The sequence below is a fragment of the Astatotilapia calliptera genome, chromosome 22, assembly GCF_964374335.1.
Source record: "Astatotilapia calliptera chromosome 22, fAstCal68.1, whole genome shotgun sequence".
Lineage (NCBI taxonomy): Eukaryota > Metazoa > Chordata > Actinopteri > Cichliformes > Cichlidae > Astatotilapia > Astatotilapia calliptera.
In genome coordinates this window covers 24,171,933-24,316,111 of record NC_137442.1, presented here as the reverse complement: position 1 = coordinate 24,316,111, position 144,179 = coordinate 24,171,933, and the positions used below count along the sequence as shown (strand labels likewise).

Sequence of the window (144,179 nt, the reverse complement as noted above, 5' to 3'; positions counted from 1 at the left end):
AGGACGCTGTGAATAAGATGGATGGCTTCACGTTTGGTAAGAAATGGCCAAATTACCATCTAAATGACTCTGTAGTGGTAATTAAGATGATAACAATAGCAGCTGTGATCAATGAGATAATACTTCCAATTATAAACATGACATCTCATGGAGAAATAATGGGGATCATGTACTGCAGTTAGCTGTTATGATGTCCTTTTGAGAATTGGATAATTAGAAAACGCACGGGTCAATGACAACGCTGCTGAGGACAAATCCATATATCAAACTAAACAAAACAAGCAAGTAACAGATTAAGCTGTACTTATTGTTGTCGCGTCGAGCTCAGGATGATATTTAATGACAGCTTAATCCAGCAGCTGCACTTTGAGGGGAAATTCCTGCAAACAGCTATCGTTGTCGGTGTATGGAACAAGCACTTTTCTAGCTTCTGACGAAGTCCTTAGATCTCTCTTTTAATCTGTGGTGCATACTTTCAGAGCTGTGCCCGAGGTGGTTCCTCACCAGAGGGGGAAGTGTGATTGACTAAAGCCTATCAGTGAGCGGTGTAACCTGAGCCTGTTCACCGCTGCAGAAAGGGGAGTGTTCAACAGCAGGCCAGATAACACAGGCGAGCCACTCAATAGCTTTGTCTGACTGGCTAGCATTCAGGCCTGTGAACCCTGTCCAACTCAATCTGCTGCTATTGTTACAATGAGAATACGACAGCAGCTTTGTGAGAGTCTCCAGTGTTATATGGACATCCGCTCTCCATCTCTTTTTTTCCGCTTCTGCTCTCCTTCTCTCTTCACGCCATCTTTCTTTTTATGCTATAACCCTCTAATTCTGTGCAGCATGAGAACTCTCTTCTCTGTCCTCCGTCCCTCATTACCTCATTTTCTGCTCCTCTTCCTTTCTTCCCGAGCGCTATGCCCTATTGCTCTCTGTCCTCCTCTCCTCCTCTGTGTTTTTATGTCACTTTCTCGCAGACACCTGGTCTCCTTTCCCTGACTAGTGAATCATTTTGCTCTTCTTATGTTTGAGGGAGCACCAACACTGACAGCAAACATGAAAGTTTACTTATCCGGACACGAACAGCTTGGAGGCACAAACAGAAATCATCGTCCTCATAATATGCCCATGTCTCCTGGGTGGGGTTTAAAACCACAGCAAAGAGGGATTATCTTTTTTTTTTCTTTCCAGAAAGGCTTTAACAAGGTTTACTAGTGTGGGTTGTTAGAGCAGTGGCTAGTCAGTTTGTAGTCATCTTTAAAGATTTAAACTGCACGCGGTCAGATTTTTATGTAAAAATAAACATTTTTGACAGCCTAAATCTTAAAGCGGGACAGCAAAAACAAGGAGTGTACCACAGCCCCAACCGAGACCCTGCTGTAAAGCCAAACCAAGGAAACTATTACATCTGTGACTACTTGGTACTATTTTTAAATTGACGTGCCAAGAAATAAGCAATTCATGATTTTAGAGACTGCTGTGCAAAATTATTACACAACCTAATTCAACTGTTTACCCACTGAAAGAGTTTCACGAGGCCATCAGAACGGCAAAAGGTCTTTTCTTGATGGCTTGACAGAGGAAATTTCAGGCCTGATTTTAGGTGAGATGTTATTTATGAGTATCCTAAGTGGCAGAGGTCCTAAGGTAGGTACCAAGATGCAAGCAATGAAATGCAAGGCTGTTGAAATACAGATGTACATGGGAATATTACTTTACTATAATATGGACAAGAAACTTTTACAGCTGTGCATACCACGTCAAAAAAGAAAAAAAAAACACACAATACAGAACATAGAGAAATAAATAGGTATTGAGAGTGATACATAAATGTGAAAAAAAGAACGTTTCACTAGCTGGAATTTAGAATTAAATAATGCAGCACCTGTTAGGGAGAGTATAATTCTTTGTAGCTAAAATACATACAGTCATAAAGTTGGTGTTTTCAATAGAGCGCAGATATAAGGACAGAGTCACTAAATTTGTGTGTGACTGTCTTCTGCGAGCAGGTTGTGGGTTATCACTGCCTCTATAACAGCTGAGCAATTTTAGTTTTTGACCATCAGAGAGATGAAATCTTATAAAAGGCTAAACTCTCATTTTTGTAAAACACAGTCAAAGGTGTGTTTCATAGTTAAGACTTCCTATTAGGCTTAAAGATAGGATTCAGCTGATGTTAGAATTTAAAACTGCCTTTGATGGTCAGACTTGGGAATGTTTATTATTGTTAGTGAATAAGCACACTTGTGTGTTTGCATCCCCCTCCCTCTGCACACAGAGTGTAGCAGGCAGGAGTCACTATATGGAAAACAACCTTTAGCCAAAATAAGAGCTGCTCATTCATATAACCTTGAACTTCTCATTGCATTTACTTGAGTTAGGGCCAGCATTGATGTTGATGTTGTTTCCATGTACAAAGAAGTCTTGCCAAAATGTCTTACAAAATAAGAAATATCCATCAGATTATTACAATAAACAAATATGGGGTTCTTTTTACTAATTTGGTGACTAAGTGGCAGTCTGTAGTTAGTGGTGAACTGGTAAATATTACAACTGTGTCTTCTCTGCTCCTTCATTTCAACATTGTAAGCTGTGCGATGCAAGTCTTTTAGTGTGAAGTCAACTCAGTAGGATGAGAAATGTACCCTGGAGCAGGATTTTCTTTCTTGTTAGTCTTTTCTCAATTTCTTTTTTTTTCCATTTAGTTTTAATAGATTAAAAAACAAAAAAAAAACAGAATTTAAAACAGTTCTTTGAGTCAAACTGTCCTTTGCTAGAAAGTCCAGGTGACTTTCAAGATATATACCAAGTTGAAACTGAGGTTGCATCTCGACACTGACACAGCTTGCATTTTGGAACTATTTTCTAACCATAATTAGATGTTGAGAAAACATCTAATTATGTTGCCGGGGAGTGGGAAGTGGTGAAGTGGATCCGATAAACAGTTGTTTGAGACGTTCATAGCACTATAGATAGCAGCAGTGAATAGCGATGAGGAGTTGCCAGAAGAGCAGAGACCCTTGTTCTGGTCAATAATAGAACTTAATGATATATTTAGGTTGTCTTCTTTTAAGTGTGTATCCATGTATATATTTTGCAGAAACAAATACCAGAAAACCTTGTTAAAATGCCATTCACAGAGCTATGTAATAGTATAGCAAGTCCATAAAGATGCTAAACACAAATGTGCTGATTTTAATTATTAAGTCGTATATAATAAATTATGTATACACATAAAGTGATTGTTTGAATGGGAAGAACTGAATGAATTATCTTTAGAAATGCCATTCTGACTCAAGGCTTTAGGCAAAGAAGAGTAAAAAGGGAGAGGGTCTGGTGGAAAGAATAATGGGGTTTTTTCTGTGTCTGGTAATATATACCATTACAATGGTGGATGCTCTTAATAAATAACAGTTTGTGCAAGTAAATTTTCCAACTGCTCTTTCTCCTTGTGGTTCTTGGAGCCATTTCTAAACAACTGCAGATTCTACATGAGTACAAGTAATCTGCCAACACCAACCCTGCCTACCAAAAGGGTCTGAGCAGGCTTTACTTTCTACGAGGGCTCAGATCCTTCAATGTATGCAGCAGGCTGCTCTATATGTTTTGTGAGCATCATCTTGTTTGCTGTGGGGTGCTGGGGTTCAGGCATCAAAGCAAAGTACGCAAACAGACTGAAGAAACTCATCGGGAAGGCCAAGTGTGTTTTTGGCATGAAGCTTGCCACCCTGAAGGAGGTGATCAGTGACAGAATGCTGGCAAGACTGCTGGCAATCATGGACAATGACTCCCAGCCCCTCCATAACACACTGGACAATCTGAAGAGCAGTTTCAGCAATAGCAATAGGTTCCTTCAACATTGCTGTCTGAGGGAACGTTACAGGCCATTCCTTTCCACTGCTATCAGACTCTTTAATTCATCCACTTGGATGTGGAACAGTATTAATCACACCTCAATGCACCCTGTCACTTTTGTACACCACAACATATTTGCACATGCACTTGTCCTTTTATATTTATATTTAAACCTATATCTCTATATTTTTCTATGTATCTGTCATAACTCTGTTTCTACACTCATTTTATATGAGTGCTTGTTGTTTGTTGTATAGTTGCTGCTATAACAACAAAATTTTCCTCTGGGATTTATAAAGTTTCTCTGATTTTGATTCTGAATTTGGATGTGTCACCACTTTACCAAGGTCTGGAAGAAGACCCAGGGTGTCACCTTCAGATAAGAGGAAATTGGTTAGGATGTTCACAACTATCTTAGTCTCAGGAGTGAGAGTAAGGACTTTCAGATCTTAGAACAGTGAACCAACTGTGAAGCATGGTGGTGATAACATCATGGACTGTGGTGTTTTTTTCTGCGAGTGGTTCCGGTACATAGCACAAAGTGGATAGAATAATGAATGAATGCCATCTCCAAATTCTTTAACTTCACTACAAATCAGCAGGTGCTGTAAATGGTTGAAACTTGGGCACAGTTGGTTGTTTCAACATAACAATGATCCCAAACTAAATCCACCAAGAAGAGTGATCAAATATCCGCCCACTATTATGCCAGAAGTGTTTGGTTGATGTGTCACTTACTAAGGGACATTTACCCAAATATTAGTAAGGGGAATGGGTATATATTTAAACTTCTATGTATACTCTTCCGTGTGGATTATTATTATTTTTAAACACTTTGAAGATCCTGGCAAAAGAGCAGTGTAAAGAAATCATTAAAATCCCAAAATTACCACGACATTCACAAAGAGTCCATTTACATACAGTTGAGAAGTAGGTATCGAAATGTAAAATAAAGATAGATTATTTTCATATCTGACACTGAGCAGAGGAAAAGTAAAAGCAGAGTTGCATCACTTCAGAGAATGCTAATGCAAAACCAGACAAATGCCAAACAAAGTCTGTGAACCACCTGAGGTTGGAAGTCACTCAAACAAGTGAGATAAACAGACAGCGGGAGTGATAGATGCAAGCCTTGTGAGTGTGAAGCTACAAAGCAGAACAAAGGATTTGGTATGCATTAGATGGGCGGTCAAAGAGTTGCCCATGTACTTTTTAACCTGTCCTCTTCTTCAGCCACTGGCATTATCATTCAGTCTCACCATACAGTCAATAATACCAAGACAACCTCACTCAGACTGAAATCATCTGTTTGATATGCGCTGGGAGGCCTTTGTGCCTCATCACATTTTCTGTCTGATGTCCAGTGCTGCTCTTTAAGAGAATTCATCACGTCCCGTCCCCATCCTGTCCTGCACTCTCATCTTTTCAAAGAAAGTAAACAACGCTCTGTCCTCCATCTTCTCTTAGCACATCCCTGCATCCCTTGCCTAAAAGGTCTTCTACCGGATGCATTTATCCAGCTGATCAATTTCTGATCTGAAAGGCCATTTAAAATGTTGTGATTTGCACTCGAGCTTCACATTGCAAGTTGCCACTTCTCGTTTGTGTCAGATGTACTCTTAACACACCCTTCTTTTTTTTGCAGTGAACATTAGTACTCATCACTTTGTGGGTTTCCATTAATCATATTCTGTTGTTGTGAGTAAGAGACAACCTTGTGAGCCCCAGATGGCCACTCTGTAATGGTTCTAATTAAGCCTGTCATGGCATTTTAGCTTCCCTGCATTTCACTTTCCTGCTCAGAATCTTATCCAAAGCTATTCCTCTTTTTACTCCTCTCTGGTAGATGCTCTTCCCCTCACCTTACCTTTCTGCTTCTCCTTTTCCTCTTCACACCCCTGACCACCACCACCTTGTAACTGTAAATGAAGCACTACTTGCAAAAAGCTGGCAGTGTATCTGGAAAGGATGCGAGGAAGTGAGTGAGAGGAGCCGGCTGACACCGAGGTGGCCTCCACTGGCACAGATACTAACTACCTCCCCAGCCATTTAAAATCCCCAACACAACTCAGGTAATTAAATTAACAAGTTTGACAGCATGTACTTTTGATGCATGGCAGAGTTATGCTCTTAAGGTATTTCACCATCACCACAACTTTTATTCCCCACAGTACATCACATTTATATCCCCCTGCTATTTTATCTCACCTTGGTGGGAAGTTTCAGACATGGCGATATTGCATCTTTCCTCGACTTAACTCAATGCACTAATTAAAAATCTGGTATATAAAAGATCATATGTGGCGATGTTCTCTGATTTGATTCAATGTCAACTAATGCTATAATTAGCAAATTGACTGTTCATAACATACAGCCCATTAATTAAGTAATTATATATGCAAATTAGGTTTTTTGTTTTGTTTTTTTGAGTTTAAAAAAACAAAACAAAATATGCATCTTTTAAAGCCCATTTTTCCTAAATCTGTGTGATGGAGTGGATTTTCCATAAGCCGTTATCTAACAACAGCATTTACATTTTGGTGTCAGGGTCAGCGCGATCTATTGATCCGTGTACGCTACTGAATCGACTCTTAACACTTCTCATTGATGCGGCGAGAGAGACGGCGGAGGAGAAACGGAGTAAAGGAGCGCCACCTGCGAAAAGACAAATGTCGGCAGGAGGGAGACGCAGGTTACAAAAAAGAAGGCAACAAAAAGAATGCAATAAAGATATGCAGATGCGGAACTTTATTGCAATTGGCTTTGTCTAAACTCACCGTACCCTTGGCTGTCCCCAGAATTAAAGATCATTTTTAATCACTTTGATAATGGAAGCTTCTCTTTTTGTTAAGAGGAAGCTCTGATAGATATAAGAGTTTATGGGAGTTGACAAGGGACATTGCGCTGAGGGCATTAGAACTGGCAGCTTGTCAAACAGCCTACTGGAAAAAGAGAAGCCAGTCAAGAGAGGAATACAGAGACAGAGAGGGAGAGAGGGAGAGATAGCTTGTGAGGGCAGGTCACCAGACAGGACGACTTTCCACTTTACCTTCTTTCCACTCTTTATCCTCCACCACGTCATCTTCCCATTGTTGCTTAATTACAATATAGGACTTGGGAGAGGTGCCGGGCACTCTCATTAAGAAACAACAAATCGCCAGGACACAAGAAACTTAATTAGCTTGGGACCGGAGATTGTTCTGTTGTAGTACAAGGACAATTTGTACTTCTTAACGAGATCTTTGGCCTCACAGTAAGGAATTCGGAGTCACTTTAAAGTCTGATGTAGGGCATTGGGGAAACTTAAGATTCCCTTGTTCTACTTCTATCTATTGGCAAAGACTCATATGTGGAAATGACCTCTCTTACTTCATTGAATATCTGCTTTCTGGTTCTCTTTTTGTGAACAGAAGAGGTGCTTTCCCATTTTGTTCCAGGTGCTGATACCATGCTTGCGTGCCTGTGTGATAGTTTGGATTTTTAATAACTGGCTTCCCTTATGGTGTCTGATTTATTTAATTAACTGCACTCATTTCCCATATCTCTCTCTGTGAGTTCTGGACTGATGATGCTCCTTCATATCGCAGCAAATGTTCCATGGCCCTTTAATTCTTGCGTGCCATATTCCATCCCCATCCTCTCATTTATGTCATGCATTTATCATTGTAATCACAAGGTTTGCCCAAAAGCAGAATAACTGATCACATGGGGTTTATACAGACCTGGCCTTAATCGGAAAAGGCCCCACAGTAGAGCCATGTGGGGTACCAATGTGATGATTATCTTAATTAAAGTCTGTGTCATTAGGAAATATGCACAAACAAGCAATAACGGAGAATACAAAACTCACCGACAGTCACTTCCACAGCAAGCCAAAACTGCTTGCCGCCCCAACTCTCCTCATAAGCCTCGGCAGCAGCAATCAGATTTTTGAGTCAATAATGTGCTCTCATAAGAGGGAAGAAAATAAGAAAATAAAATGGTAGATGCAATATTACAGATGGAATTTCGCCCGTGCTTTGGGATTTGTCAATAATTGTCGATATTTTCTAATCTCTCGCAATGACTTGGAAGGCGCGTATCGGAAAAGCGTTTTTGGTATGCAAATCAGAGTGCTATTGTCATCCAAGATGGATGGGCTCAGGAGATGGGCTGAAGAATGTCAGAGAGAAATGGGGTGCAGTGAAATTTCTCACCCCTGCTCACCTCGCCTCCCTCCACTTCTCTCCAGTTCTTTTAGCTTATCGCTTTCCCTGCCTCTGCCAGCCCTTACCTCTTACCTACTCCCAATAAAATACGCCCTACTATTGTCCTCCATTTACTAACTCTTTCGTGTTGGTGCGTGACCTCCTTCTCTTTTTGCTCCCCCCTCTCCTCAGATCTCTGTGCTTGTTCGCGGTTTTACACAACAGAGATCTGTCCTTTCCCTCTTTTCCCCTTTAGGCCATGTGCAGGTCATTGCCATTTTTACAGCCCACAGAATAGCCCCTCTTTTCAGAATACAAAAGGCTTTCTAATTTGTAGGCTGTGCTTTTATTTAATTATCTGGGTGGAGGTATTTTCTGCTGGTGCTGCAGAACGCTTTTTCTCTAAGTTTCCATTTCTTCATTACAGGCCTGTTGTAATTTACGACATCACTCTAATTCACACAGTAATTTGATGAACCCCAAATTAACCTGGCTGGCTACTATTTTCCCCACTAGCTCATTTTGCTTCTCACTCCATTGTTTCAATAATTAAGAAACATCAATGTCCATGAGCTGGATCAAACATCAGGAGCCAGTGTCATTCAACGTCTGGGATCACTGGAGAACAGCGGATGCATATTAAGGACGGGGATGACAGGTGAATTACAGTCGATTGAGATCTGGTAATCACATCTCCTGCCTCTAGTTCCGTCACACTAGCCTCATCTGCTTGGGAAAGAGGATTCTTGTGAGGTCAGGGGTGGGGGCTGAGGACTGTAAGTCAGCTCCGTTACACTGCAGAGAGGTGCTCTTTGAATTTGTCTTCACCTTAACTTTTTAATGTCTACATCATGTTATTATAGGATGCCCTCTTCCTCCATTTCCCGCCACATCAGCCTGAGCTAAGGTGTAATTGTGTTTTTGAGCAGATGGTTAAGTATCTGAGCTACCAGTATAATATGCTCATCCTATCATTTAACGATTTGTCACGCAATCAGCAGTGGTCGTTTGGAGCATAAAACCAATGAGACCAAGACTGTTAGAAGACTTTTTACTCAAGCAAGGGAGTCGTACCCTGGCTGCCATGTGTGACACAGTCACACTCGTGTCACTGCTTTGATCAGGACACTGACCATAATTGATCTTCTTTGAGAAGTTGTCAAGTGGTTCTTATTTGACAAGCCAATTGTTCCACTCCCTGCCTCTCTGTGATAGTGGGCATTACTCATATCACTGTTGCCAGCTTGACTAGGACATCAGACTGGTGAGTAGAGACCAATTTGGTGGTATCAGGCATTCGGTGGCACACAATAACATCCACACATTAACAGGCGCGGGGTGAATAATACACTTGTTTGATCACTTTCTGTTAGTAATCCTGTGCAACGGTTGCCTCCGACGTGTGCTGTATGTGAAACGATGGCCTAAGCTTCTCAGTGAACGGTCAAGTGGGTCCAGTCCCCAACCCCCCTCCTGTCAGTGTGTAAAAGGATCAATCATTATGGAATGCAATTCACAGTGTAAGTGCTGCAGCCTCTGAGCTTAGCGTGATATGATATTTTCTCTAAATTGAAAAGGATTTGCTTCATCGTCCTCATTTATCTAACGTTACGCTTAATGCAAACAGTTTAAAAGAGCAAAAGCTTGGTGAAGGAGGAATCACTAAAAGGGTCATTTTTTATTTGATATTTGTCAAGATATACATCTTATCTAAAAGACTCGTGGGAGACTCATGCAGTCTGTATACTGCAGTCACGGTGATTCATCGACTATCTTGCTGATAATTTTTTTTGTCGATGTCTGAATCTTGTGGGATAATTTCCACTGGACTTTTTTTTTACTAGATATATTTTATGCGCTATATTTGTTAAACAAAGAACCACCTCTGTCTTTAGGGGCTACTCAGCAGTCATGTGTAGCTGCATTTTTATTTGGGAGGTATCGTTTCTTAAATAATGTAATGGGTTTTCGATTTGACACAGTCCATTTTAATTATGGGAGAATTATCTTAAGTAGCCCCAAAAGACAAAATCTAAATGGAGGTCTTAAATTAGGCAAATGGGAGAGCAAATTAAATGGTTCTTGACTTCTCACTAGCCATTATCCACACTGACGCTGCCACTCTACAAATATCAATCCTTGACCCTGGATTACACCCTCATCACACCGTTCGCTCATCCCTCCTCATGCTGTTCGACAATCATTCACTAAAATGTAATTTTGTGGAGAGACTTCATGGGCTGTACATCTTGTTTTTTCCATGAATCCAAGAGCAAAGTGTGTCTGTGATTGTTTTTGAGTGTGACATAATTTGCTAGTTGGCTTCCAATTGATTTTCCTATGATAAACCTCATCTCTAACCCCCTTGCCTCTATCTAATGTGCTTTCTTTCAGGTTTATTGACCAGGACACCTTTCCCAAAAGAGCATCTTATCATTTAAGCAATTGATCAGAGGTCAGGGGTCAAAATGAAATTATCTGGAGTGTATTAAATTAGCAGTGTGACCTAAAGGATGTGAACCATCTGGTGGTTTCTGCTGGTGTATTAACAAGGTAGACGTGTGGGCAGTCTGGGTCAGCGGGGTAATTGGATTACAAAGGAACACACATTGTCAACATTATGTCTACATGGAGCCTCAATGGGATGTTCTGCTCAAGGGCAGCATAAACTGCCTTTCTCAGCTCATTGAGGCAATGTTCAAATGCGTGTGAGTGCCTTTTCCCACGTTGTCTGGTCCATGAGGATCTAAAGGATGTAAACATAAGGAAAATACTTTCCCATATCCACTTATTTGTTCCATTTTAGCACAGGGAGTCACCATCACTAGATGGCACTGTCCCCGCTTTCCCTAAGAAGCCACTCTGGCAGGTGAAGAGCATCCCTATGGTCTTAAAAGGCTTCTTTATCTTGTTCTGCATTTTCCCATCCAAGCAAATCTTCTGTGAAAACCAAGAGCGGGGTAGATCAAATGTTTGTAAGTAAGGGTGCTTGCAAATGTTTGATTCTATGTTATCAGATCACAGTAAAGGGCCTTTGGAATTAGAGGATTTAAGATAATAATACTCAATTTCCATAACAATAAAGCAAGCAACAACACTTAGAGGACAAACGTGTGACTTTTTAAAAAAAAGTGGGTATAGGAGTGTGTGTGTGTGTGTGTGTGTTTTGGGTGGGGTGTGGCTTAAGTTGATCCACCCAGCAACAAATAAACATGATTATTAAATTTGACCATTTTCTGGAGTCATGAGATGCAAACCAAAACATCTGCTATGTAGTAACACAACAAACAGCAGCCCAGACAAGCAGAGGTGTGAGTAAAGAAACCACAGGGAAAGAGAGAGAGAGAGAGGGGATGGGATGATGGCGGCGGCGGTGGTGGTGTGGATCACTGCTTATGTCACAAACAACCTTTTGCTTTGCCTGACATCACGGGGGACTCACTATCTGCATGGCTGGAAGGCACACGGGGAGAGAGGGAGAGCAAACAATGCACACCTCGGTGCTCCATGGTGCTTTGTCATGTTTGAGCAATACACCGCACCTGCTCCACTCTTGTGAGGCATGAAAGAGATAAATAGCAAGAGAGGGGATGTTTACAAGGACATCTCCAAACAAGCAGGTGACTTTCCCCCCCCTACTATAGAAAGCATCTGCCAGCCATACTCTTGAGGACTTTTGGAGATGTACAAGCTGGTCATTTTCACTTGAATTCCCGAACACTACAGAAATCCAATTTCCCTCACAAGATCCATACCACTAGAGTGTTGCGGGGCGAGGGGCTTAGAAACTTAAAATATTATTTCTTGAAAAGTTGTTGAGTGTGATGGTGGATTAGCTTGATGTTGTGAAGTTTTTCCTCTTTAATGGCTTAGCGTGGAGCAGCACCTAGCATAAATCAGGTACACGGCGCAACGTTTCACGCAATTTATAGATTTTCATGCACCGTACACAAATCTCTGTCTGTCAGATTCAAGAAAATAGTGAGACATGTGTCCACGCGTGAAGATAAAACAACTGCAAATTTCACACGCCACTGATATGTTCCTCATACACTGCATACATGGATATTCTCACCTAACTGTTTATACCAGTCTGCCGACCAGACTGCACACACAGCATTTTACTCATTCACACACATACATCTCTGTCCTCCTTTGGGATTATCATGCTTGACGCCTATCAGACTGAATGGCTGGTTTCACACTGACAGAGTGAAACGCTCTGTCTCAGTCTGCTTCTGAGAAACACTGAATCTCTCTCCACCCTGCTCTCACACTCCAATCCCTTTTTCCCGCTCTGTGTATGTAAATCTCTGCCTAAGTGTTAGTGCAGCTCAGAGAGGGAGAGAGTGAGCTAGGAAGGCAGAGGCTGTGAGGGGGAGAGAAAATGGGTATTGCTTATGTAAAAGAAGCCAAATTCAGGTCAGACTGTGGATTCTTCATTAAGTATGTTTCTCTTGATTTGCATATGGGCTTAAGTAGGTTTTATAACAGAATGGTAGATCTAATGCATGCCAAAGATCAGCACTATACTGATTGTTCATTTGACAATTTAAATTAATTGAACTCCGATGGATCCACCACCTGAAGGTGAAGCCATAGAGGTCAGAGCAGAGTGGATCAGGCAGCGGTCAAAGACAGAGAGCTTGGAAGCCTCTCCCTTACAGAAACTGACATGGATTGTTACCTTTCTGGTGGGCAAGGAGCCTGAGCTCCTCCTGAGGCCGAATGGTACCGCCTACAGCTGGGCTTGCCTCAGTGCACACCTTGGGTTGTGGAACCAGTCTGCTGAAGAGGGGTCGCACACTGTTCCACTCTGGAGTTGCTGCTGGTAAGAGTTGTCAGGTTGGAGTGGGTATACTTATACCACTGTCAATGGTGTCTGCAGACTGGGGGTTTCCCCAGTAGAATAGAAGGTTGCTTTCCTGTGCTGTGTTACCCGAACTCGAAGATATTGAGGAGGAAAACAAAACAACACTGGTCCCAAAGAGTCTGGTCAAACAATGATTTTATTGAACACACGTGCGGGAAGATGGATACACAATCAGCATAGCTCTCCACCCAAAAATACACAAGCAATTGCTTTTATAATGTCAGGGTTTGACGCCCCTTCTCGCTTTTTCCAAGAACATTATTTGCATCTCAAGAACATTATTTGCATTTTTTACAGACAATGGTCAATTTTAAGAGATAAACACATACACTGAAGTTCCCCTCTCTAGCATCTTCATCCAAATATGGCGATGAATCCAGGCCCTGAAGATCCCCAGGGACTTGTCTTCTTTTTGACACATCTTCTGTCCCCTGTTACTAAGCAAACTCAAACGCCACAGGTTGTTGAATGGTTTCAGGCCTTTGCTCAAGCCCGTTTCTAGATTATATGCACTATATGTGTTTTGTAAGCGTGTAGGCAGTTTTAACCTTTAAGCTCCAAGTCACTTACACAATAGATCGCCCGGACATCGCGCCGAATGAGGCTTATGACCTTCCCTTAATTGACTGAGCTTTAACTCTTTAATAAGCACAAAATGCAATGTGTGTATACAATTATTATGACTGCCTCTGTAATAAAAGGTTAATGTAAAGCCAGCAGGTTTAATAACCATCTTAATTCAATGTCAATGCTGTAGATTATATTGTTAATGCAATGTTAATGCTGCAGGATATATTGTAGCTGTAAAATAATTTCTTTAATTCCACAGCTGTCATCTGTGCATGTGTACAGTGCAATGCTTCAGAGCACCCACTCTTCCTGGATTCACTGAATGGGTTGCATCAAAGTACCCCATCTGGGGACTCCATTGTCCATTCTCCATTGCCAAGGGAACCCTAATGAATAATTTCACATGGCACCAGAATTGAAGGCGGTGGCACTCCACCACCACCTGTGAATGTCTTCACTTCAGGTTAAAAAGCAGATAAATAAAAATGTAAATAAATACATACAATAGTGCCTACCATAAATTTAGAGTTAAAGAGTCTTTAAAAGGGGACTAGTGGCTAATGTTTATAATGTAACTATTTAATGTTACTATTCAGGCTGACACTTTGTCCCTTTTTTCTGTCTTCCTGAGGCAAACACAATGACTGCCCTTTAGTTTACCTCTCAGACCTTCAGCTGATTTCCACACACTCCCGTTTAACACCCTGTTACCACAAGGGAGGTCCTCAATTAAAAAAAAAAAACTGTTCTGGGCTTTCTCTAGGTGTCCACGTCCTTATTTACGTGGGCAGAATCCATCCAGTGTTGTTGCCTTTCTCATATTCTATAAGACAGTAAAATTATATTTGCATTTCTTCCCCCCAGACGTGGCACAGCAGCAAATGTAGCACCACTAAGGGAACAACACTGAAATCTGATCAAGGTTGGGAACGTGAAATGCAGGCATCATATGGATCCCAGATGGAAGTTTTAATGTGCTCGTGGGGCTTTTTTGTGACAAATATAATTGCTGTCACACTGAATTAGTACAGCATCATAAAGCATCTTCACCTGATTTCCTCACAGGAATGCCGGCTGCCTCCTTCGAGTGCAGGTGTGACTTAAAAGCTGCCCTCTTGGAAACTCTCCAGCATGTATTTATGTTGGTGAGATGGGGTATAACTGTGTTTATGATGCTATAAAGTCCTTTTGGCCAAAGCCCTTGCTGCCCACAGCGTGTCTTTAGGTCCATCATAAAGCTGGAATGAGCTATGCCCTTGGAAAGGCACTGTCAATACAAGTGTCTATGTGTGCACCCTCTTGTACATGTTAAGCTGATAGTTACAGGGGCTCCAGTTCCAGCAGCTAGCTTTATGGTTCAAAGCACGCAGGGTTGTGTGCATACAAAGCCACTTAAGTTACAGTGAACATGCCTTTGCCTCCCATAGCCTTGTTTTAGTTTGCTTACACCAGCAACCCATTAAATGCCTTCTATACCAGCATGATGACTCTGATGGGTGAGGCATAGTTTGTCTACAAGACTGTTCTTTAGTCCTACTTAATTATAGCAGATAACAAAATACAAAAGATTCCAGCGGTGAACTGTACCGTTCCTGCTTCGAAAATTAAAATTAAAACCATTACTTGAAAACCATGGTAGTGGCTGTAGCCATGTCTAACAGATAATGGTTGTTTTGAACATACAGAGCTTACAGATGGAAAGGAACAGTCTGTGTTATGCTGCAGGGTAGACTGAAGTAATTCATTTTTATTTTCCCAGTTACATAATTGGTATCCATTATAGACAACACGGGCATTATTCCTTCCAGTAACAGCCTTCTTCCAGACCCAGTGGTTATTTGCTGCTCTAAATACAACTTTTGGCTGAAATATAATTTTAGGAGTAACTTAAATAATTGTGTGCTAACAGGGCTTCTTTTAAATATTTACACTCCCAGCTTACTTTTAATGTCAAAATAAAACACAACAAAGTTAATGTGAGTTAATGTGCAAGTTTTTATTTGTCTTTACCAGATAAGACACAGCGTCTACTGCTTTAATTGTTTCCCCCTTACCCTCTATTACACGGTAGATCAGCAGCAAAAAGACTTTGCGGCTGTCAGAAAGCGTATGCGTCTCCAAGATAGCATTTCAGGTTAATGACTGCGCATAGACCACAAGCCCCAGAGTGCACACAGGAGGCACCATGTCAAAGAGCATTTTAATGTGCGAAAGGGAGCAAACACACGGACACAGAGCAGTACGGAGGGGCAAGTAAAATGAAAGAAAACAAGTGGCATCCTGCTAATGTCAAGCACACTAACAACTGTCAAAAGGATTAATTGGACTCCTACGCATCTTCTCAAGCATTTTGTTGGGGAAGTGGGCGTCTACGTGCATGCGCGTCTGCACACACCGCCGTGCAAGAAACCAACAGCGAGAACCATCAATCCAAATAGTCTGTCTGGATGTGTGTGTAGGTGTGTGTCACAGCGTTCTCATGTAATGTACGTCAGGCTTGCTGCAAGCAGTCAGTTTCAGGTTGGTCTCATTACCAAGGTAATTCCTCCAGAGCAACAGCTCCGTAATGGCAGGAGATGGTAATGATCCTTTAATAGCCCTCCTCATTGCCCACTGGCCAGATCCTAAAACCCGATTTGCCTACTGTGCTCCCACTGAGCTGGGAAGATGAATAGAAAACTAACCATCATTATATCTGCCATAGAATCAAATCAGAACACCCATAATCTACTTCTTGGCTCTGTTCTTTTTGGTCTTAAATTTTAAACAGTCCCTTGCTCAGTCTATACATTCCTCCCCGAGCGTTCTCTCTTACTTTCCCTCCAGACTTATGTCTCTCTTGCACTCTTCCCTCCCTTCCCTCTCGTTTTTCTTGTGATTTGACTCTTTGTATCAAGGCTCAGTTTTCCATTCCTATACTTCAAAAGGTGTCAGTAGATTGGACTCTTTTATAGGCATTTGGAGGTAATGAGGGATGACACAATGTGAGCTGAGAAAGCAGAGCAACCAAACCAAACCAGTTCCAGCCTCACTCAGCAGTGCATGAGTAACAGGCTAGATGTGGAGTTAGGCTAAGAAGCAAAGGGTCTCTGTAAATGTGAGCGTTTCTGAGTGCATGCGGACGGGTCTCAAAAGGCCCAATTCAATGCTTGGGATTGATAAGGATTTCGTTATCGCACTTCAAAGTTTCAAAGAAAACAATGGTGAACAAATGAGTGTGCGTGTGTGGGCGTGTGCGTATCTGTCACCCTTGTTATCTGAAGTGAGAAAATCGAGAATAAGACCAAAACTCTGCACTAATCTCCTCCACATATGTTTGGGTTTTTCACATATCCTTGATAAGATTTATGGGGATTAGTTTGTTCCCCAAAATAGTCAAGAGTGTTTAAAAATGGTGGTCTCGAGGTTCCTTTAATCTCTGAGCCATCAGCATTGTTGACATGACAGGCAGACATACTCGAGGAGAGCATTGTTTTGCTTGAATTGGGAAAAGTCTGTGTCTAGGAATTGTGCTTATTTCGTTTTACAAGCACAAAATAATTGGGATTAAAAAAAAAAACACATGCCAGGAGGACCATCCAGATCAGCTCGTGTACATTTGTTAGTTATGTGGTCATCCCAGGGGACAGCCTCCCAGGGCTGAGGTTGTGTTAAAAAAATATGCTGTATTTATTGGCCACTTGAGACTGGCTTGAAAAGTCAAACCCCACAGATTCTCATGTGAAAATGGCCATTTTAACAGCATTAAAGGGCATGTTTACAGCGTAGTTAAAAAAAAAAAAAGAGAGATAAGGAAAAAAAACATCTCTATAGCTTACCTTTATAACAGCTTTCAGTGGGATACAACTTGTCCCTTTGGATGCTGTTAAGGCTTCAAGTTAGCAACACAGTTGTTTTGATTCATAGATAGGGTGTTGGCAACAGCCATCTGAAGGTTATCTCAGCTAATTCGAGTCACTCAACTGGACCACTCCACTGTGTTTGTGCTGTTTGTTCCTTTTGAGGGATTTTTAATGGCATTACCCCCAAAATGTTGATTCTGTTCATCTGGACGTAGCGTTTTCAGTGGGAGAAACATTTCGTCACTCATCCAAGTGACTTCTTCAGTCTCTGACTGCAGGTTTCTCCAACCTTATAAATAGCACATTTGCATAATGACTGAAAATAGCACCACTGAATGAACAATGGGCTGTGAGGTCAGTTTCATAGTTTCAAAAACAGAATAATGTCTGCATATCCCCTGCTGAGAAGCTCCACCATCTCTTCCTCACTGCGCACAAACTGAAATCATCTGATTGTAACCCAAGTACGTGGGGAAAATGAGGCACATTTTACTTAATTTTTTTCTATCCACCTATCCAGCATATAGTTAAAGGACATTTGTAACGTAAATATTGACAAAATTGAAACTATAACGTGATAACTGAATTACTTGTTGCTGAAAAAGTAATGTGATTACAGTAATCCATTTATTTGTAAAATGTTAGACTGGCTGTGATGTATCAACTGGCCAAGAAATTCTACATTTGTATTCGTTTTTTGCTTAGAACTAATATACATGTATTTGTGTCTTTATCAAACTAGCTAGCTGCTAGCTGAAAAGTGAGCTCTCGACCTTCTCATCCAAGTACTGATCAATCAATCTGATATCAATACCAACACTGGTATTGACATCAGATTGCTACTAGTGCAATAGGATTGATGCTTTCATTCTATCTGTTCTCTTCATATCAAGTCTCGTCAGGTCACAGGGGTTTTTTTTCTGTTTATGTTTAGACTTTTTCTCGTTATCTTTGCGTTTTCGTGTTCAGTTCCATGTTCATGTCTTAGTTTTCATAGTTAGTCATAGTTTTTCCCAGTTTAGGTTTCAGTTTAGTTTCACTCTTGTTTCACCTCGCTTTGTTTTTCAGTTTTTTGTATCAGCTGCAATAAAGGCTCACTTTTTGTTTAAACACGAGTTTTATCCTGTCTTCTTTCTCTCTCCCCAACTGGTGGCAGCAGATGGCCGCTCCTCCATGAGCCTGGCTCTGCCGGAGTTTTCTTCCTGTTAAAAGGAAGTTTTTCCTTCCCACTCTCGCCAAAGTGCTTACTCATAGGTGGTCATATGATTATTGGGGTTTTCTTTGTATGTATTATTGTAGGGTCTACCTTACAATATAAAGCGCCTTGAGGCGACTGTTGTTGTGATTTGGCGCTACATGAACTAAATTGAATTTCTCCAGTGTTTGCGGTTTGGGTCCACACCTCAAACACACCGGCTACTCTTCCATGACAAATTTCAATTTTAAGTCTCCAAAAAAACCCAGTTTAAAAATATGGTTGAAAAGCTGAAAGATTTGTTTTGTTGTATTAACCAACTATTGTTGAAAATACAAAAAAAAAACATGTTAATTTATTGATCTTTAAAAAGTGTTCAGAATTCATAAACTGATGATGATTCATCTCATTATCCACACACTACTCTCCACTGCATAAGCTGCCTTTATATGTTAAAAATATCAGTATTGCTACTGCTATCTCCAATATTGTCCCTGTAGTCACTTGGTATTGGATCAATACCAAAATTTGTAGTATCACACAGCACTATCCTTTATATACATTTTATACTTACTCTCTCTCTTTTGCAAGCTCCCTCCATCAGGGTGTTCATCTAAATAATTCAGCCCATAACCAGGCCACTCTTTAATCAAATGTCAGTATATCCCCTCACTGACGAGTGCTCTACACATTATCATAATCATCCGTATCTCCAGACTTGCCAGCTGCTAAAGTCTTGGGACACTTTTCCCTTTATTACTTAAATGATGCCTTGCACGTTGTCTGATATATTTATGGCTTCACTGGTGCCACTGCCTTTTAACTTTAGCTCTGTACATCTTTTTAAAGATTCAGTATAACACCAGCTTCGATGTAAGTTAAACTGACCTTGAAAAGTTACATAGTAACCTTGCAGCATAAGCATAATAGCCAAATATATAAGTTGTATCCCCTTAAAAATACTATAAAGACATACATTTTTTAAATAGTACATGGGTGTATTTTAGTTTTTACAAATTAACAACAAAAACATTTTATACACAGCTACACAACATCATGGAAGTCAGAGTTCAAGCTGATGAGTGATGCTGTGGCTGTTCCACTTGAAAAATTTTTTCCATGCAACTGCATATATTTCTTCAGGACAAATGCAGTCACGCTACATTTAAATGCAGTCCAGGGTCGAGCCCAATGTCCACAATCACAGAAATGTAGACTTTGAGGTGGCGTTGCGCTTGTCTGTCAGGGTTTAGGACAGTCCCTTTGTCAAATTGTCAAGTGCATGAGGAATCTGCTGCAGAGCCATCTTGAGCCCTTAATCACACTTTAAGTAAGTCTGCATTTCCGCAGGAAATTGCCCACAGTTCAGTTCTATGTCCATATGATGTTACCAGGGGTTACCAGTGGAAGCCCCATGTACTGGCTATGAGAAAACCAGATGCATTAAAACAAAAAAGACATCCAACTGTGACACATCCATATCACAATTCTTAGCACATTCCCTAAAATGATGGTGTTTTGTAAAGTAAACTGAGTACCTATTTGACAGTTACTTTGCAAGTTACTGTCAATCAGTAAGGCAAAAGCCTGGAAGACATAAATCAGGCGAACAGTTCCCTGGCCCTGAAGAAGGCAAAAGATGGAAAATAATAATGGTAACAAAACCAAATTACTATGAGTGTTCTGACACCGTCAAGGTAAGATCAAGTGCAATGTTGCAAATCTCTATTTACACCATTTTCAGCCATCATAAACAGAGTGAAACACTGCTGTGAAGCACACGACTGACACCATTTTGGCCTTTGATGGTTTAGGCCTCAGTGTTGGACTTATGTGTATCCAAGCTTTGTCAGTTACTTGCTTCTTTTGTAGTTCTTTGCTCATTTCTGTGTTGTTTGCACCCTGCTTTTTTATTTAGTCCATTTTTTTGCCATGTTTGTTTTTTCTAAATACTTCTGCATGTGTCAATTTAAACTGTTGAAGATACAGTGCAGTTATAAGGGCTACTGTATATATCAGTATTAATAGAATAGAAAAAGAATAGAAAATAATATAATCATGTGCCTGATATGTTTTATACTTGCTTTCTAACATGAATGATATGGATCACCTAATTTTGGTCACTGAAGAATTGTGATTGACGAATATGCCAAAATTGTTTACCTTGAAATAAGAAAGCCTAAATCTCATATCATTATCTACACAGCTTTCAGTTAATTGCACAGATTCTATTGCAGCTGAGAAAGCTTCCTATGCAGTGATCAAAAAACTTCCCTCCAAATAGAGTGACTTTGAAGAGAGATATGTTGTTATTTCCAGTCATATTCCAACTGTAGAGGAGTGTTTTAGTATAATAGCTCAGACTGTTATTATTTGCTTCTTTTTCTTTCTGATTTCTGCTTTTGGAAGACACTGATTGGCTGCATAGACTATGTGTATTTTTGTTTCTATTATAGTTACTGTACTCTGCAGTACAAGTCTTGCTTGTAAAGCACTGCTTACAGATACAGCTAGCCTGCTAACGAGATAAAACAGCACAAAATTCACCATGGCTATGCTGCCTGAGGCAAGGAGGAAGCTGTGATGGAATTCAAATCTTATCAGTCTTCTCTGTAGGAAATACCGTGCACATAGGGTATGCAGACAGGTCGGATGAAGTGATTTGTCAGGGGCAACATCTCCTGGAAACAGATTTGTTTGAGAGTGTCAATGTGCAATCTGTTGCGCACGTCTGAATGGGCGTGTGCATCCATGCTTGTGTGTGCGTGCGTGCACACGCTTGGAAAGAATGGTGTTCCGCAGTTTCACCACAGTTGCTTGGCAGCTTCTTTCTACTTTTAATTAGAGAAAAAGCATCTGCAACAAGGGTCACAACTGAAGGAGTGAGAGAGAGTGGAGAGTTTTTGCATTGTAAACTAACCCTGCCCATTCAGCTGAAAGAAATAGAGCAACCCTTGAAGGTTGGGTTTTACCTTATTTGGCAGTAGACGAATAAAAAATAATAAAAAAAGCAAAAAAATCACAGCTTGACAACTCACTCACAGCATGGACTATTTACCCTTTATTCCTCACTCCGTAAGGTAACTTCTCACCATTTGAGCTTTTAAATAAAGAGTTTTCTTGACTATAAATATAAAAGCCTAGCGCACTGGAGAGAGGAAAACCATAGCTTATGAAAAAATAATAGTGGAAATGTGTAGGTAAAAGTTCAGGTAAAACATTCATGGGCCAAAAAAGAGCTACCATTAGAGATAGTGACCTGTTTGCCAGCAGAGGTTGAAGGCTTGTTGTGCTATTTATGAGCATGTTGTTTGTGGCGTGGGAACCAAGAACCCATGAAATGTATTATTTACGCCAACTATACGATTTTCCAATTACTGATATGACAGTGGAGTTTGGTGCACCATCAGTTTTCACCTTTGAGTACTGCTTTAGTTTCTCTCTCCTTGAGAAGAAGCATTTATCTGCTATAGGCTTATGCTTTTGTTTTCCTCGGTGGCTTATTTGCAGCATGAGCGCAATGCTTCCTTTTTGTTCTCTGATGTGCAAAATTAAACACAGTGGAGTTGCAAAGACAGTGTTAGCGTCATTAGCAGCAGAATAATTACCAGGCATAGTGAGCTACTCTGGTCTTTAGCAGCAATATAACGACTAGTCTGCTGTTGTGTGTGTTTTTTTTGTTTTGTTTTGTTTTTTTGTAATTCACCCACCTGGATGAGTTATTTCCCACCTCCTGTTTGCAACTTTTTGTTTTTCCTCTCTTCATGCTATTTTTTTTAGTCTCGAAATTCTTTAGTCTCCTGCAATTTTTCGCTGTATGTCATCTAGTCTGGGAAAATTCTCTCTGTGTCATCCTCCTTCTCTATTTCATTGTCTCTTCCTTTCTCTGCTCCCCACTGTCCACTCTCATTGTCTGCTCACTACTCTGTAACTATTTTCATGTTTTAGGCATACAAATTGGATGACATGTGATGAATTGTGGATTAAAGTGAATGTCAATCACCTTCTTTTTCATCTTCTCTCCTCCAGGCAACGTTCTCCAGTGGTTTTACGTACCTGCAGGGATTTACCATCTCTATCTCGCTTGTCTCTCTTCCATAACCTTGTTCACAGATACAGCAACACATGCTAATTGCATTCTTCAGGTAACTTTAGCCCACACACCAAGTCCATTTTTGACCCATCTTCATGAAACTGGCCCCTCTCACATTTTTACTCCACCCAATTTGACTCTTCTCAAGATCCACATCTTATTTGCCTGTCTCCTTACAAAGTCACTACCTGCCCATAGCCCCCTGTGCTTCCCTCCTTCACTTCCTACCTTGTTATACCTAAGACCTGTGAAAACTAGAAGGCGAAAATCTCTCCTCTTTTTATGTGATAAAATCACACAGAGCTGCGGCTGAAGCCAAAGCCACTAAGCTTGTAAGGGGAAGACGGCTTAGAGAAGGAGAGAGATTGGCAGAATGAGTCAAAAAAGAAGTGGTAAATAAAAGGCAAGGACCTCTTTTTTCCTGTTTGCAGCTTAGAAAGCAGACTAAAGAAATGGCAGATCACATAAACTGACCTCTAAATGGCTACCAATTTCATTAGCAACCAAGTGAAGGTAGTGTTTATTCAATGGCTTGAAAGACTGATCTTATTAAACAGTTTGGACCCTGTTTTGTGAGTCAAAGTGCAGACTCAGGCAGATTTTCTTTGGTAATAATGTGTCACTAGGGCACTAGAAGAGGTTGAATCAAGCATCTGTGGGAGTGTCTGAAGCTGGCATCAATCACGGCCAATCAAATCAGCACTTCCTTTTTAAATATTAAAGCACGCTCCACCAAAATGTGCTGACATTTTCATAACACACAAGAGACACCAGACAGTCTGCCGATAAGATGAAACTGATCTCAGGTGGAAGTCCAAACAATGCCTCAAATATTAATAATATGCCCATTCTAATAGTGCAGTATCAGAGGCTGGTTGCGGAAGAACAACTTGAAATATATTCAGCCATCTGTTCTAGCTCAAACTCTAAACCCTTGAATTCATGAACATTTTGTAAACAGGATTTTGGTCTTTCTGCAGAAAAAAGAAAAAAGAAAAAACATGCTGCTTTTTTGTGTGCATGTTTGATTGATGGGAACAGGTTGTTCTGACTGAGTTTAGCTCTTCCACTTCTGATAAGTTGTGCTATATAAATTTGGAATGCTGAACATTTTGGTAAAGGGTAAACTACTGAGGTTTTTGCACTTGTTTGAAAGAGTTGGCATAATTCGTGATTTGCAAGTCTTATTTAACGTTTCACATTGTATGGGCCTTAATAATAGTGCGGCATCCTGAGAACATCCTGTACATGCACCATTTACAGTGCAGACTATAAACCGAGCACAGAAAACCCATACCTCACATGTCACAAGAAGCTGAAAAAATGTGCTCTGTGCACTCTTGTATTGTTTTGGAATTACTCATCTACATGTAATTAATCAAATACTTTAACTAAAACTTACTTTGAATAACTTTACTGTTACTGGATCCCCTTTACAAGCCACGCCTCCGCCTTTGAAATCCTTTGAAAGCCCATTCAGTGTATTTGTCACAAGCACACAGCAACACATTTGTTTAGAGCCATTGGCCAAGTGTCTGCTTGTCTGCTTTTACCGTTGCTTACCTAATTATCCCTACTGGATTGAAGGGTGAAAGGTAGATAATTGAATTAACCATATAGAGGTTCCTCACATGACATCATGTGTACATTGCTTGAGAACTGTCCTGCATATTGGACATGATACAATTACCTGTTTCCTGAAAGTAGCAGGGTCTTACTCGGTGACATCAACTGCAAAGTCAGTAATTCACCAAAAACCTCAATGTGATTGCTTTGGTTGGAGATTGTCCCAGGACAGTGTTTGTAGTGTTTGATTCAAAGGGACAGATCTGTCTCTTTGAATCACAGGAGGTTTAGCTGGTTGCAGCAGGTGATTGCCATAAGCCTATAAGCCTGTGTCACTAGGGCCTTATTCACTTGATCCTGCATTGTCATCATGATTGGCACACATCCACTCAGGTCAACGAACAGCTCCAATATTAAATACAAATTACCGTATATATATGACATTGATAATATGTCTTTTGTTTATGAAGCTATACATACATTGTAATCATTCCTTTTATATATATTACTAGTGTGGTCCTGTATATACAGTGATAATATAGTCGAACAATAAATGTTACCAATGAGCAGTGATGTACTTGTGCCACCTCCAGAAGTGCCTTCTTAATGTGGAGGTCCTTTTTTCTTCTCACAGAAGGGCTCAAGTCAAACAGCCATTTCCAATACCTAAGGACAAGTGCACTTCATGTTTAGCCAACATAGCACTTTGATCTGAATCAAATCACATTAGGCAACCATTAGGGCAGTATAGACAGAATGGAGGAAAGGATGATCTTCACATTAACTCTTTCAGCAGATGCATCATTCTAACCTTTTTATGTTTAAAGGTTTTTTGGGTTTTTTCTTTTTTTTTTCTTTTTTTTCTTATTATCCTAGATGCATCTAGCTATGTCTGGCACTGTGCAGGAATGATCGCTTGGCCCTTGTGAAACAAATTGAATCAGTTTGAAGGATGGGCCAACAAAAGAGGATTTAGTATCAGGACACCTAATTCCAAGGTATCTGTCTCAGGAAATTCACTCATCCAACATTTTTGTGTTTATAGTCTTACTCTTGCCAGCACAATAGGGTTCAGGGAAGTGTGCTTGACAAATGCACTAAACTTTTAAACTTATACTTACTTTTTGTGATGGTTAAATAGGAAGGAAATGCTCAAGAACTCACTTAGCTAATTTCCACTCAGCTATGAATAAATAACGTTGGGTTTTCATCAGATGCTGGTGATTGCATCTTGACAAAACCACAGGTTCTTATTGCAAATTTGAATTTTATTTGGTTTATACCGCTGGTAAACCTAAAATAGCTTATTTGTGCAGTACATTTTAGCTTATAAGCCTGTGAAACAGAAACCACACAAGTGGCAAAGTCCATTTAGTTCACTGAGGAGGTTGTGCTGATTCTGTCTTTGGGGATTAAAAACAAAAACTCAAAAAGCAACAGCAACAAAAAAAGACCCCACTCAAATTTTCTAGGTGGTTTTGAATACAGGTATACTGGGATTACACTTTCTAGACTGAACTTTTAAAAAGATGGGAAAACAAGGGGGGAAATAGATGGTGGGGAACGAGGGAGTGGGAGTTGGAGAAGTGAAGTAATGTACTGTATCATGCTGGCAGAGGTCAAGCAAGAGCAGTCTGTGTAATTAACTAAAGAGGAACCTGGTAATCATGCAACTAATAGTGTTTCAGGAGACAATTAGTCACTTTACAGGACCTTATACAGTATAGTGTGTATATATTGGATATATAGATGGATAGGCTTATGTGTGTGTGTGTAGGCAGTGAAGTCAAAGCAGCAACTTTTGTGCGCACTGACAGATGTGAATCACCTTTCAACTTCAAACTCCACCCTCGCCTTTTGTTTTTCCCTTTCATTAAACACCTCCTTCTTTGTCTGTCGTGCGTCTTCCTCCTTCCAACCGCCTCCTTAGTGCATTCACAGCATACCCCCCAGAGAGGGAGGCTAATGAGGGCTAATGATAGGAAAGCATGCTGCTGTTTCCCTTTCATTAACCGGTGCACAGTTGCACCGAACACTTTTCATCAGGCGTCTGCTGTCAGCGCGGGCTCTTCTTTTCCCTTCATCTATCACCTCCCTGCCCCATCTCTTACCCTTCACCTTTTTCATTGCTCACACAGGGCAGCTTTTGTCCATTTCCTTCTATCTGCACTTACCTTTTCTGCCTCGTACTGGTCTTTTGCTCACCACCACAACCACTGCTACGCCCTCTTCTGCGAACACTAACGTGTGTTAATGTGGCCCTAATGACTGCTCAGTGGCATTTCAGTGGGCAGACAGAAAGTCTCTTGATGAAACAAAAACATCTTTCGCCACACAGACTGATGACTCTGCAGCGTCTGGCAACTAATAAGTGAGTGTGAACGCTTTTGAATCCTGACAGCTTCTGTAGCCTCCAGAAAAATATGTATGTTAGTATTACTGTGTCCAGTTGTGGTCTTTTTGCATTTGTGTATCAGTGAAGAAGTTTTTTCTTTCTTTTCTAATATGTTATTGCACCTAAAAAATAAAGAAAAGCTTTTAGTGTTATGCCCCTGTGAAGTGTTGCTAAGTTCCCAAATCACCTGCTGTTTGCTACCTTTAAAGTGCATTTTTGACCAGGTTCTTGATTTCTTGTGCCATATTGTATTAAAACAAATGAACAAGTGAGACACTACAGTATTCTACAAAAATATGTCATTTGATACTTCTAAACTGAAAGGAATTTTAGTACTAAACCAGTGAAATACATTTCCTTTATTACTTAGATCTACACATTATAGATATAGATGTACGATTGTTGATTTACCTGAGCAAAAGCAGAGCAACCATGTTGTGCAAACACTACCTGGCTACTCCCTCGCTACCTTTCTTTTTCACATACTTCTGCACCATGAGCCATGGAGTTCATGTGCTGTAGCTATAAAAGACACATTTACAGCCTACGAAGGAAATGAATAAATCATCAAAGTCAGTACACAAGCAGCTGCAGCAGCTCGCTGTGGCTTTTTTGGCAAAACATAGAAGGGACAGACTGCATTTCATGTTTGATACATGTTTACCACATGGAACTGACTCTATTAACCTAAACAGAACATCTTGGGGATTTTCTGAAGTGGCTGTTTCCTCAGCCCACCACTGAATATATTAATTCTCGTGTGACAACAGACCTGACAGGTGGATAGGCTCCACAGCTGCTAATTGACACCATATTTCCAGGAAGAGTTTGGTTTGTGGGAATTTGTCTTGTCAGAGAAGCATAGCCACTGACTTCTTTTTGTTTTTGGTCTTTAATTATATTAAAGCTTTTTTTCCACACATTCTGGGCTATAGAAAACCCTAGTGGCTTACTCTTTTTTAGTTTAGTTTTGTTCTTCAGACTTTCAAAGAAAGTCAAATGCTAAGAAACTTGCTGTGAGGTAATGGATTAGCCGTGGTTTTGTTTTGCTACTATGCTCAAATCCTCTCAGTGTGAGGAACTGGGAGTGCTTCCAGGTTTGTGCACAAGATTGGTGTCTAGCAGATGTGTGGATAAGACTCTGATCACTACTGGGATGCCAGTAGCTACACCACCATCCGCTTTCTCTGACGGTCATTGATGATTTCAATTTTCCTGTGTGATTCCTTTATGCAGCACACAGTGCTGGGAATAGATTTCTCGCCTGTTGCACTTGCTGTTGGTTTTGGCTCAAATCGATTTGGTAAGCAGGATATAATTAGATAGCATCTCACTTCGTTATCACTGCCCATGAGGAGCGGCTGCTGTCGTCTCTTCCATCCCACTCTTCTTTTTTCCTCACAGCCTTCCTAGCAGGTTTTGCCTTTTTTTTTCTAGCCTCCCACCACCCATTCTTAGTTCCTCTTACTCCGAGTGTGCATGCGAAGGCAACATTATTTTGGTTGATTCTTTCATTAGTACTCTAAAATTCTCTTTCTCAAACAAATGTGCCAATTAAAACTTACTCATTAAAATTTCCCTGCTATGCTGTATCTTCTCTCTCAAATTACCCCTCCTTCCTCATCTTTTTCTGTCTTGGTCCCGAGGGCTTCATGAGGACGGGGTGGTTCCCTGTTGCTATGGTAGCTTCTTACTGATCTATTTTGTCTGTAGAGGCATTAGTCAAGTGGCTGGAGCAACACAATAAGAGGTTCCCACACTCGACTCTGGTACATCCTGCTCATTGTTAGTGCCACTTAACTCTTTGTGGCAACACTTCTTTAACATTATTTACAATTACAGAAAATTACTTTCTCATGGCCGTTTTTTCTTCTGAAAGAGTGACTCAAGAATCATTATAATGATTAACTCATGTGCCAAAACATACATAAATAGAAGTAGGAGCGTTTATGAGATTTGAACTTGTCTGCTATAATGTGTGCTAACTTTTTCTCCTTCATATTGAGATGATGCTTCATCCACAAAGTTAAAGTGGCTATAACTAAAGTCATCCGGAGCTCAGAGCCAATCACAAGCTAGCAGCCTCAGTATGAGAAAAGAGTCACAGCAGTTACAAGAAAAAAAAAAAGCTGGAGATGAGTAGGAAAAGGAGAAACTGGTGTGTGCCCTGATATCTGGTGAACTTATAAATGTACTAGAAAATGATGGAAACAGCTGACCTTTGGTTTGTTCTATAATTCTGCTGCACCTGCTTTTGTTTGGAAAGGTGGGTGTAGCAACTTAATTTAAGTTATTTATTCGTGCTTCTTTCCAGTAGTAGAGCACTTTGTTTTGAAAGTTGTGTAAAAAAAGAGGACACTATGTAACTTGTTTGTGCAGTTTGGGGGGGGGGCATGTATTTCCTGTCAGTTCCTGTCAGGAAACATGGAAGAACCAGGGGAATTCAAATTTGTGCATCTCTACACAAGAGTAAACCTGATGTCTTTGTAATTTCCATAAGAAATGTAACAGTTTGTAGTCAATGCACTGACTTGACTGTAGTTTAAACTTAAAAAAAACAAAAAAACGAAACGTAGTGCGCATTTCCGCATGGTCCTCTCTTTCTCTCTGTTAAATTACTAATGACATTATCGACGCGTCGACTCCAACAGCTTTTCTGTGACGCGTCTTGCTGTGAAAAATAGGCGAGGTTAAAAAAGCCTCAGAGACTCCACAGTGAACCAGGCCTCAGGCAAAGCAGACCTTTCATGTGCAAACCAAACACTGACAGAAAATGGCATTTAGAAACATGGAAATATTTTTTTTACATTTACAGACCTATTGTGTTGTCATGTGATGCAGCGCACTATGCTGATTCATCCATTCAACTGAAAATATGAGATTTTACATTTTCAGAGAATTTTCTTCTGTTGCAAAAGACGCAGTGTTTACACTAGCTGTTCCAATTATAGGAGTGTGTGGATAAAAGTAGAAAAACTGACACTATGGCAGAAAGAGCACACCACTTATAAAAAATAATCAACTAAACAAACAAACTATTTGGGGATCCCTTCTTGCAATAAAAGCAACAAGGAAACAGGTGAATCTAAACAGCATCTCATAGATTGTCAGCTTATCTTAACGCATCACTTTTAGCTTGTTGACAACTGCTTTGAACCACAAGCATTCTAAGTATAATTTTGAACTAAACATGCCAAATCACGGTAAAACAATCAGTATTTTTCAAGTGTTTTTCCTTGTAATGCTTCTAAAAGAAAAAGGTTGTGTTTCAAGGACAGGGGATAGGATTTTTTTCCACATTACTTTCGCATGCTCTCAACGTTTTCTCTCTTTTGAACTCCACATTTCAAACTCAAAAACATGAATCTCATTATAGATCATAAGTACAAAATCAAGAAATAATATTTAATCAAACAAAACAGGGAACCACCTGGGAAGTCTGCAAATAACATGTGCTGCTTTGTGAGGTATTGTTTAACCACTGGCTAATTATTTTTTGAAAGAAAATCATGTTTATGTCTGCCGAGGAAATCACTGCAGAATCAAGCAGGGACTTATTTGAATAAATTCAATAAAAAAAGACTCAAGAAGTAAAACTCTAAATGTATGGAAAGTGCCAGAGTGATTTCTCGCTTCATAATGTACTATACAAGACTGATTGCGGTTCAGCACCTTTACTCAAGGAAGTGCCAGATAGACTAGGTTATGTAGTAGTAGGAAAACTGCTTGGCTTGTTTGTTCCGACAGATGAATAATTGTTAAAAGATTTTAAATCTCTGCTGCTAGTGGGCTGTAACAAAACAGTCTTTGAACTAAGGAATTGAGTAAAGGAAATGGTGATTAGAGAATCATACACAGCTGTGCACAAAGAATTGGTGGCAACATGTATTTGTAAGGTATAAACTCCCTACAGCGTGACAATCAACAACTCGGAAGCTGTTCTGGGTACTTGCACGTGTAAGCATCTGTAAGGTCACTGTCCATGGTGCTTAAATGTCAAAGCTGCAGGTATGAATATTCTTGGGAATCCTGTAGCAACTCCTGTAGAGACAATGAGGGGAAAAAAGAGCGGACGGGGATTTTAATTGTAGCAAAGTGGCTGACAAAAGATGGATTTAGCTTTTTTCATGTCACACACAAGCAATATACCTTGGATAAACCTAATTTCTCACTGACCTGGAACTAACAGTTGAGTTCATGAACAACAAGAGCAAAGAGAGAAGTAACCTTTTGCTGGCCATTAAAAAGAAAATGCTTTATTGGCTTTTGTTTTGAAAGGTGGAAGCTACAACTCTGAAGATATAAGAAGGTGAACTGTAAATTTATACAAGCTGGGAAAGTCTCCTGGCGCTTGGAGAGCTGCAAATTCTAAGTTCATTAGTTTAATGTAAGCACAGGTTGTTTGAATGCTTTATCATTATGCCAGGGTCTGAAAGAAGACCTAAACGTTTAACCTCAAATGAGAGAACAACAGTTAGGATGTTCAGGAGCAACCCAGGAACCACCAGAAATTTACTCTGCCATGAACTGCAACACTGCTGGAACACTAACATTGATACCTTCAGTCTTGCCTGAAATGTACCATTTATGGACAAGCAAAATACCTTCTTGAAAAAGGTTTTAGGGTTAAATTGAACCCTTTGGCCATGGCAAAGAGGAAGGTTGGGGGGAGTAAAGGTGAGCCACTGAAACCAACTGTTAACCCTTTAAAGCCAGTCGGAGCGGGCATGCTCCGTTTTGCGTAACTATTTTTAAATCCCTGTAGAACCGGAACCGCATAAGCTAGCGGAATAATTTTTTTTGCATATGAAACCGGAGGAGTTGTACTTACATCTTATGCCATCAGCTTGCCCTAGGTCACGGTTTCCTTCCACATATAGCTTGAAAAACTGCATAAAAAGCACTTGCAGGAACAAAAACATTCCAGAAACACGCTTTCCCGATCCGATCAACTGTTAGTAACACTTCCCACATTGAAACAGACATCAGCGCTAACGATTGCATGTCCGCCATTACCTGCCCGAAACCGGAAGTGACGTCATTTTCGCGGAAAATGTAGGTTTTTACTTGTAGGCCTTAAAAGCCTATGGTTCTATGGTAGGTCTTAAAGGGTTAAGCATGCTTGTGTTAGCATCATGCTCTGGCACTGTTTTGTTGCTAATAGTACTGTTACATTACACAACGTGGATGAAATAATAAAGAAGTAGGACTACCAAAGTCTTTAACTTCAACTCCAATCAAATGCCAGATGTTTTAAACCTGGAGACAGTTTTTTAACAGGAGAATGACCCTAAAACATGCATCACTAGTTGTGGAATGGATAGAGTACGCTACCATTAAACGTCTGAAATGGTCGTCTCAAAGCTTGACAACCCTACTGAAAATGTGTGGACTATGCTTAAAGAACTGTAGTAAATCTGCTAAGAATAGTGCTCAAATATCCAGCCGGAAAGATACCAGAAATTTGTTGATGTGTACCAAAACATCTGGTTGTGATACAACTTGCTAAGAGACATTCAACCAAATATTAATGAGGGTGTATGTATATATCTGACCATGTATTAATATTTTTGACCAGTTGCATCAAAATCAGTTGCATCAAAATCTGCCCAGCCAAACTTATCCTCAAGTGGTCACCACTGCAGGTGACCACTTGAGGATAAGGGAGGAGTCAACATTAGCCCATTCTCAAGAGAGTTTTACCATCTATTCTGTGTATGTTTTATAGATTTATAAAAAGCTCATGACTATTTTCCCTGGCAACACCTGTAGTCTATACTGTGGGAGTATGAGTTGACTTTCAGCATCCAATGGAGCAGTGTGAAATCGCTGGGATGAGAGTCAGCACCTCCATGTCTAAGGCCATGGTTCTCTGATGGAAAATCGTTTAATTCTGCATCTGGGTTGAGGACGAGTGGCTGCCTCAGGCAAGTGAGTACAGGTGTCTTTGAATCCTTTTTACAGGTGATAGGAAGGTGTGTGAGCTGGACCAGCAGATTTGTCAACAGTAATGCAGGCAACATACCAGACTGTTATGGCGAAGACAGCTAAGCTGAAAAGCAATGTTTTTGATTTCTTAGCCAGTGTGCACATATGGTTGTGAAATCTGGGCAATGATCAACAAAGTAAGGTTAAGAATATAAGCAGCAAAAATGTCATCTATTGGGTGGCTTGACTTAGACGTTGTGATAGGATGGGGAGTAGAGCTGAGCTCATAGTAGAGCTGCCACACTCCTAAATGTTGAAAAGAGCCAATTGAGATGATTTAGACAACTGTGTTTATATCCTGGGTGCTACTCTTTGGAGGCCTTCTGGGCCAGTTAGGAGCAGAACCCAAGGTAGACCCAGAACTTACTAGAGAGATGATGATCTGGTTTAGGAATGCCGATGGATGGATGGATGAAAGGATGGATGAATGGATGGAAATGAACCCAACTTCTTCTACACTATGTAAGGATCAATTTTTAACTCTGTCAACATAAATTGTGAGGTGGTTCCCAAAAGGTACCAAGGCAGAATGGGTTCAACACCTTTTTTTTTCCAATGAAGTGGAAAACAAGGTGTGATGCAATATAAAAGAATGGGAACACTTAAAGAAGCGCCAATCAATTGTTATTAACAATGAATTGCTGTGGTGTAAGGTGACACTTAGAGTGATAAAACCACATAAAATTCTCAACAAACTGCAGCTTTCACTTCTTCGTGAAATTTTGCTTCCACTGCATTTCTGCTCTTTATCGACCACTTTTCCAGACACAGCAGGCTGCTGTTCTTAGCAAGAATGCTCTGATAGCAACGTTGTATGATACCCATCTAATACAAAACAGCAGACAAAGTTAGTAACCAATGAACAGTGAAACACTGCCACACAGAAAAACAAAAAATGTTGCAGCCCTTTTTAAATTGCCTAATCACCCACTGCAAAGCTCTCAATTTACCGGTCGATCTACGTCCCTACCCTCACCTATGGCCACGAGCTGTGGGTAGTGACCGAAAGAACGAGATCGCGGATACAAGCGGCAGAAATGAGCTTCCTCCGAAGGGTGGCTGGCCTCTCCCTTAGAGATAGGGAGAGAAGTTCGGCCATCCGGGAGGGGCTCAGAGTAGAGCAGCTGCTGCTCCACATCGAAAGGAGCCAGCTGAGGTGGTTCGGGCATCTGACAAGGATGCCCCCTGGGCGCCTCCTGGGTGAGGTGTTCCAGGCATGTCCCACCGGGAGGAGGCCCCGGGGCAGACCCAGGACACGCTGGAGAGATTATATCTCTCGGCTGGCCTGGGAACGCCTTGGTATTCCCCCGGATAAGCTGGAGGAGGTGGCTGGGGAGAGGGAGGTCTGGGCCTCTTTGCTTAGGCTGCTGCCCCCGCGACCCGGCCCCGGACAAAGCGGATGAAGATGGATGGATGGATGGATGGATGGACCCACTGAAATCCTAAACTAACTCTTTTTTGTACCTGTTTTGAGGTAAATAAGAGATAATAAAAGAAACGTCTTTCATCTAGACACAAAAGTATTTTTCATGACTCATAGCAATGTTTTTCTTCCTACACAGTCTTGCATACTGACTTTTATATCAATATACAGCCACACAATCATCACATTACTGTAGTGTTTTGTTGTTTTTCTGTCTTTCTACATCTGGTTAAATTTGAGCTGGTGATGTTTTCATCATTTCATTTTCTGCCCTGCTCCTTTGAATTCTGGGAGATTTGAAAGCTTCGGCAAAGCCTTGAAAACAGACACTGAAAATTCACTTTGATAAACATATATCTTTAGGCTAGATTAAAACAGCAAGCAACAAACCCAGAACATCGGGTGTCAGAGCACAGCTCTTTTGAACATCCTCCAGTGGGAGTCATAATAAGCCGCTGCCCTCACTCCCTCAACTTTCTGCATTCATATTTTTCCTCCTAACACACAGAAAGTTGGACGTGGGGGTATGTAGGAGTGGCAGAGCTTTGAAGATTGCCATTTTTCTGCCGTATTGGGGTGTCAGATGAGCTTTTGTTAATGTAAGGATTCAAATTTGCTGTCGTAATAAAATGACAATGTGGAATAAATGAAGACGCTTAGGAAGCAAGACATTAATCTTTTTTTTCCTCCTGAAGATTTCTCTGATCTGACTGATTTCAGGAAATAAATAAATAGAGAAGAGGATGGCAGCAACTTATTGATGAGTTGTTTTTTTCCCCCACTGTTCTTTTTTCTTCTTCTCTTTTATCCACCCTCGTTCCATCCCGAACATGAAGGGTGTTGGCACCTCGGGCTTTTGATGGTGGGTTTTATTGTTATGTTGTCTCGTTACCTGTCATCCCAAGACTGTGCTTCATCTCCTTTCTGATGCATTCTATTCACTGCTCCCTCTTCCTGTTGCTTCATTGTCTGAGTCACATGCTGTGTGATGAAAGGCCAATCAAGTGGAAACAGGATCCTTACATGGAAATAAAGTACTGCACATCTCCACTTATCTTCCTCCTCTCAAAGCCACTGAAGTAAAACTTGTATCCTACTCATGTAAAGGCAGAGTGTGTTGGAAAAACTCCAAAGGTAGCCTAAGTGCAACAGAATAAAAGAACTTTGAAGTCTTGCTTTAAAGAATGCAAACCTTTCACACTCTCTTTCTTTCTATATAAAACAACCAAGAAGATAAAACACCTAGTTAAACAAATAGGGCAAAATATTATAGTTGGTCATTTCGTTTATTTAGAAAAATGGTGCATAATTGTATAGTTGCGAGTTTTATTTTGAAAGGGATTCAAATCTATAGGATGACAGGTCAGGTTTGTAGAAGAGTACTGTGTCATAGGAGATTTCTAAGGGCCTTTCTCAAAAGAAACCCAATAATTTATAGCCTAACAAGTCACTTTCATATTGTCCGGTGTTTATGAGTTCAGCCATTAGGAGAACCCTGGACAATGGCGTCCTGCATGGCAAAGCTGCAAGAACTAAAAAAGAGAGCAATCTTGTCCATCTGCAGTTATGTTTGGAGAAAGGAAACCAGCACATTCCAGCACCAACAACCTCATGTTGGTTTGGGCCTGTTTTTGCTGCATGTAGGGCAGGAGGCCTTTTAAACATTGATGGAGCAAATAATTCTATACACTAACAAAATTCAGAAAGTAAATAGAAATCTGTCCTTGAACTGGATAAAAGAAAGTTGGTCAAGCTGCAGCGATGCAAAGAACAGAAGTAGTTTCACCAAGGAATAGTTAAAAAAAAAAGAATAAACTTAATGTTCTGGAACATCAAAGTCAAAGCTCTGACCTTAATCCAAAGGAAATGTTGGTGAGGAAACCTACACTGGAGCTGCAGCTTTGTTCTGTACGGAGGAATGGGCTTTATTGAAAACCCCTCAGAGATATGTACAGTAATATTGGTTCACAAAAGTCTAATATCTTTTTCTCATTTTTTGACTGATTCTTTCTGTTTTACTTTTAGGTTTAATTGGAATCTGATGATGCTGCAGATCATATTCATGCAGAAATGTATCGAGAATTCTCCAATACCCTTAAATCATATTTTTTCATGTGAGTTGTAGATGGTTATATTTATCTGTTCTCTAAAGATTTTAATGCATTACTGAAATCAAGTCCGTTGTGGAAAAATATATATCTGTGTGTCTGAGAATGAACGTGTGCCTTTTGAATAATTGTCGCATGTCTCTGACATGGTGGGTGAGTAGGTAAAGATGAATAAGCATCATTAAAGCAGCCAAGGATGTCTACAAGGCTTCCCACTGCGAGAGGCAATGGGTCCTCTCTGAAGGCACTTTTTAAATGTCATCCCCTCATGGCCAATCTCTCGAGTTCAGGGCTCCCTCCTATATTGTGTAATATTATAGCAATTACTCCCATCATGACTCAATTTTTGTCTCTGCACCCTTGTAATAATCTACAGCGTCTCTGAGTGATTTGAAGATACATACTGTGTTATAGCGATGCTACAAGTGCGGATGAGATAAGGTGTGACATTTACTATCAATCTATATTTTGCACCAAACCAGAAAATCATTTAAACGAGTCCAGTGAAAATATTAGCTGCATTCAGGCCAAATACAATCGCCTAATAGCCATCCACAGACCAATGTCAGTGTCATATGCACTTCCATTGACTGCATGACATTTTGTCGTGACATTCAGAAAGCCAATATTTGCTGTATAGAACAAGCCTCAAATAAAAATGTTGAATTAATACTGTTAATAGGGAGTCGCTGTATAACACTACTGATGTTGTACGTAATTTCTGCATGTTGAGACAGTTTTAATAAATATTTGCTTGTTCAGTGTTGCCTACAGCTCCTGAGTGTTTCCAGTTTTGTTGCAGAGACAAATCAGCGTAGTTATTAACAGTGGTTTAAACTGCTCCTCCCGTTGTCGTGACTCAATCAGGCTTTTTAATTTGTCATTTTCATTTTGAAGTGAAAACTTCATCCGCTATGCTGTGGGGTTTTTTTGCTTTGTTGTTGTATGGTAAATGGACTGGTTCTTATATAGTGCTTTTCTACTCATCTGAGCACTCAAAGTGCTTTACACAACTTGTGCATTCACCCATTCGCACAAGCACATTTTTCTAAGTGCTTTATAGCTAACATTCACACACATTCATACTCCGATGGATGCATCGGAGAGCAATTTGGGGTTAGTATCTTGCCCAAGAATATTTGGCATGCAGACTAGGGGAAGCCAGGAATCGAACCACCAACCTTCCGATCAGTAGATGACCTGCTCTACCACCCGAGCTACAGTATACAGTGGGGCAAAAAAGTATTTAGTCAGCCACCGATTGTGCAAGTTCCCCCACCTAAAATGATGACAGAGGTCAGTAATTTGCACCAGAGGTACACTTCAACTGTGAGAGACAGAATGTGAAAAAAAATCCATGAATCCACATGGTAGGATTTGTAAAGAATTTATTCGTAAATCAGGGTGGAAAATAAATATTTGGTCAATAACAAAAATACAACTCAATACTTTGTAACATAACCTTTGTTGGCAATAACAGAGGTCAAACGTTTACTATAGGTCTTTACCAGGTTTGCACACACAGTAGCTGGTATTTTGGCCCATTCCTCCATGCAGATCTTCTCGAGAGCAGTGATGTTTTGGGGCTGTCGCCGAGCAACACGGACTTTCAACTCCCGCCACAGATTTTCTATGGGGTTGAGGTCTGGAGACTGGCTAGGCCACTCCAGGACTTTCAAATGCTTCTTACGGAGCCACTCCTTTGTTGCCCGGGCGGTGTGTTTTGGATCATTGTCATGTTGGAAGACCCAGCCTCGTTTCATCTTCAAAGTTCTCACTGAGGGAAGGAGGTTTTGGCTCAAAATCTCACGATACATGGCCCCATTCATTCTGTCCTTAACACGGATCAGTGGTCCTGTCCCCTTGGCAGAAAAACAGCCCCATAGCATGATGTTTCCACCCCCATGCTTCACAGTAGGTATGGTGTTCTTGGGATGTAACTCAGTATTCTTCTTCCTCCAAACACGACGAGTTGAGTTTATACCAAAAAGTTCTACTTTGGTTTCATCTGACCACATGACATTCTCCCAATCCTCTGCTGTATCATCCATGTGCTCTCTGGCAAACTTCAGACGGGCCTGGACATGCACTGGCTTCAGCAGCGGAACACGTCTGGCACTGCGGGATTTGATTCCCTGCCGTTGTAGTGTGTTACTGATGGTGACCTTTGTTACTTTGGTCCCAGCTCTCTGCAGGTCATTCACCAGGTCCCCCCGTGTGGTTCTGGGATCTTTGCTCACCGTTCTCATGATCATTTTGACCCCACGGGATGAGATCTTGTGTGGAGCCCCAGATCGAGGGAGATTATCAGTGGTCTTGTATGTCTTCCATTTTCTGATGATTGCTCCCACAGTTGATTTTTTCACACCAAGCTGCTTGCCTAGTGTAGATTCACTCTTCCCAGTCTGGTGCAGGTCTACAATACTTTTCCTGGTGTCCTTCGAAAGCTCTTTGGTCTTGGCCATGGCGGAGTTTGGAGTCTGACTGTTTGAGGCTGTGGACAGGTGTCTTTTATACAGATGATGAGTTCAAACATGTGCCATTCATACAGGTAACGAGTGGGGGACAGAAAAGCTTCTTACAGAAGACGTTACAGGTCTGTGAGAGCCAGAGATTTTCCATGTTTGAGGTGACCAAATACTTATTTTCCACCCTAATTTATGAATAAATTCTTTACAAATCCTACCATGTGGATTCATGGATTTTTTTTCACATTCTGTCTCTCACAGTTGAAGTGTACCTCTGGTGCAAATTACTGACCTCTGTCATCATTTTAAGTGGGGGAACTTGCACAATCGCTGGCTGACTAAATACTTTTTTGCCCCACTGTATGTATGTGTGCGCTACTGGAAGGGCAGCATAACTAGCACCACTATACAAAAAGTTACATTACACCTACAATATATAACATAGGGTACTGTCAAAGTCTAAAAGTAAATGTGCTGTTGACAAAAAGAAAGTTAACAAAAAAGTATTAAAAATGGAAAATTATGTGTCACAGTAATTGATTCTCCAATTCCGCGGCGTTGGGTACAAAAACTCTATACTATGCATTTTCAACATCACTTCCTTTCATTTTGCCTTCCCTTTGTGAGCAGAGATGCATTACTTTTCCCTTGACTGTAACACTTTTGTTGCCCACTGGGCAAGAATTTGCAGGCTAGTTTAGCAGCCACTTTATTTCACAGTGAACCTCTCTATCCCTGCAGGATATTAGCTTTTAAAGCCCTCAGGAGAATTCTGGCAACCTACCAAAGCCCACACTGTGGTCTTTGTTGTGAAATGTAGGAAAAAGGTATGCATTTTGTTTCTTTTTTCCTTTATTGCACTCTTCATTCACAAGATGACTGTTTTCCTTTTTAATAATTCACTTCCAGTCTATTTGTGGTGTGGACATATCTTCCATCAGCTGCTGGTTATTGCATCGTCAGTGCATGTGAAGTGTGTGAGATGGTGTAACTGTGTTGAAGTTATGTTCCTGTTGTCAAGGCCTGCACCGGCTCGCCACGAATGCCTCAAAGGTAGCCTCTCTGTGCACGAACGATGCGTGCTACAGGGTGCATTAAGATGTTGCACATTTATGATCCGTGAACTTCCTCACAGCAGAGTGTGTGATAAAAGAACTGCTGGCGCAGGTAGCAGAGCCTTGACCGCCTTTCATGATCAATGTGTTTTTGTTCAGTGGGGACAACTGGATGAAACCCAGCAACTTTTGAGTGCAGGCTTTTCAGGTGGATATTTTCAGTGCAGGGAAGATAATGAGATGCGTTTTATTTCAAAGTTGCTTGGCTTGTGTTGTGTACTTGTCAGTTTCAGCAGTCTTTCAAAGAACAGCGTAGCTCACTGTCCTCATAATGCCCATTTGATGTTTAGTAACACTGTCAGGATGCACCAGCATCGCCAGATACCGCTCTTCATTCAAAGTCTACAAAATACAGTGATCAAAGCACGTCTAATTTGAACAAATGGTCTGTTTGTTTCCACAGTATTTGTTCATGTACAGGGAGCAAAATAAAAGTGCAAACCAAGCTGGTAGTCGTTTTGTTTTTTAATATCACGCTGTCAATGTGGAGTCAATATTCAACAAATAGCAATAATTACTCTTCCGATATCTGCCTGGACAATTACTGGAGGCTGAATAGGAGACGAAGGAGGTAGAAAAAATACTTCAATAACAATATTGTCTTGATTCTGAAGGTTTATTTTCACATCTTACTACAATGTTGATTGTATTCAGCACCATACCCCCTCATTTCTAACATTATAAGAAAAAAAGGCTCTGTTATTATGTTCTGTTTAAAAAAGTAAACACAAGACACTATTTTATTTCTACACTAAAAAACAAAAAAACAAAATTAGGTCAAATGAAATCCCAGCATTCAGGTTATGACAAGCACAGTTAGTTTGATGATTATTTATTTATTTATTCATTTTGAAAGAATAAAGCCATGGTTTTTACATATTTCAATTGCAAGAATAGTCTTTTGAGTATATTGGAGGACTTTTCAAATTCCAGTGACACTGATTGACACAGCTAGGTGTTGGTTTCCATAATAAATCCAAGCTCTCTGTCCGCCATTGTTTTACAAGAGAAATAGCACGGTCTTTTGTTTAGGTGAATGAGGGGGAATTCGAAAGTGCTTTACACAGACAGAGTAGTTGCAAGCCATAATCTGTCAGTCTATACAAGGCCCACCAGCATAACAGATTTTTCTTCTATTATCTCTCCACTGCTTATCTGCATAATTCATGTTAGTGCTTGAGTATTCAGGGGAAAGTAGTGAAAGCTCAGTAAAGAGGGCAGTTTCCCATGACAGCTTTCCAATATCTTCAACCTCTTGCAGCAAGTTTATGCGTCCAATAAAGTTTCATGCCTCACAGATCTCTGTTAAATTGTCATAGAGGAAGCTGCAGTAAAAAAAGAAAAGAGTTAAATCTGCTTTAGATGGGTGTTTCCATTTTACCCCAAAACATGAGGGATAGGGGATTTTTTCCCCCTCAGTGCACTTATATGACAGTGATACAAAGAGTTTTTTCAAATTAAAATGTGACCTAAAACATTCGATACAATTCGAAATTTCAATATATTAGTTTTCAAGCTCACAGTTTTCAACCTTTAAGCCCCAAATAAAAATGATTTGTCATTCTTAAAGTTATACTTCTTAGTTAGCTTCATTTAAATACCCATTATTGTTGCAATTTGGAGACAAAATTCTGATTAATCAGACTCACTTAGACCGGCAGAGTGTAAAAGTCTTTATTTCTGTTTTTTATAACACTTTATTTTTTTCTGTTTTCTCCTGCTTCAATAATAATCTTAGAGCCCCTCAGTTTTATCTTTTGCCCAAATTATGAGTTAAAACTCATTTGGCTACCACAGTGTATCTGAAAGTTACTTTCACATACGGCATCTATGGTATTGTAGTTGTGCCCATTTCCTTATGTATTTCCCTACAAACAGTATACAGAGAGGGTTTTCAGTCACTGCAAATGTGCTGCCGTGCAGGACTCCAACTGCTTATTTCTCAACCTGGATGGTGCTATGCATTGATCAAATGCTGATTGGCTGGGTTCAAATAGGGACTGGAGTGACAGCAGAGTTCACCAGGAATAGAAGAAATACAAAGACATAACACCACCACTGCTGAGCCGTGATTTCATCCCTAATTTCCTTTGGGATTAATAAAGTATTCTGATTCTGATTCTGATTTAGAAGAACAGTAAAATACTGCAAAATGTAGTAATATAGCAGTAGTGACGTCTGTCTATTTTTGTTATCTATTTTTTGATAGATAAATATGTACCACTGACTTTATCTATCTTTAGAACCGTAGGCTGCTATTTAAGAATTAGCACCTTTACTTTTGGTGTGCCCGTGATGTTTCTGTGCTTTTACTTGAAGTTGAACATTTTTTAAATTACTTTATTCAGGCTTTTCTGAGGAGCTATAAATATTGCCAATACTAATTAATTCACATTTGCATGTACCTCTGTGGATGCATGCGCAAAGAAATTGAGTGAGACGAACAGCAGAGTAAAGGGAATACCAGTGGAACAAAGCATTCACATGCTATATTACAGAAAGTTAGTAAAAGTAGGGGAGCGACAACTCTGCGGTGCATTTCGGAGACGAGTCATTTGAATTTCTGATGATTTTTCTACTCCAGGGCACCTGCAGCAGAAAGGCTCGTCCTCCGCAGAGAACAGCATCAAATCAGGACGGAAGAGGAGAAAGGGCACTGGGTGTGTTAGAGAGGACAGGAGGGGTAAGGAAGACACGTAGGTGGAAGGTGAAGTGGGTGGTTCAGGTTGGCACATGCTTGTGTGCTCTCTGCCCTCAGCCCTCTCACCCCTTAGTCTCTGAGTGGGTGATTAGCCTGAGCAGGTGCAGAGGATCAGGGGCGGAGCGTGGGGGTGGCTTACAGGGCTTAAGCCCGGGTTGTTTTGTCAGAAGCCCGGGGTATTTTGGAGTGTAATTTTTTCATAGTTAGATGCCTATATATCACACATGCAGGACACCTTAAACTAGTTTTTTAATTGAGCAGCAAGACAGAACGAAGTCGGGGCTGTATCAAGACACAGGGACTAAACCCCAATTCAACCAGACCCAGAACTGATCCAGAATTAAAACAGGACTACAACAGTTCAAAAGCAGGATTACTGAGGACTTAACCAAGACATAACCACAATCAGAACTAGATGATAGTAGCACTAAAAATCATCATAGACCTGCACTACACTTATTTATTTAATTCTACCAAAGTACAATATTTAGATTGAGAAAAGTTTATATAATTATTTAGCCTTGTTGTGCAAACAAGCCTGCAGAACTTAATAAATATAGAATCTGAAAAATAGCAAACTTAAAAAGAAACACTAGGTACGAGATACATGAGTACCTATGATACAGTGATACTTTTAGTAAGCAACCATTTGACTAACATGTGTGTCTCACCTGCTCTTGTTCCATCTCTGTTCTGTCCTCATTCTCCATCTCCCTCTCTGCTCCTCTCTCTCCCTCTTTGTGCTGACAATCATCAAATATACAGTTGAAACCAGATATTTACAAACTCTTCAGATCAAAACACAAACACTTTTTTAATTGTAACATCAAATCAGACTAAATGTTTATTTTTTTAGATTGATAAATATAAAAACATATTTGTTAACTTTAAGAGTAAAGAGAGAAACTGTCTGTGTTTTTTAATTGCAAATGGCACCAAATTGTATTCAAATTGAGCCACACTTATGGAGCTCCACAGTTCTGTTCCTGGTGTTTTGGTTGACATCTCTGGATTTTCCCATGTCAAAGAAACAGGCTCTGTGTTTTGCCTTATATGCATCCACAGCTGTGCCACCAATTTACTCACATGGACTCTACTAACCTATCAGAAGCTTCTTCAGCTCAGAATGGAATCGTCTGGAGTTTTCTTATTAATTAACAAACTTAGTGTACATGTACTCCTAAATTTAATGAAAGTGATAAAAAATAGACAGCTCTGTCTCTCTTTATTCTGACATTTAACTAATTCAAAATATATTTCAATATTTATCTAAAACAAAAGTTTACTCTAAATTGATGTTGTACAGTAAAAATGTTTTATGTTTTCTCCCTACAGTGTATGTAAATATCTGGTTACAAATGTGAATATCCTGCTGTGTACTGAAATCCCTCTTACTGCTGTTCACTCTTCTGTGTATATATAGTTATTTTATTATAGCTTTAATATAACCTTTGGACTTTGTGCAATCGGATTATTATTAATTTCATCAGTCCAAAAAGATTCTTTTTGTTGCTTGCTTTGGCTGCTTTATAGTATTTTGCTTTTTTCTCTCCTGCAAAATGTGATGTCATGATTTTGATAATAAGCATTGTTTACAGCCTGGTCCAAAATGTGTATGCTACTATATGCTAACACATAAGAGCCACCTTCAATCAAAGTTTAATCAAAGCTTTTCCCATTACTGTGAATCTACAAAATATGCACAATTTGACAGGCAATGTTTTTAAGGTGATTCCCAAACAGGAATTATTCCCAAACTGGGAATATTTCAGCATGGCATGTAGTGCGTCCATTTGAAGAAACTGCAAAAGGCAGTTACACCAAAAATTGACTTTCAAGCTTGTTAGAATTGTACAAATTCTGCACTTACCTTATCTAGAGTATTTACATTTACTTTTACACATTTCAATAAATTGTTGCAGCCTTTCCCATTTTGGTAGCATTTTTATCCACCCCTGATATTTAATCAATCAGGGGTTGCTCAAGACATTTGTAAAAAAGATAATTAATATATAATGTATAATATATATATATATAATATATATAATTAATAGCATGCCATTAAAAGCTTGAGATTTACCACATACAACTGACAATATGTATATGTATTTTTTACTTTTATTACTGCTGACTGATTTCATTTGTAGATTTTCATTTAGAAAAAGTGAAAAGCTGTAAGCGAGATTTAACAACACACTTGTTGTAAAGCAGACTAATTCCTTCAGTGGCTTGGCAGGAGTTGTGTCAATTTAGAGAAAAGTCTTTTGATGTTGTTACATCAGGATTATCTCAGTCTGTGTAACAAACTGATAGATTGGAGCTTTAACAAAATGTGTGTGTTTATTAGACAAGTAGGTGTCACGATATAGCTTTGTGAAGAGATCATCAGTAGACTGAGAATGCAGGAAGCAGAGGGTGCAAACTTAAAGCGTGCTGTACATCCAAACACAGTGGAAAAGCCCCAAAACACAAAAAGTAAGAAAGGAGGAGAACTCAAGCATCCGGAACCAGGAACGTAGACACTACAACACAGACGACACAAAGACCAAAAGGAAGACAGGGCCATGTACACACACACACACACACACACACACAATCAACAGCAGATATTAACAGAAGATCGTGAAAGGACAGACAGGAAACAAAGATTTCACGGACACAAAAAAAAAACCTTAGAGTAAAACAGAAAATAAGTCATATAAACATGAATAAAAACACTAAACGAAATGTTCAAGACAAGGATACACAAAGGAGCTGAGGGATAAACACAGATTAAGAACCCAACTACTGACAGTGTTAAAGATAGCATGAACAAAAATGCTAATGCTCACAATGTACAGTAATAGCCAGGAAATAAAAACTGGAATCAGGAAATTTCAAACAGTGCAGAACCTGTGGTTCAAATTATGACAATGAAAAACTAGAGCCCATGACAGGATCTATGCTTTGATGTCACAATCAAATATTTAACTAGTACCCCTTCAATACTGAATATTCAGGGTATCTCCACTAATCTTCAACACTCTGACACATCTCAAAACAAGAACAACAAAAATGATTAAAAATCAGCATGAGAAATAATAGAAACATAAATGTGGGATACATTCTGCTCCTATGGCAACAAAATGGGTACCTAGCAGGGCAACGGCAGGGGGGGCTTTAATTAAAAAGACAAACCTGCTGAGAGGAGGTTTTCTGAAGTGCTCGTGTCAGTTAAAATGCTGCAAATCTGCCTGATTGGAAGGATTTCTGTAATTCAAGCCATTCAAGTGCAAATGCAGCTGTACTGGAGTCCAAATGTTAAGGAACAAAGAACTGATTTAGGAAAAATGCATTAGCATATTTAGTGTCTAACACACATTTCATTTGTTTTATTTCTCATAGGGCAGAAAGTATTCCATCTTTAGAGGGTTTTTCTAAAATATTATTATCCCAACACTTATTTGAAGTACCCTTATCCTGTCATTTGCTGATGATGGTACACCAGGGTAATGGTAAAAACACCCACTGAGCATTCGATTAGCCAACATCCTGTCTCCTTGTACGCGCTGACCCTTATTTTTAGTATTTAGCTGATATTCAATCATCTCCACTTGCATGTAGAAAAATATCCAATTGTACAGTATTTATTGTACCTCTCACTGACTTGCTGAAGAGTAATAAGGACCATTAGTGTGTAAATACTACCCCGTATCTTTGAGTCCTTTATTATGTTTCTTAATGGAAAACAAATAGAATAACAAATGACCCTAGATGCATGTGACTGTGAATCAATATTCTACTATATGTAAGGTAGAAATTCTTCCCATGAGAACAGCAACAGAGAATATTCTGGCCTCACATCCCCCCCATTGCTGGATTTAGCAGGATCACTCACTGTATGATCTCTTTTCTAAGTCAACCATGGTGCCTTATCCCCTGCTACTTGGAAAAGCATGTTTCCAAAGCAAGTGGAGAAAACTGTAATTCATCCGAGGACTAAAACCCTTTGGGACAGTAATTAGGTGGATTGGGTAAAGAAAAAAAAAAGACTTTGGATATGCATTTAGGAATGTCTGGATAACAGGAAAGGAAGAGGTAGCGGGTATCGTTAAGGGACACAGAACAAGTCACATGGGCTGCATATGGATTAAAAGTCTCTCTGATATGTAACACAGAATTCAGAAACATTTAGTCAAACTGCCAGAGTGACAATCAACCATCATTAAATGAGCTTAAATTATGCACGAGGGAGCTTTTAAGAAACTATTCTGACAGTTATATCAGAAATAGAAGGCATACAAATGCAAAATCATTTGTATGCCATTTGTCAGTAGCAAAAAAAAGTAGCACTGCTTCATAAATGCGTTATGTAATGGAAGATAAGTTTCTTCAGAGGAGATATTCATACATGTTGACAAAGTATCCGGTTATATTAATCCCAGTAAAGACAGAGTTGATGCCCTTAACTCTATAATGAGTGAATAAGCACAGTGATGTTGTGATGTGAATGAGGTAGACTATCTATGGGCACTAATATGACATGGCTTTAAGTAGGCCGATGGGATGGGGAGAGATGACTTTAGAGAGATCATTCTGATAAATAGACCTGATGAGACTGGATGGTTGGGTGTTCTCTCCACTGGGTAAGCGAGTTGGGCCGTCACGGTGGTAGTTATGCAGCTCTGATGAAATGGAAAGGATTATGACATTAAGTTGGGCAAGCGTCTTTGAGTTTGAAGGAGGTTTTGTGCTGCAGCTTTAAGTATGTGTGCGCTCTGGTTCAAAGTGGACGGAGATGAAAATTTGATGATATCATTTATATTGAGCACTGGCCAGTCAGTATCATCTTTCATGTTTTGGAGGTTCATATTAGATTGCAACTACAACAGATAGTAATGACAATTCCTCAAAACGCTTCATTACAACATTTTGAATTTGATACTGTGTGATTTCTGAGGGACATCGGTTGGATGTTTTGAAAGTGGGAACAGTTTCCTCACTGGGCGCACAGAAAGTATCTTCCCGCAAAAGTCATTACAATGTACAAAAGTAAATGTTGACCTGATGTGTTTTGGGAAGGTTCAATTGGATCCATCTTCTAGTCTGTGTTTTGCCAACTAGCTTAATCAGTTAGTGCAGAGGTTAAAGAGATGTCAAGTAGACACGCCATTAGATGGCTGTTAAAATAAAAATCACTGCTATAAATATTTTTCTGTCCCTGCTAGAATGCTAAGGAAATGTCCACACACACACACACACACACACACACACACACACACACACACACACACACACACACACACACACACACACACACACACACACACACACACACACACACACATTTTTTAAACAAGGATTGTGAAAAATATCGCCATCCACATGAAAATGCAAAATACTCTTTGGAGGACAATCCAGAGCATTTAAAAAAAACAGGAAAGCCAGAAATGGCAGAAAAAAGGGATTTCAAAGACTTTTTTCTTGACATTGCAAGACACAATCTCAATTTCTCAATAGAAAGAGTTTCTGAAAATCATAATCCTGAAAAGATTTTTTTCAGAGGGTTAATTTTCAGTGACTTGAAAAAGCTGTTTATATGTTAAGGAAAGGTTCAAATGGATTGAAAACGCTACGGTTACCAAAATACCTACATGTGGGCATAAAAGGTAAAATATATGTTTTCTTAAGCTTTGATCACAGTAAACAGAAGCTGTATTATATAAGAAGCTACTGTGGTATTGTAAATACATGACCTCAGTAAGGTAGGAAATGAAGATTTCTAATATGTAGTTGAAAGTGTTTATTTACTGTAGGTTAAGATTTAATGTAACTTCTAAATCTGAAAAATGAATCCAACGCAGAAGTACCATAAACCTGTGCTGTTTTTAATTGCACCTCCTTAATTTACTCCACATTATTTAAGAAGAAAACTATCTTCCTTAGTCTATGATCTCATTACACTTCCCTAACCGGTTTATGATCTTAGGTGGTAACCTTCAATATTGCTTATTTCAGAAATTTGTATTCACTTTGGACTAAAATATGAAAAAAGTAGGGTTTAAATTTAGGCACAACAAAACAAGACGACAAAAATTACTGCTGAATTTAAGGCTTCAAAATGAGTGTCCCCGAACTAAAGGGTGTCATCATAATGGTTATGTCCATCTTTTATAATCAGTTCATAAAGCTAAAATTGGCCACAGATCCTAAGTAAATAGTAAATAAAGATTTAAGGAAATATGCATAATCATATTAACAGTCTTTTCACTTATATCACCATAACCTTTCCTTATGACTACATTTGTTAATTTTATGAAACCATGCGGCTCACTGGGAATAATAACAACTAATTAGCATTTAACAAACTGATAATATTCAAAATAAATGGTTGAAAAAGTCACTTTCCATGACTGGAAGAGGGACGAACCATCATTGGAGCGCGCAGTTTTAACCTGACGAGGTTTTGTGACACCGTAAAAACATTTAAATAATAGTGAAATTGCTTTTATGCTGATAAAATAGCTTGACAGCATCAGTGACGTAGCAGTCTAACCATGCTCATGATCCTTCGCAATTTATGGATTATTATAAGTTATATGTCTGAAGTACAGAAAAGAAAGTGATACACTTCCTTGCAATTTGCTGGTTATATTGCACGACTTTTGGTTGTATTGAACTTAAATAAAAATTCAAAGAGAAATCATAAAGTCAAATTCAAGGAAAATCAATCTTGTTCAAAACCAAATCAAAGTGCTTAAGTTTGACTACATAGGGGTGATAGGAGAGCCCCAACCCTGCCTTCCTGATGTGGGTGTCGACTAACAAGATCATATTCTCCATATTCATTACACAATCATCATCTAACAGAATACTGCAATCTAATGCAACATGTGTAGCAAAGTGATATTTCAAGCCATCAATCATTTGGTGTTTCATGAGAGTTATGCTGTAAAAATGAAAAAGTCCAAAAGATTGACAACTGTGAGTTTGATCCCAGTTTTGGTGAAGATGCATTAGGTGATCACTGCATGTACGTTTCACTAGAATATGACAAATAGTTTGGCAGGAGTGGTGATTCTCATGGCCGGACATTAGATGTCACGCCAAGGCATAAGCTCAACAGGCTTTTGGCTTGACGAGCTAAAAATGTAAGAAATTGCTTGAAAGCTTGGCTACAACACACTCAGAGACAATCTTACAGGGAATGAAGACAAGCAGAGAAGTGCAACTATACCAAGAGGGCTGACTGGATAATTCAACAGAAATGATAGTAATCAAGGTGGTGCAGGGGGGGCAGGAAATTAAACAAAGCCAGAAGTGAAGGGCGTGAGAAATTTCAAAACAGAACAGAGACAAACTGTGACACAGCTTATTCCCTCTGGAGATTTTTGAGTACAGGCTTCAGGTCTGCATTTCAAAGGGTGATTTAAAAACTCAATCTGTGCTTGAAATAAATGCCTGAAGCTGTATTTTTTTGCTCTATATTTATGTTTAAGACAGATTTTAGTTACCCAATCATCCCTAAACACACTTCTAAGTAAAATCCTGTTGAATACACCAATCCTAGAGAACGACTAATTACAGACTTCCTTCTAGCACTTAGTAAAAGGGCGTCTGTATAGGTTTAAGCTTATACTAGCCATGCTATTGCATTATATGTAATAGTATGTCAAGAATACTCTGTGATGACAATAGTATGTTGCTGTAAGTTGATTTCCTGTCTTCAAATTAGGCATTTAAAAAAAATACTGACATTTTGGTGACTTATGGAATAATCAATATATCACTGACAATAGAAGATAATAATAATTATTAGCTGCAGCCTTAAATGCAACACAGTCCTGCCAAGATGTAGTTTATAACCATGAGGCATCACATTTAAATGCCACCATAGCGTGATACACACCACTGCAGGCATGTCCCCTGGGTGTTTAAAAAAAAAGGTAATCATACTGAGTTAATTGTCATTAACTTGCTTTCTCTTTATAATAAAATCAAAGGCATTTTCTAGGGAGAGCCACTCGGGGGGATATGTCTGATGACAAATGTGGGACAGTCCTGAAGAGAAATCACTTTGTAATTAGCCACATGTAGTGCTTTGCGGTAACAGCTGTAGAGTCGCACAAATGAATGCGAGACTCAACTCTCCCACAGGTTTCATGAAGCGATACTAAATCCAGGGTCATGTGTGGTCAATGGCTGCTGAGAAATCAGCATGCTAAAAGCCAAGTGAGAAAGGAGAGGGGGAAAAATAGGAGAAAGGCACACTGAGTTTTACAGTAATTTCACCTCTTTTTTTCTGACCTGCATAATCCTTTTAAGATTCATGACAATCTGTCATAAATCTGGCTGGGTTATGTCTTTTTAGTGACTTTCATCAACTCTTTCTTTTTCCATTTGCAATGCCTTTTTATGCCATCATTATTGAGCAGAAAAGTTTGAATTTATTAAAAAAAATCTTTTATCTTTAATAAATGAATAAATTAATCACTTATCCGTATAGCATAGGGGGATTTCCAAAAGAAAACAGTGGTATCTGATTTTATTTAAAAATATTCTAAAATGTTCAGTGTTAAAATCAGAACATACATAAAAATGTGCCAAGCTGCTTGTTGTTTTTCAGGGGGAAGTTTTATCATTCACATTTAATGGCACACATGTCAGTGGGGCAGGCTTTAGCAAATGCCATTAAAACAATATAAACAGATGGAAAACTGGCTGTGCTTCCATTTGGAAGCTAATTTTGTTCTCGGCATTTTAAATAATGTTACTTTGATAAAATGGTTGGCAATCAGTTGTAAATGTTCCCCCAGTTAGATATTTTGATGAATACTTGATTTGAGGAGCGTATCTGAAATTTGAAAAAAAAAAAAAAAAAAAAACTGTAGTAGAGCCAAGCGAGTGCAAAAAACTGAACTGCATTCTGTAGCAGTAGGTGTTATGCCTGTTAAATGAAGATGCGCAGTTCAGAATAGGCACCCGGCTGTTCAATCACCAAACACCCAAGCCTATCTCGAGCTTACAGAGAACATCTCGGGAAGAGAAGCTGACGATTTGAGTTTGGATCTGTGTGTGTTGGCAGGGAAGGATAAGAAGACTGAAGAAGCTATTTTGTTGGCGGACGCCGTGTCGCCTTTCATCGGCTTGACACTCAAAGAGGTCTCTTTTCTCTCTTCCCCCCCCTCGACACTCTCCTTCTCTTGAACAAGACCGACGACATGTGCAAATCCCAGAACACAGTTCCATTAAAACCTTTTGGCTGCTGACAAGGCCCCAGAAGATGGTTGACATGTGCCGCCTTCAGGGAGCAAGGCAGGGTTTTAGTCATGTCACCCTATCTCTCTCCCTCAAGTGAAACATAACTCATAGAAATTGTGCTGGCTGATGCTCTGTGAGACTGACTGACTTCATGTGTGTGTACTAAGGCATCGACCCCAGCCAAACAACAGCCAACATCCAAAGCCGCATTATAATATGTAGTCAACTATATTCAGCTGTCAGACTTAAAGCATGCACGCCATAAGAGAAAAATATAAGTTGATTTCAGCCAAAGGTCCTCAAATTCACAAACCTGTGTGTATTTATCGTTTCTGCCACGTCAAATTATATTCAAATGAAAACACATTTTTACAATACACATCTGTCTAAGCAACAGGGAGGAAACCACAGGCGCTTATGGAAATGTTATTTGCCAAACAAGCCTGCGTTAGAATAGATGTTATGCCACGTGATAAATAATCTAATCATTCAGAGTATTAAACAGTCCATCAAGATCATTTTTTAAGTTTGTTCATGAGGATGACTGCGTTTGTCGGTGGCAAACATGCATTCATTTGGAAAAATAATGAGCAAAGATTACATTGTACTCTGTGAACTGGATTACACACACAAATATACATACACAATACCAAACATACACGCTAAAATTAGAAGATTAATATAATTTAGATTTCATCTAAATAATAGATACATATTTTTAACCATTAAAGCAAAGCCATGCATGAGCTCCATGTAAAACTGCACCTGTCTGAGCGACCTAAATCACAAAGCTACAGTAGAGAAACAGGCCTCATATATGAATTGTGTTTATTCGTCTTTAATTTTTTTGCCAACTCCTGAGTTTTGATGTGGCAAATGCATTCAGAATAAGAGTTCAAATCAGTATCATCTTTTTAATTAAAACTGTAAAAATATGCTTCACAGAGTGGATTGTGCAGGAATGAGAGTGTTTCTATAGAGGCAACACATCACACGAAGAATTCACTTACGTGCTACGAGTATTGCTCTGCCTTTTTCAAGCAATGCATAAACAATATGTCACAGCTGTCACATTAACAAGAAACGAGTGTGGGTCTTCTGTTAATGTGGTGAATCGCAAGACTTGAGAGAAAACACACACACAATCCCACTCATAATGGCATCTGCCAAGAGCTTGTTCTTTAAGGGATCGTGGCAAAAAATGTAGGCACAGACGGCCATCATTAAGCCTGTTTCTCTTTGATTAAGAACTACTTCACAACAAGGAAAAAATGGTCTCATCTCACAAAGACCCCGTTTTCCCAACTTTCACACTAGCTACAATGCTTAATAGATTACAGACTTGCTCCATTTCCCTTCTCCCAGTTTCCTCTGGACATGTGTAGCTCAGTTTACAAATATGAAATCAACAGTATTAGAATGTTGTTGTTTTTTTTTCTGTAGCCTCAAACTGCTTATCGTACAGCTTGGCCACACTGTTTGACTAAAGTCATTGGCATATTATCATGCAAGTAGTGGAACATTAAATTATTATAAATGAAACAAGAAAAATGGCAGTGGGTATAGAGTGTACACATTCAAAATAATGAACACTAGCAGGGAAAGATTTCAACAAAGATGACATTATAATATGCTTGGATATATCATAATAGTGCATCCATTTCTTACGTGAATGGTTCCTCATATTGTCAAAACCCTACAACATGTGGTTAAGGCTTTGTTCAAAGCCTCCAGCTGTCTTTAGGTGTGTCATTTCTCACTTTCAATATATGAAAAAAGGTTTCCTTTACTATACATGTGGATGTTTCTCCAGAGGAGAAATTTGCCTTGCAAATGGACATGAATTCTTTCTTACTACTGTGCCGTCTCTACAATTTAGTATCGTGACAAATCATTTGAGAGCTTAAAAATTCTGCTGTGGTTAACTGTTTCTTAAGTTAGGCTATAAACCTCCATTGTGTCCCTTTTGTGAAAAAGATTATGCCATATTTAAGTTATTTGATTATTCAACAGAAAAACACTGTTTTGTTTCATCTGCAGTTTTTTTTAAATTAATTTTCTTTTAATCTGTAGTTTTCCGTACAGCACACTGTTTGCATGAATCAGTGTAAATCGGTTCACATTTGCTGGAAGTTAGCATTTCTAAAATGAGTTACCACTTCATAAGTCAACCTCTCAGTGTGTGAGTTAAAGTTCATGTGCACCCTCTGAGTGGAACTTACCGTTAGACGCATTACTCATTCTTATCCTCAAGACTATCACTTTCTCTGCTGAGACCTACCCATCTATTAACACTTCAGCTGAAAAGCTGCACTTTGTAAAGAAATAAAGAGCTGTGTTGAGTTAGGAGCCCTGACACAGTACTTTATTTGCATCTGGCAAATGGGGTGTCCGTCATCCAGCAAAGAAGAAAATTCAAGGCGTCAAGCCTGGTCTGTCCTCAACTGTGTTGCCACAGAAGAAATTTTAAAAAACACAAGAACGCTTGCAAAGCACTTAGTCTCCTAACCCTCGAACACTCACTATCTGTTATTGAAAATAATTTAAGACATGAGGAACTTGACAAACTTAAGCTCTCTAAAACTGATACATTCTGTAAAAGCTGATGAGATGACTTAATCAAACATATTATAGAAAAAACAGGAGTCTTTGGCCTTTTGGCACTGGTATACAAACTGAAATTTCAAGTTATCCGGTCAAGATGACCCTAATCAAGTCTCATTTTAGCATACCACAAGAGTAGTCTCAATGCTGTATTGATGACAGCAGAGATAATGATCCAAGTATGAGTCATTTGCCATGTTCTGAAGAGCCTGTCCAAGATGTTACGCAATTTGTTGGTTCACCTGAGATCAAAGGAGCTTGCAAAGAAAAGCGTCTGGACTTCTTTAAGTTACTTGAAGACGTTTCACCTCTCATCCGAGAAGCTTCTTCAGTTCTAAGGTCAAATGGTGGAGAGTCCCAGATATAAACCTATTGGGAGTAACCCCCCACAGAGGGACAAAAGGACCCCCTGATGATCCTCTAATCGCCTGAGCCAAGGTGTGAAACTGGGTGTGGGTCCCAATCAGCCAGAGTTTCGGGTGAGTTCATTGTGAAACCTGGCCCCACCTTATCATGCGAATTCCTGAGATCAGATGGCCCAGGATGTGAGTGGGCGTTAAGGCGTCTGGGAAGGGATCTCAAAACTGGATTATAGATGGCAGAGAGTTGGTGACCCCCGCCTCTGTTCAAAGATGGTCGCTCACAGTGGACATAGATGGCTTCTTTCACTCCTCTTTCAAACCATCTGTCCTCTCTGTCCAAAATGTGAACATTGGCATCCTCGAAAGAGTGTCCTTTATCCTTAAGATGCAGATGGACTGCTGAGTCTTGTCCTGTGGAGGTGGCTCTTCTGTGTTGTGCCATGCGCTTGTGAAGTGGCTGTTTGGTCGCTCCAATGTAGAGGTCTGGGCATTCCTCGCTGCACTGTACAGCATACACCACATTGTTAAGTCTGTGTTTTGGCGTTTTGTATTTCGGGTGAACCAGTTTTTGTCTGAGCGTGTTGCTGGGTCTGAAATACACTGGGATGTCGTGCTTGGAGAAAACTCTCCTGAGTCACCTTTGACTACGATGACCTGGATGACTGAGAACCTTCACAGACAGTTCACCTGAGATAATAATACAAATGATAATATTTGTATTACCTTTAAACATTTTTGCAATAACAATTATATAGGTGTCCATGCAATAAAAAATGTAGTTATGGGAGCCCTGCACAGCTTCACAAAATAACTGTCATTAACACTCGGACATTATGTGATCTGCAGTCAGCATGGCTTGCATTTATGTCCATCACTTGTTTGCAATCTGCATGTGAGCTACCGTTGGCAAAATGGTAATAAGATGTGCATGAGTCTGTCATAAAACATGATAAGCAGAAAAAGAAGCTACTTTCAGCTGTTACCTTATCACAAGAGACCGAAACAGTGGGTAGCGCCTCATGTTTGATTTGGCAGAGTTATACCAGATGGCCTTCCTGACACAACCCCAAAGGGGTTTTAGGTCGCCGCCTGGAATGTTGCTGTATATACTGTATGTCATATATGTTGTATAGGGAATAAGACACCAGTGTATATACTGTATACCTGAGTATCATCCAATGTTAAGCTAGCTAACCATGCTGCTTATGTTACTCTCAGCTGTGAAGCACTAGTATAATTATATGACGTTAGGATTGTGCACTATGCTAGATGATAAAACAATTTTATATTTGATTTCAGTCTACAGTTGTAAAGTTTAACTAAATTAGGTTTAATTAGTTTAGCTCTAATGTAGCTAAATTACTTAAATGGTAAATGGTAAATGGCCTGTATTTGTATAGCACTTTTCTAGTCCCTAAGGACCCCAAAGCGCTTTACACAACCAGTCATCCACACACATTGATAGCGAAACAGTGTTTAATCTGTCAAGAAGTTGCGTAGCACATGTTTAAAACAAATGTTAGATTTGTTAGACACATCAGAATCTTTTTACATATTTACAGTATATGCTTTGATACAATTTACTGACAGCGCTGCAGCAACAGATTGATGAAAGATTCACCCAATGCTAACAGTCCACTCATCCTTCAGTGTTTAATTAAGTGGAATGCAATATTTTCCCTCTCACTCCAATGTAAAGAGGAAAAAAAACAACATAATACCGTCGCCTATATCTCTTGCCAAATAAAAGGCAAACAACAATCATTTGATGGATCGATGAGGAGTGAACTGGCTAGAAGCATCTGCAAAGGGTATAAGGGTGAGTTGCCAAATGATGATACAGCGACACATTAAGCCCGAAGCACTTGGACAATAAAACGCAATCACCACGCCGCAGTCAGATTGCATCCATCCTCCACAAGTTTTTTTTGGGGAGGCAATTGACTTTTACACCCACTGGTTTTTCATCTCAGTCTTTGAAATGTGTTGCAAAAGAGTAGGAGGGAGCAGCAAAAGACACTATCAACCTCTCCTTACCTGCAGCTCTTTTCACCAACTCACAGCAAGGGGCTAATTATAATCTTTATCTCCCAACTGCCACTTCAAAGTGCCCCCATTGACAGCTGCCCATTGATATACAAATCACTGATTGAAAAAGAGGCAGCTGATATTTTCACTTCCTTTTACAAAAAAAAGAGAAGATATGACAGTATGCTGATGATATTATCCTTTTTCTCATTCATGCATATCCAGATTAAGTGGGAGGCAATGTGGTGGCTGTCAGTGCCGGCTTTTGATAGCAGTTTTTCTATTTACCCATCAAAACACTGAAAAACATCTTCAGTAATGAGCTGTTCCTCCCTCCCGAGCATAAAGACCCCAGCTGTCACAGCACAGAGCGCGTCCTACACTCGTGCCTGCCTACTGTATAGTAGGCTGATGTGTGGCTGATAATGCCATCACGAGGATTAGTGTCTCTGCAGAGAGCAGCCTCACTGCTGTTGTCTCACACCCATCACTTCCACTCTGAAGTTAAAACAAAGGCTCACCATGGAACAGATGACTCAGATCTTATTTTCTTTGATATAATACTTGACTCAGTGACACTGACAGAACCAGGTCTTGCTGTGCTTGGTGGCTTTGTTTGAATGTATGCATTTTCAAATTCTGTGTGTAGAGGGCTAGGGTGCAAATGCAACTTTTGCATTTGTGCTGAGAGAAATCTCATATGTACAAAATGCACACAAGTTAATTCCTGATGTGATTCAGGGTTGTCACATAGTCCTTTTCTTCACTCCACGCTGCTTTGATTTTCTAAGAGGTTATTTTCAGAACTCTTCTCTTGTTTTCCACTTCTTAGCAATATTTTACCCCAAAGCGTTGCAACATTATCAGATGGCTGTCTTTTCAGAGTAGGTGCGGGAAACTGAGCTACACTTTTCAAAGATGAAAATGGCTTTGTTACAGAAAATTGTTTTTGAGAGCATAATGCAGATATATTCCAAATTAGAAATGGTATTTTCACACAGCTAAGCAAGAGCAGCTATTATAAAACCAATAGACAATTTTTTAAGGGTCTATCCATCTCAGTTCTATCATCAACTTCTCTTGCCAGTCTCTTTTCCTCTTTCTCTGATGGATTATCAGCTTTTTTTCTAGTCCTGTTTATTGGCTGGTATACCCAGAGTAGATTGTGGTGTCTAACGCTGGAGAATTGCTGCCTTGCTTCTTGTTGTTTTGTTGGGGTTTTTTTTTTTTTTGCCTTTTATCAGCCTTCTCTAGCCAAATATGATCAGTGAGGATGAAAAACAAGTTTTATTTATTTATTTTTTAATCAAAAAAAGGGTTTGTGACATTGTCAGCAGTGACTACAGATTATAAATGTCATGGTCCTGGGTCTTTTGACCCAGCGTTTTAAGTTTGAGTTTATTTTGTTCATTAGGTTATCTAAGTTCATTTGGTTATTAGACTCCTTGTGTTTTCTTCCCCTGTATTTAAGCTTCCCCTCACCCTTCGTGTTTCATGCTGCGTGTCTTATGTTATCAAGTTTGTATTATTATGCCTAAGTGTTTCTAGTTATTATTTTCCCCTCGTGTTTCCAACCATGTTAAATCTCCCCTGCTCTTCATGCGTTTCATGTCTGTGTCTTACGTTGTCAAGTTCGGGTTGTCATGTCTATGTCTCATTATGTTTCCTGTTTTATTGTGAAGAGGTCTGGTGTTCTGTGTTCATCATGTTCAGTTTTACTCTCCCACTGTGACGTCATTATGTTCATGTGTGCCAGCTGTTTCCTCATGTGTCTCCACTTCCCCTAATCACCTCCTGTGTATTTAAGTCCTCTGTTTTCAGTGTGTGATTGTCAGGTCGTCTGTTGTCCACGCCATGTTTCCCATGCCATGCTTCCAAGTTTCTTGCCTAGGTTTTTCTTATTGCTTGTTTAGATTCCCCAGTTTAGGTTTGTGTTAATTTTGCTTCAGTTTGCCTTGCCCTTTGTTTGTACCTCTTCTACTAGCCTTATTAAACGGCTTGCCTTTTGTTAACATTTCAAGTTCTGTTCCCTGTTCCTTGGCGTCTGCGTTTTGGGTCCTTTTTCAATTCATACAGTCTGCCCTCGCCAGACTGTGACAATAAATCTCATTTGGTTCATTTTTTTATGGCTATAAAAGTGATCCTATACTATCTACCTCCAATTTATGCAGAGACACAGCATCAGAGTCTGTGCAGAAGGATTCATCAGGTGAGAGGCATGACCAGGAGAACGCACACTCAGTGTTGTGCACTATGAATTCATCCTCTCCAAAAATAATGCCTACATAAATTTTAACTTTAAGTCAGATGAAGTTGAATTATGGCACGGTTGAGTCATGATGCCGTCAAGAACAGACTTTCCAGGACTTCAAGTGTTTGAGAACTTCACCGTCTACAATATCTCTTAAAACTGTGAACTTGCAAATGTCAGTTTTAATGAACTGTTTCTGATTCAAAAACTGCAGATAAACAGTGCAAATCAGGCAAACTTCTGGGCTGTGAGGGGAAAACCCCCCCATTCATGTGGAACTACACACGTCTTGAGGGGTGTGATCTGGGCAGCCAACCAGTGAAATTTGCACCCTTGTTGTTGCTGGTGACTTTTCCATCTTTGGCCTGTGGTTATAACAGTGTGTGGATTGTGACTCATGGACAGTTTCTTGTACACCAAGTGTAGTTTTTAGTCGGAGGCTTAATCATTTGCTACAAGTGACTGTTTTTCTATTTGCATCGTCACTCAATAAGAATAATTCAACAAACCAACAAAGTTTGACATCTTCAAATGAAAAATTCATAGAAAATAAACAAAGATGGATACATGCAATCTGTTTTTTATTTTTATCTTTTTTGGGGGGTGGGGGGGTTGCATATTAATGTAGAAGATTTAAAATTTTAGCCGGGTTTTCTCTGTCTTTATCACAAATATAATCCCAGACATATCCATGGTTATATTATATAGCAGTCTAAAAGCTAGATATGTATTGTTCTCCATCTCAAACACACACACACACACATGCACAAACACTTTGTTCATAAGTTTTATTGTTGTGAGACAGACAGATTAAAATCTTGATTTTGTAAATGGATTTTTCTTTTAAAACAGAACATCAACATCAGCTTTCCATTTTGTTCATCACAATCATTAAATTAGTAAAACTGTTGCAATTTTAAACTAAAAATGATTCAATATTATAAAAAGATTCTTTCAGAAATAATCAAACAATAGTCAAACAACCAGTTTGATTGTTGTTATTATCTGTCATTCGGACATTTCTCTCTTTTGTCTTGCTCCCATCTATTTCATTAGCACTAACTTAGTTTTTTTTTCTGTCCCTCATATGTCAGCCTTAAGAGGGAATTTAGGCAGTAACAAGCCCAGAACCCATGAAGAGCTGAGGGACACTCCAATTTCCAGCCACAGGGTAAGTGTGCAAAAGGAGGCAATGGAGTAATTTCTAAAGCTGCTGCTTGACCTCTCGAGGATGAACACAGAACAAAACATAATCTCTGAAGCCACATTTTGGCCTTGTGGCTGTGCTGTTTAGTGCTTTACAGTGCAAGCATGAGAGACAGGGACACAGATAATACAGTATGAGACATCCTAATGATGGTTATTTTATTCATAATGGTAGGGTGGCCACAATGACACATTTCACATTTTGGCAGAGCGAGTAGAGATTGAGGTGTCAGGGAATGAATGACTTATGGGTCACTGTGACAGGAGCTAATCATACTAGTCTCATATAACAACATGTAGGATGATAAAATGGAGGGCAGGACAAGCTGCACGCACACACACACACATATACTACCCACAGTCTTCATCCTTACAGATATGCCTGTGGCCGACCTTGAGGATAGACTCTTAATTACAGACTCTTAGGTGCTTTGTTGACTCTACTTCACATGGGGTGTTACTCCTTAATTTAAATAATAGGGCAATTAATTAATTACAACATGGCTAGGGTCACTGCCCATATGATACTGGACTACCACTGTTTTGTCTTATTGCAATGTGTGTTACTTACTTACTGTTGGTGAGCAGTTATGCATTACAAGAAAAAAACAATAATGGATACATCTCTAATCCTCTGTGCCTTCTCTCACTCCCAAGTAGCCCCTCATCCACCCACCACTGCCACCATTACCATCCCTTCTACCGCTACACCCCCTTTCTTCAAGCATCCCATTTCACCCCCTGTAGCTGAAAGACAGAGTGCCCTTGCAGGGTAATTATATTAGGGTCTGTGATAGGGGATCATAAAACTTAAAGCACTCTAATACCTGGGAATTGGCTTTGGGTCTGGCTGTGTGTCATGCTGTTGGGTTTGATGTTGCATCGGGCCTGCACGCCTCCCTCTGCTCGCCTCTTGTAAATTGTGCCATCGTGCAAAATAAATAGACAGGCAAAACAAATAGTCTTAAATCAACATCTTTGGGAATGTAGCGTGTGCCGCCTTGCTTATTCCAATGTTTGGTCCCTGAACGCCTGGTTAGGATGATAACATTGAACTTTATAGCAACATAAAGCCTCCTTTGCCTGGCTGCCACACCTTTTTCTATTGTCCTCCTGAACTATCCTCCCTTCCTCTCACACCTTCCTCACCCATGCCTCCCTTCCAGGGGCAGTAGGTTATATCAACAGAGAGGAACCTTTTTCCCCAGCTATAGGATGGAGATCAATAAATGCTCAAATTATCCTTCAGTTTTAATTAAAGAATACCACAGCAGGCCTACTTACACTCTGCCAGGCTCCCCGTCCTTCAACCTCTTCTCAACAGACCCTCTGGATGCTGTCCCTGTGTCCCACACCAACCTTCTCTAACCCTCAGCGCTAATGCCTTCGCTGGCTGCCTTCCTCCACACACACTCACTGACACACCTCCAGCTAAGTGGTCCATGGCGGCCTGTGCACACCAAGGGTGATGGTTGAGTAATGACTATGGATTACTTCATTATCCCTCCCCTAACAGGCTGGTGGGGTGCTTACACAAGGCTGCCTTTAACAAGCTGAATGGAGGGAGGGCAATGCCAAAGGGAGGAAACACTCCCAGTGCTGATGTCCCTGTTGCTGTCATGAATGTTAAACAATAATGCTCGTCTATATGTTCCAGCAGGCACAGTCTTTTTTTTGTCATACTGTTAAAACATTTATTCTTTTATCTTCATTGCTCTCACTGCTACTAAAAGTTTTTCAGCAAGGCAAGCAAAGGCTGTTGTCGAAATGTGGTGCCTGTCATAAAAATCACTTCCTGTGATCTATGCCAACCTTCATCAAAAGTCCAATAGCCCAAGTGACAGAGATGTAACCCTGATCAATAGCTTATCATTTGTGGGCAGACAGAAGCTGTTTCATTCTCGAATCAGGGACAAGCAGGAATGAATGCTTTGCCTTTTTGCTTCAAATTACTTTCTGTTTGTATTCCCTGATTAGAGAGTGAATAATAAAGGAATCCAATTGGAAAATCATTTTTTACTTCATGTCTATTTAATGTCGATTTTAGTTAAATTTTTTTAATAATGTTACATAGATAGCTCATCTCACATGAATAGGCGTTTTATCTGCAGACAAGTGACAAATTAAAAGAACTAAGTTGAAGGCCTCACCTCTTGAGCAAAGATATCCTTTAAAAATCAATTTAAAGTTTAGTTTGAATGGGTATTTTGCCTCTTCTGCCTTCCTTCCGCTAAATACTTGACTGGTTTTCATTGACAAATAGTGTGGTTAAGCTGTATTGATCTCAGAGTAGAGCTGCTGCTCCTGCGTGTCGAATGGAGCCTGTTGAGGTGGTTCAACTTTCTCACCCGGGAACGCCTCGGGATCCCTCAGGAGGAACTGAAAAGTGTGGCTGGGGAGAAGGACATCTGGAATACCCCGCTTAGCCCACTGCCACCACAACCCAACTTTGGATAAGTGGAAGACAATGAATGTTTATAAGAGTTTGGAAAATGATAACAGCTTCTATTCTTTTGCTTGTTTTTCTCTCTTTCCTTTCCTAGACTAGTACCTGATGATTAATTTACCCTGAGACTTGACTGGCCCATGGTATTTATCCTGTGGTGAAACATTTCTGTACTGATGAGAATGCACTCTTCCAGGATGTCAACACTCCCATTCTTGCATCACTGAATGGTTTGAAGGATTTAAAAATACAGTCAGACGGTTTTGGACTGAAGTGTACCCTTATTAATCAACCACAACCATAATAGCTAATAAAGGAATATCACTTGGAAAAATTAAATTTTATTTCTCTCATAGAGTTCAATCAACCCTTGTTTTTCTTTGCTTTTTTTTTTTTTTTTAATTTCACACTTGCCTGTACCATGCCATCAGTTAACCTGGAGCAGAAACACCTTAATAGAAGTGGACCAAAATATACTGTATGCTTTTTGTTTTTGTTTTTTATGTCCATCAAACCTACATTTGGACCAGATATGAACATAAGGCAAAATATTAATTAGGGAATACAGATTAGTTTTCTCATTAACTTTACAAGTTCCTAACAGGTTCAAATATAACTTCTTAAATTGCCTTTTTTTTTTTTTAAAGGTCTCGAAGATTTGGTTGTTAAGATTGTTTTGGAAATGATACATGCCACAGGATTTTATGCTTTGTGTATGGCTTACCTAATTGGTCACCTTCCTGGTAAGCATTTTCTTTAGAAGGCTGATTTACTTACAAAAGAAAACATGCTTCCTTTCTTTTCCTCATCTAAGTTGAAGGTTATTGGATAGATTGAGTTTAGATTTTTGCACAACAGACCCAGATGGAGGGCCAGATTGCACACATAATCTATAATGCCCTATAAACTTCCAGTACATGAAGGGGAAGAAGCCAACCATTTATTCTTTGTCCTTCTTACATCCAATGAAGTCTGTTGTAATTGAGATCTGAATGGATGAAACCCAAGATATTTTCCATAAAGATGAGACGATGAGAGGTGAAATGGGATGGAAGTGAGAGGTAAGTGACGGGGAAAGGTAAGCGACCCATGTTGTAGGTGACGTCAGACGCCGGAGATTTGGCGGGAAAAAAAGCGAATGGTAGCATAGAATTTAACAAAGTTTCTTTAAACTTCAGTATTGCCAAATAAACTAACCAACTGTCATATAACTAACAACATCTGTCCTATCTCCTCCACACCCTGGAGGACAACGAGGAGAGTTTAGACGCTCTCCAAGAATACATCGACCGGTGCTTTGAAGATTTAGTAATGAAAAAGGCCCAGAGCGCGTCTTCCCCGGCCAACGCTGAGACGCCGTCATCTAAAAGATATCGCCCGGCAGACTCCCCCGGAACAACATCGCCTGCCGGCAAAGATATCGTCGACATCGTGGAGTCAATCGATAAGCGATTGTCCAGTTTTGATGCAAGGCTGTCCCTGGTGGAGATCTTACACCGGGAATTTAAATCTCTAAAAGAATCCCTGGAGTTCAGCCAGCGGCAGGTGTTTCCACCTGCCGCTGGCTGTGGAAAACGCCACGCTACGGGACTCGGTCAAATGTCTAACCGAAAATGTGACCCAATTAAACATAGAAAATAAAAAAATAAAAGAGACCGTTATAGATTTACAAGCCCGTAGCATGAGAGATAATCGGGTGCTTTCTGGTATTCCAGAGTCTGCCAGAGAGGACCCGGAAACTACCGTGAGAAGCTTCATTAAAATCCACCTGAAGCTGCCCGAGGACACGGTGAAAAACAGGGTTCGATAGAATGCATCGCATAGGGGCTCTGAAGACAGGAAGCGGGAGACCATGACCTATTGTAGCCAAATTCGGCCACTTCAAGCAGAAGGACCAGGTGAAGAGTCGCGGCAGAGAGCTGAAAGGAACAGATTTCAGCGTGAACGATCAGTTCCCCAGAGAGATCCTGGAACGACGCAGGGTCCTCTTCCCAGTCCGACGTAGTTTTATCCAGAAAGGCTCCTGGGCTGTCATCGCTGTGGACCGGCTCTACGTGGACGGACAGCTCTACCGTGACCCTGGCACCACTCCATGGCTGTATTGACCGCACACCAGATAAGAATCCGCTACACTATTCTCTTCACTCACACTCTCTTGTATTAACTTTTGCTTAACTATGTAATTTCAGTTTGCTAATTTAGTATAACGTCACCGTCACTCTCTGCCAATGCTTTGATTGGAATGTTTCCGTTTTTATTTCTTTTTCCCTCTCTCTCTCTCTTGCTCTTTGGTTTATTTGCTTCTCTTTTCTATCACTATGTCGATCACCTGTTTCCCTATCCATCCACAAGCTACACTGTCTAATTATACATGCTTGCGCTGCACGATCACGCACACACATGCGTTTAAAGGCAACACATTTACAACAGCCACACAGCACACACAGATATAGGACACATGCACACATTTGCTCATATTAGTTATTATGCACACACATAGTCAGACCTATGGAGCTTCTTGCCACGCATTTTCTTCTCTTTACTCACAAAAAAAAAAAAAAAAAAAAAAAAGTGTTTCCATTTTCCTCACCCGTCTAAGCGAGACACACAGCGTACATCATTAGCCACAAACACACAACTATGGGCATGCTAAGATTTGTCACATGGAATGTGCATGGAGCTGGCTCTAGGGAAAAAAGGTTAAAAATACTTAACCAACTTAAAAAATTACAGACAGACGTTGTTTTATTACAAGAAACCCACATGCCTGTCACAGGTTTGAATAAACTTAAAACACCTGAGTTTCCTAATGTGTTCTCAGCCTGTTATAATTCTAGACAAAGAGGAATAGCAATTCTAATACATAAAAATATTAATTTCACAGTACTCGATACAGTTATAGATCCAGAGGGCAGATTCCTAATCGTCAAACTATCTATACTTAACCAAAAGCTAGGTATTGTAAGTATATATGGTCCAAATGTTGATGACCCCTCATTCTTCCACGTTTTTTTTAGTACACTCTCCGAACACCTAGATTGCACAATTGTTCTTGGGGGAGACCTCAACCTGGGACTAAATGAAGACATGGATAGGCTCAATACAGCAGGAACTCAGCGTAACTGGCAGTCCACAAATATAATCAAACAGTATATGAGCGACTTTGGTCTTTGCGATACATGGCGCTCCCTTCACCCAACAGTAAGGAATATTCTTTCTTCTCACATGTCCATCACTCCTACTTTCGTCTGGATTATTTTCTGGTCAACAGCTCACTGCTGAGTAACATTATAGACACTGAGATTCATCCTATAGCTGTCAACGATCATGCTCCTGTATCTTTAACACTAATACAGATGAATAATACTACACCAAGAAAAAACTGGAGATTTAATACATCACTGCTCAAAGACGAAGAGTTTATCAAATACTTTAAAAAAGAATGGACTCTATATTTAGGCTTTAATGACATTCCTGGAACATCAGCATCTGTCCTCTGGGAAGCAGGGAAAGCCGTGATGAGAGGTAAAATAATCTCTTTCTCATCACATAAGAAGAAAGAAGAAAACAAAACAATTCAGGAACTAGAGAAAAACATCAAATCCTTAGAAAAAGCCTATGTGTCACACCAAGATCAAGAAATATTAAACAAAATACGCAAGACAAAACTAGAATTAAATGAAATTATTAATAAAAAGACAATTCTTAGTACAAAGACTTCGCCTGCAAAATTATGCACGGTAACAAATCCGGACAATTTCTTGCTAACCAGTTAAAAATCAATAAAGAAAAAACAATTATATGTGCTGTTAAAGATTTATCTGGGAATACAATATATGATCCTAAAAAAATAAACAAAATTTTTAGGGATTTCTATGAAACTTTATATACACCACAAATAAACCCATCTAAAAACGAATTTCTCGACAACATAACTCTTCCAAAATTATTAGACACCCAAGCAATGGCACTGGATTCGCCACTGACGCCAGGTGAACTCCAGGAAGCCCTGATAAGTATGCCCAATAATAAGGCTCCAGGTCCAGACGGTTTTCCAACAGATTTTTACAAAGAATTCTGGACAATTCTGGCACCAGTTTTTCACAGGATGTTGCAGGAAATCAAAGAAAATGGTAGACTACCACCAAATATGAACTCTGCAAATATCAGTCTCTTACAAAAATCAGGCAAAGACCCTGTATTTCCTTCAAGCTATCGTCCAATATCCCTTATTAATGTAGACCTTAAAATAATCTGCAAAGCTCTCTCAAAGAGATTAGAGAAAATAACCCCCCTTTTAATTCATCCTGACCAAACTGGTTTTATAAAAGGTCAGCACTCATCAACAAATACACGTAGATTACTTAATTTAATAGAATACTCATGCAGTAAAAACATCGAAACCATAATATTTTCTTTAGATGCAGAAAAAGCATTTGACAGAGTTAACTGGAAATTTCTATTTGCAACTTTACATAAATTTGGTTTTGGACCCTCTTTCATAAACTGGTTAAAAATATTATATAACTCCCCAACAGCTTGTGTCAGAACAAATGACCAAACATCCTCCCGCTTCTCTCTTCTGAGGGGCACCAGACAGGGATGCCCACTCTCCCCTTCACTGTTTGCAATTTTTATTGAGCCACTAGCAGCAGCAATTAGACAGGCTACAGCAATTAAGGGCATAAAATGTAAGAATATAGAACATAAAATCAGCCTTTATGCAGATGATGTGTTACTTTTTCTCCAAAACTCACAAACCAATATCTCTGGGGTAATTGCATTGATAAATTCCTTCTCAAGTGTCTCAGATTATTCAATTAACTGGTCGAAATCAACAGTTCTTCCGATTAATAATTCTTCTCCTTCCCCACTGCAATGTGGAAATATAAAATAATTAGGTATTAATGTCTCTCCTAAACTTTCAGAATTAACTAAATTTAACCACATCCCACTTTTAAAGACAGTAGAAGGCGACCTGGCTAGATGGAAATCTTTACCCATATCACTCATTAGAAGGGTCGTTGCTATAAATATGATGGTCTTACCAAAAATAAACTATTTATTTTCAATGATCCCAAATAAGCCATCACAAGATTGGTTCAGATCTCTAGACTCGTATATTTCTAAATTCCTTTGGAAAGATAAACCCCCACGTATCAGCTTAAAAGTACTACAAAAGACCAAGGATAAAGGAGGATTAGATCTGCCTAACTTTAATCACTATTTTTTAGCCAACAGGCTTCAGTTCATCTCTAGATGGTTTAAACACACCCTCTTAGATGAACCTTGGATAGATGTAGAACAGGCACTATGTAATAACCTAGAAATTTCAGACCTACCATTTATCAGCTCAAACATCAAATGACATGAATGCTTTAAAAGCATCAATATTAGCTCTTCTCTGACAGCATGGTGGGAGTTTCTAAAAATGACAGAGTCTTCATTAATCCCATGCAAACGTACACCTATCTGAAATAACCCTGACATATTACAAAACAATAATATGATAAACTTTCCAGATTGGAGTTGCAAAGGAATTAAATACTTGGAACATATGTGGGAAGGAACAGACTTTATTTCGTTTGACAGACTAGTTACACAATATGGGATCAACAAGAAACGATTTTTGGAATATCAACAAATTAAATCCATAGTAAAAAAGAAATTTAATCCCAGTGAAGCTGAATTACAAACACCACAAAGTGTGGTACAATTTTACAGAACACTTTCTAAAATAGATGAATCAATATCCCTTCCTATTGCAAAATGGGAAGCAGATTTATCAATCAACTTAGACCCAATCCTTTGGTCTCAGATATGCTTAAAAACCTTTCAATGGATCAGAAATCCCAGTTTGCAATTAATACAATACAAAATATTACATAGAGTGCACTATACTGGTCATAGGATGTTCAAGATGGGCTTTACATCTTCCAACAACTGCTCGCACTGCACAGCAAATACACCGGACAATTACATCCGCGCTCTTTGGTTCTGTCCACCAGTTCAGAAATTTTGGCGTGAGATATGTGAAGACTTATCAAAGTGTCTGAAATGTAACAGCCTCCCCTTTAGTATGCTTGCTGGGCAACTTGGATGAGGTCACTGCAGAAATAAACACAGCCCAAGTTGTTTTTACGGCCCTATGCATTGCCAAGAAAATGGTCCTCATTAACTGGAAAAATAAAAATAATCTTAATTCTAACCAATATAGAAACCATCTAATAGATCACATTAGTCTCTATACAACCTCTGCCATCACATTTGATCAATCCCTTTGGGCTCCTTTGATCGGCTTCATCACCTAGTGGGGGTGGGGGGTCATGGTTTGGTCCTGCCTTCGCTATTGTGGTTGATATGGGGGTAGGGACGGCCTTAGGGCGTCTGGGGAGTCCCTAGGGACGTTTCCCTAGAGGGCCTAACCTGGGGGATGTGGCCATGACCTGGTTAGGAGCTCTGGGGCTCTTAGATGGTGTTTTCCTTGTGGCTGCGTACAGCGGAGATGGGGGAGGGTCTGTGCTGGCGGACGTTGGTTACTGGCCTGGTAGCCTGGCTGCCCCTGGGAGGGTCCGGGACGGGCGTGGAGGCTTAGGAGTCTGGGGGTGCTCCGTCCCCCGGTCTGGGGTGCTGGCCAGGCCTTGGGGGCTTGGGTCCTGGCTGTTGTGTCGCCGGAGCAGTGGGCGGGTGGGTGCAGGGGGGCTCAGCCCCAGTGCAGGGGACCTCTGGTGCATCGGCCCAACTAGGGGGCTCTCTAACTGGTGGGGAGGTTGTTATATCTTTGCAGGTGGTCTCCTCACTACAGGAGCTCACTCTGCAGGTGGGGGGAGAGATATAGGAGAGGTGGAGAATGAACTCAACCTGGGTGTCTATTGTCTTGTGTAGTTTGGGAGATGATTGGATGATGGGGTGGGTGCAGTTTTCTCTGTGGTGGGCTGCCCCGGACTCTGTGGGGCTGGGCGTTGCTGCGGGCCCCGGTCCGGATGGGCCTGGGCCCCCTTGCCCTGGTGGGTTCCAGAGTGTGGGGGGTGCCTACTGGGGTCAGCGGGGGAGCTGGCCCCAGGGAGGGGCCGCTTGCCCCTCCCTTTCTTCCCTCCCCATCTTCAGCTGCATCCCTATTCCCGCTCTACCACACCCACCCACACACACAGGGCTTGGGGTGCAGGTATGTCATCAGGGTGCAGGGGAGGCACTCCCCTCTGTCCCCATCTGGCCGCCTGTGCCTCAATTTGATTCTGCAACCTAGACATCCACATTACTCACACTCTCACATAACACATACATATAGGGCCTTGGGGGTGGGCATGTTTTACAGCATCCAGAGGATGGTCGGTGTATTCCAACCCACCTCTGGCGCTGGTGCCCTACCTTCAATTTTAAATGCATTTAGACACTAAGGGTTTTCGGGAATAGCCATGCTGCTCTCTGAGAGTAAGCTAGTACCATGCTCTCCTGAGTTTTAAATGGACTTTAGAACAGCACCCAGCAACACTACATATGAGCGGGCGTAGGGAGGTTTGAGGTCTTCACTCACCACGGTTCTGTTAGCCGTCAGACTGGGGTCTGGGATGCGGGGCCTCCCTGCTACTGCAGATAAGGAGGTGGTCCGCTTGCCTCCACCCCAGAGAGAAGGGTTCCATCTCCTGGGTCTAGGTGCGGCTTGCCCCTCTGAGGGTGGGGTTACCTGGACCTGGGATATAGAGTATGTTTGGGGAGTACGACTGTCTGTGCAGTGTCTATTTGTGTCTGTCTACACGTTGGGTGAGTGCCGAGTATTTGGTTGTGCATATGGGGTGGGAATGCACATCTGTGTCCGCGTGTGCCTGTTCGTCTGTGTCTATATGTCAGGTTGGGTCTTAGACTCAAGCTCTCTGGGAACATCTCAGGCCCTCTAAAGTACGGAGGCCTATCTCCCCTCACCACACTCCCTGCCGGTGGCTGATGCCCTCAGACGTTGGTGTGTTGGTGGTCCTTGTCGTCTGGGGCTGGGCGCTCATGTATGTACCGGCTCACTCCTGGTGGCCGTTTGGCGGGGCCGGGCACCTGTGGCCCGGCTGGGATTCTTTCGGGGGGTGGGATGCCCTCAGGCTTCTGGGCCTGAAGCTCGGTCCTCTCTGGCACAGCTGGCTGCCGGCAGAGCCCGCGGGCACACCACTGCAACCCCCTCTGGCCTCTGCTCCGTAGCTGCGGGGTGACCTCTCCTTTGGGGCTCTACTCAGCTCTTCCCAGGAGGGTGGCACGGTCCCCCCCCCCCCTTTGGTGGTCCTCCTCAGGTCCTTGTACTCTGGGGCCTCTGGATATCTGGGGCCTGGATCTCCTCCATACCTGCTTCATACCCTGGTGGACGGGGCTATGGCTCCCCACACTCCCTAGCAGATCGTTACATGGAGAAACCTTTGGAATACAAGCATGCTGATCCACACAGGTATGCACACAGGTGTACACACGGGTGTTCACAGACACGGACTACACCTTTCTTGGCTGCTGCCTCAAAGCACATTGTGTGCTGTCTATCTTGCGTGCTGCACAATATCGTTTTTTATTTAGTATCTACTGTTATCTACTGCTAGCTAGTTTATTGTGATGGTGCTGTTTTTTTATTATGTTGCTCTTTGTTGTTTGCTTTGTCTTCTGTTTTTTTTCTCCATACAGGTGATCCAGGTGTTTTGTTTGTTTTTTTTTTTTTTGTTTTTTCTTTCTTCCCCCCCAGTGCCGTAGCTCCACAAACGCACATAACGCACACTGCGTAGGGCACCAAATGGCCGGTAGGGCACCAAAAAAATCAGGGTCGTAAAAAAAAAAAGTAAACCATATTAATACTATAAATATCATATGCATTAATATGGTTAAACAATACAAAAGCAACATAAAACAATTTTCCCGAGAAAAGGGGTGAATCTGCTTTGTGCCCTGTCTCCAGTCTCCTCCTGGTGCCCCCCCACTCCCAGTGGTCTGTTCTATAATTGGTAAACACCTGTTTGAACATGGCCTCGAAACGGCAACAGGAGTCGGGAGCGGAGAAAAGAAAGAAGAAGAGGAAGCGTGATGAAACTCAGGCGTCGCTTGCCGGTAAGGCAATGTTTAAATAATAATAATAAAAAAAGTTCATTATTGTAGCCCTTGCTTGCACGCTCATGTCCATCAACTCTGTGATAGCTCCTGTTAGCAGTGTTCATACTGTGTTAACAAATGTTGCAAATGATTGATGTTGGGTAGTTTGTTTACGTTGTGGATATGAATATAGAATGGACTACTAAAAGCAACTCATCATGGTCACTCAATTGACGGTTTTCAGATAACGTTAGCAATCGTGACTCACGATTGCTAACGTTATCGTGATTCGTGAGACTAGCATTTCCCTCCTCAGGTTGCTAGCTGGCTAACGTCATGCATGCTACTGATTAACCTTAACTTTGGGATAGGTCAGTGATGCAGTCAAGTATTATTATCAGATTAGACAAGATTACTTTGTATGTTGCTGCATTTCAGGATATCTATAAAGACGCATATCTTATTTATGCCATTGACGTCTGAACACATAAATAGTTCTCGTCTTTCTTTAGGTTCATAGATCAAGGGCGACATCTGTTGGTGAAACTGTAATATGAAACCTATATCTTCCAGTAATATAGATTTCCTACTTGCGCATTTATATCAAATTATGTACAGCATGTTTATATTGCCATTTGCCATTATGAAAATCTATACATGTAAAATATAGTTAGTAATTTTTAAATGTACCAGTGACTTACTTAATTTATTAGTCTTATAATGCAATCTTTCGTAGGCCTACTGTAGATTCAAAATTGTATTTCTGTAAAATCCCTGAATATTTTCTCTTGTATGCAGGGTCAATGCTTAAATATGTTCAAGGAGGATCTCAAGGACAGGATGAACCATCCAGTAGTAGTGCCATCCCTGGACATCAACCACCAGCCATTGTAGACCCTGCAACAATCCCTAGACAAGAAGAACAAGAACCATCAACCACCAGTTCAGGTACAGTTCCATACACAAGTACCACTGAGAGTCCTGTCACTGAGAGACTATCAGAAAGTGACACTGTGGAGACATGTGTGCCCCCTTCAACCGATCCTGCTCTTTGGCCAGCTCACATTGTAGATGCTGATCGTGTTGAAATTGTGCGGAGAGGTCCTTTTAATGTCAGCTCTGATTTTAATTTTCCAAAGGGGCCTGATGGAAGAGCATTTCACACTAGCCTTAAGTTCAAAATTCTTCCCAATGGAGAAAAGGTTCACCGGAGCTTCAAAGTGTAACTGCTGTCCGGAGTCAGACAAAAGAAGTGAGGGATGCTCTCCTGGAGGCCAGAGAAGCTGTAAGTGATGCAGTCGCAAAGGTGGAGGCTCAAGTGCTTGCTGAGGAAGTAGCCTCATTTCGATTTTTGATTTGCTCCATCGTGTGGTGTGAACTTCTTACAATCACAAACCAGGTGAACAAGTTACTACAGTCCAGCTCCATGCAGCTCGATGTTGCTGTCAGGCTCACTGACACTGCCAAAAGTAACCTCTTTAAATACAGACAGTCTGGGTTTGATGAGGCTGTGTCAGCTGCCAAAGAACTCTGTGAGGCCCTGAACATAGAACCACAGTTGAAGGAGAAAAGGCTCAGGAGCACAAAAAGGCAGTTTGCATATGAAGCTGTTGATGAGCCCCTCCATGATGCCCTTAAAAAGCTTGAGGTCACATTTTTCAATTGTGTTGTGGACTCTGCTTTAATCTCCCTACAGGAGAGGTTTGAGACCATGAATCAAGTGAAGGAGAAATATGGAGTGCTGCTTGATTTCAGCAAGGTGAATGGGATGTCCAAGGAGGATTTAAAAAAACACTGCACTGAAGTACAGAAGACACTGACAGATAAGGGAGTAGCTGACATTGATGGACCTGAGATGATGCAGGAAATCATCAACCTTCCTCAGCTGCCACCACAGACGTCTGCTTTGGAAATGCTGTCATTTTTACATGACAATCAGCTTCAAGAGGTATATCCCAATCTGTGGATTGCTCTGCGTATTGCACTGACCCTGCCTGTCACAGTTGCCTCTGCTGAGCGAAGCTTTTCAAAGCTCAAACTCATTAAAACGTACCTGCGTTCATCAATGGGGCAGGAACGTTTAAGTGGTCTGGCTGTTATCAGCATCAATGGTGACGTGGCTCAGAAGCTATCATATGATGACCTTATAGCTGATTTTGCAACCAGAAAATGCAGGCGTGTGCCTCTCTAGGCCCTAGAGAGGCACACCACGCCTGCATTTTCTGGTTGTCAGAGTATACCCTAGAGTCTAGGGCATACTCTGACAACGAATTGTAAAAATGTTTAACATAGTTACTTAAGGAATGTGGCTTTTGTGTTCAAATTCTTATTTTTCTTATTTAAGTTTCTTATTTAAATTCTATTGTGAAACTATTTGTAAATATATTAATAATAATACTATTATATTATATATATTATTTTTTTATAAAAAAAATTACACATTATTGCCAGGCTCTTTGTTCTTGTTCCAATGTTCAATTTTTGTTTCAGTATTTATTTGTAACAGTATTTTTAACCTCCTTTAACCTTATTTATTTGTTTAACTGTCATGTTTGTTGTTATTTAATTAAACAAATTCCACTGAGAAATTCAAAAGTATTAATGTTTTTTTGTTTTTTTTCAGTGGTGGGGGGGGGGGGGCACCATAAAGCATTTGTGCTTAGGGCACCCAAATGGCTAGCAATGGCCCTGTTCCCCCCTTCTCACTGTCTCTTCTCTCCTCTGGTTTTCTTTCTCTCCCTCTCTTTCTTTCATTCTTTTTCCCTGTCCTATCCCCCAGTCATGTCTGTCCCGTTTGTAGCAACTGAAAATAATTATAATAAAGGTCAATCAAATGGACCAATATGGCAAGGCCATGATGATCCACTTGGTAAAATAAATCCGCTTGGCATCTTTCTTGGCCTTAAGACAACAATTCTGATGGCTAAAGATCCAAACGGGACACAGAAAAAAAAAAAAAAAAAAAAAAAAGATGAGACGGTGTTAAATTATATGGAAAATAGGCAACAAATAAAGATAGCACTCAGTCCTCTCTTGAAGATAAGAAGCAGTGCTAAGCTGTGGAGAGCCTGCCTGATATTGATGTTGTAAACCTCAACATCTGGCAATAAACCCATTCTGATTCTGATTCTGATTCTGATATAAGTATCCATAAGTTCAGGCTTCATATGTGCGAGCTCTGTTAAGGCAGATTAAAATGAACTAGCTCATGTTCAAAGTTCACAATTTATACAGCACATCTGGAAAGTATGCACAGTGAGTCACTTGTTCCATATGTTACAGTCTTATTCTAAACTGGATTAAATTTATTTTCACCTCAAAATTCTACACACATGACTCTGTAATGACAAAGCGATTAGAGTTTGCTTGAAATGCTTGCAATTTTTGTTTTTTAAATAAAAAAAACACCAAAAATATAACATGTACATAAGTATTCAGATACTTTGATATGACACTCAAAGTTAAGCTCAGGTGCATCCAGTTTCCACTGATCATCTGTGAGATGTTTCTCCAAGGCACAGATCTGGACATGGGTACAGAAAAATTTCAGAAGCTTCGAAGGTCGCATTGAGCACAGTGGTCTCCATCATCCGTAAATGAAAGAAGTTTGAAACCAACAGGGCTCTTTTCACATACAGACTCTTAGTCTGTAATTAAGAGTCTTTAGTTAGGGAGTTGACCAAGAACATAATGGTCACTCTGACAGTGCTCCAAGATTGTTTTGTGGAGAGAAGAGAACTTTCTAGAAGGACAAGCATTTCCTCAGCACTGCACCAATCAGAGTGGCAAGATGGAAGCAAGTCATCAGATTAAGGCACATCTTCCAATAGGACCCTAAACACAGCCAATATACCAAAGGTAAGACATTGGGACCACTCTATGAATGTCCTTGAGTGGCCCAGGTGGAGCCCAGAGATATAAAAATGGCTGTGCACCGATGTTCTCCATCCAACCTGATGGAGGTTTAGGAGGATTTGTAAGGAGGAATGGGAGAAACTGCCCAATAATAGGGCTACCAAGCCTGTAGCATCACATTAAAAAAAGACTTGTAATTGCAGAGAAAAGTAATGAAAAAGGCTGTAAATAGTCATGTAGATTATATAGTTTTTTTCTTCATTTTTGATACATTTTCAAAGATTTCATGTGAACTTTTTCACTTTGGGGTTATTTTGTGTGGAACATTGAGGTGAAAGTAAATAACATAGCCAAATGTGGAACTAGTTAAGTGTTGTGAATCCTTTTCAGATTATCTATACATCTTCATTGTGATTCTAGATCAACATGATGACCAATTTTGTGTATCAACTAGTGCCTCTGTCTTACAACCAGACATAGAAATGCATGGTAGCTGTAAGTGATGGCAAAGCAGCAACAGTAGAGCTTTTGCATTTTTTGTTACAGATTGACAGGAACTGCTCATCAGCCTTAATCAAGATGACAATGAGAAAAAGACACTTTTTAGTTTTGGCTTAGCTCTCCCTACAGCTTCAGGACTTTGTTAATACACTGAACTATATTATGTCCTGGAAAACATGAAATGCAAAACATAAAAAAAATACCATGTCTGGAGGGTGCCAATGCTAGCTTTTAAATCCAAACAAAACCGTAATCACAAAAAAGCATTTTGATTTGCATCTCTAAAATCAAAGTATTCAAACTAACTGATCAAAATCAGCACCAATGGATGTGCAAACAGCTCTTTACAGATTGCAGCTCGCTCTCTCTCTCTCACTCCCACCTGCACACACAAACACACACACACACATGCACAGTCTTTCTTGGTCTGTCGATAGCTAACGGGTGAAAATTCAGTGGAAACCTCTAAGAAAGCAAAATAAGTGAAATGCTATATTACACTCTGTTCTGTTTAAGAATAGAGCAGAGAGCTGCCTTGGTAACTATGCAAATAAATAAATAAAATTAAATAAATCTCGCACAGGCTAGTCAAGTCAAAATTTCATATAGATTTTGATCCTCCATCCAGGCAAACAGGTTTGTCTAAACAATTTTGTAGAACCCAGATCTTAAGACATAATATTCTGGGTGGTAAATTTCTTTTCACTCTATTATTTTTTCTATTTTTGACTTCCATTCTACTGCCATTAAATTTTACCACCTCTGTAGCTTCTTTCATCTTAATTTTTATTAATCGTATTAATTAATTAATTGTTCTCAGATGCATGTGGTGTTTAGATAGCAGTGCTGTGTGTATCGTCTTCATGAAGGTTATTATGGTGATTGCACTACAGATGGAATTACTTTTCATTTAATTTCATTTAAGTGTAGTGTGTTCTTTAAATGACAGCATCTAAAAAATAGCCATGTTGTATCATTACTCTTGAATTACGTCTAATTGTCACATTGCCTCAGTATGAGTATATAAGTATAAAGTCCAAACTCCAGATAAATTTGTAGGCAAACAATCACACCATCCGTCCCTTACTTCCTGTAACTATCACCCAATACAACCCGGTCTAACCTGCAGAACAGGTCAGCTGTTCCCAGACCTTGCTTTGGCCTCTATTCCCCACCGATGGGACTATGACCCCTTGTTGTCTGCTTGGATCTGATGCAAGAAGCTCTTTTCTTGCAGCTGCTAAAGAGAGATTTCTCATTAGTACACACCACTAAGGGTAAACAAGTTTAGTAAGCGCCAGAAAAGTGACAAAAAAAATCTGCCGGCTAACTTAAAAAATGTAAATAAGAGAGTTAAAAAACTCTGCACACAAAAACTGAAATCAACATCACTGCAGCAACTCTTTCCAGCCTGGCTCATCAACAACTAACAATCTTGCCAGCTTACAAAGCTGGAGGAACATCACAACAGTCATGTTGGATACATTACATTGTAACCAAACAATTTCTCTATTCACTTGTTAGTTTGAATTATTTTAGATATTTTATTTAGCCAAGTAAGACTCGTTAGGATTCAGTCTTTTTAAGAGTGATGTGATTTGTTACAACAATTTAAAAAAAGGATACAAACTGTCACACACACATGTCCCAGTTCAAGTGCAATAAAAAGACAAAGCAGTTTTTAAATGATCGGAATGGAATTTACGAGAGTCCACTGTCTTTTATCCTGACCTACATTCCCACTTAGCAACTAGCTCTGTACATTTTTGAACTTTCTGTAGAATAGTCTGTTCCTGGGACAAAGGAGCAGCATATTGAGAAACAATTTTCCATTATTCTTTTATGACTCTGGGGACACTTGTATTACACATGTATGTACAATATTGTGTGAAAGTTTCGAGTCATGTCTCATTGCTTTTTCACAGATTTTCAGCCCAGTCCATTTTCAGTGGGACCTGCATGTGTGGAGATTTTGCATGTTCTTCCAGGTAAGGTGGAGCATTCACACAAAACATTTACTTAAAGGATAATTAATCAAATATAAAGTAACAAAAACACAAACATTAAAAATGGATGCCAGCTGGAGTAGAAGACAGAGAGCGAGCAGTTAATCTGAGCCAGGTGTTAAATCCAGACAAGCACCCCTACATATCAGCCAATAAGTCCGTTTTTGAGACGTCTGAATTCAGGTAAATGGTGAATAAAGGGTGAGTCAACAGCAAATGCAGTGGGGTTTTTGTGTCTTCCATTACCAGGTATGACAGGCTAAGAGCAAAGCTTTAAAAGGAGGTATAACAAAGTTTAGTTCTTGTGCTGATTAATGAGCTTGAGTGGAAGATTGCTGCCACTCCTCCTCGACCTGTGCTTCGAGTATTATGACAATTAATATGACTGGGAGGGGGTTGATTTATTTAGACTGACGGCACCCCGGTATCATGGAGAAAAATTGGTTTGTTCATCAGTTATTAGATCATTTTTTAACAGACATTTGGATGAAGGTGTTTCATATTTAGTAGGCCATGTTAATGTCATTTTTTAGTCACATTTTATAGAAATGTGTTTTATTTTTAATGATTTCTTGATTATTGATTTTTGTGTCTTTACGTTAGGCAGTCGGAGAGTGGACACAGTCTCTTTGGGGTGTTTTGGAGGGTGACAGATGGAAGGAAACTGCAGAGAAGTTTGTAAATCTGCAACTTTTCCTCCTTCCTACTCTTTTTCTAACAGACTAAACTATATTTCTAAATTTTGGAGTCACATCATATCTCTTCTTAACACAAAAGATTTTTCCACTAAATGTTTCTAAAATAATCTAAGTGGCCTACATCATTTGCAGGACACCACCAGAGCAACCAGCCAGATTGCAGTAGCATTTGTGTAAGTTGCTTTTTGAATTGAAATTTTGTTGCTGTGCAGGTAGTTGTAAAATTTTTAAATGAGCTAAGAAATTGGCTAAGAGCACAATACAAATACATCCAATGTCCACCTGATCTATCCACAGTGAAGCTGTCTGCTGAATAAGAGTGAATGCTGCTTCTTTCCATCCCTTTATTAGCTATTGGAATGATATTTTTGATTGTAGTTATTTATTTGACTGATCTACCGTCATCATCAAATGACAGGAATCAGGTATATTTTTGATTGCTGGACTGATTCTTTATTTTCTTTTGGTTAGACTTTTGGAGCATAAAGGGTCTGTGTACTTGGAGAAAGACTTTTTTTTATATAATTGCCTTAACTATTTTTATTCCACCAGTCCACAAAAAGGATAACTACTTTAGGGGGGGAGCAGGATGCGCCATTTTAAACATCTAAAAACATACCGGAAGAGTAAGAGGAACTCTAGCTCTATGGAAAAAATATAGAGTCTGCAAATATAATGACTTAATACTGTTTAAGCTGTTTAGCTGATACTTTCCACCTTTGTTAACTACGCATGATTAGCAAGTCTCTTTGTTCTGGAAGTAAAAATTGAACTCCCACTGTTAGTAGCTCAAAGGTAAGAAAGAAACACAGAGTTTTGGGCTACACACTGTGCTTTATGGAGGGTGGATAGCACTACTACTACTACCATAATGGCTGCACGTTAACTTCCTCTGCCACCCGCACCGGTGTCGATGCTATCGGTCATCTACAATCCGGGAAGGGAGACTATATGAAGTTTTTTTCTTTGGAGCAAATGGCGCAACCCTAATACACAGAGAAAGAAGTGGTTGTTCTTAGGTCAGAAAAATCATTCCAGTACTGCAAGGTTGAAAATACAGGACAGAGCAGAGCAACAGAGCTATCGTGTATGATTGCATGGCCTGAGTGCAAGTTTGAATCATGATCTGACATTAAGACAGTGGTTAGTTTGTAGGCTAGCACCAGGGTTATGAATGATTTGTAGGAGCCACTAGAGTGCGGACAGAAAGCTGGTAAGACTTCAGGGTAGGTGAAGACAAGCTGTGTTTCATCATTCACTAAAACCTTACATACTGAACTAGAAAGCTTTACAGCAAGAGTGTTGTCCCTGGGCCACGTCCTTGCACTCGTCCTCTCATCATTCATTGTTATACTTTCACGTAGTAGTGTAGTATCTTAATGTGGGACTTGAATTTGACACCAAATGTATAGCACACATTAATGGTTTCTTGATACGATCTCATAATTTCTTTAGTGATTTCCTGACTTTTTCTTTTCCCACAATGACAAGAACTCAAGGTCAAGACTGCACATGAACTTAGAGATTCCTTCTGTTAGCATAATAAATATTTTTATGAAAACTACCTAATTTGGCCCTTAATATATAAAACATTAAGGACCAATTAATGCTTAAACATTACTGTATAAACAGACCAAAGTGTGTTTTCTTTTTACATTTTATTGACCACATGGATATCTGTATTGTATCACAACGTGGGAGAATGTATTTGCATCTGCTGTTACTTGTGTATGCTAAAATTAGCGCATGTGTCGGTGTGTTGTTTTTATTTCTGCCCTTTAAAAAAAAGAAGATAATCTTTAAAAATGCCTCAAAACAAACCACCAAGGTCAGCTTTTGAACTCAAACAACACAAGAAAGCAAGTGAATCGGTTTCAGACCTGAAGATATGCATGTTATCTAACTGCGGTCTGAAACGTTTAAACTACCGTATTTCCCGGACTACAAAGCGCACCTGAATATTAGCCGCACAAGCTAAAATCAGGGGAAAATCCTGTTTTGTACATACATTAGCCGCACCTGACTAAAAGCCGCAGGTGTTTCAATGTTGACTCATCATATGTAAGAAAATATGCACAAAGGGAATTGTCAGGAAAGAGATGGCTGTTTGGAGACACACCCCTTTTATTAATATTTTGAAAAACAAGTTATGGATACATATTTGCACATGTAGTACATAACAGTAACCTACAGCACACCAGAAAATAGATTCGGACTACCTTTTAGGCTCAGGTGCAGTGACACGGCTTTAACAAGAAGAAAAGTCAGTCATTCACCACCATCTTTCTCTTCTTCCTGCGCTCTAAAACCACCAAAGTCCTCTTCTCCAATGTCGGAAACGAACAGGCTCAGGATGGCTTCGTCATCCACTCTCCGCTTCTCTCCTTCGTTGTCACTTTCAAAACCAAAGAAATCCTCGTTGTCAGTGTCAGAGTCAAACACCCTCAGAAGGGCCGTGGCGGTGTCCTCCTCTCCATCATGCAGCAGTCCAGCCCTTCAAAATCCGTTGGTGATCGTGGATGTTTTCGCACTTTTCCACGCTGTCAGAATCCACCGGTGGAGTTGGGCATAACTTGCTTTTCGCAAGTTTATCGCCGCTCGTCATCCACGACTCCCGCTGAATGCGTAGCGCTACTTTGAAGTTTGTTTTTCGCGCTACTTCGTACGGCACTATGTTGCCTGGCGGAAGGACATGTGACTAACATACCACTCTTGAACCCCGATCCTTCCGCCAGGCAACGTAGTGCCGTACAAAAGCGGAACAAACAAAACAAATCGTCTTACGATATCACAAAAATCATGGAAAATCCATAGAAAAGCCGCACCTGACTAAAAGCCGCAGGGTTCAAAGCTTGTGCAAAAAGTAGCGGCTTATAGCCCGACAATTACGGTATGTGCTTTTGTGTTGCTAATGTGAACATGTGGTGTGTGACTTCTACCTGGCTCCTTTTTATTGTCCTAGGAATTCCCTTCATGGATCTAGAGAAGCAAGAAGAAATTACAGAAATTCATTTTTAAACAGTGCCTCATATGTGCTGTGACAGTGTCTCTCTATTTCCATGGAATTCCTATTTCTTACTGAATAAAGAAAAGTGTTAAATCCACAGTGAACAAAGATACAAATGGTGAGGCAACACTGTATAATAAAACAATAGCCTTGTTGTCAGAAGAGGCTGTGTTGTTGTGCCACATTTCTCAAGTCTCAAACCGGAGACAAAGAATTCCACTGATGTGTTGTGTGGATACAAAATCAGTCTGACGTTTAGGGATAAAATGTTTTTATCAAATGTGAAAGTCTAATCCTCAGAGCCACAGTGGACATTTTCTGCATTAAATACCACTGCAATCTTTCCCTGAACGGCACCCAAATGCAGGGAGTGTCTACACAAAATCAAGGAAATGTAATACTATAGTCCCTACAAGCAGCTATTATAATGCAAGATTTTGTCAGATGGGGAAAAGCTTACTGTATATGTACAGTACCCATTTGGTTATAACTTGTGTGCTCTTCTAATTTAGCTGTACAGAGAAATAAGGTATGTTTGTCAGAACAACATGGTCTCGGCAGTTTGTGATGTAGTCAAGACCTTTACATCTATTGATTCATGTTGCTAGACACAACTTTTATGTGTGTGTGTGTGTGTGTGTGTTCATCGACATTATTTCATGTCCCTGAATATGATTTTTCATCATTCTGCGCTCATATTTACTTTCAAATGAAAGAAATTGGGTTAAAATACAGTTGTTGCCACATCTTTTAAAACTTTGTTTTCTGGTTGCTATGGTGGCACCTACTGACATTTTCCTACAAAAATATCTGCTTCTGCCATGAAATACTTTCCCATTGAAATTTGAGTTCATTGACAGTTGGTGTCCATGAACATAGAAATAAAGAGATTCAATATTTGAGTATATTTTGTAAGACCGGGCTGTTGAGAAGGCAAAGTTGTGATTTGTCATTGATGAGTCATTTTGGCTACACGGTCTTGGATGCTCCTGCATGCACTGGTTAATGCAGCTTAGAATATGCAAATATGCGATGATTAAAATGTCTTTTTCTTTTCAAGATATTCTTATTATAGTTTTGATTTTTTTGTGGATGTTTAACAAAATCAATTCCTCAAATAAACTCCCTTTGTTAAAAATCTTGGTTATCCCATCTCTCTCATATTCACATTTCTTCTTTTCCCCTTGTCCATGAACAAGCTCGAGTATGATTATCCGCATCAGTTAAATGATTTACACTCCAGCAATGAAGTCTCCCAATATTGGCAGTCCTCCATGCATGACTACATGACCTCGGCATTCAATGCCTCCCTTTCCATAGGCTGAAAAACTGCTGTACAAGCATTTTGCTTTATTTTCACAAAGCAGTTTTAGTGGCTACAAAATCATTGAAAATATATTTTCATGTTCATCATCAATCTTACTTGACCGGAGAATCAAAGCATCCGCTGCTGCTGTACCAACTGAATAGACTTCATAGGCTTTGGTTGATGTAACATTTATTAGTTACTAAAGGTAATCGCTGACCTGGTTGCCCTTCACATCGATGTCCTAAATGCATTATCTCTCATGTGATTACACTAAAGTTTTAGTGTCACTGTACACGTTACCATCGTGTTTTATGATTGTGCGGATCGCCTACAAAGTGGTTCATTCTCTACAGGTGACTGGGACTCGGTCAAACAGAGTATCTAATTCACTTTAGTCCAGAGTGACTTCAGCAATGTTTATGTGTGTGCTTGACTGTGCTTTTGTTTTTCTGAAATCAGGTTTAAAGAAGTTTGACAATACATTCCTGAATCAAAAAGAATATATTTACCTGGAAGGAAACAAAATGTCCAATTGGCAGAATCAGCTGTATTGCTTCAGTTTAATTGTCTGTTTTGTGTAATTGCTTACAATTAAGTTGTTATTTGTATTGCACGAGTTCTTTGATTATCAACATAATGGGCAGATGTGCATTTTCATGCATACAGAATGGCGTGAGAGAGGAAAACTAAAATTTACAAATTTTTGCAATGTGAATATATACCACTTACTTCAAATTAATTGTGCCTAGGGACAATAATGTGAAGGTACAGTGTGAGTAACATCTATGAAGCGCTACAAATCTCTAAGGCACCAAGTTAGGGCAAAACTTGTAGTAAAAGACCCTCAAACCCAGAATGATGTTCAAGCTGAATGTATGTTGCGTGACCTCCATCTATCTAGCCAAAACTAGATAATAGAGGAAATATTTCCCTTTTCATCATATTTTTCTTAGATGTGCTAACTGGGGGTTGGGTCTTAGCCAGTTTTATCAGGGGATGATGATAATACTTAAGTATTAAAAGAGTCTTTTGCAGGTCTTCTTTTAAGGATGGGGATTTATGCTTATAATATATTAGGGTTGGGAAAACATAAGGCTCAACATTATAGTGCAATATATTACTTTCAACAGGGAGTAAAAGAATAATAATTTTTAATAACAAGCAATGTGTAACGCATTCAGGTACTCCAGCACTGCCAGCTGGCAAACATCTGCTTTTGATTCTTGTCACCTATTTTTTTTTCCATCAGCCCCTTAATGAATGGAATCAATACGTGTACATCACTTTACGCTACACAACAGAACACACAAATAGTTCTCGCTCTTCTAATAAATAGTCTCATTGGCATTAATTGCTGTTACAAATCTTATCATTGTTCAAAGTGAAGTGAGAGTAAGTGCTAAGATATTTATGCGATTGATGTTCAGTCATAAACAGTGGCATTAAGGAGGAACTGATTTTTACATGAGACATAAACATAGGTTCTAGTATTATGAATGAGGATGTAAGTGCTTATTGTTTTGTTTTTTTATTTAGCCATTGTAGTCATATTGGACCAATCAGTTAGCCTCGCTCATGCAGATAATTGGAACATAAACGTATCAACGTGCAGAGAGAAGCAAAGCCTTAAACATTTGCCTCTCTGCATCGCCTTCTATCCTACCAACCAAAGTGTTTTCACATCTCTTCGTCTTTCCTCTCCTATCATCATCCAGTCTCTTTTTTACGAGTGGAAGATGGAGATTAAGTTTGTGTGGGATTTTGGAATGAGGAAAAGCAGGTGGAGGAAAAAATACAGTAGCAAACTGACAGACAGAGCCGTCATGCTGTTACTGATCTTCAAAGCCTTATTTATGATTCATTGACCCCCTGTGTGCTCCTACTACATTATATATCTCTCCCAATGAAGAAACTGCATTATTAACTTTAGCATCATACAGAAAAAAGTGTTGAACAACTCGATGCAATTCTTCTCTTGTCCTGAACCACATACAACCATTATTTTCTCCACTAAAACTATCACAGCATACAGCTTACATTAAATTTGGCACCCAGTATGCAACTTAGTCATACAAATACATGATAACATTTTCTTCACAGGCTCAAATGTGAAACTTTGGTTCATAATAAAAATGCAGAGTAGAGATCATGGACCCCGGCTATTTTTAATTTTTAAATGACCTAACATTATCAGCTAAGCTCCATAAATTATACAGATATGGGAACATAATTTTGGATCATGATTGAAAATTGCTTTTACTTGCATCTCATTTTTGCTTTCATGCAAAAATACTTACTCTGACAGACAGCCACATAAACAGGCACACACTGACACACACACATAGACAGGCACTCACTATATATTCTCCCTCTTCACTGCAAATCCAGGGCCAATTATGCACTTCATGATCTGTGGTCAAAAGCGCATCTCAGACAATCACCCTAATGAGTTGGGCCTACTCCAAATACAGAAAGCTCTTGGGGTGTCCACTTTGGTGTCTGTGTCTGTTTCTGAGGAGAAAGAGTTTGCATTTAAAGTTCCAGACATACAATTAAAAAGAATTCACTTGTCACTGATATCAATAGCTTAAAAACATGCTTATGATTATGTATAGACAATACATATATATGATATAATCTTACAATCACAACAGTAGACACAAACTGATTAATAATTTATCCTTCTGATCCATAGTCCATTGATGGCTCTAATGCAATTGAACATCCAGTTCTGGTGTCACTGCAGACTGGGCTAGAAAGGGAACTGAAGGATAAAATTCAGTAATTTAGAGTCATATCAATGACTGGGTACAAGCATCCTTTTTTGTGTTCCTCTTTTTTCTCTAAATCATTGCTCCAGCTCCTTAATACACTGATTGTCTCTCTTACTTGTTTCTCCATAATGATTATATGAAGAGACAATGTCGTTGTTAAAGCTTCCATTTTTCAGTTAAATTAAGCACCCATAAAGAGAACAACAAAGTGCAGCAAAATACGAGTAGGGGTGTGTACTTCAATCCAGATTAGGAGCTGGAATTCAAAGAGGCAAATATGAAAACATAATGGAACAATATTTTCCTTTTTAAATTTGAATACTTAATTTATGTTTGTAATATGCCTCTGCATGCTTCTGACCAGCTGTGATTCCATTCAAACCTCATATGTCATGGAAGTCGAGCCCATTTTAGCTCCAGTTTTCTCATGACTCACTGCAGTCTGGCAAGGCTCTGTAAACATTACAATTGACTATCCAGTTAAACCACTCCAGTAATAGTCTGTGATACTCTAAATATAGTTTAGGAATGGTGAACACTCATGGTTAACTGGATAAACTTTGCATTTTTCTGCAAGGTGAAGCAGTGCCCACATCATTTATGAAGGCTGGAAGGTCATGTCAAGAGCAAAACACAAGGAATTAATTCAACAGTGTTGTCTTTTCTGGTCTAAAATGCAATGATTTCCATTTTTCTTCAAGACTACAACTTACAAAGGCCAAAAAGCATCACATATTATTGTTGCATGTTTGTTAAAACACTCACACACTTAAATGAGTATTGGTAAAAACCCAACTTTTCATAATAATCTTCATTGTGCAAGATTCAACAGTCCAAAGTTCCATATATGTACATCCTACCCTTTTTTAAAGTTTTAAAAATGAACACATTACATTTTATTCCAAAAGGTTCTCTTCTGGTGTTAAAAAAGAATATTTCCTAATAATACAAATAAAGGCAGCCATACACAATAACTTACAACGTGCTTTTTCAAGCATTTAAGCCACTTAAACTACTAAACAGGCTTATTTAAAAATCAGCTGAGTCTAATCTTACTCTTCGATTTTTCTGTATTAAAATTACATTGTTACATTTAATGAAGCACTAAACTGCAGATCAAGAGTGCTGTCTTGAGCATGTATTATAATAGGCTCAGTATAGCCTTGGAAGAGCAGTCACATAAACTCTAAACTTGACACAAAATTAATTTCATGCTTATTAACAGCAACCTCTATTTTGACCAGTCCCAGCAACAATGGCGTTCATCATAGACACTCAATTTATTATTGAATAAGTCCTATTTTTGGCTAATGTAATTATTCATTGTATTTTACACTGCAAATGTTTCGGTGGCTTTTTTGTACCATTTTTTCTGTCTTTTAAATTATTTATTTTAATTTGAGCATCTGATCTCCTGACTGCTGATATTGAAAAGCAATGAATTAACAAAATGTTTTTTTAAACAGATGGAGCACACTGTTTTTAAAATGTGGAGCACTGTAGTGGGAAAACAAGGGTGTCAGGTGTTACTGTATTCCAAATGTTTACATAGGTCGGGTTGGAGGGCCTGTAAGCGGATTTTGCTTGAGAGACAAGGGAATAAAAAACCAGCTATGGAACTAGTTAACCCAATCCTTGTTGAAGTAATATTTTAAAGCAAGTGATTGCTTACTGAATATTAGATTACTGGGATTTGGGCTGTGCAACCTTATTTATATGGAGTGTGGCATATGTGGCGGACTGCCCAGGGCAAAATTTCCCTTATTTTGAAATCCTATTGTTGACAGGTATGTGGCTTCCATTTCAGTGAAACTTAATTATATGTCACTGGACTAAATTTTTCTATAAATGTCAGCTATCTTCTGTAACTTCTGCAAGGCTGCTCAGCATATCATCTCGGTCAAAAATGTTGCAATAAACTTGCCAGGAGCCATGAATCCAGAGTCCACATATTCTTCTTTTTCTTTTTTTTCAAAAGTACTGTCAAAGTCCTGACCATCTGCTATCCTGAAATATTTAGTCATGCTCTGTTGCAGGATCTCCCTCCTGGGTTCTGTTACCATGTGGAAAGACTAAGGCACGATGTGGTGGCAGTTTGAGAGGGAAAGGGCACTGTCATATCCACATCTGTGCTGAACATCGAGCTGATGTAACACACTTTTGTATGGGGGGGGGGGGGGGTAAACAGCAGGGGTAAAGTTACAAAATGTGCATCCTTACCTAAGTGACCTTCACTATGGTGCCCTTAGGCACTGGACACACATATACTGCTTCACTGCTGTAAATGGTAAAACCACACAAGTCTGAATAGGTTTGACATACAGTCAACTCAGACAACTGAAGGAAAAGTCCCTATGTGTTTCATAATCACATAACAATATACTGTATGAAAAGGAAAAACACACATACCTAAACATACACCAGATTTCTTGCAGTCGCTTGTATATTATGCACTCAACTTAAAATTTCTCTGTGACATCTACAGTACAGTACAGACATGATACCCTTTCAGGTTGTGTACATGTATTTGTACACAACCGTGTGATCTAAAGGCCTCTTGATTAAAAGATGGCATCTGCAAAACTGATTTAATGTACATGCAGCAGTGTCTGCAGTTTTTTCATGCATGGGTGACTTTGTACACTCAGGCATTTGTGTATATGAGCATGTGCGTGTTTGTCGGTTTGAAATGAATGTGAGAATCAATCTGATGAAGTTATTTGAACTTAGCGTTGTGATGATCTTCAGGATACCTTAACGAGACAAGAGCCAATTATTCCACACTCTCCGATCTCTATAGTAACAGTAAAAGAATAAGCGAGGTTTCCTGTATGGTCTCAGACTCCACAGCTTTGAAAAACTGCTTATGACTGGTATATAGCAACAAATGTGTGCTTCTGTGTTTATGTGAGTCTGTTCATTTAGGAGGTATAATTATAGATCTTCCAAGCTATGGGTTAGAATCTGTGCTTCCACTTTATTATAATTTTCCTAATTCATTAATGGCCATGAGTACCCCTCCCTTTTTTTTAGCTGCAATTTCCTGCAGCTTTTACTGGGGGGAAACCCCAGCTGCTCCCAATCCCTTTAGTGTGCCCTGGATCTGCTCTGGGGTGTCTCCCAAGCTGGCCTGGCACATATTCTAATAATGTACCAGGCCAGGTCAATATACCCAGATGTGTACTTCAGCAGAGTGCCTCATACATTTCATCATTTGATTTTAAAACATTACAAATGGGTTAAAGGGTTCGAAAACATGCTATTGTGTCAAAATGGAATGCGCAACACTTATATGTGCATCAGATGTGTAAGAAAACAGGATAAATGCATGACCATGGTAAATCATGTGGTGTGTTAAAATTAACCTTTAACCAGCTTGTCTTTTCTCCTCTGTTGCAATAGGTGTGTACCTGGTAATCTATTAACATGACAAAAAATGTGGCTTAAAATGTCTCTACCTGCACAACGCTGATTCCATATTTTGCATCGGCCACAAGTTCACATCAGCTGCAAGATTCTCATATATCACAGATGCTTGTTGGCCTGCCTCTTTTAAGTGGTTGTTATTTACAGGAACCCAACATTCGCTCTGATGTGTATTGAATGGAATAAAGTGTCAATAGGAGCCAGGCAGGTCCACCAGAGAGAGAGAGCGAGAGCCTGGGAGATGAATGAGAGATGTATTGCTTCCCAGATTAGGTTTGTTTTCCAATCATCCTCTGGCCATATACCATATTGATTAAAACCTAATAACCTCATAAGATGCAGTCCTCCATCTTTCTCATCCTCCACCAACCCTCCCCCCTTTACCACTCCTCCTCCTCCTCTTACTCCTTCTCATCCTCATCATCTTTTTTTTCCTGGCTGTCCCCAAAGAGAAACGACTTGCCGGCTCCCCTTCTTGGTATTAAAGAAGCGCTGACAGCAAATCACTCTTCCTGACCTCAAAGTTAAGCCTTTAATTTTGATGATATCTATCAATCACGACAAGGATATCAAATAAAAAAAAAAGATTGGCTGGGTTATAAATCTGACCCGCGATTAGAAGGTATTATCTCGCAACACACACATCAATCTGTGAAATGTGTCAAGCAAACAAGAGGGTTAGGAAGGGGAGGCGGGGGGCACTCTGGCAACTAGACGACATTAGTTTTGATTGGTAAAACATTCAGCTGACAAAGCGTTGCATTTATTTAGGGGCAATCACTCGCTGTAGAACTCATATTTTAAACATTGATGCCTTCTTTAAAGATTCATGGAGGTGAAGGTAACCTTGTGGCACACTACAGTCTGCTTCAGCAATTTGTTTGCAATTGTTACTCTATGAGCCTTACGTGAGCCCAGCCTTGGTGCTTACCCGGCCACCACTTTCACAGGTGCAATTCTGCTGCAACTTGTGCCTTCATCAGTCACTAATGGGCCTTAGAGCATCTCTGAAAAACTTTCTCTCATCCCATCAAACACCGTTCACGCTGTTCCTCTCCAAGCCTTCCGCATCCCCACACACTACCTCCCAATATGGCATCCCATTGTACTTCAGGTGCCTGGGCTTTATTATGGGCTTTATTTTCTGCAAAGACAAGAAAACTTTAACAGCATTAGAGGGCATGTCAGAAAGTAGTCCCCAACCACACATGCTTATTTTGCACACATGTATGCAGATATACAGACGGGGAAGAAAATGAGCATAACCTTCCCCTTCTGTTTTATTGCTGATGCACACTCAGAAATTAAAGTACAGAAATGTACCTATAGGGGTACAATGGCTTGTCACTGGGGTGGTACCCTCTAAGGTACCGTTCTGTACCCTAAACTGTGGGTACTGATTTGTACCCTTGTAATTTGTACCTTTTACACGTCAAACCTGTACTTTAAAGGGCAAAGTTGTACCCTTAGTATAAAGTACAAAAAAGAACCCTTAAAAGGAGTACAAAAATGTATTTCTAAAGGTTCAGTATCTACACACAGATTTCCTATATTTTTCTTCTCAAGATTTGAAAAATTGAAGATACAAAGTCAAAAATACTTGTCACATTTATTACCTTCTTAAATACATTGCTTAACTGTTACATACAAACTGTTATCAACAGAGTATGTGTCATAAGCTGCAACATCAATTTCCTGTCCAGGTTTTAGCAATGTCCATTCACTATCAACTCTAACACTGTATGAATGAAAATGGTTGTCATATAACAGAGGAATGAGAATTTTTCCACAAAAGACCCACATTGTGTCAATATTAAATATGTACTTAATTTGCCAGAACAGAGGAATCTTCTCTGAATGCAGTACATCAATGACAAACACATCTCTTACACAGTATTTGACACTGTTCACAATTACTTCTGACACACGCTGGAAAGCTTTCTTAGCACTATCAACTTCAGAAAAGCCACAATAGACTGTCAGTGCTTGTTGCAGTTCCAGTGGTAATGACAAAAATGATGTAGTCACACTTTTTCCAAAAACATTTTCAAATTCACCAAGTAAACTTTTGTTAGAAAACTCCCAGCACTGTCTGAACTGATGTCTGTTGCTCAAAGTTGTAGCAATGTTCATAAAATTTCTACAATTGCGGGACAACGTTTTGAAATACTGGTGCTTACTTTCAAATCTCATACACCATAACAAACGTAGAGGGCCGAACATTTCAATCAGTCTTGCATAGTGGATTAAATAATGACACTTTGGTGTAATTACATCCCCAAATACACTTTTCAGTTTTGTGAGAAACTCATGGACAAGCAACTTCAACAATAAAATATTCTCTTTTCGCACTTTTTTAGCCATTACAATCTCTGTTATTTCACGACATAGAAGAAAAACATGCCAATATTTACAATTAGGTGGCACACGGTCTGCCATCAGAAATGGCAGCAATCTGAACAGGCACCACTTTTGAGATGCTGATCCAACAATACCAACACTCTGAAGTCTCTCTGATAACTGTACTGGTTTGTTTGTTTTGTCATTCTGACCAATGGACATTTTTTGCAATTCTTCATTGATCTCTCTAATTGTAATATGCTTCTCAGTGTGGGATTTACAAATCACTAGTTTCATAACTAGAGGAACTACACCTTCCAACAGATCATGCATCACATCAGGTGGTAAAGCTTGCGTAACACTGAAATAACTCAGTCTGTCAAAAGGACATGAACTATTTACACCATATATTGTTTTATCATCCGGAAATTCTTGGATTCGTGCAAGATGATACTGGTGAACCTCTGATGTTCTTAAAACAAAGCTTTCTTCCTCAAAGGATTGTTTCATATCTTCATAAGAAGCCATGCAATACCGACAAATTCTACCAGTGTTAAATGACATAGAAAAACCACCAATCATGTGAGCTGATAAATTATCACAAGATAAAGTTGCAAGAGCAGCATGAATAGTGTGTTCAGTTTTATCAATGGTAAAAGTAAAGCCATCAGTGGAAAGTTTTTCCAAATCATCAAGCAAAGGTTTAAGGATAACATGCCAACCACACCGCTTAACAAAAGAATAGCGTACCAATAACGCTAGATGAATGTGTCTCTGCTGAGAAGTGTACCTTTTGTCCAAATTGCCTACCTAATAAAATGCACTAAGTTTGTGTTTGGATTGTTTAGATCCTAGGGGATTAAGTACTTCAAATTCATCCTCATAAAAATGGAGTCGCAGTGCATTTGGGTTATCCTTGAAGAATTGATGATGTCTGAAGATTTCTCCATCAGAGTAATCTGTTAGAAATTCATCAGTTTCCGAATTGCCACTTGAAAAAATGTGATCTTGTATGTCTTCATGAGAAAGATAATTTTTTAGCACCTTATCAACAGGCACATATGAATACGAGCCAACTGTATGACCCACAGAGTCTCTTAATTTGCAATGAACAGGCTCTGTGATGTTGAGCTTTGATTTGCAATGTTCTTTGACCAAATAAGGAGATCGAATAGCTGTTGAAGCCTTCTCAAAAAATTCATTTGAATGCAGGACATTTTTAAGCTCTGGACACAAAGACACGTCAAGACCCATTTTCTCTAAATGATATGCTATAAAAGCATCGTAGTTCTCCTTGAAAAAACACATCAGAAAATTCACGTCTTCCATAATTTCTTCCTGAACAGAGGCTGGTAAAGAATTTTTCTCTCTGCACTTAAGAATGAACTTGAAAAGATTGTCTCTGAAATTTATCAAAAATTCATCCCAGGATGGAGGGGTTTCAATATTTTCAGTTATGTCATTTGCAAATTCATTTGGATGTGGACTGACTACCTCCTGCTCATTTTCATCTAAGTCTTTATGGGGACACAACACCTGTTCTCTGTGTTTCCTATACACATGTCGTCTGAAAGATTCATATTTTTTGAAGGAAGAACAGCAGTCACTGAGTCCACAGGTTATATCAAAATCGGCATCATGGGAATGAATAAGTCCTATGTGCTGAATAAGCTTTGTCAAACTAAAGGTTCTTCTGCCACATTTGGAGCACTGATATGGCTGAGGCATGGTGGTCAATACAGAAGATTTATTTGTCTGGTGACTGTGATTGGCAGAGGCCGGTCCTCACCCTCATCTATTTTCACAATGTACTTTTGGAGAAAAATCAGGGTGTTCTTCAGATGTTTTGGATAAGCAAGGTTGAAGACAAAATACAAGCAGAAAGAAGAGATGATTCCTTCAAAAATACACGAGCTTCTGCACACTTCACTGCCATCCAACTTCACAATGTTTGGAGCGCTTCTGGAGAACACTGGTTTCCAGTCTTCATGAAGTAGCTGAACAGTTGGATAGGGGTTTTTAGGATGAACCTTTGAAGTCAAAAGAGAAGGTAGAGGAAAGCAATATCTTAGTCTCTTAACAAAAGATACATTTGTTTTCCTTTTATATAGACTAAATATTTTAATACACACACCTCTCCAAGTATGACAAAGAGATCCAGTTTCTCCTTGAAGACGTATGGCAGGAATAAAAGTGCAGCCCTTGTGTCAAGATCTGCCAAAAAAACAAACAAACAAAAAAAAAAAACACAAGATCACCCATGCATTTTATCTGGCATTTCCAGTTACCTATAAAAATTATATAAAATGGAAGCCTTGAAGTTAAAAAAAAAAAAAGCAAATACCTGGTAGGTCATCAGTGAGAGCCTCCTTTCTTGCATCAAGGTAGAGCTGGTAGAGTGGGGTTTTCCCTCGTGTAAGGCCAATCACCTTTGCTGCAACACATGAGAGCCCTTCACGAAATCGCTGGCTTACATTACCCGTTGTTGGTTGGATCCACCCGAGTTCGTTGCACAGCTACAAGTAAAAAATTCATTTTCAGTACAAAATAACAGTGTATGAAAATGAAATAATCTAAAGTTGATATTAATTATGTATGGTGCTGCATAATTTTTTTTTTATAGAATTTAACAACAATACTGTAAGAAGTTACATGAACATACAAAAAAAGGAAAGAGGGACAGATGAAGAAAGCAAGGTCAAGGGCAAATAAAATTTACTACTATAAACATGTTAAATGTGACAGCTATTTCCAAGTTCAATTCAGCTTTCTGACTTACACCAGTAGGCATCCCTAAGAAGGGGTACTTCTTCAACACATCTTCCACAGGCATACCATCTGCAATTTCTTTTTGCCGCCAAGCAAACGTTTGCTGCATACGGTTATGAACCACCATGGTATCTGGTTGCATCTTCTGATATTGGCACTGTAAGACCTTTAAGTGGGCGTCTATGGATAATAAATCCTCTCCTTGGACGCATGGTCCCTTGAAAGAAAGCAAGAGTGAGAAGAGAAAGTCAAAACAGATTAGAAACCCAACATAAGACTAAATATACAATTAGAGCTGACACGATCTGTGCATCACAAAGAACTCGTATCGTTTAAAGTTAACCGATACCATGAACCAATATTTAAAATATGGAAACTCTGAAATAATTTCACATAAAATCTTAATTGTTAACTTGAAATTTTAGTTTTGGAGTCATATTTAAAATGTTTTTTTAAATCTAGTTCACCCTCTTTTAGCGCCTTCCAATTAATAATTTTTTGTGAGGTAGAAGTATTAGCACTGGTACTTTGTATTAGCAAGTGCTCTAATCCAAGTATTGGTATTGTTTCGGTTTGAAAAAAGGGGTACAGTTGCATCCCTAATCCTTAGTTTTAGATGTAATAACAGAGGCAAGAACATTTTATAGCTCAAGATGTCCCTCACACCAACCTGACAAACATTTCTCTGACTTGTTCGTTGACATTTATTAGGCTGCCCTCTCCTCGTAGAACCAAACTTCTCCTTACAACGCCTCACTGCCTCACTGTCGACTAGTGGTGCCCGCTCTGATTTGAATTTACGTCTCAAAGACATATGCCATGTGTGCTTGTTGAACAGAAACATAAGTTACTGTAAAAACAATCTACACAAAATACACCCAACAAAGAATCAGTAAACATACTTCATACAAACCTACTGAGAGGCTACAGATTGTCTTACTAACAAAACAAGATCGAAAAAAGCTTCACTTTTACTTTGTAATCTTGAAGGAACCTTATGCAAATTTAAAATTTAACTTACATAACCATTTCCCTCACGATCCTTGAGGAAAGGATACTTCATTACCAGCGTCTTCACAGCTTGCACATATTCAGAATTTGTGGGATACCTGTAATATAAGAAGAAACATAAGTGTTAGAGCAACTGCTGACAAACAAACTTTATCAAGTGTGAGTTTATTTTCAATATGACAGATTCAGCTTTTTCTAAAGCAACAAGCTAACATTACCCTGATTAACTTACATAGTATACTGTGCCACAGCTTCATATAGAACCCTGATTATTGTGTGTCTGTCCCTTGGATTTTTATGGCACGGTTCTTTGTTGTCCAGTTTTAGTTGCAGATTTTTGGAAAATCTTGGAATTTCAAAAGAGGCTGGCAGTCTCAAAGTATTTTCATTGCTGTGAAAACAGTTAAGTGTTTGTTTTTATTGTATGAATTGAAGTATAAAACACTACAGTAACAATACATATGGTAGAAACAATGATCATATTAACTAAATCCTAAAAGTGCATAACGGCCAACATGTATGCTTCAGACATACTAACTTCATTATAAATAAGAAAATACCTTATTGAAGTTGACGAAGTAGATGGTTGCCAGTCTTCTGGAGAGACAGTCTGTAGAGTCAGCGTCACTGAAGATTCCTTCATCCTTGACACAAATTGGTTGAATTTAACCTGCTTTTTGAAGGATCCTTGGAAAAGGTATGCAACCATAGTCTCAGTAAGACCGCAGTCAACTGTGTCACCATCAACCTCATTGTCTGCAAGATAAATGGTAGTACAAACTTTAAATTCAATGTAAGGATATTTATCACCACATTTTTACATGGGTAAAAACCGTATATCACACACATTAAAACCTTTTGTACAACTTCTTTCAGTTCAAAGAAATATTCATTAAAAAAATCAGTAAATTAAATAAAATAAACCAAATTTTTTAGAGTGAATCCTCTTGATATGCAAAGTTTTCATTTTTAAATTTAGATGTTTGTTTGGGACTACTGGACACAGGAGAGCAGAGTCCTGCATGCTTTTGTGCCCTTTCAAGTTTGGAAGAAAAAAAAAAGACTAGAATGCTGTAATGTGTTAATATTCACTACTAAGGTGACTCCTTTCTCCAGATTTCCGACAGTTTTTGCCGTCTGTTCTTTCAGACCGATTACTTATAGCGATAACACCCGCAGGACCGTATTACAAGCTCAGATTACATGCTGAAAAAGTTCCCACATTGCTTAAAACGCGACTATCAAACCCCAGCTGCAACACCCTTGTTATATTTTAAACAAGTGCGGCGTCAAGATATTTCCTTTAAACGTTATATTCAGCCGCCCATGTGTGTTGATGGCCTTGGAATGGATGTAAAAACGTGATTTTATTAAACCATTAATACACTAATGGTAAACTGCATTCAGCTACCAGGGAATCAAATTTCGCGCCGTTCCGCTGCGCAGGGGTTACCGAACCCATAGACTGTGGCCGAACCACATATATAAGTTCAAACTTATACAAATACTATGTGTACACATTTTTCATTTTTCAGAACTGTGACCTCAACTTTACACATGAAACGTTTGTAAAAACGTTTGTAAAAAGACATAATTTGAGCTAAGAGAGTGCCGAAACTAGCTAAATTGCTAATATACGTTAAGCTAGGCTAAACCAATAATTAGTAATTACGCTACATTTTTCTTTAAATAAAACTTACCTCTGAAACGCTGAGCTTCAGCTTCGGTGACATCTAAGCCCCACTCTTGTATTTTTGTTAAGAGTTCCTCGGTTGAAAGTGAACAGAGCACACCAGGACTTGCAAGTTCGTCATCCATCTCCGTCCGTTGATAAAACAAAATGGCACCTGCTGCATTTACAGAAAATTCTAGAATCCACCAGCTATTCGTTGAGTTTCTTCTTCTACTTTTTGTTTGATGTTGTGAGGATGGGCTCAACTCGCACTTCGAGTTCAATAAGGGTGCTTTTTTGCAATTCATCCAAATAATTATACTTTAAAAAAAAACACTCTCTTAAAAAAATGTTTAAATGCATTTTTACTTTTTTTTCTTTCAAATAAATTCATCGTTCTTAAAGCAGCTTAAAAATAAGGGGGGTTCAGGGAATACAAAAACAACAACAGCAATGAAAATAATAAAAAATAAAATAAAAACACTAAAATATATGCTTAAATCAATACAGTTGCAAATAAATTACTGTCAAAAAGAATAAAAAAAAACTCTAATCAAAAAGAGCTTAATCAACCTGTACTTTATCTTTTGAAAGAATGGGTACAAATAAGTACTTTTCACAATTAAGGAACATGTATGTACCTTTCAGATGCTAAAAAAGGTACAGATAGTTCCCCCGAGGTCCAATATTTGTCCTTAGACTGTATTAATGTCATTTTTGTACCTTGGGGCACAGTAATGTACCCCTTCCGTACCCCTATTTCTGACTGTGTGGGCCACTGTTGGTTTTATTGCCTCTAATCATGATTGATGCTCAAATTCTCCCTTTGCTTCCTATTGGCCTCTTATTTGCTTTGTTTTCTCTCTCTGTCCGTCTCTCTCTCTGATTGAGCTCTCTCGCTTTACACCTTTATCTCACTTTAATCTTTGGCAGAACACAATTTGGGAGATTGTAGACAACGGCTGTAAAGAGAACGCACATATCCACACATACAGCTGCGTCTGCAAAAAAATAAAATAAAATACAGGCAATTTCTTGGGATCATTTAATTTCCTTCTCAGTCTATGCCTTGGTCACAGGAAAACAGGCCTTGGTGTATTAACCTTATTAGTGGTATTTGCATTCTAATTAAAGGGGAATTTACTAGCCCAGCAGGAGGGATTAAGAAGCACAAGACTATTGGGGCATGTGGCAGATGGCAACCTTTAACAAGACTCTCCCTTTCATGTTGTAATGATACAGTGCTTGGTTGCCTTTGTAGAAATGCTCTGTTTCCTTCCATCTATCTACATTTCCCAAGCTATTTCTTTCTGTTAAATTGTTTCACAGAGGGGTGTCACATAGCTTAACTCTTGGGAAAGCTAAGGACCCTGTGCCACTTATTATTTACCACCAAAACATCTAATCAAAATGTGCTTAATTTATAGCTACAGGAAGCTTGAAATCTTGAAGCAATTATCTGAAGAGCATCAAACACTCAACCCCCTGTGGATTTAAAAAGCAGCTATGAGAGTTTGTAGTTTGCTCCTTCATGGTGAACGGTACACTTAGAAACTTTTTTTTTTTTTTTAGCACCCAATCCACTTCTTCATCATCCACAGAGTAGATTTATATGTGATGTGCGAAAGAGTGAGTCCTTCTTTTTTTGGACTGGAATGATTGACGACTCAAGTTTTAAAACGTTTGCGTTATCCCCACAGTTGTGCACTTGTCTTTTATTGGAAAGTTTCAAGATTTGGGCACAGTTCAGACCAGCTACGCAAACAAATCCAGAAGTAGCGGGCCAAGATAAAGCAAACTCAGAATCTACGTGGGGCGGAGGTGGGGGATTTGCTAGCTATATTAGATGGATAGATTAAACTCATGTCCTTCACGAGTTTTCATTTATTTCCTCTTTCTTGTTCTTAATACTAGCATTTATTAGGAGGCACTTTCCAATCACATGCACAAACTGACTTCTAAACATGTACAAATGAAAACCCTTTGTTTCTCTTCATTACTGAGGCAGCACTGAAAAAATCACTCAGAACTCTGCAATATCTGCAAGTGTACAGAGTTTCCTCCATGTCTAACACTGAATAGGATTGGCTTTCCATCAGCACATCAGTGTTTGCAGGGCCACATAGGACAGCTGGTTTAGAGCAACTTTTATATTCAAAGTGTGGATTAGATTTGGATACGAGTTATGGAACATACACTGGTTGAGGGGAGACAATTGGACACAGGTGTGGCACACTAGGGTGTGTCAAGCAGTGGTCCTGAAGGTTCAAAGACACTGCAACGGAAGAAAGCACCAGCTAATAGAAAAATGCTGATACAAAACACAATGGCAAGTAAATACAACACCATGGAAGTGTTTTTGGGTAGTTGCTGGATTGAACTGAGACGCACTTCAAAGAAGTGAAAGAAGCCAGGGTTCCTGTTTCTGTATTATCAGAGACAAAAAGATGCAGGGTAATGTGTGTTTTAATCGCACAATTCATTTAATACTGTAGATAAATGTTTGCTATTTACTGTTATAGTTTGCTACTTTCACAGCTGTTCATCTGTCGTCTTCCCACCAACACTTCAGTTGTGTTTTGTGAGGAAATCAGAGAAGAAAATACAATAAAATAAATAAATAAAAAAACATAACTTTGGTTGTAGTGATCTTAAGATGACTAAAATAAATGTGTCCTTTTTTGTTAAAGTTGCATTCACATTTGAAAATGGGAGTGTATATTATGCTGACTGATTCACTTGAGCCTCAAGTGGCCATTAGAGGAACTGCAGTTGTTGACCCTCTCGTTTCATTATTTTTTTCAACTCGTGAGAGAAATCAGCATTTTTAAAAACGCTTCTTTGGTACTTTTCTGACTCTCACGTGCCCCTGTGTCAGTCTTACATGCATTTGGACTGATACTCACTCTTTTCAACATTGTGTTGCTCTGTCAGGACTGCCTCACTGGTCATTTTCAAGCTGAGTGGATCACTGTGTGTGACTCCCTGATGTCTCTTGCTTGCCTCACTGCAGAAATTTTGCTTGCCTTAAACAGAAAACGAGGAGCTCTGAACTGATTTGTTCTTGCAGTTTGTCTCGTCCTGTCAGTTTTTCCTCTGCTTCTCTCTTTTGTTATTGTGTCTTTTAGCCCTTTCACTTTCTCTTGTGCAGTCAGTAGTCTTCATTTCATGTCTCCGTCTTTGTCTTGTCAGTTTTCCTTTCAAATGAAAGAATGGACTGTCTCTTATAACACTTTTGCAGTCTAAACAGTCACTCAAAGCGCAATACACTACAAGCCGTACTCACCAATCACAAACTCTGTTAAAACTGTGTGTTTATACATACATAAAAAACATTTTTTTTTATCCCACACACTCACCTACACTTCATGGGCAGTTTTGAGGTTCATTATCTTGCCCAAGGACACTTTGACATGCTGACTGACTGAAGGAGCTGGAGATGGAACCACGAACCCTCTAAATGGAGGACCTGCTCCTGAGCAACACACATAAAAGGATCTGACGTATACAATAGTTGCACTGTCTGGTTAAAATCATAGCACTCTTGCTTGCAAAGAAACAGTTACAGAATCGGACAGGAAGAGCATGCTAAAGCTCTAAATAGGTCAGAGAACTTAACTGAGGTGGGCAACAGGTCAGTGTGATCAATAAGGACCAATCATTACTAAAATCGTCCAGCCTTACTTGTTAAATCAAAGACAAACTCGTGGCTGTGCTGCACTTGACCTGATTCCACTGTTGAATGGTATGAGTAAAGACAGTCTGAATTTGGAGTGAAATTGTCCTTTTGTTTGACCTTGTATGTTTCTTAGCCAAAGGTTTCCTACTCCTTACTAAAATGTGAACATTTTAAAATCAGGCATTTAAGGAAGCAGCAAAATCATACAAGCTGTATCCCTGTGTGGTTTTTTTTTCCCCCAATTTGCAAGGCTTTGATTGGATTAAGCAGTGGCCTGTTTGCTTTGGTTCACATATTTGATGTCTCGTTTGTCCTCTCTTGTTACTCTTATTTTCAATGTGCTTTCATGCTATATTGTCCTCCACTGTTGTCAGCAAAGACCTTGCAGATTTGTAAGCCTTTCATCTGGCTTCAGACCTTTTACTACTGACATGTACTGTAATATGTGCTTTATCCATGTGCACTCATTCATACATTGAGGCTTAAGCGTATACAATCCCTTGCATATATGGGTGAAAATGTGATTGTACAAGCCCGCCCACTCCTACGGAATCACTGGGTTTACTGTAACTGTCAGAAATGTAAACATATGTATCGTGTCTTTTAAATATGATTCATTATTTTAATACACATAATTAAGACTGGTCATGCTTTTCATAAATACAAACAGGAATTTATCTGTGGCCAATGTTAAGGGTGTTTTGGGGTATTTACATCTTCTGTAAGCGCAAATCTGGGAAACTAGCGGAAGTTAACAAGTCACTGTTACTGTGATGTGTCAGCATGCATCCTTTTACCATCAAAAAGCCCGTGAGCTGATTTTATTTCCCTGTTCACTCTTTTTTTTAAAGTAGTTTCCATGTTAGTGTTCCTGTCAGCTTTTTCTCCCATCTTTGTTTTGTCAGTTCAGACACCTCTCTGCTTTCTAGTCTGATGTTAAACCATGACTTTTCGGCAAATTGCTGATTCACTCAACCCTCAACATTCTTGTTTTGAGAATGAAATTGCATTAAAATGGCTTCCTTACAGAGTTATTTAAATGTGGCAAAACAAAAAATTAGATTCCTCTTAAATGCTGTTATAAGGGATTTAGTGCGCAGGAAACAAATTAGTACATGCAAAAACTTGTAGAGAGAAAAATGGGGTAAGAGTGCCATGGTTCTCTTTTTTCTGCATGAGATTAAGGATCAGAGTGTAACAGTGTGTTGTGGCGACAGAAGAGGAGAGAGAAAGAGTTACAGCCAAAGAAAAAGAGGATGAGAAAAAAATGTTAGAAAACCCTTTCCTCTCTAAGAACATTATGTTTTGAGGATGGGGACTCGAAATAGAAGAGGTAACCCAGGCTGCTGTGGAAGCACTGGGGCATGAAATTTTCATTTGCTCCTAATTTTTTTTTCCCAAGGTTTCATCATGCAGAATGTGTCATTCTCACTGGTTTGAGGCTCAGCATCACAATAACTCCAACTCTGCTCTTCTACAGTTTCCTTTCATACAAGTACTATATGCACCATATCAAACTTCAGCTCATCTGTGCCTCTTTGTTCCTTTCCACTCATTTTTAGGACCTGGCAGTAAAAGGTTCCATCATTTAAGCTTTTCACCTTAACACCCTTACTCTCCACTCTCTCTTAGAAAAAGAAAGTGAGAGAATGATGCATTTTCTGCATCATTCTTGCCCTCTCCATTTGTTTTAATCATGCAGTTTGGAAAAGGCACTCCACTAAAACAGCCACCTGGTCACAAGGTAAAGAGAGAAGCAACATGCTCTAAGAAAGGTGTATCTCAATTTATGGGATGACCTTGGCATCGACAACGCCGAATGCTATGTGCAAAGATGGGCTGAAGTATCTTTTTCTACCAAGTGATAATTAGACTGTAATCAGTAGTAATCTGAAGCTGGATTTTCTTTTTTTTCTAATCACTCAACTGAAGGACCCCACAAACGGCAATGAGGAAATGGAGCTGTCTTGTTCAAAGTGTGCGTGCACTCAAGCAACAGTAACATGATACACGAATAAAGAATAAAGAGGGAGAAGGGAACTTCTCACGTTGCATCCTTATCAACAGGTACCTAGTGGAAACTGTGTCACTATCAGTTGAAAATACATATGTATGCGGTGCCTATTTTATTGGTGGAGTCATGCAATCTGCCTTTGTTGGGAAAACCTGTTATAGCATGTGTCAAATTACTAGAAACAGGTTGATTGATGAGTGGGTGATCAAAAGATTAAGCTTGAAGTTATATTGATGGAGCTACTTTGTTTTTTTATTTTGCTCAGTGGTGGTTTTTCTCACTTTCATTTTGTGTTTTTTTCCTATCCACAAGATTCGGTTCAGGTCGTTTGTACATTAGAGAGATGTTTGCCTTTGGACCTCCTTTGGAGATTTTCTGTTCCTCACTAATTGGTACATACGTCCAAAACTAACCTGAGGAGATGCTGCATCTTGTTGTGGACTGAGACACCTCTTGAACTTTTTGGATAATTCCCTGTGCACATGATAAATACATTTTACGTGGAAGGAGGATGGGTAGGTAGAGGTTATATTTGAATTGTACAATGATATGACACAGCAGATACAGTATGCAGCACTGTGAAGAAGTGGGGATGCTTTTGGAACTGATACAGTCCATAGCTGTTGCGTACTAGGTGTGCACACTGGACTTTCTCCAGTCTCTCCAGAGTGATGCTTCAACTTAAATAAGTGAAGTGATAAGATGGCGCCGGTGAGGTCGGCTGCTCCGACCACTTTTTCTTTGTCTTTGTTTTTTAAGTTAGTTTTCAGCGTTTCTAAATCGGCAAAATCATCACCATTGGGTACATTAGGTATGACAGTGACACTCTTGTTTCTATTGTATACAATGTACTCACAATTTGAAGTTTTTAACTCCGGATCCGAGCTGGCCGAGTGAGATCTTGAGGGAGAACAAAGGGAAGCAGCGGCGGCCTAGAGGGAAGCGAGCCGGCGTCAGGAACAGGCTGAGAGCTCGTGCACACCGCACACCTCTGCCTAGCATCCTGCTCGCCAACGTCCAGTCACTGGAGAACAAGCTTGACGACCTCAGGGCCAGGGTAAAGTTCCAGAGAGACATTTGGGACTGCAATCTCCTCTGCTTCACCGAGACATGGCTGAACCCAGCGGTGCCGGACCACGCCATCCAGCCGGCCGAGTTCTTCTCGGTTCACCGCATGGACAGGACACGGGACTCGGGGAAGTCAAGGGGAGGCGGCGTGTGTTTAATGGTGAACAACAACTGGTGCAACAGTGCGAACGTTGTTCCTCTCACACGCTCCTGCAGTAAACGATTACTGCAGCTGGGTGTGTTTGCTCTCTGAGTTTCACCCGTGCAGCACGTTAACTATCAAGTGTCTCAGTGTTGTTTATTCACCTGACTGTTTGTTAACTGTAAATCTCTGACAACACCAAATCTGGAACTACTGTCCATCATGTGTCGTCCTTTTTATCTACCTCGGGAATTTACATCGGCCATTATAAGTGCCGTTTATATTCCACCACAAGCGGACATGGTCACCGCCTTATGCGAGCTGCATGAGGCACTCACACAGCACCAGACACAACACCGGGACGCTGCGCTTATTGTGACGGGGGACTTTAATAGCGCCAACCTCAAACGCGCAGCGCCGAACTTTTATCAACACATCACCTGCCCCACCAGAGGTGAAAGGACACTGGACCACTGCTACACTACGGTCAAGGACGGCTACAAGGCACAATCCCGCCCTCCGTTTGGCAAATCTGATCATGCCGCCATCTTCCTCATGCCATAGTACAAACAAAGGCTGAAACAGGAAGTTCCGGTTCCGGTTCCGCTGGACGGATCAATCGGTGGCCACGTTACAGGACGCACTCGATGACGCAGACTGGGGCATGTTCAGAAACAGCTCCGATGATGATGTCAACGTGTTTACGGAAGCGGTTGTGGGATTCATCGGGAAACTAGCAGATGATACAGTGGAGACAAAGACTATCACAACGTTTCCCAACCAGAAGCCGTGGGTGGATAAAACCATCCACGACGCTCTGAGATCCCGCACCGCTGCCTACAACACGGGACTCACGACGGGGGACATGGACCCGTACAAAGCCGCGTCATATAACGTGCGGAGGGCGGTGAAAGAGGCGAAGCAGCGCTACGGGAGGAAACTAGAGTCACAACTCCAACAGAGTGACTCTAGGAGCCTGTGGCGGGGACTAAGGACAATAACGGACTATAAAGCACCAACAACCGGTATGACGAACACGGCCGTGACTCTGGCAGACGAGCTGAACACTTTCTATGCTCGCTTCGAGGCTGCAGCTAAGGACTCCAACAATGCTAGTGCTAGCGGCGCTAACGGCTGCAGACAGGAAGATACTGCCAGCACCGGAAATGTGCTCGTCATCTCCGAGCATGAAGTAAGGAGAGCCTTCAAAAGAGTGAACACCAGGAAAGCAGCAGGACCAGACGGCATCCCAGGTCGTATCCTAAGAGACTGCGCATACCAGCTAGCTCCTGTGTTCACTGAGATATTCAACATCTCTTTATCTCAGTCGGTGATCCCCACATGCTTCAAAGAGTCCATCATTGTTCCTGTCCCGAAGAAACCCCACCCTGCTTCTCTCAATGACTATCGCCCTGTAGCCCTCACCTCAGTAGTGATGAAGTGTTTTGAACGCCTGGTCAGAGACTTCATCATTTCTTCACTACCAGACACACTGGACCCACTACAGTTCGCTTACCGTCCAAATCGTTCCACAGACGATGCCATCTCTCATCTCCTCCACACATCACTCACCCACTTGGACACTAGAAGGGGGAATTATGTTAAAATGCTCTTCATAGACTACAGCTCTGCATTTAACACCATAATTCCCTCCACACTCACCACCAAGCTGGAGCATCTGGGACTCAGCTCATCTATGTGTCAGTGGATCTCCAACTTCCTAACTGGCAGACCACAGGCAGTAAGGATGGGCGGACATGTCTCAGCCTCCACCACTCTCAGCACTGGAGCCCCCCAGGGGTGTGTTCTGAGCCCCCTGCTGTACTCTTTGTACACATATGACTGTGTGGCCACTACCAGCTCCACCACCATCATCAAGTTTGCTGACGACACCGTCGTGGTGGGCCTGATCTCTGATAACAACGAGACGGCCTACCTGAAGGAGATTAGGAATCTGGAGAACTGGTGCCAGAGGAACAACCTCCTTCTAAACATCAGTAAGACAAAGGAGCTGATAGTGGACTTCAGCACTAAGCAGGAGAGGAACTACCAGACCCCCGTCATCAACGAGTGCCCAGTGGAGAGAGTGGACAGCTTCAAATACCTCGGAGTTCACATCACGCAGGACCTGTCATGGTCCTGTCACATCAACACCATGGTGAAAAAGGCCCGTCAGCATCTCTACCACCTCAGACGCTTGAGAGACTTCCAACTTCCCTCCAAGGTGCTCAGGAACTTTTACTCGTGCACTATAGAGAGCATCCTGACGGGAAACATCTTAACCTGGTTCGGGAACAGCACCATGCAGGACAGACGAGCTCTACAGAGGGTTGTGCGATCAGCTGAGCGCACCATCCGCTCCGAGCTCCCTGACCTGCACTCAGTCTACAGCAGGCGGTGCTGGACCAAGGCCAGGAAGATCGTGAAGGACCTCAGCCATCCCAACAACGGACTGTTCTCTCTGTTGAGGTCAGGAAAGCGATTCCGCTCCCTGAAGACCAACACAGAGAGACTGAGGAGGAGCTTCTTCCCGCAGGCGATACGGTCTCTCAATCACACCACCACACAGTACTGACCCACACATATAGTTCTTACACACACACTGGACATTCTGGACATTGTTTTCACTTCATCACTTAAATCACTTTAAGCATATTTGCACTGCACAAGACATAATGTGGATTGCACAACACTGGACATTGTATTCTTCATTTCCAGTTAATACTTGTACAGCTGCTGTTATTGTGTATATATTTATTTATATTTCTTCATACATTCTTATATAGTTCTATATTGTGTATTTTGTTGTACAGTTATTTTATTTTCAACTTTAATTTATATATTTTATCTTATTCTTCCCAGTTAAATTTACCCTTCATTCTAATTTGTGTTGTACAGTTATTTCATTTTTAACCTTAATTTGTATTTTATTCTTTCCTAGTTAAATTTACCCTTTTTAATTTTTCATATTTATTTCCTATCTTATTCATAGCCTTTTCCTTTTTTGTTTTCTTTAGGTCACGAGTAGTTGTCCAAGCATTTCACTACATATCGTACTGTGTATGACTGTGTACGTGACAAATAAAATTTGAATTTGAATTTGAATTTGATTTAAATTTAGTTTTGAGGAAACGGGTGATGTGATGCAATGTTCTCTCTAAAAGGCAACAATATATTATCATAGACAGTTTGACCTTAGGGGACAAATTCAAATAACAGAACTGAGTGAATGTGGAAATGTATGACTATCATGATCCAAGTTGCACTGCTGCCCTAATACATCACCTTTGGGCTTGGGCACTGTAGCCCTGTCCACTGGATCCTCCTGTTTGATCTCAGGGTGAGAGCTGAAGACCCAGCTGGAGACCATTATCACCGATGATCCACAACATGAATATCAGATTGGTTTGACAGAAGATTGGTTTGATGTTTGTTGCTTTGCATGTTTGAGGTACAGGGTGAAACAGTAGGTACACGACTTCAAGATTTGTAAGATTTCAGGGGAGTAGTCTAAAATAGCAGATGTATTGGAAGCAGTCCAAAGGTATGCAGTGAAATGACCTTGAAGGTGAGGTTGACTACATTTAAATGTAAAATGGTTTGTATTTTTTTTTTTAAATGGGAGCAAATTAAAAAATTACAATGAATATTAACAAGACATTTTTTTTCTATTATACAATTATGCCTGGCATATGTAGTGGGAGGTAGTGTATTAGATGAGGAAAGGAAAGATTAGTGAAAACATTACATTTGTCACCAGGCAGCAGCCAAAGCACCAAAGATGAAAAAACCTCTTTCATTAACCCACCTACCATCTGAGGCCCATATTACAATGGCAAGATTCACTCATTAAGTCATTGCCAACATGTTTTGATTACTTAAGATGTCTCTTTTTTCCCATTATTCACCCCTCACGCACGCACACACACACACACACACACACACACACACACACACACACACTTTCAAAGAAAATGCATCTTATTATGCAAAGGCCAAGCTGTAGAATTAGCAAGGTAATAGATGTGATCCGCTTTCTAACCTCAGCCAGCAGTCATGCACAGAATATCAAAGAGGGTTTTACACACAAGTGAGCTGCATACTGCTGCGTCGGACTTGTCAACACTCTGTCCCTAGTATGCGCATGTGAATGTTCTGTGCTCTGTCACATATGTGTCCAACATCTGTTGCCATAGGGCAAAATTCCGAGGTCAGCACATGAGCAAATGCCATCTCTTACTGGAAGTAGTACATACCTGGCAATGTTGCATGCATGTGCCGGTGATTACCCACGCACACACTGTGTTTCTATCACAAGATTATTCCAAGTGTAAAACTGACAAACCCTTCATCTATACTGTAATTCTAACTCTTTTCCTGACTGACTAAACAGAACTTAAAATTCTACATGAAATAATTTGGTAACAACACTGACTGAAATGTTACACGCATGTAATATAATGTTCCATAAGTGAAACAGATGACTTTGCAGTAGGCCTACATACAGTGGGGCAAAAAGGTATTTAGTCAGCCACCGATTGTACAAGTTCCCCCACTTAAAATGATGACAGAGGTCAGTAATTTGCACCAGAGGTACACTTCAACTGTGAGAGACAGAATGTGAAAAAAAAATCCATGAATCCACATGGTAGGATTTGTAAAGAATTTATTCGTAAATCAGGGTGGAAAATAAGTATTTGGTCAATAACAAAAATACAACTCAATACTTTGTAACATAACCTTTGTTGGCAATAACAGAGGTCAAACGTTTACTATAGGTCTTTACCAGGTTTGCACACACAGTAGCTGGTATTTTGGCCCACTCCTCCATGCAGATCTTCTCGAGAGCAGTGATGTTTTGGGGCTGTCGCCGAGCAACACGGACTTTCAACTCCCGCCACAGATTTTCTATGGGGTTGAGGTCTGGAGACTGGCTAGGCCACTCCAGGACTTTCAAATGCTTCTTACGGAGCCACTCCTTTGTTGCCCGGGCGGTGTGTTTTGGATCATTGTCATGTTGGAAGACCCAGCCTCGTTTCATCTTCAAAGTTCTCACTGAGGGAAGGAGGTTTTGGCTCAAAATCTCACGATACATGGCCCCATTCATTCTGTCCTTAACACGGATCAGTCGTCCTGTCCCCTTGGCAGAAAAACAGCCCCATAGCATGATGTCTCCACCCCCATGCTTCACAGTAGGTATGGTGTTCTTGGGATGCAACTCAGTATTCTTCTTCCTCCAAACACGACGAGTTGAGTTTATACCAAAAAGTTCTACTTTGGTTTCATCTGACCACATGACATTCTCCCAATCCTCTGCTGTATCATCCATGTGCTCTCTGGCAAACTTCAGACGGGCCTGGACATGCACTGGCTTCAGCAGCGGAACACGTCTGGCACTCCCTGCCGTTGTAGTGTGTTACTGATGGTGACCTTTGTTACTTTGGTCCCAGCTCTCTGCAGGTCATTCACCAGGTCCCCCCGTGTGGTTCTGGGATCTTTGCTCACCGTTCTCATGATCATTTCGACCCCACGGGATGAGATCTTGCGTGGAGCCCCAGATCGAGGGAGATTATCAGTGGTCTTGTATGTCTTCCATTTTCTGATGATTGCTCCCACAGTTGATTTTTTCACACCAAGCTGCTTGCCTATTGTAGATTCACTCTTCCCAGTGGTGCAGGTCTACAATACTTTTCCAGGTGTCCTTCGAAAGCTCTTTGGTCTTGGCCATGGCGGAGTTTGGAGTCTGACTGTTTGAGGCTGTGGACAGGTGTCTTTTATACAGATGATGAGTTCAAACAGGTGCCATTCATACAGATAACGAGTGGGGGACAGAAAAGCTTCTTACAGAAGACGTTACAGGTCTGTGAGAGCCAGAGATTTTCCTTGTTTGAGGTGACCAAATACTTATTTTCCACCCTAATTTATGAATAAATTCTTTACAAATCCTACCATGTGGATTCATGGATTTTTTTTTTCACATTCTGTCTCTCACAGTTGAAGTGTACCTCTGGTGCAAATTACTGACCTCTGTCATCATTTTAAGTGGGGGAACTTGCACAATCGGTGGCTGACTAAATACTTTTTTGCCCCACTGTACATCCACTATTGTGGTGATTTTATCTTGCAGTCTCACAACAACACCAACTCCCTCTGCATGACCAGCTGACATCACGATTGAGCACTCACTGAATTAATAATAGAGATGTAAAAGTTAAGTGCAGCAACTCAAAGTAAACACAGACAAGCCAGGGGAATATGCGACAGAGACACATCCAGAAGGCTATGGGTTTTTTGCTATAGCTAACTGCAGTGACATTTCTGATATGTCAGCCAACCCCAACAATTCGACAGTGAGCAAAGCACTTGATGACAGTGGGGAAAAAGACTCCCTTGTAACAGGAAGAGATCTCTGGGAGGACCACTCATCTTCCATGAACTGGTTTCGGGATGAGGGAAAAGAAAAGACAAAGAAGAAGAATATGAAGAGACAAGGGCAACATTACTTTTCATACAATCCTATGGGGAATAAGAGCAAACAAGAAATGTGCATCATGAGAAGTTCCCCACCAGCCTCAACCTGCATAGCAGCTTAAACTATGAGCTTTATAAAAAAGGAACGCTTGAAGGCTTATCTTAACAGTAGAAAGGCTGTAAGTCTTCTGAATCCAAACTGGGAGCTGGTTCCATGTTACACAGTTAACAGAAATCTGTAAAAATGTTTTGTTTTGTTTTTTTACATTTTCCAACCACACATTGTTTTATACCATTTATGGAATTCTCTGATTAAAACAAAAATACTTGATGTACTGGCAGAACCTTACATTATCATTACCAACATTACCATTTTTTAGTATATAGTAAATTTTTTAACACTGTAGATTAAGCTCAATTCTGAAGCTGGTGGACAGAAGGGGACTGTTCTGATTTTGATGAAACCAAAATATGTGTAAATGCAGGGGGACTAACAGCATTGAGAAATAGCTCTGGTAATTTTGCATCATATGGTAATATACTGATTAACCATATTAGTTAGTAACATTAATGCCATTTGGAAGTATGGTGGTCTGGGGAAAGTTGGTTAGGTAATAGGCGAACTGTAAATATGTCAGAATAATTTAGATTATTATGTCATTTAGTTTTCCAATAATGAGCCAATCATGATTGAGTGTTGATAATCACGATTATCAACACTGAAGCCAAAAGAAAGAGGTGTTAACTGAGCCAGGAATCTGGATCATTGTTACATTCCAAATACACACAAGCAGATCAAGCAGGATTTTTTCGGCCAGAATGAAAAAGTCAAAGTCAAAGTCAAAGTCAACTTTATTTGTCGATTCTGCCACATGTACAGGACATACAGAGAATAGAAATTGCGTTACTCTCAATCCCTAGATAAATAGCAAATGAACATTTAAATATATTTAAATATAAAAGTGATTAAAAATGCAAGTAAAATAATTAAAAAGTAAAAATTTAAATAAATACAATTTTACATATAACAAGAAAGCTATACAATATACAATATAATGGGTAAGTGACATTGAGTGTAAACCAGGCAGAGTAGTGCAAATAGGCAAATAGTGCAAATGGAGATTTAGTAATGTACGGTAAGAGAAAGTGTAACAACAAAGTCAACTGCTTTGCCGATTGTTGGCTGCAGTGGCAGCTGTGAGGGCTGACAGGCGCACTTGCCCAGCTGGAATGACATTGCTCCTTTTAGTCGCATATCAAATTGAAGGCTAGATTCTGATCAGCTGAGGGCTTGTACTCAATCTGCATAAAAGGCATTTCAAGCCATCACAATGTGACTTTCAGACTTGAAGTGTGTGTGTGTGTGTGTGTGTGTGTGTGTGTGTGTGTGTGTGTGTGTGTGTGTGTGTGTGTGTGTGTGTGTGTGTGTGTGAGTGAGACTGCATGACTTGTAATGCTAGTGAGTGTGTGAAGAAAGTGTTGAACTGCATAACTGTCAGGATGTGTGTGTGTGTGTGTGTGTGTGTGTGTGTGTGTGTGTGTGTGCGCGCGTGCGTGCGTGTGTGTGTGTGTTTGCATGCATCTGTGTCTGCTTGCATGTTTCCAAAAATGCTGATTTGCACGCTTGGAGGGAGCAGATTTTCATATATTTAAGGGCAGGCACGTTGCTAAGCTATAACAGGCTGAGGGCACTGATGCATTAGAAAAGCCTGTGTAAACCATAAGCTGACGGATGGTGAGAACACACACACACAGCACACAGCTGCATTACACTCATCCCCTGTGTCCTGCATTTTTTCTCTTCCTAATTCCTCTTTTGTTGATTTGTTTTGCTATCTAGCCATCCATCAAGCTATCTACTGAGATATCTGGCTATTTGTCTGTCAATCTAGTCTAGCCAGTGCCAAGCATAATGCTTGTGGAACATGTTATGTGAGGTCATTCAAATATCAAATACAGCTATAAAAAGATCGAATGCCCCCCCCCACCTCCATTCCAGCATCTTCTTATATCTTTTTCCTCACAGTCCAGATGGACTGCAAAACACAGTTTAAATGCCGTCTTGAAATAGTGCATTCTGCAGAATTACCTAACAGAAAGGAGAATAAAGAGTATGGAGCCCTTTCTTCTGTTTTGGGTTGACCTTGTCTTATACTGATATTGCACAGGTTAAGGATGAAAACTGGGGCAGAATGGCTGAACAAAACAAAACAAAAAAAACTAATAGAAGGAAGGAAAAATACATGGTTAAAAAGAGAAGATATATGAAGAAAAGTGTGGAGAATTGAAATCTGTGGAGCACAGAACCTCTGGATTGTTATCTTCCGACAGAAAGGACGGAAGGCGCAGACAGAAGCAGCAACTATATGCTTGATGGAGCTTTGAACACCCACTGTTGGTTTGGAGTGAGTAAAGGAGCGATATGAGGACAAGCCAGTGAGATAAAGATAGAGAGAGAAATGCAGAATGTTAGAAATGTCAGATCTCAGGAGAATACTTGGCCTTGGCAAGTCCTGAGCAGTGCAAAGCTTGTGTTTTTTTTTTTTGTTTCACAATTAAAGTTGCATCATGTAGCAGAAACCAAAAGACCAAAAGGCAGACCCCGGGCAAGGAGCATTTAAAGTAACAAATGAAAAACAATGACCCGAAAGTGAGAACTACTTGTGTCTGCAAACTGAAAGGAGGATTTTCACTAGGCTAATAACTGACATAAATAATTTGCTTAGTCATTAGGTTTCATTTAAAATATATATATATATATTTAGATATTTGGCTCCCATTACATGACCCTTAGAAATTTGTCTCAACCCACAGAGAAGTGGACAGATATGGCCACAAAATGATCTGTCTGCATCATTCACCTCTTTTGCTCTTAACGGGTGTCAAAGGTCACCTTGAATCCAGACACAATTTGATTGTAGCAGCAGAGGTAGAGGCACACACACAAGCTCTCAACTTTGCCTGTCCTTGTCCATACCTCCTCCTTTCTTTCTCTGCCCTTTCCCTCTGAACCTTTCCTCTCTTCCTCTTCCCCCTGTGTCATTTATTTTCACTTTAACCTCTTCTTCACTCATATTTTCTATCTCTGCTTTTTTAGAATCAAACTTTCAGTGTCATAAAGATAACAATATGGAAATATAATGACGTCAGCCTTGACCGGTCATACTAGAATTACTGAAACTAATACTGCTGATGCTTCAACTGTGTTTACTGTTGGATCTGCTGCCACAAAGGGATCTATAAAAACAGAAAACCTGTGACCCTCAGTGAAAAGCACTATAAAGCTCTGTAAAATGGAAGGTAGCTGCAGGATAAAATTGTTCTCTGTAGGATGACCACTAAGACACCTGTCACATTAATAGCATGGCTGTTTCGTACATTTTAGAACTGATCACAGCGATGAGCAATCAACATGTGTCAAACACTGTAGCTGAAAGGACAACAAACATGTAGATGGGAGACAGGAGAGAAAACGCAAAGCAGTTTGTGTTAAAAAAGAGAGTCAGTGTTTGAAACAGGACTGAAATAATTAAGTTGAATGAGTAAAAGACAAACACAAACCACTACTAACAGCTAAATAAAGGATTACAGTGGGGTAAAGACTAAACATCACGGACTGTGAATCATTGGATGAAAGCAATGTTTAGTGATAGATCATCAGCTAAAGAGATGATGTTGAAACTTTTGTCTATGTCATTCATTTGAAACATTAAAAAATGACTGCCTGAGGGGATAAAAGCTCATTTTACCATTCATTTATGATAAGGAGTTGTGTGTCAGCTAAAGAATCAGTAGAGATGGCAAGAAAGGCATATCAGCTCACTGACATGGAAAGACACTCTCAATCTCAATGTGAAAATATATGGTGGAAAATTTTAAAAGAAGAAATTAAAATGATCCATTACAGTGTGTTAAGTTTCAGTGTGTAAAATGTCATCGTTAGGTGCCAGTAGATTGCAGATTGCTGTTTGAAGTGAATTCTATTTTCTTACTCATCTCAGTACAAGTGGACAACCATCTTTTTGTCAGAAAAAAGACATGAAAAACATTTGATGGCCACCTGTTTCTACAACTGCCTTTATATTTAAAAAAAAAACCAACAACTATATTTTAACATGTTTGAATAATAGCAACACTTGATAAAACAAAATGTGTGTCAATTAAATATTTTGCTGTATTTTACATTTTTATCTTCGAGTCATCAAAAGCTCTGTAGTAAGTATATACAGATAGCAAAGTGACTCTGGACAATATCCGTCCCAGACTCTTTTACTGGGTCTTTGAATATTTTATCTATCTGGGTAGACTGACAGTCAGCTATTAATATGCTATCTATATACGCTGGAGGAGGCTGTAAAGTGTGGTGAAATGAGTCAATGAGTCCGAGAAGCTCACTTCTGACCAATGACTTCAATTCTGAGGTGTGTCATTGACGATATGCTGAAGTTGTCTGTCAGTAAGCACTGCTGTTTTAGCTGTTGTTAGCTGCTGTTAGAGAACCTTTTTTAAGTGGATCTAACATTGTTGGAGTCAGACACTTGGTGAATAAACACATGAATAGGTGATAAAGCGATAGATCTTTCAGTCCAATTCTACTTTTTCTACAATCCATCATACAAAATGTAATCAAATGGAAAAGTCCCTTTTTAAAACTGGTGTACTGCCTCTGCTATGGTTGGGCAGTCAGCTAAACTCCTTCCCCACATCAAGACTCTGATGACACGATTCCCGGTTCACAGGTTTATTGACACAGGGAAAGGTGAAACTGTAGGTTCAAGGTTCAAGGTTCTTTATTTGTCACATGCATAGTTATACAAGTATAACACACAGTGAAATGTAGCCTGACACGCTCCTCGACATGTGCAAAAATTGGGGGGGGGGGGGGGGGGGGGGGTGTAGAGGAAGAACATTATATATATATATACATACATATAGTATATACACTGGGTGAATGTGCAGTATAGTGATGGGATTTCCGGCTCTTTTTAGAGATCCGGCTCTTTCGGTTCAGCTCACTAAAAAGAGCCGGCTCTTTCGGCTCCGAACCGGCTCTTCAGGTTGTTTTGTTGCTTTAATTAATTTATTATTAACAATAATATAAAATTATGCACAAAAGGAATTACTAACATAAAAACAAGTGGTTTTATTTATATATGTTTATATATAAATATATGCGGTGGCCCCTAGAGACAAAACACGTACAAACTCCAAAACACATTTCTAGCATTAACTGAACTTCCAAAGCAGAGCTACTAGATCACTTAAATTACACAATTGAAAGCATGTGTGTATTGTTTGTGTATTTATACACAGGCACTCATATATATATTCAAATAATTTAAAAAAAAGTTCATTTACCTGTTATTACCACACACCAAATCCGGTCGTTGGTACTTGCTGGCTTGTGTAGCCACAAGATAACAAAGGCTCAACACTGCGCCCAGCATCCTGGAGCACTTCTGTTGTCTTTTGTACGTGTTTTGAGTTTTTATGTGCTTCTGAGTTTTTATATGCTTCTGAGTTTTTACGTGCTTCGGAGTTTGTACGTGTTTTTACGTGTTTTGGAGTTTCTACGTGTTTTTACGTGTTTTGGAGTTTGTACATGCTTCAGAGTTCGTGCGTGATTTGAAGTTTGTATGTGCTTTGTCTCTAGGGGCCACCGTAAATATACTTTTATTTATTCACTCCACATAAAATGTAATAAATAAATCATATAATACAAAAATCAACTATTCACATTTCAACTTTTAACTATTTAAATTTTCAGCTTTTTCCTTTCACAAATTTAAAGTGAAAAGAACACAAAACACTGCAAACCACAACACAATTAAATATAAATTATAATATGAAAACTAAAAGAACATGCACATTCTCTGTCATATGGACCTGCATGAATAAACTTTCTCAATCCTTTATCATCTGCAACCGAAAATAGTTGTGGATGATTACTATACCTTTCTAATGTTGTTGTCCCTGCCTCTCTTTCTCTCTCTCTGGCTCTGTTCCTGTGCTACTGAGTGTAACTACCGCCCCTCCCCCCTCTGCCCAGCGTAAAGCACAAGGCTCGCGTGCAGAGTGAAGCGGAAAAAAAGTGCGAGAGAGAGGCTGAGAGAAAGAAAAAAAAAAACAAAACCCACGTGACGGCTCGCGATAAGGAGCCGGTTCGCGTCGTTCACGTCAAAGAGCCGGCTCTAAGAGCCATTTCGTTCGCGAACGACCCATCACTAGTGCAGTAGTAGCAGCAAGCAGGTGAATTCTGTACATTAATATGAATAGACATCTGACTATTTTACAGGATAGACAATATAAACATATTTAAAATTAAAGGAATTGAAATGTACATTGTGCCTTGGTTTAGAGTGTCTGGAAGAGAGTCCTGTCTCAGTCAATTATAGATGATGTGAGAGGGCGGGTGTGTGTGTTTAGGGCACGGATGGCTTGGGGATAGAAGCTCCTCTTGAGTCTCTCTGTCCTTGCCCGGAAGATGCGGAACCTTCTACCAGATTGCAGAAGTTGGAACAGTTTGTTGCCAGGATGGGACGGGTCCTTCAGTATCTGCGCTGCTCTAGTCCGGCATCTCCTGGTGTAGGTGTCCTGAAGCGGGGGGAGAGCAATCCTGCAGCAGCGTTCTGCTGTACGGATCACTCTCTGGAGAGCTTTTTGGTCCTTCACACAGCTGTTCCCAAACCACGATGTCATGTTCTGTGTGAGGATGCTCTCCACAGCGCCTGTATAGAAAATCCTGAGGATCTTTGGAGAGACCCTGAACTTCCTCAGTTGTCGTAGGTGATACAGGCGCTGCCTAGCCTTTTTGGTCTGGACCTGAATGTGGGCAGCCCATGTCAGGTCTGAGGAGATGTGGACACCAAGATACTTGAAGGACTGCACCCTCTCCACTGGAGCTCCATTGATGATGATGGGCTTGTAGTCTCTGTGCTGACCCCTTCTGAAGTCCACCACCAGCTCCTTGGTCTTGCTGACGTTCAGCTGGAGGTGGTTGTCCTGGCACCATGATGCCAGATTCTTCACTTCATCCATGTAGGCCGCCTCATCGTTGTTGGAGATGGCACCCAACACCACTGTGTCGTCAGCAAACTTCACAATGGTGTTGGAGCCATGGGTGGCCACACAGTCTGAAGTGTAGAGGGAGTAGAGCAGTGGCGAGAGGACACATCCCTGAGGTGCTCCTGTGTTGATGGTGATGCTGTTGGAGAAGCACCTGCCCACTCTCACCACCTGAGTTCTGCCAGTGAGGAAGTCCAACACCCATGCACACAGACGGCTGTTAAGTCCCAGATCCCTCAGCTTTGTGAACAGTCTGCAGGGCACTATTGTGTTAAACGCTGAACTGTAATCAACAACAAGCATTCGCACATAGTTACCCTGTTTCTTGTCCACGTGGCTGAGAGTGGTGTGTAGGACGTGGGCGATGGCATCCTCTGTGGATCTGTTGGATCTGTAGGCAAACTGCAGCGGATCTGTGGTGTCTGGGATGGAGGAGGAGATGATGTTCTTCCGCAGCCTCTCAAACACCTTCATTACTACCGAGGCCGGTAATCGTTCAGGGATGAGGGTTTGCTGTTCTTGGGCACAGGGATGATGGTGGATCTTTTGAAGCATGTGGGGACCACAGACTTCGCCAGGGACTCATTGAAGATGTAAGTGTAACAAACAGTACAAGGCATAATCACTGTACTTATTCACCATGTACATATATAACGATGAAAATACATTAACCCAGTTTTTTAATATGTCAACATGCAATGTTCATATGAATTACTTCCCTTTTTAAGTCAAATACAAACATTAAATTATGATTTTAACAAGTCTTGCTATAATGAATGCCTCCAATTTGTTTGTCGTTCCCCTTTAACTAGCTCCATAAGCGATTGCTAGCGTAAACTGCACAAGATAGGTTTTATTAGTGATGGGACGTTCTGTATCGAGGCTTCGGAGCGTGTGTCGAGTAATGGAGGGGGCGTTTCCGCGAAGCGCGTATCGAGGCTTGCTTCATTTATGGGAGGAGCTGAAAATGATGACGTCCGAAGCCTCGCTGCCCGGCTGTACCACGTGACTGGTTCATGAAGTGGTTCGAACTTTGCCGCGAGATATGACAGCGATATAAACCCCTCAGACTTCATTCAAAATGTGGGTGTTTGATGGAGAGTTGCGGTTAGTGAGAGTTTGGAGACCGTTTGGAGGTTTATGAGAGTGAGGAGAGAAAGTCAGGAGAGAATGGAGCCAGCTAAGAAGAGGAGGATGTCCTCCCCTGTGTGGGAACATTTTGATCTTATTCCTCCCAACAAGGTATGTAAATTTCTACAGAAGATGTATTTTCATGATACTGATGGTGCAATACAATTTATGTTGAGCTGTCTTGACTTTTGTACAAGGTGAAGTGTTTGCTATGCCAGGGAGCTGGGATATAACAACACCTCATCCATGCTTAGGCACTACAGAGCTTTGCATGAGAATAAGGGGAACAGCGATTGTGGAGCAAGACCAGGTGAGCCATCAAATGCAATGATAATATAGGATGCAGTAATGTTACTAAATGATATAACAATATTATACAACTGTAATAAGTTACGTGTGTGATATTTATATTTGTGCTTTGTTTTTGTTGTCTTTCCTCAGGAGAACAATCTCAAATAGATGAAGACCTGGTCAGCATGGTGATTGAGGACTCCCAGCCATTTAGCATTGTGGAGGACAAAGGATTCAAAAGATTTGTTAAATCATTAAATCCTAGCTATGTTCTCCCCACTAAAAAGGTCATAAAAGCAGTGAAAATTTAGTTTTTACAGAATAAAATGTGAACAGGCAGGACTGAGGCAGTGTGTAGCTGTCCATACCTCAACGTTACAAAAGCACAACTACTGTCCACACCCCAACCACACCTCGCCTCACAGTAAATGATCATTTCCATTTCAAGCATTTCCAAATAATCATTTCCCATACTGCCAGTATAAATATACACAGTATACTGCCATCACTACAATATACATGTTTTACACACTCCTTTTGTTGTTGACATTTACAGGCTGTGTGCAAAAGGCCACACTCTTCAAATTCATGCCAACTAATATTTTTACGTCCAGTAGGTGTCCTACTAGAGCAAATGAAGCTTCATGAAGCTTCGTGTTGGGGTGAACCAATTGGATGAAAAGCTTCAGTGCTTCATGGGGCTTCATCTGCCCATCACTAGGTTTTATCATTAAACTTACAGAAAAATGAACTTACTTGAAAGAAAGTGGTCTATACATGCACATAAAATATAAAACAAGTCTATACATACCCACAATGCTACCAAAGGCATAGGATGTATGTGGATGCCACTGGATTTATTTGGCTAAGGCCACCATGCTGCACATGCCTTCTGCTTAATTCACAGACTTACTTCCTGTTTACCGACGACATCATGTCCTATTACAGACTACAGGTTTTAAGGTGGCACCAGAGAGTTACAATTGCATATTTAAACATTTACCAAATCCAAGAAAACAGTCTACCTTAAAAACTTTTGATATCAGAACAACTTGTTTTATTAGTTTTAATCTTTTAACTTTATGCATCAAGCAAAAATTTAATTATATGCAATATTCTCTGACTGGAAGAAATTTGTTTAACATTTAAACTCATTTTCTGCACATTCCAGCACATAAAATATTTTTTTTTGTGTGTTTACACTCAGTCTTTCAAATAGATGCAAGTAAAACACAGCAGAAAATAAATAAAATCAAAGACTAGCGGTCCTTTTGCTCTATTTTCACCTGTAAAGCAGGAGTTGGGTTGGCGGAGGTTTACCCTGCAGGTGTGCCGCTGCGGTCAGTGGAAGAATCCGCGAGTTTCTCTGTGAATTTCCCATTACGTCGTAGCGCACTCGGTGCTTGCTTGGAAGTTTAGGGGGTTTTTTTCGCTGTAAAAATTAGTTTTCTTCCCACGCACAACGGACGCTAATGTTTTTGTCACTTTTTATGGAATCAAACTTAAAGTAAGGTCAGTACTTCCACACTTTAAATGTTGCACGCTCATACTCTCTCCCACACTCGATATATTATCCATTGTTGATCTGCACACAGCTGTTGTCACGAACGTGGCACTTGCTTACCTCACTGTCATGAGACATTCTCGCAAAAAAAAAAGTAGTAACGCAGTAACGCAGCGTTCCTACGGGAAAGTAACGGTAATCTAATTACCGTTTTTGCAATAGTAATCCCTTACTTTACTCGTTACTTGGAAAAAGTAATCGGATTACATCTCTGGTAATAACATTATAACTTTTTTATATATAACAACATACTCTCCATTGAAGACTATACATTAAACTATAGGACCTTTGTTGGCTTCTGCATTTAACTCTTTTTCAGTTTGTTTTACTGCTGCTTTACTGTTTGACTCTGATCAAGCACACTCCTATTCCTGTACTAAATTGGGTAATTGACCTCTTGATTAATTGGTCGATTTTGTTGCAAAGAGGAGACCTGCAAACACAGCAAGTCTTCAAAGGTCATACGTACACGGGCACAACCACACACACAGGCTAACACACAAACACTGCACTCCAGGATCTTCCGGAGTAGGACAGATGCCCTTATTCAGCATCAGTTAACAGGCGATGTGTGAAGACATTTAGAGCAGCACATTTAACATCCCCACCTTGTCTCTCACCCTATCCAGAGTTGTTTATCTTCCGCCCTTGATAAAGTGAAGGGCCCATTGCGTGTGTGTGCGTGTGTGCGTATTGTGCGTGTGTGTCATGAACAATCAGTTGAAACATTTCCCACAGTCCCAAACCAGATCAACTGACCTTCCGCAGACATGTAAACAATGAAGAGTGATGGACAAAATGGGAAAGAGGATCAGCACTGTGATACGCTGAAACAAATGAGAAAAGGGGAAGAAAGAAAGGTAATATGCAGAAAAGGAGAAGAACAGGAGGTGTATAGAGAAGGAAAGATGAGAGGTAAGCCTGTCAGCATGCAACACATGAAGCCGAGAAGAGCCATGACAACTACTAAGCTTAACACTTAAGTCATCCTGTCATTATGCAACTCAAAGTCAGTTTACAAGTTAAACAAAACATTCACTTTAACTTAGCTAGAAATACTCTTACCTGTTAGATTACTACATTATTTTTAACTTTTCCTTTCAGTTTAATGGAGCATTGAAGTTTAATGTCTTCCAAAACTGCTCTAGAGTTGCAAGACACAAAGTTGACCTGGAACAGCATAAAGAGTAAAAAGTTCACCATGACTCAAGTTAGAATAGAATAGAATTCAACTTCATTGTCATTGCACATGCACAGGTACAGGGCAACGAAATGCAGTTTGCATCCATCCAGAAGTGCTTTAGTGATATAGATATATTACAATATATATTAGCAATAATATAGATATGTAAGTATATTACAGAAATGGGTCTATTATGGTATGTTATAATGTACACGGTATGAAGTATGTTGTGAATATTCTATAACTATAAGTATGTACAGGCTGTAGTGAGTACAAGCTATGTACAGGCTATGAACAGGATATAAATATGAAAAACTATACAGAATATGAAATAAATAACTTTACAGAAATCTGAGATATACAGCTATACAGAAATGGGAACTATGCAAGTTGTAAACAGTTGTAGGATTAAAAATTATCGAATGTACAGAATGATTATTTACACAGAGCTATACAGTAGTGCAGTTAAGATAAGTGAGATATAATTCCTACAGAGGCTATATAAAGTGCTAGTGGTTGTGAGTGGTGGTTCAGTCCATGTTATTATTGTGTGTTTGAGGGTACAGTAGTTGAGGGTACATTAGTGAATAAAAGCACTTGAGACAAATCTTTGTTATGTCACTTGGATTTCATGAAACAATAAAAAACACAGACTAGGTATTTCTAGCTCCATTAGGAGTCACCACAGCATCTTAGATTTGGTAGTTGTACACCAGATGTCCTTATTGATATGTACCCAAAGGTGATTTGTGTCTACAGTTGAAACTAAACAATTACCTTTTTAGAATTAGAACAATAGAAAATGTGTAACCATTCACCAGCTTGGTATTATTGCATGCTTGCACTGGCTAATTAATGCTCAGTGTAAGTTGCAGCTAAGGCAATGCTGGAGAAATGTATTTGTCTGACAATGGGATGACAGAAAAATGAATCACCAAAGTTACTACATTTATTCTGGTTGGATATGTGTGTGTCATTTAGGCAAACTATTCAAAAGCCACTGAGTTATGGGATCAACAGTAGGATTTGTCATCTGAAACTAATGATTCAAACAAATCTTTTTCTGTGTTATTCATCTAATATTGTTCAGTCTTAACCAGTGCGAGTTCCCAACTTCAGAAGCCAAAAAAACCCTAAAAACCCACAGTTATTATCTATCATTTCGAAAATTTAGGCAATGGCCAGGCACAGTGATCAAATAAAATTCTAACAAAAGGAGCAAATTGGTTAAGACATGGAGACAGTAAGGAAACCAACCAAACCATTGAGTAGAGCAGAAGGAGAGGGGGAAGGGGGTTTGAACCAAAACAAACTAGCGCCAGTCCAGAGAAAATAGTATAATTCCAAAAACAAAACAAAACCAAAAAAAGTCCCACAGACAGTCAGTTTACTCAGTGCCCTCTTTGGAATCTTTCTAAATCTTTCCAAAAATCCTCTCTTAAAAATAAACTCTAAGGAAGAAACAGAATGTGTGAGCTATGACCAAAATATTTTGCCAGCTCCCACTTCCTCCACACAGTACATAGGCCAAGGACCATGGAGCTGCAGCTTGCTGAATGTCCTATAAACAGCCAACAAAGCTTGGGTTTAGTGTGTCGGCATGTGTGTCAGGATCACGGTCATGTGTAGGCATGGGCTTTATTGTATCTTTATCAGAATTAAAAACTACTATGATAAAAGCAAAAGGTCATGTTACATTACATAAGAAAATCTTTTAAACGTTCTACCATAAATACTGGATGTCAGTACTTTCATAAACACATAAAACTGGTTAGTGGAAAACATTTTACTCTATATACTCTTGGCACATTAGTGAAAAGACCTGGGTAGCAATGGAAGATGAAGGGCCCTGTTGCTCTGTTGTCAAACTGAATGGCAAACACAATGGACAGCTTCTTATCTGTAACTTCACATTCTTGCTTCTGCTCATTTTTCTCTTAGACTATATATTTTTGTACTTTTTTTCTCCAGTTCACTTGGTTTACTAGATGATGTTGCTCCAGGCTCTTCTCTGCCATCTCAATCCTGGAGTTTATTTCTCTCTCATTGTCTTCTATGGAGACTTTGTTTTAATATGAATGCAAATTGAGTCCAGGGCTTAATTCTTCTGAGTTTAACTGCTATCAGTTCAACAGAAATCATGAAAAACTACTCAAGTACTCAAAACTACAAGTACAACTACTTTGACAACTGCCTGTTTTTTTATTATACTGTTATATAATAGCCAATTAAAGTATGAGCGTACCATATTTTTAACACAGGCAGCCAGAACAACTATGTGGATGTAGAGAAGCAAAAGTAAAACAGTATTCAAAATCATCATTTACTAAAGTAAATATATTATTTTTGTGTTCTACTTCCCACATTAAGACACACACACTACAATACTTACACACACCATCACACCCCCTTTTTCATGCCTCAAGATGGGAATTAGACATGCAGATGCCATCTGTTCACCATCTCTGCTCCTCACAAACACACCGGTTGGAACCAAAAATTTCACATTTGGACTCTAAACTGCAGATTTTCAAAGGCTCAGTGTTCATTCCTTCTGTTTCTTGGCCCAAGCAGTCCCCATCTTCTTACTATTCTACCACAGAAGCCATTTAGCAATCCCACCACGAGGACCTGATTCGCCCACAACAGTTTGTGCTGAAATGTGTCTGCCATTTCAAAAAGTAGGAAGCATTGATGTGGGTTCTAATGTGAGGTATAGTTAATTGTTGAGCCTAAAGGTTGGTGAAACTGATGGACTTGTTATCTGCAGAAAAGGTACATTTTGATCGAGTTTTCCAGGAGCAGCCCACTTGAGAACAGATAATCAGTGGGGGGTTTTTCTTAAGGCACTTACAGAAACATTTGAAAGTACTTCAGATTTTACGGACTAAGTGAACTTCATGTCTTAAAGTGATGAACTGTCATCTGCTTTTACTTAACTGAGCATCCACGGCAACAGTTGCATGCATAACTACCGTAGTGCAATAGGGCTTTTTCTCTGTACCAAATTTGAGCCATTCATCTGCATAATGAAAAAATTGGCTCAAATGCATTAAAGGGCAAGACATCCAAACCTTTGACAAGGATCACCTGCTAATTAAAAAACACTGCAGATGATGCTTCATACAGCTGCTTAAAATACTGCCAAGTCTCACAGCAGATAGTCAGTCCTAAAAAACAAAAACAAAAACAAAAAAAACCCAAACAACCAGAATATACCCTATTTTCCATCATTTTTGATGAGCTGGCACAAATTGTGGCCTCAGTTTTATGTTCTAAGCTGACAGGAGCAACACCCAGTGTGGACATCCTATGACTTCTGTGTGCATCTGTGCCTTCAGAGATGACCACTTGTTACAGCCATAACTTGGTTGTAACAAGTGGTCATTTGAGTTACTGTTGCCTTCCTATCAACTCAAAGCAGCCTGAACATTCTGAGCTGACCTCTGGCATCAAAAAGGTATTTTCAGCCAGAAAACTGCTGCGCAATGGATATTTTCTTTTTCCTTCTTTTTTCTTTTTTTTATCCGGACAATTCTCTGTAAACCCTAGAGATGGCTATGTGGCAAATCCTAGTAGAGCAGCATTTTTCAGAAATGCTCAGAACAGCTTGTCTGTTACCAACAACACACCACATTCAAAATCACTTGTCTTCCACATTCTGATGCTTGGTTTGAATTTTAGCCTGTCAACTTGACTATGTCTGCATCTTGCCTAATTGCACTGAGTCGGTGCTATGTGATTGGCTGATTAGATATTAAACAAGCAGTTGAACAGGTCTATTTAACAAAGTGGTGATAGAGTGCATTTACATTTCATCAAAACCTGCAACATTTTTTCTAGCTTTTTTTCTAACAGTTAATGTGAGCTTAGACTTTATTTTGATATACCCTTTAATAAAACTCCCACGAGCTAAATACTGAGCAATAAAATCTAATGAGGTCTAACCTAAAACAAAAAACATTAAAGGAAAATAGGAACTGGATGACTTTTAAATGACTGCCAGGTGAATTATGAGCCATGTGTACAGGCATCTGTGCAGCTTTATTTGTAGGATTTCTGTAACATACGAACATTACTGTTCACCGATCAGAGGCATACTTACAGTCTAATGTGGCCTTTAATTAAAAGGATTTCTTTTATGCTTTTTACATCTTTCTGTCATGTAAATGCAATGTGGGCAGTGTGGTTGGGTGGTGGTTAGCATTGTCATCTCGCAGCAAGAGGGCTGATATCCAGGGCCTTTCTTTTCATTCTGGGTACTTTGGCTTCCTCTGCACAAAAACATGCATGGATTAGGTTAACTAGTGATTCTAAACTGGCTGTGTCAGGTGTGGTAGCCCTGCAATAGACAATACCCTCAAACTCTGAACTTGATAAGTGGAAGAAAACTGATGGATGGGAAAGGGCAGATAGTGGTAGTTTCAGTGAGACTGGATATCCCTAATATAGTTGGATTCAGCCATTGGATTGTTCAAACCTTCTGTTTTTAAATTGCAGCCAATAAGAATGAAGCTGGTTTAAAGAGAGATAAGACAGTGAATGAATTGAAGGGTCACACCAAGGCTTGGAATAAGATAAACAATTGTTATTTTGAACTACAAAGAGTGCAAACACACTCTAGAAGAATATAAGAATACAAATATGCATTGGAATTAGCCTAATTTTATATATGAAATAAAAGTCTATTCCATGTTCCCTGATGATAGCAGTGATGTGGCAGAGACTTAGAACTAATCTTTGTTTTTGAGCAGCAGTGTCAGTACTCTGTTTTTCTTTCTAGTCTTCTTGACTTGTTACTGTGTACTCAGATGAGCAACAGGTGTTCATGAAAGCAGCAAGAGTGTCACAACTAAGTTGGTACTCCAGGCATCAACCTGAGTCTCCAGCTGTGCAGTAGCTGCACTCAGCAAGGACTTAGAAATTTAAAAAAAAAAAAAAAAAAAAAGGAGAGAAAGATCAGACTAACAGACCCTCTGTCATCGTGGAATTCTTCCAGTCAACAGTCTGGATCCCCAATCGTCTTCAGTGTCACATTCAATAGTAAAAAGGTATTTTATAAATATGGAATCTTTTTAATTCATCAAAGCTCTCAAATGATCTACCTAATGCCCTCTTTTTACATCATTTAGTTTTATAGCAGGCTTGGGGACTGAGGTCATCGGGAAATGAACAGTCAGAATGACTTAATGACTGATATGTGAAAAGACAATGAAATACTGAACCCTTGAGTCTATAAAACAGTACTTTTATGACTATTTCTGTTTTAAAATTAAATGGATTTCATACTTGAGACTTTATATCAAGCCAATTAATCATTTTACATTCCTCCATTTTTCCTTTTGGTAAAATTCCAAAGACTCAGCAGAGAAATTTGAGCCTCTAGAAAGAGTAAAAGTGGGAGAAAAAGACTCTTTTTCTTCATTCAGAAAGTGATACACAAACTTTAAAACCAGTATTATAAAGTACCAGCTTGCTGGTCACGTTCCCCAGGCCTTCTACCGTTAATTGGTAAATAAACTAATAGTATACGTTTTAAATTATTATATGTTCATTAGTCCAGCTCACTTGCAGTAAACAGTTCCTGCTCTGCCACACCTGTGACAGTCACATTGGGACATTTGGCTTCTGTCACATTCATATTAATAACTGCATTATAAACTGTTAGATTCGATTGTAAAGCTACTGTACACATTTTACTGGATGGTGTCCATCAGTTGATGATGTCGACCTGCACACCATCAAAAGCCCAGCTCTCTTAAAATGTTATAACATGCTGGGTGGTGTTGTTCTCCTGCAATGTACTTAATGAATTCACAGTATCCATTACTGTACTGTTCACATTTCACTGAAATACCTACAAAACATTAGCACAGCTTGTCTAGGTATTCTGGAACTTTTAAGAGGATAGAGAGCACAAGATAATATGACCTAGACTTCTGGTTATGAAGTAACATCATTTATTACACATCACACTCTGAGCATTTTCCATACATAAAATATAGGCCTGATGCCTAAAGAAGCCAACAGGTGGAACACAACTTAGTAGACAGATACTCAAATATAGATGGATGATTTCATGCCCTCCATTGTGCCCTCTGTTTGCAATCTCATCTGTCATTTCATGGTCCTACAGTGAGGAGCCAAATAAAGCATGAATTGTGTCCAGCACCTGACACCCCAAGTATTACAGTCTGTGTTGTACAACAGGAAAATATCAATGGTAATCATTTGCACACTAAGTGAAAATCCACTGCTTTTCAACCTGGACTCTATGTTACAATCTTTATGGGTCTAAATTATTAATAGAGACAAAACATGTTTGGAACTAGCAACCTCAGAACTGCTGCTTTGTGGTCCCGTGGGACAATTGTCCACTTCAAAGTAAAAGTGCTTGTTTTGTAGCTAACAGGCTCTCTGGGTAAGATAGCTCCTGGAGTAATATTTTGGAAAAAGGGGTGGAAAAAAGGCAATTATCAGTTATGTTTGCAGGTGACTTTTTTTTTTTTTGCCACTTCTGATGTGGCAGATGTGCAAAAATATAAACTTCTATCAGGCTTCACACTGTTCTGCCCACTGTATCTTTGTAGTTATACAGCCTATACACCACCGCTCGGTAGCACCAGGGATTTTAAGCATGACATTGCTGGCATGATAGTGCTTAAGGCTGCAGTTGTGTCGATGCAAGGCAGGCTGAAATCTAATCCTGCTTGACTGCTACCGTGCATGTTCATGTTTCTGCAGTATTTGCTGCAAATATATTGCAGAACCCACTGTAGTAACATCACCACACCTCAGGTGAAAGGTGTGTAGGTTCATTGTGAATTAAAGTCCTCAGTAAGAGCCAAACCTTTTGGCTTCACATTATGCCACAGTAATTCAGATTTGTGCTGATAAATATTAGCAGCAGTCTTACTCGTAAGCTGCTACAGATTGGATCAGGATAAGGTTTATTTTAAGTACAAATCCACAGATATTTTTCACCAGGTAATATAAATCTACCAAATATGCCACTTATCAAATGATGTAGAAATCTGTCATATATTCCTCTCAGAAGTACATCATTTAGAGTTTTGAAAAGTTAAAGTACACACAGTCATGCACTACCTACCATTATGGGCACTGTGGTAGAGACATTTTGCAGTCAAGGGGACACTCACGTCTGCACGTATGTCTTCACGTGGTTGGATGAGGGACCTATAAAAAAAAAAAAACAATTAGCACTGGGGCCTGTCAATGCTGTGTTACACCACTGCCTATATGTCATTTTCAGAACTGCACCATAGGACGGTGCAGAACGTGCAGTTTCATATACACAATCCCAAAACCCCCGCTAATAATAAATCATAGGCCCTTCTGGGAGCAATGATTGATTTCATCACAGTGAATAAAAGGCAGAATCAGCCTTGTCTCTATTCCTCACAACCCCTGCACCTCTTCCCACTGTGCTCACTCTGCCAATTCTATGGAGCTACATAGTAGACAGCAGCGGGGAGTGTGTGTGCGTTTGCGTTTGCGTTCATGCATTTCTGTGTGTATGTCAGTGGGAGTAATGAAGCAAGGGATGAGTCTGACATGAAGTCTATCAGAAGGTGTCAGTTTGGGTTAATCCTGATGTTATCCAGTCTCTATACACTATGTATCACACACACACACTCACACACATACACGCATGCATACACACTAAAAGTATGAATGCAACCAACTTGTGAATACAACCACACACATATACCTTTCTATCCTACACACTTCCCATACATTTGACATGGGAGTAATTGAGGAGGCCATTTGCAATTAATACTATTTCACTATCTCTTTGAGAGCTGCCACTGCTTCTAACTACAGCTGCAGCACAGTTAGCCTGGCACCTAAATGGTGATTAATTTTATCTTGTTTTCTCAATATATGGGTCACTAGGGTCTTTAAGTGGCTCTCAGTGGTATATATTGATGTGCTTGTATTGGAATGTTTTAAATGTAATGTGCTCTGTGACTGAAAATATTTTTAAAAATAATTACAGGGTACATCGTTGACACTGCTGTTAAAGTCCTTACCTGGTTTAATTGGAGGGTTGGGGTTATTTGGACAGTTGTTCTTGCCATGTTAAGTGACCCAGCAAGCCTGAAATGACATACCAATACAGTATTTGCACTTTAAAAACTTAAAGGGGAAAGAAAACATACCTAAGTAATCTCTACTAATGAGTTTTTTTCTTGCTAAGTTCTGTTAATTTATCGTCTCTCATTAAGAAGATGGTGAAGCTAGGGAAAGAAAAAAAAAATCACCCACCCACTTCTGTTTCTGTTTTTGTTAGTTTTTCAAATTTAACCAGTCTGGCATCACCATTATTTGTTGGTGGGATATAAATGAGCATAATCATATGATTTGGTAACATTAGACTGAAGAATGCATCTCATAAAATAAAGAAGCACCTTGACCTGATAAATCTGCAGTTGGCAAATTAAAGTCTAGTTGCTGAGAAAAATGAGAAAACTAACATTGCATCCTCATTAATATTTTTTCACCCATCAGTTTTTAATCAGAGCTGTATATAAATAATAATAATATAATCATAATTTGGCACTGATTTTTGTTCTTTTTGTTTCTTTTTTTGAGAAAATGCTCAGGAGTAAGGAATACTTTTGATAGGACTATTTTAATTGCATAATAACAATTGAGATCGATCACTATTGCGCCATACAGTGACTTTCTTCAATCATAACATCACCCAATACTATACTGTGGATCATTTAAGTGTTTTGTTTGTTTTTTTTACCAGCTCTGAAACTCCATTGGTTGCTAGATCAATCACCCTCGCTGTCAATAATAGAATATGGAATATTTTTGACCTAATCTTTTTTTAATCAGTCATGTTACCCCTTTCTTCTGCAGATTCCTGAGTCTAGAGAAGCTCTTTTTTGCCTCTAAAACATATCTGCTGCCAATGGCCTTTCTTGGTCTCTCTGACTTTCTGCCCTACAACCATTCCCGATGTTGGTCGACATTTCCCAGCAGTGTTTGATGTATATCTGACCTTTGATGTTGTCGCTGTGTGTCCCAGAGCCTGAGGCCCAATTAAAACTAACAACCCCCGAGCCCCTCCGCCCCTCCCTGAAACCCACCCTTTGTCTCTTCCGCCTTTTTTCTTGTTTTGTTTTACCCATTACTTTTCCTCTCTTACATACTTCCTCACTACTTTTTTCCTCTTGCCCCCCTGCCACTGTGCACTTCTGCTCTTTCCTTTTCTCCTCATTTATAATTCTCCCCTCTCTTTCTAATCCCTCATGTCTTTCTCTTTTGTATTTGCTTTCCATTCCTAACACGAGAATGCAGACACATCATCTTTTTGCTATTGTCACATAGCAATCTATCATTTATGGGTATATACATTACGCTTTTCTTTTCATTTGGGTAATAGTTGTGCTGAAATTCTCAGAACTTCAGTATCAGCATATTGCTCATTTCCTCACTTGATACATTGGTCGCTTCATGTGGAGGCAATATCCAGACTTCATTTGTTCCATTTAAAGCATGTTGGGTAATTTCAACAAGTGCAAACGCTGTAGAGTCTCACGGCACACGCAGTGTAATGACTTATGGATCTAATTAATGAGCTTATGAGACTGTCAAAGCAAACACAGGATATTACATGCTCGCATACTATACAAGCACCACAGCAAGATGGAGTGGACATGGAGAGGCTGAGAACCTGTGACTGAGCATACTAGTACTACCCTTTGGTGCAATGGTGTTTGGGGGAAACAGCAGACCTTGAGTTTGCATACATTATCTGTATGACAAAAAAATTGAGTTTGTGAGAAAACAAATTAAATATATTGCCACCGAACAATTTAATCATATGTTCAGTATCAACAATTTTGGCAAAATTGTTAATTAGTGTTTTTCCTCATTAAGTGATAACATTTCAGTCAGAACTTAATTGAAGTTTCAAATTAGTTTTATGTAAAGTTTTTTTTATTTCTAGAAAACAAGTCCTCCAGCTAAACGATCGTATTAGTCATTGGTTTCTTCTGTCTACGCGACCTATGTAGATTTGCTATAACAGACAGGTGGGAGAATGTCAACTTATCAAATCAAATCAAATCAAATCACTTTTATTGTCACATCACATGTGCAGGTACATTGCTACAGCACATGTGAGTGAAATTCTTGTGTGCGAGCTTCGCAAGCAACAGAGTTGTGCAAATACAATAATGTAAACAAGCAAAATACAAGAATGGCTACATCTGAAACATCAGACCTGATGAAAGGCCACCCTATGAGGCAGGTGGGGTGTAGGTTATAAAAAAAAACAAGAGTAAAAAAAATGAGGAAGGGAAAAAGATTGTTGTAATTGTTAAAATGCTTTTACAAAGCTAAATTTATGTATATAACAAAGCTCCATTCTGTAGATCTTGAATATTACGAATTACAGCCACGTTAAACTGAAAGCACATACACGGTCACTTAAATTTAAAGTGTAACTCCAAGCCATTATAAGAGCTTGGATAAATTATTACTTATAAGATCTTTTTTTAATGCAACACTTCATCTACTCATAATTCTTGCTTTTTACTGTTTCCTAGTATCCAAAGGTTTTCTGCTCAATAGGTCTGGAAAACAGGGTCGCTCTGCTGTGCGTCCAGAATCCTCTCTGAGCTAAACCACTATCAGGATGGCCAGTGAAAGTGGAGACTCATAGGAATTGGTTTGACAATGCCAATTGTATTTATAAAACACATTTTATTACACGTAAACCCAACAAGGTTTAACATAAAAGATAAAGCACATATAGTAAAAACCTAATGTGTCTGATTTGCCTTAAGGCATTAAACACAACACAACAAACTTTACTAAGTGCAAGTTAACATATGCACACAACACACACACACACACACACAGTTGTTAAGTCTAAGCCTGTGAGAATAAAAGGTTTTTAGTTTGTTTTCAAATATAAACACAGCTCTAATTGACCTCAGGTCAGCAGACAGCTTGTTATAAAGAACAGGACCACAGTTACTGAAAGCACCCTCAGTACACTTAGGTCTAGTTCTGGGAACTGTTAAAAGGTCTGCCCCATATGACCTGAGAGGACCTTACAGCATTAAAAGCATACATCTACAGTCATGGACAAATGCTTTGGCAGTGGTGTAAGTCTGATTTTCATGCACTGTGGATCGCAATACTGTAATTCAAAGGTGCTTTATTGTACAGGGAGTGCAGAATTATTAGGCAAGTTGTATTTCTGAGGAATAATTTTATTATTGAACAACAACCATGTTCTCAATGAACCCAAAAACTCATTAATATCAAAGCTGAATGTTTTTGGAAGTAGTTTTTAGTTTGTTTTTAGTTTTAGCTATTTTAGGGGGATATCTGTGTGTGCAGGTGACTATTACTGTGCATAATTATTAGGCAACTTAACAATAAACAAATATATACCCATTTCAATTATTTATTTTTACCAGTGAAACCAATATAACATCTCCACATTCACAAATATACATTTCTGACATTCAAAAACAAAACAAAAACAAATCAGCGACCAATATAGCCACCTTTCTTTGCAAGGACACTCAAAAGCCTGCCATCCATGGATTCTGTCAGTGTTTTTGTTGCACACTTGAATTAAAATGAATTGAAACCAGTGTGGCTTTGTGAGTTCGCCTTTACTGCATCTGCAAATATATACATGGACATAGCACAGCGTTACACACTTTTGCAGTCTCACATAACGCTTATAGGCGCACTGCCTTATGGGTAGTGTTTAAACTCAAATCACTAATATTTCTTACAGTGGAACAATGAAATAAACATAAACACAAGGTACTGTGATCCACCAGTCTACATCTGCTGTGATTACAGCCCGGTACAGGTATAAATCCACAAAAGTGCCACGAGGTTTCCACACAAACTAATGAATCAGATCTAGCTGCTAATCGTTAGCATCACAGCTAATTCACATCGCTACCAATAACTTATACACTAATGACACATAGTGGGGATTAACGGCCAACTTTCCCACATTCTCTGCAACCCCGTGGACTCACCTGTAGACACATTTTAAGTTATTTACCATCTTGTATCTGCTTACCTGCAAATATATACATGGACATAGCACAGCGTTACACACTTTTGCAGTCTCACATAACTCTTATAGGCGCACTGCCTTATGGGTAGTGGCTGGCTTCTTTTCTCCCGCTAGAGCTGCTCATTTTAGGGGATACTCCCTCTTGTGGTGTAACGGAGGAATAACTACGCTTCCTGCACTATGTCATTTTTGGAGACTGGGGCACACATTATTTTACCACAATCAAAGAAAATACAGATGTGAACAATCAGACCATTTAACTAACTACAATATTGTCACTAAAGATTATGGGGGGTGTCTTGTTTTGTCCACAATGTCTTTCTTGTCCTTACATTTTGATCTGTTCACCATCAACATTGCGTGCAGCAGCAACCACAGCCTCCCAGACACTGTTCAGAGAGGTGTTGTCACGGTCTGGAGGGCAGACCGTGGGGGATGTAGGAGAAAGGACCCAAAACGCAGACTTGATGGAATGAACAGTGGGTTTATTTACAGTGAGGTAAATATACACCACACATCTCCAAATCTCCAAAAGTGCTCCCTCGACTCCCGTGACGTGTCTTCTCCCAAGTGCTGGTATCCCGTGCTCTCTGCCCCTGTGCCTTCACACACCCCGTGTGTCTTGCAGTCCTGTGTTCCACTGTCCTCCTGGGGAAAAACACAGACACAGCCATTATGGCACCAACTCCGGCAGGCATACACTTTAACAACACTAGAAACACTGACATGGAGTCTAACTCAACGATCCTGCGCCGGAGGAAGCTCCATCGCTCTGTTAAGTAGCTCCCCCGACGATCCTGATCAGAAGCAGGTGTGTGGTAAGCTAGGCGTGACCAGCAGCTGGCAGGGCCACACCCATCAGGCCTGCAGGTGGCTGTCCTTCATCCTCCAGCCTCACACACACACACACACACACCAGCATGGAACACAAGAGCACAGTGCAGCAAACATACATCCAATACACTAATAACAATAAAGGTCCACACTGTTCACGAACCCCGAGTCCCCGGAACCGGGTCCGTGACAGGTGTACTGTTTTCCCTCCTTGTAAATCTCACATTTGATGATGGACCACAGGTTCTCAATGGGGTTCAGATCAGGTGAACAAGGTGGCCATGTCATTAGTTTTTCTTCTTTTATACCCTTTCTTGCCAGCCACGCTGTGGAGTACTTGGACGCGTGTGATGGAGCATTGTCCTGCATGAAAATCATGTTTTTCTTGAAGGATGCAGACTTCTTCCTGTACCACTGCTTGAAGAAGGTGTCTTCCAGAAACTGGCAGTAGGACTGGGAGTTGAGCTTGACTCCATCCTCAACCCGAAAAGGCCCCACAAGCTCATCTTTGATGATACCAGCCCAAACCAGTACTCCACCTCCACCTTGCTGGCGTCTGAGTCGGAGTGGAGCTCTCTGCCCTTTACCAATCCAGCCACGGGCCCATCCATCTGGCCCATCAAGACTCACTCTCATTTCATCAGTCCATAAAACCTTAGAAAAACCAGTCTTGAGATATTTCTTGGCCCAGTCTTGACGTTTCAGCTTGTGTGTCTTGTTCAGTGGTGGTCGTCTTTCAGCCTTTCTTACCTTGGCCATGTCTCTGAGTATTGCACACCTTGTGCTTTTGGGCACTCCAGTGATGTTGCAGCTCAGAAATATGGCCAAACTGGTGGCAAGTGGCATCTTGGCAGCTGCACGCTTGACTTTTCTCAGTTCATGGGCAGTTATTTGGCACCTTTGTTTTTCCACACGCTTCTTGCGACCCTGTTGACTATTTTGAATGAAACGCTTGATTGTTCGATGATCACGCTTCAGAAGCTTTGCAATTTTGAGACTGCTGCATCCCTCTGCAAGATATCTCACTGTTTTTGACTTTTCTGAGCCTGTCAAGTCCTTCTTTTGACCCATTTTGCCAAAGGAAAGGACGTTGCCTAATAGTTATGCACACTTGATATAGGGTGTTGATGTCATTAGACCACACCCCTTCTCATTACAGAGATGCACATCACCTAATATGCTTAATTGGTAGTAGGCTTTCGAGCCTATTCAGCTTGGAGTAAGACTACATGCATGAAGAGGATGATGTGGACAAAATACTCATTTGCCTAATAATTCTGCACTCCCTGTAGGGTAAAGACTGTACAATACAGGAGAGAGAACCTAAGGGAAGTTTTGAAAGCATCACATTTAAGAAGCTAACATACTATGTTGAAATTCAATACACCACTTTCTTTATTTTGCTGTGTGATTCAGCAAAAGATCTGTATCTCGTATGTAATAATATCCCTAGCCCTGGTGTCCTTCCTGGTAGTTATTAGTCACTGTGGTAAATATTGTATTCCACAATGTGTTGGTATGTGTTTGCTGGTTGTTGGCAATTGCTGGTGTGAATTTGGTCACAATGATGCACTGAAAACGTTTTTGTAAAAGCTTGCGCAGTAGACAACTTATCTGGAAATACTGACAAAAAAATAGAAAAACACTGTGAAATGAAAGAGGAAATGTGAAAAGTCAGATGTAAATTGGAAATGGAGACTGTTTATCTTTAAAGTTAAAGTTGTACTTTTTCAAATGTGCAAATTGCTGCAGTAATGCACAAATGTAAAGGGAAACTTCTTGCTTTGAAGACAGGAATCACCAGCAACCACCTAGAGGCTGATAAATGTTGCGGTCTCTAGGCCTGTGTGATCGAGGCCTTAGAGATGCATGCATAGACATTTATGTACTGCCAAATACACACTGACATTCTCTTTGCATTTAACCATTAGTTATTATTGATCTCTGGTCTCTCTTCCACATAGTGTCTTCTGTCCAGGCTTCCTTACCTTGCTTAAAGCTGCTCGCAGCAGATGGCTGCCCATACCTGAGCCTTGAGGTGCTGGGGGTTTCTTCCTGTTAAAAGGAAGTTTATCCTTTCCACTGTCACTAAGGTCTTGTTTGTCTGATTCCTTGGGTTGTCTCTGCATTATTGTAGCACTTTTAACTTACAAAATTAAGTGCCTATTGTTGCAATTTGGTACTATATAGATACAATTGAATTGAAATTGAGTAAAGATTATAGTGTATTATCAGATACAGTGGGCTGCCTGTCAGTAGGATTTGGGGAAGTCACCAGTCAGAACCTCATGGATTACCATAAGTATGTATGCATGCATCAATAAGGATGCACATTTACATATGCAGAAGACACCTATGAAAGATTGTGGGACTTCAACCCTTGTGGAAAACCTTTGTATAAGCGCTTTTGTAAAATTCAGCTATTCCCATTGAAACACTCAAATGATCCAATAGAGGCTCATTCATCTTACTGTTCTGCATTGTGGGAAGGTGCTTGGAGCTGCCTGTGTGAGGGTCAGGAGAGATGAATGCTTAAAAATATGTGAGCTGTCAGGAAAGAGAGGCGACAATCTGGATTATCTGGGACCTGTCACAGTGAACATCCAGGTATGATGCCAAGAGCTGAGGAAACCTGTGGTGAAGATACGTAAGAGCTTCCAGCTCAAGGGCAAGAGGGTGATATACAGTAAGCACAGTTGCTGGCCTCCCTCATATCTTCTCTACATCATCCTATAAAATATTTTGGAGCAGAATTCCAAAAACTGCATTGGAGTAGGTTGCTATCCTGTACACACAAACACAAGTAGATGCAGACACATATAATCAAACAAATATTTGAATACATTTTCAATACCTTGCAAAAGTATTGAGCCACCCATTAAGCCATTCTACTAGTAAACATATACAGAGAAAAGACACAAATACTACTAAGTTATGTAGACACAGTGCTGTTTCACTGCTTGAGCTAAGGTGTGGGTTTTACGCTTGAATGAATAAGAGATGAGTGTTGGGTGTCTTAACAAGTTGCAGTTTTTCACAGATTCAAGATTTCAAGAAAGTTTGTCTCCTTGCAAGCAAAATATAACAAATGTAATGAGGGCTTAAGACTTTTGTACAGCACTGTACATATAGCATAGAAACACATATTTTGTCACAAGCACATATCTGTTACTTCATACACATTCTCTTTGAGAAGGCTGAATAAAGAGTACCAAAGTAGTTGGCTACTTTTCATTTGCATTCAAGATAGCGTGTGTGTGTGTGTGTGTGTGTGTGTGTGTGTGTGTGTGTGTGTGTGTGTGTGTGTGTGTGAGTGAGAGAGCTTGAAGCCATCCAACTACAGACAACCCGTACACATTCACTGGTGTCCAGATTGACTTGGTATTTCTAATGGCATCAGTCCTGAACATTTCACTCACATTAGCAATGCTAATGCAGGGAAGCACTGGGGGATGGATTCATCATACACACCACCGCCATTCCCTGAGTTCTCCTGTCATACATTTTTCACGGATTCTAGGGGCGTGCATGATTGAATCTCAGTATATGTCTTTGTAAGACATTTTAATGAGCTACAATCCTGGATCTACAAAAGTTGGGTCACGATGTAAAATGGAAAGTAAAAAAAAAGAAATCATTTGGAAATCATTTAAACTACAGTATATTGGGCTAAAAATAATAGAAATGAAAATTTCCTTACAATCATTAAATGATGAAAGTAAGGGAAGTTAGTGTTTTGTGTTACTTGTTATTGGGGTTTTTTCTTGGGTTTTTTTTATGTAAGACATGCTCTGTGTGAACTTGGTGCCACCAGCCTTATTCAAAAAAGTTCAGACAAGGCATGTTTCCCACTCTGTTATATAAACTCTTCTTACGCAGCTATGTCCATGCGGAAGGTTCGTACCAACATTCTATGCACGAAAGGTTGGGGCAGAATGTTTGTGCAGAATGTTTGTGCAAAGCATTTGTGCCCAACATTCAGTGCACAGAATGTTCGTGCTGAATGTTCATTCTCAACATTCTGACCATGGAATTTTCGGGCGGAATGTTTGTACCCAACATGAAATGCAGAGAATGTTCAGACGGAATGTACGTAATCAAAATTCTATGCACAGAATGTTCATGCGGTATTTTCGTACCCAACATTCTGTGCACAGAATGTTCACGCGGAATGTTGGTACACAGCATTCTGTGCACGGAAGATTTGTACAAAACATTCTGTGCATGGAATGTTTGTACCCTACATTCTGTGCACAAAATGTTCGGGGGGAATGTTCAGGCGGAATGTTGGTACCCAACATTCTAGTCACGGAATGTTTGTGATGAATGTTTGCACCCAACATTCTGTATACATAATGTTCGGGTGGAATGTTCAGGAGGAATGTTCATACCCAACATTTTGTTCAAAGAATGTTTGGGTGGAATGTTGGTACACAGAATTCTGTGAAACGAATGTTTGTACCCAACGTTCTGTCCATGGAATGTTTGTACCCAACATTCTGTGAACAAAATGTTGGGGGGGAATGTTGGTACCCAACATTATGTGCGCGGAATGATCATGCGAAATATTATTACCCAACATTCTTTGCACAGAATGTTCAGGTGGAATGTTTGTATCCAACATTCTGTGCACACAATCTTGATGCGGAATGTTGGAATTCAACATTCTGTGCACAGAATGTTCAGGCGAAATGTTGGTACCCAACAATCTGTGCACAAAATTTTTTTCTGTGAAAAGTTTTTACCCAAGATTCTGTGCACAGAATGTTCATGCGGAATGTTTGTACTCAACATTCTGTGCAAGGAATGCTTGTGTGGAATGTTTGTACCCAAAATTCTGTGTGCAGAATGTTCAGGTGGAATGTTGGTACCCAACATTCTGTGCAGAGAATGTTCAGACGGAATGTACGTAATCAAAATTCTGTGCACAGAATGTTCATGCGGTATTTTCGTACCCAACATTCTGTGCACGGAACGTTCATGCGGAATGTCGGTAACCAACATTCTGTGCACGGAATGTCTGTGCGGCATTTTTGTACCTAACATTCTATGTACAGAATGTTCGGGCAGAATGTTTGTACGGAATTTTGGTACCCATAAATCTGTGCACAGAATGTTGTATGCACAGAATGTTCAGGTGTAATGTTGGTACCCAACAGTCTGTGCACAGAATGTTCAGGAGGAATGTTAATACCAAACATTCTGTGCATAGAATATTCATGCGGAATGTTGGTACCCAACATTCTGTGCACGGAATGTTTGTGTGGAATGTTTGTACGGAACATTCTGTTCATGCGGAATGTTCATACCCAATATTCTGTGCACGGAATGTTCATGCAGAATGTTCGTAACCAACATTCTCGGTATGAAATATTAGTGTGGAATGTTTGTTCCCAACATTCTGTGCACAGAATGTGTCATGGTCCTGGGTCGGTGACCCAGCGCTTTTAGTTTGTTATCATTTTCTAGATGATGATTGTTTAAGTTCTGTGTTATATTCGGTCTGCCTCTGAGTCTGCGTCTGTATCTGTCTGTCTATGGTGTCACCCCATCTGTTTGTGAATCTGTCTGTTTAGTTCAATGTCTTGTCTGGTTCCATGTGTCTGAGTTTCCTGTTTTATTGTGAAGGACCGTGTCGTATGTGAGTGTGATCAGTTTACGTTTCCCCTGTCCCGTCAGCCCAGATTCCTCCCAGCTGTGTTGCCCTCCTGTCTCTCATCCCCTGATTACTGGTGTGTGTATTTAAGCCCTGTGTGTTCTCCTGCCTGTTGCCGGTTCGTCTGTGTTCCTCTGTGTCAGTCTGTGTTACTTGGTGTCCTGCTCGTCTCTCTGCCTCTCATCCCTTTTTGTATCTTCTCAGGTTTGTCATTTAGCTTTCCCAGTTCAGGTCTTTAGTTTTGTCTTCCCTCTTGCCTGTTTTGCCTTCTCACCACTGTGTAAGTAAATCATCACCAGCGTTATCATCTACTGCCTGCGTTTTGGGTCCTTTTTCCCTTCAATACCACACGGCTCGTCTCAGCAGCCGTGACAGAATGTTCATGCGAAATGTTGGTAGGCAACATTCTGTGCGCGGAATGTTCATGCAGAATGTTCGTAACCAACAAACTGTAAAAGGAATGATCAGGCGAAATGTTCATACCCAACAATCAGTGCACAAAATTGTTTTCTGTGGAATGTTTGTACCCAAGATTCTGTGCACATAATGTTCATGCGAAATGTTGTCACTGAACATTCTGTGCAAGGAATATTCATGTGGAATGTTCGTAACCAACATTCTGTGCACAGAATGTTTTTGTGGAATGTTTGTACCCAACATTCTGTGAAAGGAATGATTGTGTGGAATATTTGTACCCAACATTCTGCATGCAGAATGTTCAGGCGGCATGTCTGTGCGGCATGTTCGAACCCAACATTCTGTGTACAGAATGTTCGGGCAGAATGTTTGTGCGGAATGTTGGTAACCAACATTCTGTGCACAGAATGTTCATGCGGAATGTCGGTACCCAACATTCTGTGCACGAAATGTTTGTGCGGCATTTTCATACATATAATTCTGTGCACAGAATGTTGTATGCACAGAATGTTCAGGTGTAATGTTGGTACCCAACATTCTTTGCACAGAATGTTTATGCAGAATGTTCATACCCAACATTCTGTGCATGAAATGTTGAGGCGGAATATTTGCACACACTACTGAAATGCTCTCACACACACTACTGAAATGCTTTCACACACTTCACTGAAACCAGAGGCATTTCCGCTGAACAGGAAGTTGTTTCCTGACAAGGAAACTGATGGAAAAGTGGTATGTTTCAAAACACTACAAGGATGTCTACTCAGCAACCTGCTAGTACAGCAGTCCCCAACCTTTTTTGCGCCACGTAAACGATATAAAAATAAAAAAAATGATAAATACCATGAAAACCATAAATTTCAAACTCAAGCCTCAACTCTTGCGACCTGGTACCAAACGACTCACAGACCGGTACTGGTCCAGGACCTGGGGGTTGGGGACAGCTGTGCTTGTAGCCTAAGTGAAGCAGCCGCATTACTTAACAATATTTTAGCTTCCTTGAATCAAGGAATGGATTCAAGGTGCAACAGGGAATTCGGCAAGTATGTCCTGTTTCCCCTAAGCTTTTTATATTGGCAACTCAGTTGTTAACACTATTAATCAAAAATTCTAACGACATACAAGGAATATCAATTTTTAATAAAGACTTCAAAATAAGTCAATTCACAGATGATACATCTATTTTTTTGAAAGATAAATACATGGTAGAGAAAACTAAAACTTCTCGTTTATCTCTCAGTATCAAAAAATGTGAACTCCTCAATAGCTTTGGTTAGAGTTGAATCTAAAGTTAAATATATAGGGCTGATAATATCTGAAAAACCCAATTATCAGAAAAGACACCAATATTTCTAACTGTATCATGGAGATGAAGAAATCACTTAGCCACTGGTTAATCAGAGACCTCGCTATTTTTGACAGAAACATCCTATCTAAAGCTGAAGGCATCTCCAAATTGATTTATCCTTGTCACTCTCTATATATCTCCTCTAAAAGCAATAATATGGCTAACAGTTATTTTCGAATTTTTGTGGAAGAATAAAACCCATTACATAGAAAGATCTCAGCTTGTGAAGGAATACAATAAAGGTGGTATCAAAACTCCAGAATTAGAATTTATGGTTGGCACCCTTAGAATTAAATGGTTAAAATCTTGTCTGTCACAGCCAGACTCTACTTAGCTCCACATCCCATGATTCTTGTTTAATAAAATAGTATACAGGATTAGACTTTATTTTGAAATGTGATTTTGCGGTAAATAAAATCCCCATAAAGATATCAAACTTTCCAAAACAGACTTTGCATTTTTGGGAAAATGAGATTTACCCACAACTTCTCCCCATAATTCAACCATATGGAATAATAGGGTAATAACACTTAATCAAAAATCAATTTTCGAGAGTGACTGGTTTGAACAAAAATATTATATTCATAACAGATTTGTTGGATGATAACGGTGTCATTCTAAGTTACACAGACTTTTCAGAAAAATATTGTCTAAACTGTTCTCAAAGAGAATATAACACATTTTGTGAACTGGTCCCACTGCCTCTGCTTCATTTGATTAAAATTTTTATGATATACAATAATTTCTCATCAGTGCTCCCAAATTTATTGCTAGGGCAATGTCAGCTGTTTGATAAAAATGCAATAAGAAATTTGTTAGTAGTTTCTTCAAAGACAAAATATTTCATAGTTACAACAGAATGGTTACATGGGATGGTTCTAATGTAGTTATTTCATATACACTGGATAAAGCATACTAAAAATTTATGAAATAGCCTATTCTACCTAAAGTTAAAGAAACACACTTTAAACAAAACTAATCCTGTGGCAGAATTTCTAAAAAAAAGAGATTTGGCTTTGAGGTGGATCAGTGCCACTATTTGAATTACATCATAATTTTTTTTATATGGATCATCTAGCATTGGGTGTCTCAGACATTATTAACATCATCATACTTCATCATCATCATGCCGTTGGCGCCAGTGTCCGGCAGCCTCGCCTCTTTCAGAGCGCCCCAGGGTGGCTGTGGCTACATTGTAGCTTGCCATCACCAGTGTGTGAATGGGTGGATGATTGCGTATAGTGTAAAGCACTTTGGGGTCCTTAGGACCAAGTAAAGTGCTATACAAATACAGACCATTTGCCATTTACTTTTGAGTAAATATCATATCCATTGTGCTAAATGGAGGAACGCTAAGCCTTCTCTCCCTGGTTTTATTGATGATTTTAAGATATTTTTTTCTTTGCTAAAAAAGACAAAAATAACATATGCCAAAAAAAAAACCAGGATAATGCCCGTCTCCTGCTATTCTAAATTTTGACTTATGCTGAGGCTAATATATTGTTAAGTAATGCAGCTGTCTCACTAAGGTCCAGAATCGATTTGTTCCACGATTTGATTCAATTCAATTCAATTTGATTTGATTATGGGGAATTTTGACAGTCAGAAATATTATAATTCAGATCAGTACATTTACATATTTTTGTATCTAAAAAAAGGAAGCTGACACACGCAAGACTTTATCAAAGGTGTGAGCATCACAGCAGATGCCTTTGTGTAAAAGTAGCTGAAGATAAAACACAGAAAAACATGAAGGTGGTTTTCCTGGCCTGGGATTTTATAAAAAATATTCTGCAGTACATCAAAAACGAAAGAAAACCATTAATCAACATATGAACGTTACCTCTGACGTTACAGTGGTTTTATTAGAGACATGGCTAACGTTTTGCATTTTGCATAATTTTAAAAAATTTTAATTTGTTCAGTATTGAACGGCAGAAATTAGGTTTTCTTTTCGTAAGTATTTAAAATGAAAAAAAAAACAAAAAAACAGCGGCCGACTGCGCTGTAAACAACAGTAGACTTGTGCCTAACAAGCAAGCGAATAATGCAGAAAACAGATTTTTAGACGGGAAACTGTTCTTGAAGTACAGAGAGAGAGAAAGAGAGAGAGAGAGCTGTGCATGACGTGCGATTTTATCGTGGTGGAAGCAAAACAGTAAACGTCAGAGGGAATTCATGACGATGTTTATGTGAAGCGCAGTTTGGACCTTCTTTTGCTGCTGGTTCAGTCAGTATTGTTTGGAGAGAGATAAAACTAACAGCTTTAGAATCGGCGCAAAAACGGCGTGAAAACAAA

General features: G+C 39.8%; 1 protein-coding gene and 3 long non-coding RNA genes across 7 annotated transcripts; 1 reads left to right on the top strand and 3 right to left on the bottom strand.

Moving 5' to 3' along the window:
* Nucleotides 1-27,984: 27,984 nt before the first annotated feature.
* Nucleotides 27,985-129,458, bottom strand: LOC145423644 (uncharacterized). Of its 3 annotated transcripts, none has more exons than XR_013904703.1 (2): nucleotides 128,646-129,458; nucleotides 27,985-30,608 (listed from the first exon to the last, which is right to left on the bottom strand). It is a non-coding gene; the product is annotated as an uncharacterized LOC145423644 (long non-coding RNA). The 3 variants fall into 3 exon arrangements; XR_013904702.1 differs by lacking the exon at nucleotides 27,985-30,608 and adding an exon at nucleotides 121,566-125,808; XR_013904704.1 differs by lacking the exon at nucleotides 27,985-30,608 and adding an exon at nucleotides 127,478-127,967.
* Nucleotides 90,725-97,695, bottom strand: LOC113024808 (sterile alpha motif domain-containing protein 3-like). 2 transcript variants are annotated; one of them, XM_080296346.1, is made up of 9 exons: nucleotides 96,955-97,695; nucleotides 95,815-96,010; nucleotides 95,487-95,645; nucleotides 95,265-95,352; nucleotides 94,914-95,069; nucleotides 94,254-94,460; nucleotides 93,819-93,990; nucleotides 93,609-93,688; nucleotides 90,725-93,504 (listed from the first exon to the last, which is right to left on the bottom strand). In XM_080296346.1, the coding sequence occupies exons 1-9, from the start codon at nucleotides 97,232-97,234 to the stop codon at nucleotides 93,208-93,210; spliced, it is 1,635 nt and encodes a 544-aa protein (XP_080152472.1). In that variant the 5' UTR covers nucleotides 97,235-97,695; the 3' UTR covers nucleotides 90,725-93,207. The 2 variants fall into 2 exon arrangements, with proteins under 2 accessions (XP_080152472.1, XP_080152473.1); XM_080296347.1 differs by lacking the exon at nucleotides 94,914-95,069.
* LOC145423646 (uncharacterized) lies at nucleotides 118,694-119,126 on the top strand. The gene is made up of 2 exons (XR_013904706.1): nucleotides 118,694-118,806; nucleotides 118,938-119,126. It is a non-coding gene; the product is annotated as an uncharacterized LOC145423646 (long non-coding RNA).
* A 3,515-nt stretch (nucleotides 129,459-132,973) lies between the features above and the next one.
* LOC145423645 (uncharacterized) lies at nucleotides 132,974-135,020 on the bottom strand. The gene is made up of 2 exons (XR_013904705.1): nucleotides 134,352-135,020; nucleotides 132,974-134,273 (listed from the first exon to the last, which is right to left on the bottom strand). It is a non-coding gene; the product is annotated as an uncharacterized LOC145423645 (long non-coding RNA).
* Between the last annotated feature and the right edge of the window lie 9,159 nt (nucleotides 135,021-144,179).

Excerpts from the sequence above, each read along its gene's own strand:
- LOC113024808 (XM_080296346.1), bottom strand. The coding sequence starts at position 97,234 with ATGAATTGCAAAAAAGCACCCTTATTGAACTCGAAGTGCGAGTTGAGC. Across the intron at positions 93,991-94,253 it reads TCTTAGGGATGCCTACTGGT|CTGTGCAACGAACTCGGGTG; the intron begins GTAAGTCAGAAA and ends TTTTACTTGTAG. Across the intron at positions 93,689-93,818 it reads TCTCACTGATGACCTACCAG|ATCTTGACACAAGGGCTGCA; the intron begins GTATTTGCTTTT and ends TTTTTTTGGCAG.